Below are 144,179 nucleotides of genomic sequence, written 5' to 3' on the forward strand. Positions count from 1 at the left end.
TCATAATTCTTCCTCCCAGTGACCCTTGGCTGGCTGGGGGAAGGCCGTAGTCACGATCGCTTTGGATGGTGTGGTATAGGAGTGGACACCACGCGTGTGGGGGTAGTTTATTGCAAAAGGGCGTGAAGGGGGGACATAATGGGAGGTTCCTAAGGAAAACATGGGGTTAGGGATCTCACATCCTGTCGCAGTCTGACATAGAAGAACCGCTCGAGTGGGGTTGGGGTTTAAGTGCCCAAAAATTCCTTGCTGGTGTGAAACCTGCCATTGATGTAGAGTTTCCCCAGGTCTGGAAGGATAGTTTGCGGAGGAGTCGACGGTGAACCCCCTTCCTTTGTGACCGGGAGGTCGTGTCTGTCACGGAGGGGGAGTAGGAGGGAGCAGAGTAAAGTGCAGTGTAGTGGTCTAGCTAGGTCGTTCCAAGTGCTGGTGGTGCTTTGTACAGTGGTAAAGGCTGAGCGTCGTGGGATGGCGGGAGTGCTCAGGTAGGCGGATCACGATGTTGGGGCCATGTAACCGTCTTCTATCGCCAGGTGGGGCATGTAGGGGGAGGGTTAATCCAGCAGGACTCGAAGTGGGCTTGCGCGCAGCTAAAGTATAACTCCAGATCTGGTACCTCAAAGCCTTCGGTGCTGAAAGGTCGCTTGAGGATGTCCCAGCGGAGTCTGGCTTGCTTCCCACCCCAAACAAGGCGTATGATTTGGGTTTTAATGGCGTTAAAAAATGACGACTGGGGGCGTAGGAGATGTTAATGAAGAGGTATAGTAGTTTGGGTAGGACCACCATTTTTATAAGGGAGACTCTCCCAGCCATAGAGAGGGGTAATGCTATCCACCTGGTGATATTCTCAGTTAGTATATCAAGCGCCCGTCCATAGTTGGCCTTCATCAGTTCACTCCGGTTTCAGGAGATAACAATGCCGAGATAGGTGAGGTTGTCGTCACACCATGTGAGGGGAAAATCAGGCGTGAAGCGTGTGGTGGCATCAGTGAGAAGTTAAATCTGGGATTTCCCCCAATTAATGTTAACCCCAGAAAGGTGCCCAAAGAGAATCAGTAGGCGGAGAATGGGATTGAGACTTTCGCCTGGATTGAGGAGGTATAGGGTGAGGTCGTTGGCATATAAGATTAGTATTTGTCTCTCTGGATAGATGAGAGCATGGTCACAATAGGGCTGTCGGATTTTGGCAGGCAGGGGCTCAACAGCCAGGGTGAAAAGTAGGGGCGAGAGGGGGCACCCTTGACGGGTGACCCTGGCTATTGTGAAGGGAGAGGATCAAACGCCATTGACCATGACGCTGGCCTGTAGGCCAGTATATAGAAGGCTAATCCAGGCTACAAAAGGAGGGGGAACCCCATACATTGTAGGACAAAGGCTAGATAATCCCATTCTAGGGAATCAAACGCCTTAGTGGCGTCAAGAAAGACGGCTGCGGCGTTCATGTCAGGGTTGATATCTTGGAGGATAGCAAACAGGGTGCGCAGGTTGTGGTCAGGGAGGACCAGGACGGTCATGAGGGGGTTGATGCGATTGGAGATAAACTTCGCTAAGATCTTAGAGTCAACGTTGATGAGTTGCACTGGGAGGTTGGCTTGCGTGGTTTCGGCAGGGAGACTATGAGCGCTCCTTGCATTGTCTGAGGCAGTATGTCCGTTTCTCGTGCCTCTTCGAAGACATGCGCAGCACAGGGATGAGTAAATGGTGATACGTTTTATAGAACTTGGCAGGGAGGCCATCCGGCCCGGAGCTTTGCCAGATTGTAGATGCATTATAGCGGATATGATCCCCTTGTCCTCGTGGTGCACACGGAGGAATTCTCTTTGGTTATCTCCCAGCCAGGCTATTGCAGTGTCCTCGAAAAAAGGGGTGAAGTCTACGGGCTGGTTTCTGTGTGTCGCGTATAGGGCTTTATAAAACAGTCTGAAAGTGTCTACTATCCCTTCACTTGGTTGTTACATGGTGCGTGCTCTATTTTCTGTAATGAGTTTGTTCTACTGCAGGCATAACAACGTGCCCACCTGGGACAATGGCACCGCCGATTTTCCAAGCGCTGCACTTTAATTTTATTTTCAGCTTCAAAGCAGCATCTGCTTCCTCTCCAGCCCCTCCCATGTCTTCATCAGCGGCAAAAGTCTCTTCCGGCTATAGTGATCAGCCGCTGATAAGTCCACCTCCCCTACTCCCCTGCAAAAGCTGACCAGCAGCCCATGTGGCTGCCAGGAACTCGATGCATGTGAGTACTGATTTTGTTAAATTTAAAATGTCAGCGTACTTACTTGCATAGACTCGCACATGGTACACTTATGCCGTCTACACTGCGTCAGCAAGGAGATTGTTTTCCTGCAACAAGCGATTGTGTTGCTCGTTCCTCATGTGGAGGTCATGCTGGGAACGCAAGGGTAATGGCTGCCTCCTACTGCTCCAACACATAACTGCAACACCTCTGGACCCCGGAGCTTGCGGATTCCGGAGAACCGGTCGCTCTGCAATCTGGCCTCCCTCTCTCCCGTGCTGTTCCAAAGAGCTGTAACCACGATCGATAGCTGCAAAAAAAAAGAAGCACCACCAGCAGCAGGACTTCAAGGACATCTGTTCCTGCTGAGGATTTCGAAGCAGTCATGAAAGACAAGTAATACCTTGATCTGAACAGCCAGAAAAGTCTGAAGGAGGGTCTATGAGGCTGTGGATGGACAGGGGCGCGAGCGCAAGCCATGCAGACAGGCCTTCAGCCTGGTCTGAAAATCCTCTGCATTAGACGGTGTCTGTCTGCCCCTGCTGCACATTCCTGCCCGCAGTGCACACACCCCACCCCTTCCCAGACCTATGCAGATCAACCAGCCACACCCGGGTCCAATGTCAGAAGCCGGGGGGGGGGGGGGGGGGGGGGGGTGTAACAAACATGCCCTTCTCACAACATTTAACAATATAGTTGCTTTTCTGCACACACACACAATCAATGCACATATCCTAGGACTGTCCAAAGCAACTTTTGCTTTGTGGGGTAAAATCGATCCATACTATGAGTTAAAATACTCTAGTCACCATCTGTTGTAAACTAAGTAGGCACCATATGACTACCCATGCAATATAAATTGGGTGGTCGCTTTATTCTTTCACAAACTTGTTGTGTTTTACATTTAATGCTAACATATAATGCTTGGGGAGAGGAGTTGGCCTAACGGCTAGGGCGCTCGACCTCGGACCTGGGGATCTGGGTTCGAGTCTCGGTAACGACGCCAAAACCTCCTGTGATTCTGGGCAAATCACTTAGGGCCAGATGGAGGTAATCTCAATTTACCTATTCTTAAATAACGAATCATACCGATTCGGTATTTAAGAATAGGTAAATGGGATGTAGGTAATGTTTCGTTAAAAATTACTGAATCTGTAAGTTTCGGTAATTACCGAATCGGTATTTACCGATTCGGCAATTGCCATTCATTCCTATGGGCCTGGAGGCCCATAGGAATGAATGGCAATTACCGAATCGGTAAATAACAATTCGGTAAAAGGGGGAAAACATTGAAGGGTGGCAGGGTGTCACTTTGACACCCTGTTGCATCCCTCAATTGTGTATGGGTGCACATGTGGCACACATACATGCCCCTGTATGTCTGCCACATCGCACTGTTGGAAAAGCAAAAAAAATGCTTTTTCAAAGGTTTTCATTATATACCACCAACTTATAGTTGGTGGTAAATAACGAATCCTTAACTGAGGAATGCACCAACTTGAATGCTCCCTACATCCTGGATTCGGTAATTTACCGAATCGGTATGTTAAGAATTCAGTATTTTACCGAATCCTTAAATTACCGATTCGGTAAAATACTGAATCCTAAAAAAATGACACCTACATCTAAAAACCCAATACCAGTCGGTAACGGACGAAATTCGGTCATTTAGGCCGTTACCGACTGGTATTGGGCGACCTACATCTGGCCCTTAATCTCCCTGTGTCTAAAATGAATGTGTGTCCTCATGTAACGTAACTGGTACTATGTGAAGCGTTCTGATACCCGATTCGGTTCGGTCTAGTTTGCGCTATATAAAACTCTGCAAATAAAAAAGGTGGCATAATTTGTCTTTCAGTTTCCCCCACGTCTAATTAAATGGCTCCTTCATCTGAAGTGATTATTGTTTTGTGATTCTGTACTAGCAGCTGTGATTAAAAATCTGTCCCAACCAAGCTCAGTCTAATGTGCTCGGGTCAATAAACCAGTATATATTCTATATTCTCCTGGTGAATATTTTTTTGCTAATTTGTAATATCGGTTACTTGCTTTTTGCAGGAAGTGTTATGCTGTATCCCGGTGCCGCCTTGCAGCACTCTAGTTTCTGTTGGCTCTCTGCTGACGAAGAGCTCGCAAACACACAAAAAACTGTTAGATGTGGTTAAGCATTAAATGGGTCATTCGGTGAATTATGTTACACTGGATATCCACACCCCAATTGATTTCATCGAACAAAGGAACATTCTGAAAGGCCTATTGATAAAGATGCAGAATTGGGCAAAGTGACCCTTTTTTTATCTCTACACTGGATGGTCTCTTTAAATACATTTAGAGTGAAGCCTCAAAGCTGGGTTTGAGTCTCAGCAGGGATGCTCAACATCCATTTGATTCTGGGCAAATCACTTACTCTCCCCATGCATGCTCATGTAAAGGGCTCTGATACCTTCAGGTCTAGTTAAAGCAATGTTAAACTCACAAAAAAAGTAATCCGGCACATTTTTGAGAACCCACCACTACATTTTCTAGAAATTGGATATTTTAGGTGGGCTACAGACTTGCAAAAACAACTTTCTTCTTGAAATATTAGCATTTAAGAAGCAAACACTCTTAATCCTTTTCAATCTTGGTGGGGTGTTATATAAAACTGTAAATAATATAATTACAAGTTTGTACACCCCACTTTGGGCTCTATGTCTGAATACCATAATCAGAAATGATGTCTGACAAACATTTGTCCTAAATAAAGTTTACAAAAACACTGTCCCATTGTGGTAGATTTTATGTTATTACTCCAGCGTAGCAATGGTTTTGGATCAACAGGGCACGATGTTTATGTCCGACAATATTACGACCACAGTTTTCTGGCACCATACCCACTCTGGAAAGATAAAGGAATTCGTAAATAGGGTTTTTTGTAAATTGAATTTTTTGAGAGTTTGTTAGCCTTCCTGCACCTTGCATTTCTGCTGGATTTTGTTTTCTGTTTCCTCAAAATGTCCATACTATTTTAAGAATAACAGTCTGTTTCAAAATGCATAGCAAATACCCATGACTTGCCTTGCGGAATATGCTGATTTGATTTCCTGTTGATGTGTAAGTGGATGCTATCCAATGACCCTGCACTGAATGAATGTATACGTTTGGAGTTTAAATCTGCTTTTTCCTTTAGAAAAATTTTGAAAACAAGAAAGCAATTCAAAATCAACAGTTATGTGTGGATAAAGACAATGAAAAATGAGTAAAGTGCTAAGCAAGTGTCTACTTTTGCTTATTGCTGGTTATATGCTGACATCTTTAATAATGTCTTTACTTTGTTTAACGGTTTAATAACGCGTTAATTCACTGTATATTTTCAAGAGAAAGGCACTAAAAATAAAAAAATTAAATAATAATGATTACATTTGCATTCAGTTCAGAAATTTGGTAACTTTCAACGTGATTGGTTTGGATGTAAACTGAGTACTGGGCCTGGACATGCATTGAGCTCATATATAAGCATAGACTACTAATCTCCTGCATTTGGTTCAACTTTAGGATAGAAATGTGCTATTGACCTCAAATAATGTGGAGTCGGCAGTGCCTTTCCCAGTAGGTCCAAGAGCTGTTCCATTAATGTAACAATATACTTTTTCTGTTTCTTAACCTTGAAAAAGTGCCCCACCCTCCATACTGAGTACGGGAAGCTGACAAAAGCACATCTGTGTTACATATCATCTGGATTAAAGCCACCTGACCAATTGTTTTCAAAAGCCTGTTTTATTAGCAACACCACCACCAATAATACCACTACCACCACCAGTACCAATACCACCACTTTAGCACCGCTCACTCACTAGTAATAGCAGGGGCACTGTACGAGGCCAGAGCTGCAGCCGAGACCATCCCTCCCTCCTTCCATGCCTACCATAAAGCACAGCCCCCCCTGCACCAGAAGGTGAAGCCAGGGCCCTACGACAGCAGGAGTGTTTTATATTAAGCCAAAGATAGCAATGACATTACGCATTACAACAGTGCACACTCAAATCATGGAGAGGGCAGGAAATAGCCCCCTGCTCTTCCTCCTGAGCCACGGAAGTGTAATCACAGCGCGAAAGGTGTTGGAGCGCCTTGTTAGTGTTTATAGCTCGGATCATATATAACTTTCCCTTCACACTTCGTGTCTGTGTAATTTCCAATACTTACACATCTTCTTCACTGCACTATTTATCACTACTTTGAAGACGTCGCAGGCCGGTCTCATCCTCTGATATTTACAATCTAACAAGCAGTTGAAAATGCCCTATATTGCAATGAAATAGGTCTTGCGTTTGATAGAGCATTAGCTATTTGTATTGTAAATGACAATGCCTTTTATTTCGGTTTTAAAACCCAAAACATAAATAAAAGGCATTGTCATTTTACAGTGCCAATAGCTCAGACTCATGTGAATGCAAAACCTTATGCATTGCAAATGCTTGTGTATCTAACCCTCTTCTTCGATTCTAAACTTAACTGGTCTGCTATGGTAGAAAACACAATTAATGTGTTGCCAGAAGCATAGCTGCTCTGTGGAAATTCGCCTCTAAACTGGGTAAAAAATCAATTAGAGAAATGGTAGAAGTTTAATTGGCAAAATCCATAGCCCCTAACGGAGCAGAAATATGGGGCACAGCTGCAGTGGGGACTCTGCAGAAAGTGGAGGATAGGTGCTTTCAGTTACTCTGGCTTGCTTGAATCTGATTGCTCACAAAGAACTCAAACTCCCTTTTATTACTGACTCGATCAAACTGGCCCGCTCCTCTTATGGGTGCGTATTTGGAAAAGGGACTCAGTTATGTTGAATCAAGCGGTAATAAAATATATAATCAACCTTGACCGAGCCATGTCAAGAAGTCTTTCACAGATTTGGGCCTGGCTTTTCTGTACACATCACTCTCTAAATGCTTATCTTTCTCCAAAACTGAGTTAAGAGAGGCTTTTGTTAATAAATGTGAGTTAGAAAGATGGCAATGTGATCAAAGTAAAGTCACGGTTATATTCTACCAGACACTGCCTAGGATGCCCACAGGACATGATTTATATCTCTCCTTTGTCTCTAACAACATGTATCGATATCTTTTAACAAGGATGAGATTGAATTTTAAGAACATTAAATAAATAATCTATTGCCATGTCCTTGCGATGGCTTGTCCACTCAAACAATGTCTCATATTTTATTCTTCTGTTGTTTTTATAAAAATGGAAAGAAATACATTAATTCTCCCAATGTTAACAAAACTGAGTCTATTTTCTTACTCTTCAGCCCTTACAGTAATTAATTTCCTGGAAACCCCTTTCATCTGTTTATGACTGCAAATTTGCTATACTCAGTCATTCGGACTAGGAAAAGTTCATTAGAGAGGGGGGTTGTTTTATTTGATCTTTTTCATTAGCCTTTCGTCAATTGCCCAATTACTGATAATGAATTGTATGGTTTTAAACATGTTAACTAGAATTCGACACAGCATTAGGAAGTGTTTACGTACGTGTGGCATCATTTTAAATTGCTTCTCGTAATAATTTATTCTTATTACTTTTCTACATCCATAATGAATTGTTGTTAGATTTAGTGGCAAGAATTCTTGTAAATATTATTAACTACTGATTCTAAATGCTTTTCGATCAATTTGTATTGTGATATTTCTTTGTACTTTTATGCGTTCACCAAATGCAAATAAAGTTATTTGATTGATTGATTAATTGAGTACAATATAGGGCGCTCTATTAGAGATTCCCTGTACTATTTAGAGGTGTCTGATGGTCTATAAATCATACAGCCTGAAAATGTAAAAGTTTTACTAAAATGCAGTTTAAATGGCATGCTTTCACAGTCCTAAATATGGCCAGGGGACAGAATGCACTTAATATAGGTTCTGTGCATGATTGTGATACCAACCCCTCTGCCACAGGGTCTATCGCATCTTTGAATGAGATATCCTAGATGAGGAGCCCAACAGGTTCAACACATGTAGATTGAGTGAGACATGTTTCAGTGAGGAATAAGACGCTGAGCTTTTGATACAGTACACGGTCGTGGATACCAGAATAGTGGTGGGTTGGTGGCTGCAGATCATCAAGTGGGAACAGCTGAAAATGATGAACACCACTTAAACTGACCTAAACGCAAAGAAGAAATGTGTACCATCTGCTTCATTGTGATGTAGCACCGGTATCTCTTGGACTTAATACTACAATGGAAGGGGGTGTATGCGCCAAGATAGGTACAGTGTGCTGTAACTACATCCCCATGAAAGACCTGGACAATGACACACTGTCAATCACCTTCCAAATACTATACAACCTTCAGCAGATCATGATTAAAGAAGGAGGTGCCCCACACATAGAATGGTGTACAGGTTTGCTTACCTGGGTACCAAAGTGGATCGCAGGCCTATGCAAGGCCTCGTCACCAGTGGTTGCAATCTTGCTCTTGCTGTGCAGCACCCTGCAACTAATATGGGCCTGTGTGAAGAAGGCTAACCTGAAAATAGGGGGAATACACCTGATTAGGACACACAATGCCAAGGGAAACACTCACACCACAAGCCGTCCATGCTCAAACCACACGGACACAAACAGACAGGGTAGTAGATAACTCAATTAGGGGGGGATACGTTAGATTTGGATTAATTTATAGAAAGGGCCAACTCTTAGGAGTCCAGGACACCAGAGAACAACTGTTGCCTGCACTACCTAAATCCCCTTAAAAAACTTGTTTTGGTTGCAGAGTGACCCTTTATCAGAACAACATAACACAGTTGTCCTCTGTTCATCCCTAGCACTTACCGTGATAGAAACATCAGACATTGTACAAGCTTCAAACACACCAGGAAGATTGCAACAGAATAATCACATGTGGTCCCAGGATCTAATACCTAAAGAAACAAGTCAGATGCACACATTCAAACACAAATAAATGCACAGCTGAGAGCATGCACTATAGCCAAGGACGATGCCAGAGCAGCCAGTCAGTTGCACACATCAGATAAAGCCCAAACAATGCATAGCAGTAAGCGTTATCCTAGATAACACACACAACACACCTGGACCATCTCAGAATGTGACATCCAGTTGGTATTTATGGTCCCTTCTATGAGAGTGGGATAAAGTATCTAAACACAATATTTATGACCCACTGTACCAGAATTTCCTGCCCAAAGGGGGACAAGCTTCACTTTATTGCACGGGGCGTACAGAATAAAGCATACCATGTACCTAATGCAAAGTAAATTCCAGCACGAAGCTGTCGGAGATGTGGCAGCTACTCCTGGGCATTATTGTTTAATTAATTTAAACTGTTCCTGATTTCCAATCCTCGCTGTTCTATTTTTTGATAACCACGTCTGCTTCAACACAGCAATGGTTACAACATTACACATTATCTGCAGTTAAGGAACATCTAATATTTCCTTTCCGATGATATGGATTTACAAGATTTCTTCTTGGGTCCTAGGTCACCACATTCTAACAGATTCATATACGCCAATTACAATGAACTGTGGAAAACTTCTCTGCAGGACGCTGCTGAACGCTTAAGACAAGACAAGACAATAGATTGGGAGTATTCTCACAGAAGTGGGGTTGTTCGGGTGAGTTTTAATGATATATCAGTGTATGGTATGTGACAGTTGAATGGGAAAATTAGTGATCTCTTGCTGATGTGGTGAATGATTGGAGCACTTATAAATGGTAATAGTATATGGTTTTGATAGGGTCTATACACATAGAGTTGAATACCTATTTATGACTATAAAGTGGTTTTGTTTTAAATATTAAGATGTATGGACTCTGAATGGATTATGTTATTGCCTATTGTTCACCTTGATTATGTTGCTGCTTATTGTTTTATGAATTTAAATTAGCATTCAGCTATGTTTAAAAGCACCCTCCTGAGATGCGAGTGACTAAAAACAATGTCCTGTCTTTATCTCATACTAGGTGAGACAAAAACCGTGTTAAGGAGAAACAAATTACTTTTGTCCTGATGAAGGTAGTTTTATTGAGAACATACCACTGAAACGCGTTGGCGCTCTAATTTTCTGTTAAATTTGGAAAGTTCAACAGTGTAATGGTGACAGGGAATTAAGATCTATGCCCTCTGTTGTCAAAATAGGATCCAAATGAGCATTTACAAGACAAAGGTTGTTGTCTATGTCTATTCTCCTTGAGGATTGTTGTAGCAATATGATATGATCTTCCTTCATGAATGTGTTTTTATTAAATTGTTTTAGAAATTGTAATGAAATATTGTGAAATGGTAGATGTTTTTATTTAGCAATAAATACAACGTTTTGTATAATTTGTTTTCTTCTTTATAAGTGCTTTAATACGTTCTGAATGGTGTTTGAGGTGTGATGCATGGGGATTCACCTTGAGATGTGATTGGCCTTCATACAGATCCTGACCAAAGGAAAAACTTTTCTTTAACTTAATGCTAACCATTCTACACAGGCTGGCTTTGTGATACATGACAGTCAGGTATGGGAGTTTAGGCTATCCCAAGGTATCTGGAAAAGTGTACTCCCACTATGCTCTCAGTAGGATAGGTAGTGTTAGGTTGAAGTAGAATAATATAATCATATAACCACACAGTAATGTTATAATGGTTGAACCTGTTGTATGGATTGCGCTGGTAAAGCAGAACTGTGTGTTAGGATGACAGAACGTCAGAGTGTAAGAACTGAGTCTCTCTACAACGTCAGTACCTGTCGGCCCAATCCTGCTAGCTCACAGTGCCTCACCTGAATACCTAATCTTCCCAGAGTAACAGGTGATTTCGGCAACTTCAAACATGACCCTCTATCCCCAAGGGCACTGTGGAAACGGATCCCCCCCCCCTTTTGTTACTCACTTACTCACTCATGCATTCCAATAGTGAACATAAGAAATACACAAAGAAAGTTTACAATACATTTATTAAAACTATTGTAGTCTATTATGAAGCAAATGTGCTACGATCATTAGGCAAATGCAACTAAGCAAAGTTATTTGAATTACTACCAGACTGCATAGAACAAACATCCCACCCATTGCAAATTATATATCTGTCTAGCTCTACCCTTATTTTGTGAGCATAGGGATATATTTGCGATCTCTGGAATTGGTCTAAGCCCCATTATGTGGTGTATGTAGTAAGGTGGTCGGCATAATGAGTGTAAACTTAGTTAACGCAGGGTGGCATGTCAGGCACTGCTGTCATTCCAGAACAGTCCTTTCTGCTGGATTTCTCCTCTCTGCATCCAAGGGGACGGAACACCATTTATAGGATAAAACTATTGTGCTGGAGATGCCACCATGTTATGGCTAAATATCAGGCGCTGGTGGAAAACGAGCAAAGAAAACAGTATACCAAGTTATGTATTCTAGACAACCTTGAACAAAATGTGTAGATGAAATCCCACTAAGAGTCCCTGAATAACAAACATGTACAGCATATTCTCAAAATAAAATCGCAAACACAAATGTGTTATATGTGGCTATGCAGAGTAACCAGGGGCAGCCTAAAAATTCTAAAACGCAAAACTAAGGGAGAGCCAAAGTGGGCACAAAAGGGAAATCACTACAAACTGTTTATCTTTTTCACCATTCTTTTACTGCTGGTTACAGTGCTTTGGGTTTTTTTGCTAAATAATTGCAGCACACTATTTTTATCCAAGATTACAATTGTTTCAATAAATGTTTAAAAATACAATTTGTAACTTTCTTGTGTCTACCTTGGGCATGCAAAAGTAAACAACAAAAGGGTAGATCTGTTTTCACGTTTCCCTTAGGGAGTAAACGAATGGTAATGTTCGTAGTTACTGATATCATGATATGATATGATAGGAGACTTATATTGTGTGCAGCTACTCCAGGGAGTGTCCCGGTGTGGCACAAGCTGGAGGCCAGAGAGAATAAAAGCTCAGTTTACCAAGAGGAACTAGGTTTTAAGCTTCTTTTTAAACAGCCCTGGACCGCTTATAGCGCATAATTCCAGAGGGAGCTGATTCCAAGCTGCCACACCCCAAAAAGTGAGTGATCTACCTCCTGTTCTCTGTCTGTGGATCCTAGAGGTCCTTGTCAGAAATGTACTGGTAGTTAGAAGCTGTCTTGGCGGGTTGTAGATGCTAAATCTGGTACATAAGTAATTAGGTCCTTTGCCATACAGGGCTGCATGAACCAGTGCCATAGACTTGCATTTCACTCTCTCCCTAATGGGCAGCCAGTGGAGATCCCGAAGATGCAGCCTAATGCGCGACTGTCTTGGGAGATTGAGCAGGAGTCGGACTGCTGCATTCTGGATCACCTGAAGTTCGTCCTGGACATATTCAGGAAGGTCTACATAAAGGGCATTGCCCTAGTCAATACGGGACGTGATCAATGCCTGAATGACTGTTTTCTAGGAATGGAACGATGAGAGAGTCAGAAATTTCTTCACAGATCTCATGATCCCAAAGCAGGGTCCAACCAACCTGTTAATTTGGGGACTACATGACAGTGAATTATCAAACCAAATCCCTAAATCACGCAGGGTTGCATCGTCTGACCCCCCGAAGAGAAGAATTTCCGTTTCATACTCATTACATTTCAACTGCACTTTTAGATGCAATTGAAAGACTGCGGTAAGACAGGTTTTAACATGAGAGCTCTCCAAATCTGTTCCCTTATTACAGGAGAAGAGGAACAGTGTGTCACCGTGTAGGAGATCACCTTTGCTCCTAATTTTTCTGCTAGCTGGATCAACAGGATGAGATACATATTAAAAAGTATAGGGCTGAACGCCGAACCCTGAGGGACCCCTGTATCCACCTTTTGAGAACTTGCAGAGCAGGGGAGAATCCAGATTTGTTGGCTTCTGTTTTCTAAGGAGGATTTTAACAAGCTTCAGGCTAACCCTGCACTCCTATCTCCTGACGACGAAGAAAGAGAAGAGCATGCAGGACTGTGTTGAACGCTGCCGAAAGATCAAATAATATCAGTGCAGTTATACCCCCGGTGTCCAGGGTACACCTAATAAATTCAGATACCTCTACTAGAGCCGTTTCTGTCCTGTACTGGGCCATATAGACTGATGGACTCAGGTGGAGAAGCCCATTAATCTCCACATATTTCTACAGTTGTCCGTTTACCTGCAGCCAGCAGGGAAAAGGGTCTGTAGTTAGATGGGGGTGGCAGGATCGGCTGTTTTTAAGAGGGGTAGAATCATTGCATGTTTCCAAACTTTAGAAACCGTGGCTGTTCCTAGAGATGAATTAAGAATCTTATTGACCAATGGAATAATGATGTCAGCCCCTGCGGTTAGTAGTTTATGTGGGCATGGGTCAATCAGGGAGCCTGACTTTAAAGTTGTAACTGCCGTAAGAGATCCCTCCAAAGAGGTGGCATTGAAGGAGCTCAGTTTTGGGTTTTGGGTACAGATAACTTCATATTTGGAGTTTCTACATCAGTATCCGGTATTCTGCCTCCTCCTAGGCTTGCCTGAATACTTTGGATGCAAAATAGCCTGCCCGTTCTTCTCACCATTTACCTGGTTGCCTCTTTGGAGTGCGTGCAGGCAGTCGGGGTCATAAAACTCTTAACCATCTGGTATCCTAGTAAGTTTAGGGGGTTCAGATGGGGCACTGTGAGCTAGTTGGGAAAAATTCTGGGGACTACATGACAGTGAATTATCCTGATGATACGTGTGAACCGAATTACCATATTCTGACATTTATGTTGCCCAGAATACTCAGTCCTACTTTATTCGTATGAACAGTATAACATTCCCAGGGGTATGACACAGTCAAAGACGGAATTCGATTTCAAGTCAGTACAAAAATGAAAGAACATTCTTTCAAGCTACAAGGGATAACTTGCTACAGGGGTCACACTGAGGGGGCATTCAGTATAGAACTATCAGGTGACAGACGAGTCTCAGCAGCACCCAATATACTGTGTGTTGACTTGGGTAATGGCCCCCTGTTAGACTCAATCTAGCAGCAATCACCATTTTCAAAGGGGACACAGACGTTCCTAGGTGCATCCGTTCAAATATCATTCGGTCTCTGTTCTTAGCTAGCCTCCAAGGGAGGAAGGTCATTACCCTGACACAGGTGCTGACAGGACTATAGTTGGGAGGAACTTTCCCGAGCATGAGGAGATTCTCGATAGTGCCAGTTAGCATAGGCTGCCTTTCCAGTGGGGATGATATGAAGTGCCTGATTGCTCGAGATGAGGGAGACATTAATGTCACGTCTACCATGGCCAATGAAAGGTTGAGCGAGAAGCAAGGTGTAATGATGTGATTGACTCTGGTTAAGTACCATGACCAGAAGCCTTCTCATGGATACATCTACGGTTGCTTGGACAGACAGATCAAGCTTACTGTTTTTGTAATTAAATTAGACTGAGATTGTCTTTGTGACAGAATCTCTGCAAATGTCCAAAATCTTGAAGTACGAGTCCTGCAGCCACACCTTTTTAAGTTCTTTCACAAGTGCACTGGAAGATAAACCTTCCGCTCACTAGTCTGGCTCCAAAAAGGAGATCAACAACCACAACAGTGAAGAAACAGCTCAAGACACAAGGAGGAACAGCTGGATTCCTGATAGAGAGCACATGCAGCAACATATAGACTTCTGAGACAGAGCACATCAATAGGGATAATGTTCTCACAGATTCGAGTTCTCTTATGAAGATCAACCTCGCTTTGTGGTACCCATTTCACAGCAATAGCTATAAAAGTCAAGTGTGTACACTTAGATATGACTTTACACTGTGTAGTTTGGCAGATTTCAGTTCTAGTAGTAAATCCTGATGACACTGTATCCTTTTCTAGAGTTTAAATAATGTCCCTGCAGAGACTTCGGGTCAAGAGCTGGTGTAAATAATGGCAGCAATGAAATATTTCCATTATTGTGTCATTTGAGGTGTTGAGACATTTGGTGAGAGTTGAAATACTGAAACTTCTGGAAATGATCAAGAAACCTGTGTGTGTGGAGAACAGGCGAACTCTGGACACTTACGGCCACATGAAAAGTATAACAGAGTCAGTGAGACTTGAGCCTTGAAAAGTTACAAACTACAAAAAACCTCTGGTAAGGACAGTAGAAGAAGGGCGAAGAGACAAGAGGCTACAGCATGGCAAGAAAGGCCGGTCCTGTGACCTGCTGGAATCAGAGAGCTCATCTTTGTGAAAATAAACCTGCAAAGGAACCAAGTGCAGTGCAATGAACAGGAGCGGGAAGAAGTCCTGAGCAGGAAGACGTCCTGAGCAGAACAGCTGAACACACCCAGCAGAACACTCCACCTGAGTACTCTAAGGCAGGCGCTATCAGGTGCAGGAGATGGAGAAGCATTTTCTTGGGGTCTCGCGATCAGTCAGTGGTGACGTGGCAGTATTACAAGAAGGCACAGAGCTTTCAGAGACACCAATGCTACAGCACTTCAACTAAATAACCAGGTTACTTTCTGTGAGTAATTGAATCTCGAAGTAGTAAGGTCAAGCAGTCAAGGAATGCTCTGGCACAGGCTAGAAATCATACACTAAATACAACAAAAAGGGAGAGGAGAGATATAGTGGATTTGGTCTCCCCAGGTACAATTACTTAAACAAAGAGAATCCACACAGGGATGTTGCTGGAGTGGTCCCTACAATGGTGGGGAGCACGCAGTGTTCTTTAAATACCCCTCACACACCACAAGGACCCTTGGTGTCATGCTTCATCATTGGGGTCTTCGCACCCATATGCGGGATGTGGCGTGCTACTAACCGATGAAATATGTGGGAGCACTAAGGTTTTGACTATGTGTGGTGTGAGGAGGGGTTATGTCATTAAGGGAGTGGTGGGTTCAAAAAAGTAAAAATTAAAAAGGGCCTGGCACGTGAGGTCTAATAAATTTTAATGGCCTCCCTGCTGGCACTATTAAAAGGGGGATGTCGAGGTGTATTTGTATGTTAATGTACAAAACCTCATGAGTGCGTCGACATGTTTCGAAGCTAGGCTTCTTCTTCAGGACAGGGTTGCACAGATCCCCACCTTACTCACATCAAGATGTCCCTTAACATCACTGTTAAACTTAATTAAGTTTAATTCGGCATTCCGAGGCTAATATGTGCCTAAATTTGTATTTCATAGATATATGCAATGTATACTTGCTGCCAAACAAATTGTTAGCACCATGAGCCTCCAAGACAGTAGGGGTGTGTGGTGCTTAAATAGCAACAAACAGCAGGAGAATCCCTGTCCTTGACTGCCGGAGCAGTCAAGGACAGTCAAAGACAGGGATTCTCCTGCTGTGTGGATTCTCTTTGTTTAAGTAATAGAAATCATACCCGTAGGAGAGACACGAGTGAAGAGTAAGAACACTGAAGTATCATTAGATGCCAGAAATCCAACACAAAGTTTACTACATACTACCGAGAGGAACACCACACAGTAAATGACCTATCCTGGACGGTTCAGGACTAACCCAGAATCAGACCACCTACAGGAGATAAATAGCGATGACTCCTGATGAGGGAACAGAAGTGGGTGTACAGACTAAAAAGCCACGTGGTGGGATTGAATGATGATATCCCATGGAACACCCTGAATATATAAAGTTGACCACTATATAGACTTCAGTTTTGATTAGTGGCCCCTTGTCCCTTGAGCATCTATCTGTGAATAAAACTAAATAAAATATGCGAAATACGGGGGGCGTGGCTTGGACGGCGGTGGTAATGGCCGCCTGACCCTATCCCTGCATGCGTAGGAGAGCGACTTCTTCACCCTAGGAGAGAATCTTCGAACCACCGATCTATTGGGCACTGGATCCTAGCTCCTGACATCATGGAGCACACTCGGTGACAAGATCCGAGTTGAAATCCGCGGATTAATGCCCCTTTCAGCACCCGTGCCTCTGCGCCGGCCAGCGCCTGGTCAATTGCATGGGGATCCCGAGATATGCTCCACCTGCTCTACCCTTTCACGGCGGTCGTCACCTACCTGCCAATGAAGCCTCTGAGGTGAGCCGCCTGTGTTTCAGTGCATCGCAAGTGCCTGGCCACACACAGGAACAGTTTTCGTAACTTTGATCGGCTCCAGCGTTCCCTCGCCGAAATGCCTGTCCCCAAAATGGCGGCCTGCTTTCTTGTCTGTGCGCGATAACTGCGCCCTGGGGGCTTCTACCAGCGCAGATCTACTCCCCCGGCCACACCGCTCTAGTGCCACTCTGATATGCGCTTACAACCCTGCATCCTTGAAACAGAAGCTGTCCCTGTGTGCACCTTCGACCTACGGCGACCGGACCTCCCAGGGGAACTTGCCTGACCCCAAAATGGCGGCGGAAAAGACTCATTTTTAGCGCGAAAAGCGCTATTCGTAGCTGAGGGCGCCATTCATGCCCAGATACACCGGGAAAACCCTAAAACAGCCACCAGGGTCGTCACTGTTGATCCCATTGCCACTCGGATCACAGAAGTCAAAAGAAGGATCATTAATGAGCCCATACTTTCTGTAATCGCCTTCTTGTGTGCCCTTCACCTCTCCGCCCAGCAACTACTCTGCCACCACAAGATTACCAGAGGGGGTTCCTGAGGTCAAGTGGCAACGCCGCGACAGGCACCATCACCACTTCTGCAGAGTTACGGAGAGTTAAAAGAGCCCCTACCCGCAACCATACTACTCTCTCAGGTGCCACGTGACACTTCAAAAATACGACACACGTCACTTCTGATATATCACTCAGGTCAGTGATTAAACACCTCCACGGCCTTGGCCCAAACATCTTCTTGAACCTAACTCTTAAGCCAAACTGGATAATTCCCGCCTCATCGCTAGCCCGCTACGGAAAACCAACAAAATGGCGGAAGGGATTGATAAGAAGAACACCAAGAAAGTGAAACAGGAATCGTCCGTATCTGACTCGCCCATCAAGGCAAAAGCAGATCTTAATAGTACCCTGGATATGATCCTAAAAAAGCTAGCGGAGGTACATGATCTCGCAAAATCGACGAAAACCAACACAGATACTATGCAGCTTGAACTTACTGCAATAAGGGCAGACATGAACTCGGTCCACAAGAGCTTAGACGAAGCAGAGCAAAGGATAAGCAATGTTGAAGACAAATCCAACCTCTCGGCCAAAAATATCTCCCAGCTTCAAAGATCGACTGACTCCCTCAGACGCCAGAATGCGGAATTGGAAGACAGAAATAGGAGGGGCAACATACGCATCTTTGGTGTTCCTGAGAATGCGGAGAAGGATGCTGAATCCTGCGTAGCCTTCTTGGAAGCTTGGATTCCCTCAGTGACGGGCATCTCATTTACCCATGAATTCGAGCTTGACCGAGCTCACAGAGTCCCAACCTTCATCCCTCATGGATACAAGGGCCTGCGCCCGCTGATCTGCAAACCGCTGCGATTCCAGCACACTGAGGCTATCCTACAATTCTCCAGACGTAATCACTCCGTCACCTGGGGAGGCCACAAAATCACCTTCACTCAGGACTACTCGAACGACACGATGGAAGTCAGAAAAGGCTTCCTAGCCCTAAGGGAAAAACTGAGGTCAAAAGGTTTGCAGTTCTCCTTTGCAGGTCCGGCGAAATTCAAAATCATCATCAATGACAAACCTCGCTTCTTCTCCAACCCTAATGATATAGCGATGTTTCTGGAAGATTCACCTACGCAGGCAATGGACTCATCTGTCTTCGCATCTAATAAAAGGAAGATGGACGGCCATGAATTTGATCAATCGAGCACAGGACATGGCTGAGCTGCCCTCTGACTCTCTGTGACCTACAGTAATTTTGTACATGCCCGTTTTCTCTATTCTGCCTGCATATGCCGACATATGCCAGCTTACATTCCTAACAGCTGTAAGTCCGTGCTTATGCTCGTGCTAACTTATGCTCGTGCTAATTTAGCTGGTTTCCAGTCCCCAAGTTGACCCTCGCCAAAAGGTAGGCCCTTCTTTTACCTACTTTTGGGCCCACCGTTATGTCACTAGTCTATTCGCACTGATACTGAAAGACCTATGTTCCAAAGACTTGGCTACTGTCACTATGGTTATTTGTTATCTGTAATGGTTTTATGAAACTAATCTTTTAGTCTAGCCTAAGTTATACACTGCTACGAAAATACATAATACTAGTTAGTTTTTCATGAGTCATGTTTTTACTTTTTGACTCTGTTATCTTTGCTCTGAAACGTAATGGCCACACCAGTATCCCCTGTGTAGTCATCATGATCTACTGTATTTCCTATTGTTATATAGCCCCGTATAGTATTAAAACTGGTAGCCCTGACCATTTTCTTCATTTACAGTCACTTTCTCTAATGGCTTGGGTTAACCTAGTTATACCCTATTAGTAAATACTAGCTAGTTATAAGATCTCTCCTGTTATGATGTCATTTTTGACTCCTCCTATGTTGTGCTTGGACGGTACTGCCGTCGCTGCTCCTATGTTCTAGTTGTGGGGGGGATGGGTGTGGGGAGGGTTGGGGTATTGTGGGTGCGGGTAAAGGGTGTGGGAGGGGGAGGAGGGGGGGAACTTTGGGAATGTTTCAGTATGCCTTATGTACTCTTGTTTTGCCTTTTGTGTTATCTTTACATGCTCAACAGTACAGTTATCTAACAAACAGAAATAGACCGGCTGATTGTTTGCCACACGTTCTTCCAGCCCTTTTCTGACATATTCAGAACTTACCGCCAAGCTAGGCCAGTTCTGGACCCAGAAACCACCCATACAGTAACTCTCACGACAGTAGCTTTATTAATCCATAGGCGATACCCAGCAGCTTCATGACCCACACCAAATCTATATCGGAAGGCCTTAACATTGTCTCCCTAAACGTCAAAGGGCTCAATCACCCGATTAAAAGGAGGAAGATCTTAGAATATCTTGCCAAAACCAAGGGTGATATTTTCCTACTCCAGGAAACCAAATTATCCAACGAAGACGCTGAATTTATCAACCAATACTGGATTTCACACACCCTATGCTCCTCAGCTATACACAAAAAGAGAGGGGTCATTACACTTATTGCAAAGAATTCCAATATCTCCGTTGTTTCACATACTCAAGATAATTATGGTAGGTTAGTCATGGCTCACCTCCTGAAGAACGATGATCACATCCATGTCCTGAATATTTATGGCCCAAATGGAGATGATCCAATCTTTTGGGACTCCATCTCCCCCATACTTGAAACAGTACCCCAAGACGAACTGCTTGTGGTTGGGGGGGATTTCAATCTGCCTCTTGACCCGGTAATAGACCGCCAGTCTCATTGTACCTACCACCCCACTCGCTCACACGATAGTTTGAAACGCCTCTGCTCAAAATTTGACCTACAAGACTCCTGGCGACTACAGCACCCAGATGGCCGTGATTACACGTTCTACTCGACTCCCCATGACTCCAACTCCAGGATCGATTATATCCTCATCAATAGTCCCTTCACTCACCTTATTGAAGAAACCAACATTGCCCCCAAACTCGTATCAGACCACTCCAGCATCCAAGCTAAACTAGTAGGCTCCAGATCTATTCTTCCCCCAAAGAGATGGCGCTTCAACGACAACATTTTCACAAAGCCAGAAAACAAGGAAAAAATTGAATCTGCCATAAGAGACTACCTTGAATTAAACGATACCCCGGGCTCAGACATAGCGAATGTCTGGGACCCACTTAAAGCCACTATAAGAGGGGTGATTATTGGTATTAGAGCACAAACTAACAAGGCACTGAATCTAGACCTTGTTACTTTAGAAAGGGACATTAAGATCCTGGAATTATCCCATGCGGCGGACCTCCATAAATACTTCGGTTCTAAATGACCTCACTAAAAAGAAATACGAATACAACGCGATCCTAAGCAGAAGAGCGGGGGTGTGGGTTAATAAATTTAAATCCTTGAGGCTGTGTGAGGGCAACAAAGCAGGGAAACTATTAGCATCCTATCTAAAACATAAAAAGAGACAATTTAACATTGCCTCAATCAAGGATCAAAACAATATTATCCAAACTAAACATAACCACATCCTACACACCTTCAAGTCCTTTTGCGAGGATCTGTACAAGAATAAATTAGACTTTGATCCTCATGCGTGCTCTACATACCTGAACTCCCTAGGACTCCCAAAACTCAACGACGCGGATAACCTGAAACTGAATTCCCCGTTTTCCCTACAAGAAGTCTCGGACTCCATTAAAACCCTCAAAAGCAATAAAGCACCAGGCCCCAACGGCTTCTCTGCCAGTTTCTATAAGGAACTTGGGCCCACATTAAGCCCAACCCTTCTAAAATTGTTCCAGTCCTTTTCCTCAAAAAAAGGAGTAACGAAATCAATGAGTGAGGCCACCATTATTATCATACCCAAAGAGGGGAAGGATCCGCTACTAACAAAAAATTATAGACCGATATCCTTGATAAACCTAGACTGCAAGATCTATGCCAAAGTCCTCGCGTCCAGACTGGACTTGATCTTACCTAAATTAATTAGTACATCACAGGTTGGGTTCCTAAAGCATCGCATGTCTAATGACAATACGAGACTTCTCTGCCATGTTATAGAAAAGGCCAAGGCGTTTGATGCACCCTCCGTGGCGATTACCTTAGACGCGGAGAAGGCTTTCGACAGAGTATCTTGGCTCTTCCTTAAACATTGTATGTCCACCTTCAACTTGGGTAACACCTTTATAGATATGGTCATGGCTATGTATCTCTCCCCATCCGCTCGCATTGCCATAAATGGCTCATTGTCAGATCCCTTTGGCCTGGAACAGGGGACCAGACAGGGTTGTCCCCTCTCCCCATCACTCTTCCTCCTGGCAATGGAGCCCCTCATCGCCAGCATTAAAAGGAACGACAACATCAAGGGCGTAAGCTTTGGGGATACTTGTGTTAAACTAGCCGCATATGCGGATGATATCCTGATAGTGACTGAATCTCCAGAGCCTTCCATCACCGCCTTGATGTCAACCATTGAATTATACTCCACCCATTCAGGGTATAAACTTAATCGGGAGAAATCGGAGGTCAAACCATTAAACATACTAGCCACTAAAGACACGTTGGGGAACTCTGGACTCTGTTGGCAATCAGGGTTTATAAAATACCTGGGGATAGAGTTTGGGGACTCCCTTATGGAAACCCTTCTACAAAATGAGAAGACCACCCTAAATAAAATAAAAAAACAACTGGATGGATGGTCCCCTCGTTTCATCACGTGGTGGGGTAGAGTAGAAACCATCAAAATGATGATATCCCCCCTGGTAAACTACCTTATTTCAATGCTTCCTCTAACACTCACCCAAGACTTCTTCCATAAATTGGACCAATCTATAGCCAACTTCCTGTGGAAAGGGAAAAAAGCGAGAATCAGCATTAAAAAATTACGATTGGACAAATCTTTAGGAGGGGTCAACCTACCGAACTTTAGACACTATGAGACCGCTTTCCTAGCGAAACAAGGTGCCCACTGGCTAGCCCCCACGGTAAACTACACCCCAGTTTGGCTGGAAGTCGAACAAGCGATCCTAAACGGAATTACTCCGGCTGCGGCCCTCTCACTCAATTTAAATGAACTAGCCCACTCGAAATCGATCTTTCGCAACACGAAAACGGCTCTTCTTAAAATCGATAAATTTCTAGATCATAGCATATGCCACTCAGGTTGGGAACCTTTATGGAACAATCAACACATACTGCACAAAGGCAAACATCTGCATAATTCTCAGTGGGTAAAGAAAGGTATCTTCTTCCCGCACCAATTATTCGAGGGGTCATACTCTATCCCGTTCAGAGTCTTGCAAACTACCTATGGCCTGGCGCCTCTAGAGTTCTATACCTTCCTAAACATAAAAGCCGCACTCTCTAAGGCAAAACTCTCCCTAATACCTCCCTCCCTCCCATCTTACCTCAGTAGATTAAACAGACTTGGACATCAGGTATCACATCTTTACAAACTTATTCGCCCCAACATACCAATCTCACCGCTCCACTCACTCAGTTTTGGTCTGAAATGTCATCTAGACCAATTTCAGAGGAGGACTGGGCCAATACCTGGGAATCTTGCATGCGACATAAAATTAGCCCGACTTTATCCCAGACCAAATATTGGTTCCTCCACAAAACCTTCTGGACTCCTGCGCGTCTTTATGCCCATAACATCAGCCAAGACGCCTTCTGCTGGAACTGTAAACGGGCGGAGGGCGACCTCGCACACATTATTCTACATTGCGACTGTGCTACCCAATTCTGGGACAAGATATTCGACTTCATTAGGAAAATTTTCCCCATCTCCCCGTCCAGAGAACTTCCATACCTAGCTTTTGGCTTCACCCTAGAGCCCTCCCTCCACGCCGACGACAGGGCATTACTTGATCTCATGCTCACTGCAGCTGTTAAAATTGTCCTCAGTAATTGGAAGGATTCTAGCAAGGCTACATTTGCTGGCTGGCTTAACTGGATAATTAACCTCAGGGGAGCGGATAACATAGCTCTCCAACAATCACCATGGTGCCCCCCTATGAGAAAGATGTGGTCTACCCTTGACAGTTATTTTACCACCCATAAACCACCTTAGTCATTATCTCCCCCCCCTCCGTTCCACTTGACGCCATCACAATCCAACAGTGTGGAGCTAATCTGTTACTTCAATTCACCCTGAATTCCTGAGCCCCACCTACATATCTTTGGCGCTCTAATTTACATGCAACTGCCCGGACACACCGCCTACGGAAGTATGTATTATCGTGTAACCTATTGTGTGTTGCTTTTTACCCCTTTTCGCTTTATTGTACTGTACTGTTCATTTGTATTAATGTATGCTTTTTAAGTCTGTATTTTTTGTATTTATTTAATACTGAAACACCCAATAAAAACCTATTTGAATTGAAAAAAAATATGCGAAATACAAACAACTGAACATGCTAGGCGGCCATAGAAAAAACTTGATGAAGGAAAACATAGTAGAGATACCCGTTAATGCGAACCTTAGGTGTAAGGTTCCCTACATTTAACATTATCTATATATTGTATTGGTTTAAACATGAATAGGAAATATCCCCTTGTTAGTTTGACTAATAGACTTAATTACACATCAGGTACTGTTCTTATAATTTATAACACTACGATGGGGCACCCCCAGCCAGAAACAACATTCCTCCCAAAGGGAATCTGTATATTACATGCACGCTTCCAGCTGATCATAATTTATGGACAATGAGCTGGGGTGCATATATGTTTATATATCACCATGCAACCTTGAGGAATAGATAAGCATTCAATAAAGTTATCTTTCAAATAACCTGTAAAAAAAATAATCACAGTATAGATCTGAAGATCGGATGCATGACGCCATAAACGTTGAGATCATGTGACGCCTACGTCCCACACGTGACTGGAACTTCTCCCGTCTTAGGGTAGGAGGAGGACAGAAACTCGCCACCTACATGGCAAGAGTTGGAGAATTTCCAGGAAGTGTACCCACCTTGACGAAGTAAGGAGCTAGGGGTGGGGTTCTGTGGGATAGAACAACATTCACAAAGATTACGGTACTGGGTGTGCAGATACCCTGACAAAGTAAATACGTGATCGCTTACTTTAATTATGACTATATGTGGTGGTATACGCATGTGTATCGTGAACTGGAGCATTTCCAATGTAATCTAGGTCTTTTTTCAGCGTCATGACCCTTACGACTGTGTGAAATTACACTATGAGTTGCTTCCGAATTGATTTATTTTCCACATTTATACTGGGTGTGCAGTTATACCGACAAGTTTACAAGTGATCGCTTACTTTAATTTATGTGTGGTGGTATACACATTTATATTGTGAAATGGAGCATTTCCACTCTAATTTAGGCATTTTTTCCTGAGTCATGACCCTTAGAACTGTGTCAAATGGCACTACGAGTTGCTTCCAGATTTATTGATTTCCCCCATTTATACATATCAAATAATCACGCCTATTTATAACACCATTATTTATATGTTTTATCTCCTTATAGAGTTTGACTATAGAGGGTCCCTCCCAACCCCTCGCTAATTCTAGCGATTCACTTGGTGAAACTCAGTGAGTAAGATTTTCTTGCTCAGCCTTAGTGGGTGCATTTGATTGAAATGGATTTTGGTGATGGTAAAAGTGTTGTCCTGAGTGTTATGTTGTGTGGACACTGTTCCATGATGAATGTTTAGACCGATTTGGACGCGATGCTTGAAATATTTTTCCAGTACGGTACTGTGAGCTTTGAGGTGGTGCGTGGATGTGGTGCAAAGAGGGACGAAGCACCCAGGGGTTTGGATTTTCCACTCCCTGATACTTTGCGGAGGATCAAATGAAATCTAGTAATAATTCTCTCCCCTCTGTGTGCTTTTCCCACAGATTACGAAGTGTGTGTGAAATAGGGAACCCCATGTTGGAAGTAATGCATTCAATAGATACCTAAGGCAGGATCAGAGGGTACTACATTTTGGGAACTGGAGGGTCCTGATGAATGCCGGAGTGACCCGACACTGTGGGCACGATTTAAATGCCAGAAACATGTTGACGCTTTGGCAGTAAGGAGGGGTGAAGGAATCTTAATCTTCTCCTGTCATCACCATATTTCATGTTTTAAAAACAAGCCATACGACCCAGGAATAAAGTTTCGAGTGGGTACACATGCAAGCTGCTTTTAACCTTCACTAGCTGCTCTTTTCTTCGTGATCTCAAATTCTCATTGTTTGTATTGCTTTCCCCTCCTCTTTGCTCCACCCCAGGCGTTGGTCTGTGCAGGGGTGTCAGTAAGCAAGCCCAATGATGAAGCATGTTACAATTTTGTGAGTGAGGGCAGTTTTTTCTCCCCCTGAGCACGAGCCACCTTTTATTATCCACTTTCCCTCTCCTTTGTGTGTGTTGCAGTCATAAATTGGGGAGGTCGGAGTAGGGATGTCACCTCTCCCCCTTCCGGTTGTGTTAAAGTGAGTGCTGTCACCATCAGTGTGTGTACAGTGGCACATGACCATGAATCATGCAGGGGTGGTGTTGGATGCACCACAGGCCCGGGAGTCCAGGACGAGTTGTTGCAGGCTGGCCATGCAGGGGTCCGCCTGTTGCAGCAGCGCCAGTGTTCCGTTGTAGAAGTAAGTACCTGAGAGTGAGCCAGCATTCATCCGTCTTCATATAACCTTGTGCCACATCTGTTATTTACTTTTAAAAGACTATCCATACATAGCTACCAAGGTTTCAGATTGCTATGTGTGACATTTTCATAATATCAGTGTAATTATAAGAGACATTTCAATGACTACGAGTGACACTATCTCTTTCACCACTGACCAGAGTCACCCGACGTCACTGGCACGGCCAAAGACACTTCTGATGCAGACAGATAAAAAATTAGCATTTGAACGTGGCATTTCTTGAGACCAGTTGTGAATAGCCCCGTAGCTTGTCTGTAAAAATGTCGTAATCAAGGTGTATGAATAAAAGTAGTCTTTATTGGATAACAAGCAGGTACATCTTCTCCATGTCAGAGACGTCACAGTTCGGGGATGGAGTTGGGTCCACGGCGTTCTCAGCGCGGAGCCCAGCAAGAGAACACTCGGTCCATTTAAAGAATGCACCAAGTAAACGAACACTGTACAGGTACAGTTGCAAATGACCCGTTGGATCCTTATCTCGATCACCAGGTTTTAATTAAAGCAGCATCCACTTCATTTACCATGCTCCAAGTTTCATTCAAGGATGTTAAAAGTGACACTTTAAATTAAATACTGCACACTATTCCGGATATATCGGAAGAAATGAAAAGAACCACTTAATCCTTTTTCATAAGGTTCGTAATGAAGCACCAACCAGCTCTTTTTGCTCTCCACGTTTCATTCAAGAATGTTCAACAGATTATTGCTCAAATATCCGACTTATCCACAGAAATTTCCGTTTAAAAATCAAAAGCTACACGAGGTTCACTGTATATTATGTCAGATATATTCATTAAAAATCAGACGCAATCCAAATTCCATGCGCTTCTCATATTAAACGCTTCGCTTGTAAGTCTGTTATGTTTTAAGCACTCCCACGCACAATTTAAACGTTCCTACTTACTTGAGGAAATCAATGCTAGGCGTTCTGACTTCAACGCGGTTTAAAATTTGAAGAGAAGGTTTCTTAAATTCCTTGACTAGAGAAGACAAATGAACGAATGAAGGTAAATGTGTCCATGTAAAATAATTATGATTAAAAATTGCCAGTCCGGAGGAGCTTCGCGGGCAACCAAGATGGCCGCGTAAGCTCGGAGCTCCGCGGACCTTCCGATCCTCCGCAACTATCCTGTCTGAAATCCTGATCCACGAGGATGGATTTTTGTTGCTGATGGTCCACTGAGGCGAGAACCGTTTTCAGACTACGAATCGGTGTCTCCTACGCTGAGCTACGTCGAGTGGGACTCCGTGCCAGTGTAGTGCCATTGTCTCTCCGGACTCCGTCACTACGCACGACCGACCTGCGAAGTGCCTGCTTGTCGTCGTCACCGGTGGAGTACTAGTGCCCGCAGTGCGTTCCTGAGACGGCCTCTTACTGTCCGGTCCGGACAAGATCTCCGGCTCACTGGGCTCGGGTTTGCCTGGCATAGCCCTTTGTCCCCATCGGACCTAACATGGCGGGCAGAGGGGACCCCGACAAGACATCAGGCAAAGGCGTCCGCGGCAAAGCACAGTCGCAGCAGAACAGGATTGAGCGCTATACCCAGCCAAAGACGCCACCTGTTACCAGACCCTCTGCCAAGAACCTTCCGCCCTCGGGCTCGCCGGACGGCTCGGAGCCTACCCTGAGCGACATCATGGGAGCCATTACTAGTTTCCGGGCGGACATGCAGCAACAACACGAAGTCCTTACACATAAAGTGGACACTATGGCCGTCGACCTGACTCTCATTAGAGCCGATTTGGGCAAGACTAATGATCGAGTCAAGAATCTGGACATTAAGACCTCCAGCCTGACGGTCGACGTCTCGGACCTACAAACAGAGGTCCGGAACCTGCAGAGGACCGCGGAACAATTCTCAAGGCGGCTGGAGGACTTTGAGAGCCGTGCCAGGCGGCAGAACGTCCGCATTGTCGGTGTCCCGGAGGGTTCGGAGGAGGCGGCGACGGACCTCCTCGTTGAAGAACTGATCAAGACCCATCTGGCACCGCCTGGCCTTAGCAACTTTTTCTCGGTGGAGCGAGCTCACCGAGTGCCGGGTGGCCCGCCGAAGTCGGGCGTGGCGCCTAGACCCATCGTGGCTCGGTTGCTCAATTTCCGAGACAGAGACGCGGTCCTGCAGGCATCCAGACGGCATGGACCACTTAAATATCAGAACGCCGACATCCATTTCTATCCGGACTTTACTAGGACGGTACAGCGACAGCGCCAGAGCTACGCCGGGGTGAAGCGGAGACTACGGGACTTGGGATACAAATACTCCATGATGTTCCCTGCCAAGCTCCGGATAGAGCACGAGGGCCGTGCCCTCTTCTTTGACTTTGCTGAGAATGTGAGTGACTGGCTGGACACTTTGTCGCCGCGCCGAGACGCTCAAGATGAACATGATGGAGGTGCTGCTGGTGGGCCGGACCTATGAGACTTGGCTCTATAGTGGGTGAACCATCGCTTGTTATTTCTGCCTCGTGTGACTATCGGGTATTGCCTTATTTGACCCTGTTGACTTTCCTGTTGGTACATGGAGGGTGGCGGGGGGTGTTCGCGGAGATTCCTTACTCCTCTGGGTCTCTTCTTGTAGAGTAGTTATGGGGCGACAGGCACACTGCTGGTTGGGGGGGCTTTTTAGTCATATGCAGGGGTGCAGGGTGGGGGGTGCAACTATGCAAGTTTATTTGTTTGTTCGTTCTTTTTCTTCCTTTTTCTTGAGGCAATGGATTGTGTTTTTTACTGTATACTTGATGACTGAGTTGGCTGGGGTCGGGTGGGGCGGGTTGCTGGACGATGGGGGGTAGGAATTTAAAAGTGCTCAGCTGGAATGTTAATGGGTTGGGTGACCGAGTTAAGAGAGGGGTGGTAATCCAATTGATAAAGAGACATATGCCCGATATTGTGCTTCTGCAAGAGACGCATTTGGTAGGGAACTCCTGCAAGGCCCTGAACCGCAAAGGCTACACAATGGTTGCCCACTCTGGGTTCTCCTCGGGTTCCCGGGGGGCGGGCATCCTGGTGCGTGCGTCCCTTCCCCTTGAAATAGACGTCACAGTGCTTGATGACAGGGGACGCTACGCCGCAGTGGCGGGAAGATGGGAGGGGCGTTCCTTAGCGCTACTTTCGGTTTATGTTCCCCCGGGCCTCCAATCCAGCACCTTTCAAGACCTTGGTGGCGCCATCTTGTCCCTGCCTGCGGGCTTATTGATACTGGGGGGTGATCTCAACTCAGTCTGCTCTGGCACCCTTGATCGCCAACCGCCGAGGGACCTCCGAAGTTCCCAAATGTGGCTGCCGGCCTTCCTCGACTCCATGGGGTTGGTGGATAGCTGGCGATTGCTGCATCCCGCGCTCCGCCAATTTTCCTTCCTCTCGAGTGCCCACGGGAGTCTGTCCCGTATAGATTATGTCCTTACCCTGGCGGCACATTCACCTGCCGTGTCTGAGGCCCGTTTTCTGGCACGGGGTATTTCTGATCACTCCCCGTTGTGGGTCTCGTTTGACTTTGGCATCGTCCTGTCCAGCCGTCCGGTGGCGGTGAACCCTTGGTATTTTCGCAACCACAAGACGCGCGCACTCCTAGCCAAAGCCATCGACTTGTATTTCTCCGAAAATGCTGGCTCGGTTGGCTCGGCGGTCACACTGTGGGAGGCGTTCAAGACTGTGTTGCGGGGTGAGGCCCTAGCTCTCATCGCGGAGGCTAGGCGAGTTCGTGATGCCGACCTTGCGCATATTGAAGAAGAGGTCCTGGACCTCGAGTCCCACTTGGGGCCTGAGCCCGACCCTTCTCTTTTACACGACCTCTCCCTTAAACTGTCGGAGTACCATGATCTCGCTACGAATGCCGCCCTAGTTCTGGCCAAGGAACAGCAGGGCCGCATTTATGACGTTGGGGACAAGGCCGGTAAGCTGCTGGCCTGGTTGGACAGGCACGAGATGGCTAGCCGGGTGGTGCCGGAGATCCTGGGCGAGGACGGAGTGACGGTCACGGACCCAAGTGCTATTGCCGAGTCTTTTGCTGACTACTTCCGGGGGGTCTATACTTCTAGTACGGACTGCTCCGAGGCTGACTCGGCCGAGTTCCTCTCGACGATTGACCTCCCCTGTCTTTCTGACGAGGAACGTGCTGACATGGATCGAGATATAACCGCGGACGAGATTGCCTTAGCGATCCGCGCCTTGCGGTCGGGTAAAGCGACCGGCCCCAATGGTATACCGGTCGAGTTATACAAGATTCGACCGGACGTGGTTTCTCCCCATCTGAGAACTATGTTCCTGCGGGCTCGGGAGGAGGGTATCCTCCCTTTGGATCAACGACTGGCCACCATTGTGGTTATTCACAAGGAAGGAAAACCGAGAGACGTTTGTAGATCCTACCGTCATATCTCTCTCCTCAACGCTGAGCCCAAGATCCTAGCTAAACTGCTTGCAAATCGGCTGGTCGGAGTCATTAGTGACTTGGTGCACCCGGATCAATCGGGCTTTATTCCCCGCCGTAACACTGCCCTCAACCTGCGACGGCTGCATGGCGTCATGGCCAGAGCTCATGCCCTGGAGGAACCGGCGGTACTTGCTTCCCTTGATGCCACAATGGCCTGTGACTCCCTGGAGTGGAGTTACCTTTGGGCGGTGTTAGCAAAGCTTGGGTTTGGACCGGGCTTCCTGGGCTGGGTGCAACTTCTTTATGCGTGCCCATTGGCTGCTGTCACAGTCAATGGCCGCATGTCAGCGTCCTTCGCGCTTCATCGAGGCACTAGACAGGGCTGCCCCCTGTCACCTCTCCTGTTTGCACTGGCCCTGGAGCCACTTGCGGCCATGCTACGCTCGCACCCTGACCTGCATGGTATCACCTGGGCCCCGGGTTTTGAAGACAGGGTCTCCTTATATGCGGACTACATCCTGCTTTACCTTACCTCTCCCTGTAAGTCGCTTATTGTGGCGTGTGACGTACTCCGGCTGTTTGGGCGCTACTCGGGCCTGGTCATTAACTGGGCCAAGTCCTCCCTTTACATCCTTAAAGGAGACACGCCGCGCCTCCCTAGGGGCTGCAATATACAACTGGCCGTGCAAGGTTTTAAGTACCTGGGAATCTACATATCGGGTAGTCCTAAGGCGCGATATGATCACAACCTCCTTCCTCCTCTTCAACGTCTACGGAGGGATGTGGATAGTTGGCGCAAGCTTCCGCTTTCTCTCCTGGGTCGGGCGGCATTGTTTAAAATGATGTCCTTGCCCAGGTTCCTGTATGCCCTACAAAATACCCAGGACCTGGTTCCGGCTCGCTACTTCAGAGAGGTTGAGAGCCTGCAGCGTGCCCTGCTCTGGGAGGGTCGTCCTCGTGTTGCCATCCAGAAGCTCACATTACCATGGTACGATGGGGGTATCGCTTTGCCAGACGTGCGGCGGTACTATTGGTCCTCTCAGCTCACTGCCATCAACCATGGCCTTTATGGCCCTGCGGATAGTCCGGGATACGCTATGGACAGATGGCTTTTGCGTGGAGGCAATTACTACCGCGCCCTGTATTCCAGGTCCTTTGATCGACGCCTCACGGGCCCGACCAAGGCAGCGGTTCACACGTGGCGGACGATTACTAAGATACAGGGCTGGCAGGGCAGACTGACGAGATTCACCCCTTTGTATGATTCTGATATCCTAGGCAAGCTCTGGCACACCAAGGGTTTTGATAAATGGGACCTTATAGGTATCTCCAGGGTGGAAGACATGGTTGCTAAAGGAGAGGTCAAGACCTTCCCACAACTGCAGGCCGAGTATCACTTGGGCGGATCGGAGTTTTTCCGTTACGCCCAACTGAAGCACGCGTTAAATGCCGCTAGGCCAGCGGAGGGTGAAATCCCTGAAAGCTCCCCCTTGGAGGACAGGATTTTGGACGGCCATATGCCTGATAGTGCCATTTCTTTGTCCTACAAGAAACTGATCAATGTTAGAATTGACCTCCTCCAGCGCCTGCGAGAACAATGGGTGGCTGACGGCCTGGAACTGGACGACGAGGACTGGCAGAGTGCTGTGTCTTCCCCTAAGGAGGTCGCCATTTCCTCGCGTCTGCGCCTAGTGCAATTCAAGATCCTTCACCGGGTGTATGTCACCGGCCCCCGGCTTGTGCACATGGGCTTCTCGCCTGATGGCTTTTGTCGTCGTGGCTGTGGAGCCCTTGCTACCTTCATGCATATTTTGTGGGAGTGCCCTGTCATTGCCCCCTACTGGGAGAGAGTACATCGTGTAATGAGGGAAGTGACTGGAGTTGAGTTGGCAGCAGAGGCGCGGAGGTGCCTCCTCAACATTTGGGAGCCGAATGACTATAACACAGCGCAGACTCGTTGGGCTACACTAGGCAACATGATTGCTAAGCGAGATATAGCGCAGAAATGGGGCTCTAACACGGCCCCCCTGGTGGTGCAATGGAAGGCCAATATGGATTGGTGTATGCTTCGGGAAAAGACGGTGTATGCTGCCAGGGGGAGGCCTCAGACGTGGAACAAGGTGTGGGGGGCGTGGAATGCTTACAGGGGTGATTTGTGCTTACCACCGGAGCCTATTCCCCGCGAGGAACACCTGTCACCGTAACCAATGACACCAGCTGTTTCACACCTACTGTAATTCTCCTGCTTTCCTTCCCCCCCCCCCCTACATCCTACTTTTCGTTCTTTTCTAGACTCCTACCTGACCTCCGATGCCTCCAACTGACTCATCCGCATTTCTTTTACTCCATTGCCTTTCTAATGCGCCCTTTGGCGTTTCTTTCTTGGTTTTGGTTATTCTATAAAAATAATAAAAACAACCTGCAATGTCCTGCTGTAATTCGTTTTACACTTTCGTCCTCCTGATACTATGCTGCCTTGCCTCCGGGATGTTAGGCTGAATAGCTGTGTGCTTTGATACAATAAAGGTTTTAAAAAATTTTTAAAAAAAAAAAAATTGCCAGTCCACGTGGGTTCTTAATTCATCTGCTTGTTATCTTCGTATCCCATCCTAAGTCGCCAAAATGTAAAGATGTCGTAATCAAGGTGTATGAATAAAAGTAGTCTTTATTGGATAACAAGCAGGTACATCTTCTCCATGTCAGTTTCTCCCTTCAACTAACTTCCAACCACCGATTCTAGAATCTCGCAGCATTGCATCATCCCGTTACCATGGAACCAGGCAACTAGAAGGATGCATTACGCAAGACACCACATTGTCCCATTTATCCTCAGTGAAATGTTTGCTCTATGTTTCCTCCCATGTTCTACATTTGTATCACCTGGTATAATTCAGTCACAGCCTTACATCCAGTGACGAACCTATAGGTGGGCTTACTGGTGGGCTTTTAGTAGGGTATTTGTGACACATAAAATAAAGGCATTTTTTACTTAGAAAAATCATGAGTATCCCACCAAAATCAGGTCTGTTGATATGTATGTTTCTGTTCATTGGTCAGCGCATTCTGTCATGTTGACTTCCGTTAATTTCGACCTTCCTTGAAGCATGCCATGGTACTTGTGTGTCCTTCCACTGTTTGGGTTGTGGGATCTACTTTTCCCTGCTACCTTGATGTCTGCTTATAAACACTTTTAGCCTCACAGGGATACTCGGTGTGAATGTATTTCGTTAGCAGAGGCTTTTTTTTCTCTTTTTAAAACTTCATTTAATAGTTTTCTTTTAATGACATTCACATATATATTTTAAACTTGCCTTGTAACTATGCCCTTAACAGATGCACATCCAGACCACATTCTCTAAATACTTTTCAGTTCAGTTCAGTTCAAGAAGTCTTTATTCGATTAATTCATCATAAAAGACATAAATACACAATACACATAAAACATATAAAACCAGTATTAAATCATCGACATCGAGTTGACTTCATACAGAACTATACAAAAGTTTAAAAAGGTGTCGAGTACGACCATACTACCACAGTGTATACAAAAATTTAGACATTCTCCACTAAATTGTTTTTAATAAACCTACATCTGATCACCCAAGCCCACCCAAGAAACTTAGCAACCCCCACAACAATAAGCGGATACAGATTCGTTTTTAACAGTCTCAAGGCTTCAACAGCCGATCTGGTGCCTAGTTGTCTACATACTGGTTTGAGCCACTTGGTTCTGGGGGCTGAGTATAGTGGGCACACATACAAGAAATGAGTCAGACTTTCTCCGGTGCCGTGACAGTTAGCACAGAACCCCGATCTATCAGTTCCCCACTTTTTGGTAAAGTCCCATATGGGAAGTGAACCACATCTAAATTGAAAAAAAAGTTTGCGGTCCAGTGGTTTAGTAATAATTTCCCAGTACCCTTCTAACATGGGAGAATCTTTATGTACCATAAACAGTCCCGAAAGACTGCTCGAACTCGTTTTTAAGAAAATGTTGTGCGTCACCCATTCCCAGTAACATTTTTTGAGCTCGTTTTTTATGGGAATTTGGCTGTCTCGGGCGAAGACCACAACTCACTAAGGCCCAGAGATAGTAATATGGCCCTAAGATCTCTCAACCATCCGATTTTAGTGGCTCCAGGTCTATTTTTTACCTCCAGACAAGCTTCTGCGTAATGGTGCAGTTCTGGCGTCGTCCACAGGCGTCGCCAGAATGATAAAGGTCGAAATTTTGCATGGTCGACCACCGAGTGGCACCCCAGATCATATAATAGGGGGGTTAATGGTGTTGACTGAGGCAGACCTGTTGCCATCCTTAAGAACTTGTTTTGGGCATATTTCAAGGACTCCAGATTGCTTCCACCCCATAGCTCTGCACCATATAACACCGCTGATAAAACCTTTCCTCCATATATCTTCATCAGCGGTGACATAGGCTTCGTAAATGACCCTTTGTGTTCCTTGATCAAGGCTCCGCCCAGCTGTTGATGTTTCAGGGTCATGAGCTCGATCTGGTGGGTCCAGCTCAAGGTGTCACTGAAGGTGACTCCCAGGTAGGTGAAGTGCTTTGTCTGCTCCAGGGGGGTATCCCCCATGGTAACCTTAGCCTTAACCTGTTTATGCCCCCTCAAAACCATAAATGTAGTTTTGGCCACGTTTACCTCCAGCTCATGTTCGCTGCAGAAACTCTCAAACCTCGACAGTGCGAGCTGTAGGCCCTGTCTAGTTTGTGAAATCAAGAGAGTGTCGTCAGCGAACATGAGCAGGGGGATTTTCATGCCAGCCAAGCTTGGAGCATCAGTGGGAAAGCCGTCAAAGTACTTGGTAACTCTATTAATATATAGAGAAAACAGGGTGGGTGCCAAAACACATCCCTGTCTGACACCTTTCGACACAGGGAAGTTCTTAGTCACCTCTCCGGGTTTGCCCCATCTTACAAAAGCATAAGTCTCTGTGTGGAGGTTAACTATAAGGCGGACCAGAGTGGGAGGCATACCCATCTCTAGTAGGCAATTCCAAAGCCCAGCCCTCGGGACAAGGTCAAACGCAGACCTATGGTCTACGAATGCCGCAAATAAGTTTCCTTTACCCAGGGTAACCGTCTTCCAGTGGAGGAGCATTAAACGAAAAGCCTGATCCAGGGTGCTTACATGAGGTCTGAACCCTGCTTGGAGGGGGGTGAGAACGTTAAATTCCTCGATCCATGCCTGGACCCTAGAAAGAACAAGTCGAGATACTATCTTCTGTACCGCATCAATAAGACTGATCGGCCGGTAGTTCGATGGAACCGACCGATCACCCTTTTTAAAGATGGGCAAGATCTCGGCACCAGCCCATGAATCAGTACCTTGGCGCCCCTAGCCAGCGTGTTTGCCAAATGCAATAGATACGGTACCCATAAGTCTTGGTCCTGCTGGAAAATATCTGCTGGGATACAGTCCGGACCGGGCGCTTTGCCCCTAGGGATAGCATTCAAGACATTTTCAACCTCTTTGGCTGAAAACACAAGGGTATCAAAGGTTAATGGCCAACTAATGGGGGCTTCCCCATCCCTAAGACACCTAAACTGTTCCTCAAAGTGGGACACCCATTTTAGTTGATCAACAGAAGCGGGGCTGGGACGATCATCCTGGGACTTTCCCCATCTGAGGAGATGCCAAAATTGCTGGAGGTTCCTAGAGCCGCAGGCCTCAGCTAAAAGAGCCCAGCGCTCATCATCCCATGCGGCTTTAGCCCGCCGTTTAACTTCATTATAAGCCTTCCTGCTGGTTTTGATTAGGGCTGGGTTCTTAGATTTTAAAGCTTTGAACAAGATTGAATGGGACTTGCCGCACTCTTCGTTGAACCAGTTAGCAGGTTTCCTCGCCTTTCCTAAGCCCTTGTTGGCTACATATTTAACAAATAATGTCTTTAGGGACAAAAACAGGCTGGCATGAATGTCTGAAATTTTAGGGGTTGTCCGATTCAGGTTGTCACACTTATCAAGTTCCCTTAGAGAATTAGAAACCAGAGTTCTTATTTTACTACGTGCATTCACATCTACAGCTACCTTTGGCCAACGAACCCTCCTCATATCATTAGTTAATACCATGGCCTCTTGAACGGGATTGGAATGTCGCACAGTCGGCCCGGCAAAACTAAAGTCCTTCAGTTCTGCTATGAGTGGTTTGTGATCACTTTCTGGTCGTGGTTTAATTGTCATATCCGATACTATGGGCCACAGGGTTGTGTCGACTAAAATATAATCAATGCGACTACTATGCCTGCCATTGAAGAATGTTGGGTTGCCCAACCTATCCGATCTGTACGACCGTTTAGGGCACGCAGCCCCCAATTCAGACATAAACCTTTAATGAAAGTGGCGCATTGGGACCACTTAGTGATCGGAGGTAGCTCGAGTTGTGGAATACCCCATATCATGTCCTCTGCCTCAGTTAGCAACCCATCCTCCCTGCTCAGAGGTTCAAAACAAGTATTAAAATCACCCATTACAACCACATGACCCACTGGTTGGGTAGAGTTAAGGAATTCATCTAAGCATGTTAAGGTGGATGATACACGACCACCCGGAGTACCTCTGGCATATACATTAAACAACAAAATGTCCAGCCCACTATTAGATTTCATGCTAACTATTAAAATATCAGGGCAGTCAATATGAATTTCCTTCACAGAGACCCCTACAGTTTGACAAACCCAAATAGTGAGGCCCCCCATGGCCCTACCTCTTTGGCCTCTAACTGCGGGTTTATTAAAGCTCAGGAAACCTGGGAGAAAAACTGGAAGGGTTGACCATGTCTCCTGAAAGGACCAAACATCACATTGTCGGATGAAGTCAGCCCAGTCAGGTATACATATACAGGATTCTATACCAGCCACATTCCAACATCCCAAAGTAGTACCCTTAACACAAGCCTGTACACACGGGACTATTATGTCTATAGGGAGGGGTTCACAGGGTTGAAAGGAAGATTCTTCAGATGGAAGTGCCTCTGTGAACAACCCTTCCCTTGTCAAGCTTATTAACCCAGCCTGAGCTGCTTGCACAGGAGATGTACCCGTGGGAGAAACATCCTTAGATTGCAGTGTGGCAAGAGACGGTGTTGATATGACTAGCTCTCTTGGGTAAACTAAACTTCCCTCCTCACAGCAGTGGTGTGAGTCTTTAGAACTTACAACATTACATGGGAGGATGCTCATGTCATCTCCCACACACGGAGTGTATGGGTCGTCATCACTTTTCTCTAGTGCTTGTCAATCATTAGACGACAATCCTGAGAGTGGGTCAATAAAGTTTCTCAGGGGAATGTTCCAAAGGTCTTTGGGGTGGGTGGGCCTGTTGGCATAAAGATTTGCTGGAAAAAAGCTAGGAGGCTGCAGAAACTGTGTAAAGGCTGGTGTTGAGGGAGCCATAGGATACGGGGGCTTATTTGAGAATGGCAGATCCAATAGGGCTGGAGGACCAGTGGGCTGGGTGTATGACTTAGCCCAGCCCGGCGTTTGTACTGGGCAGTTGTAGGTAGATTGGATATAGGAGCGATACAGCGCCTCTGGGTTGAAATGGGGTACATGGAAACTTGGCGTGAAATTGGACCATTTAAGGAGGCTTTTGGTGTTTTTGTTATTTCTACCAAGGGGTTGGTCATTTGGATTGATCAAGGTCTCGGGGTAGAAATAACTTAGATTCCTTGTGGAGATCCCTCCCTCGTTGTTTCCCACATACCAATCTATAAGGTGAGATACAACTCTGTGGTCCCTGAAGTTGATGATCACTATGTCCCCCTCTATGTCCTTAGGGCGCACCCCAACCCACTGACATCTTCTGACCGTAACGATATCCCCATTAATCAGGAAAAAACCAAGTTACAACAAGCACCCTCTAAGAAGTCCGATGTCAAGAAAATTTTCATAACACATTGGTTATTTCATAATTTTTTTCACCAGTTTCAACCATGAGTTCATAAGTAGTAAAGAAACTTCAAAGTATGGATCCAAAACCGTACGTTGTTCTTCAAAAAATCTTTATTTTGAGCACATTAAAAGTTTTCCAGCTTTGCACTGCCGACACGTGTTTCGCCCACTCAGGGGCTTTTTCAAGGCAATCTCGATAAGGATGGGCAGGTCTTGTTGTCGAGATGTTCTTATCAGTAAGGCGAAGCAGGTATGGTGTGATAATATTAAGGATCCTATTTATTAGGATGCTGACAGTTGCGCTGATATAGGTATAGATTCCAACTTGATAATTAATAGAGTAGCGTAAGTCACTTTGTGGAGATCAGTTCTTATGTTCATGTAGTATAGAATCCTGGAGACCTTGATAAGTCTTGTTATTCGTACGCATATGGTCAGGATCTCCACTGCTGGGCCAGTGTTGTAACTTGGTTTTTTCCTGAGTATTGATACGGGCATTAAGTTGCTTTGTTTAACACCCCTGGTGGTGGGTGTCCTACCAGGTTCTCAGTGCACCTCTTTCCTTGATACTTCACACGCAACCTGCACAGTGAAAATAGTCGTCAACAGAAGGTGCGGACGTTTTCTCTCATTGAGAAACGCTACCACCAACATTGCTGTATTACTCTGATATCCCCATTAAGGTTGGGAGGAAGGGGTCTATTTGTTTTCAGCCAAAAGATGACTTTATTTTTTAAACTGTCGTCATTTTCTCTATCCCCTTCCTGAACTGGTGGCACACCTGTCATAACAATAACAAAGTTTAGTGAGTCTGGGGGCAAATCTACATTTCTCTTCAATGGTAAGGGTTTGTTGTTTTTACCATTTGAGCCAGCGGGTTTGCCCATCCCTTTCTTTGTCTGCGGTGCTGCTCCCTTAGCCAGTGGTTTGCTGACTACCACACTGGGGTTTGCTTTCACAGGGGGTAATGTTGGAGTGGGTTTCGCAACCACAGTCGGTGCTTTGTTTGAAATAGTGACTGCTTTAGTAGCATTGGTAGTGTGTTGGCTGGTAGTGCTAGGTGGTTTGCCAGCGGCAAAGGATGGTCCGGCTGGTTTATTAGATGGACCCTTGTTCTTATCCGAGCCAGTGCTATGTGTAGACTCAATGGTCGCCACAAGGCGGTCCAATTTTTCTCCCATAGTCCTCACACGTTCTAGCAGGGGAAGCATGTATGATTTAATAAGCTTCTCCAAAATACCAAGGGACACCTCATTTACCCCTACGGTTACTAGCTCTGGGGATGCATGTTCACGTGTATCTGAAGGTAGAGGCTCTACTATGTGTGGCGGCCCTGGCTCACTATTTGGGTTGGGTAGGGGTGGTGATGGGGTCTGGCAGCTACGCCCTTTCCTTTTTACCCCTCCCTTTCTCCTTTTCTTCCTTGGTGGGGAGTGAACAACCCCTATAGCCTTGTCAGACGTGGTTCTTGACTTTAATCCACTCATTTCAGGAATGATCTCGCCTGGGTCGATACAAACCTGAGACATGTTGGACAGCATAGGGGTTGGTTCTACTTCCCTGATAAGGGTCTCGGGATGTTTGTTTCAATAATGCTTGAGTGATCAATAGGGGGACAAACAAGGTGACCTCCGCATGTGGCACTACTACAGGGCGGGGAGATAGCAGGAAACCTAAATATACTAGGGGTAAGGTTAAGATCAGTGGCATCGGCCTCAATAACGCTCAAACCTTGGGCGGCAAGTTCTTGAGTATTATTTAAAACTGGCAGTGGATTTTTCTTTAACTGCTCAATTGAGCGTCGACGCTCAGCTCTTCTTTCAGCAAGAAGTAAGTCCATATCTACCTCCTTGGCGGATTTCTTAAAGAATTTATCTAGGGGGCCCAGAACAGAGACACTCACACCGGGCGGAGCAGAGTGACTCATGTTAAAGGAGGATTGTCCAGATTAAAGGCGCTTGGTGTAGTGACTATAAACCACAGCTAGCTATACACAGTGCAAAGATACTAGGACACAGCATACAACTAGCAAGATGTAAATAACCTAGCCCAGCCCGGCCTCCTGCGGCCCCGGACGGCCACAGACGGTCCCGCCCTTGTCCCGGGCTTCTCCCGGCGCCCTCCCGCACGCTCCCGCGCCGCAGGAGTGAGGGGTCCTTAATATAGTTATCCAACTAATTACCAGGAGGGCGGGGTCGGCAGGGAGAGCAGCCCAGCTGGAGTAAGGGCGCGCGGGTACTCCTGGTCCTAGGAGTGCACCGCTATGCTCGCAGCCCTGCCGGTCGGTCCACAACAACAATGCCCCTTCACGAAGCAGAGAGGTGCTGCACGCCGCGAAGCGGGACCCGCGCAGCGGGTCCGGCGAGAAGTGGCGGCTGCAACAGGGTCCGAGGCTTCCTCGCTGGGGTAGGAGACGGTTTACACCAGGTCAGCGTCAGCAACAGAATCCACTGAGGTCCAGGTGAGGCAGTGATTTGAGCAGTGGACAAGGTGAGGGCGGGGCCGGCAGGGAGAGCAGCCCAGCTGGAGTAAGGGCGCGCGGGTACTCCTGGTCCTAGGAGTGCACCGCTATGCTCGCAGCCCTGCCGGTCGGTCCACAACAACAATGCCCCTTCACGAAGCAGAGAGGTGCTGCACGCCGCGAAGCGGGACCCGCGCAGCGGGTCCGGCGAGAAGTGGCGGCTGCAACAGGGTCCGAGGCTTCCTCGCTGGGGTAGGAGGCGGTTTACACCAGGTCAGCGTCAGCAACAGAATCCACTGAGGTCCAGGTGAGGCAGTGATTTGAGCAGTGGACAAGGTGAGGGCGGGGCCGGCAGGGAGAGCAGCCCAGCTGGAGTAAGAGCGCGTGGGTACTCCTGGTCCTAGGAGTGCACCGCTATGCTCGCAGCCCTGCCGGTCGGTCCACAACAACAATGCCCCTTCACGAAGCAGAGAGGTGCTGCACGCCGCGAAGCGGGACCCGCGCAGCGGGTCCGGCGTGAAGTGGCGGCTGCAACAGGGTCCGAGGCTTCCTCGCTGGGGTAGGAGGCGGTTTACACCAGGTCAGCAACAGAATCCACTGAGGTCCAGGTGAGGCAGTGATTTGAGCAGTGGACAAGGTGAGGGCGGGGCCGGCAGGGAGAGCAGCCCAGCTGGAGTAAGGGCGCGCGGGTACTCCTGGTCCTAGGAGTGCACCGCTATGCTCGCAGCCCTGCCGGTCGGTCCACAACAACAATGCCCCTTCACGAAGCAGAGAGGTGCTGCACGCCGCGAAGCGGGACCCGCGCAGCGGGTCCGGCGAGAAGTGGCGGCTGCAACAGGGTCCGAGGCTTCCTCGCTGGGGTAGGAGACGGTTTACACCAGGTCAGCGTCAGCAACAGAATCCACTGAGGTCCAGGTGAGGCAGTGATTTGAGCAGTGGACAAGGTGAGGGCGGGGCCGGCAGGGAGAGCAGCCCAGCTGGAGTAAGGGCGCGCGGGTACTCCTGGTCCTAGGAGTGCACCGCTATGCTCGCAGCCCTGCCGGTCGGTCCACAACAACAATGCCCCTTCACGAAGCAGAGAGGTGCTGCACGCCGCGAAGCGGGACCCGCGCAGCGGGTCCGGCGAGAAGTGGCGGCTGCAACAGGGTCCGAGGCTTCCTCGCTGGGGTAGGAGGCGGTTTACACCAGGTCAGCGTCAGCAACAGAATCCACTGAGGTCCAGGTGAGGCAGTGATTTGAGCAGTGGACAAGGTGAGGGCGGGGCCGGCAGGGAGAGCAGCCCAGCTGGAGTAAGAGCGCGTGGGTACTCCTGGTCCTAGGAGTGCACCGCTATGCTCGCAGCCCTGCCGGTCGGTCCACAACAACAATGCCCCTTCACGAAGCAGAGAGGTGCTGCACGCCGCGAAGCGGGACCCGCGCAGCGGGTCCGGCGAGAAGTGGCGGCTGCAACAGGGTCCGAGGCTTCCTCGCTGGGGTAGGAGGCGGTTTACACCAGGTCAGCGTCAGCAACAGAATCCACTGAGGTCCAGGTGAGGCAGTGATTTGAGCAGTGGACAAGGTGAGGGCGGGGCCGGCAGGGAGAGCAGCCCAGCTGGAGTAAGAGCGCGTGGGTACTCCTGGTCCTAGGAGTGCACCGCTATGCTCGCAGCCCTGCCGGTCGGTCCACAACAACAATGCCCCTTCACGAAGCAGAGAGGTGCTGCACGCCGCGAAGCGGGACCCGCGCAGCGGGTCCGGCGTGAAGTGGCGGCTGCAACAGGGTCCGAGGCTTCCTCGCTGGGGTAGGAGGCGGTTTACACCAGGTCAGCAACAGAATCCACTGAGGTCCAGGTGAGGCAGTGATTTGAGCAGTGGACAAGGTGAGGGCGGGGCCGGCAGGGAGAGCAGCCCAGCTGGAGTAAGGGCGCGCGGGTACTCCTGGTCCTAGGAGTGCACCGCTATGCTCGCAGCCCTGCCGGTCGGTCCACAACAACAATGCCCCTTCACGAAGCAGAGAGGTGCTGCACGCCGCGAAGCGGGACCCGCGCAGCGGGTCCGGCGAGAAGTGGCGGCTGCAACAGGGTCCGAGGCTTCCTCGCTGGGGTAGGAGACGGTTTACACCAGGTCAGCGTCAGCAACAGAATCCACTGAGGTCCAGGTGAGGCAGTGATTTGAGCAGTGGACAAGGTGAGGGCGGGGCCGGCAGGGAGAGCAGCCCAGCTGGAGTAAGGGCGCGCGGGTACTCCTGGTCCTAGGAGTGCACCGCTATGCTCGCAGCCCTGCCGGTCGGTCCACAACAACAATGCCCCTTCACGAAGCAGAGAGGTGCTGCACGCCGCGAAGCGGGACCCGCGCAGCGGGTCCGGCGAGAAGTGGCGGCTGCAACAGGGTCCGAGGCTTCCTCGCTGGGGTAGGAGGCGGTTTACACCAGGTCAGCGTCAGCAACAGAATCCACTGAGGTCCAGGTGAGGCAGTGATTTGAGCAGTGGACAAGGTGAGGGCGGGGCCGGCAGGGAGAGCAGCCCAGCTGGAGTAAGAGCGCGTGGGTACTCCTGGTCCTAGGAGTGCACCGCTATGCTCGCAGCCCTGCCGGTCGGTCCACAACAACAATGCCCCTTCACGAAGCAGAGAGGTGCTGCACGCCGCGAAGCGGGACCCGCGCAGCGGGTCCGGCGAGAAGTGGCGGCTGCAACAGGGTCCGAGGCTTCTTCGCTGGGGTAGGAGGCGGTTTACACCAGGTCAGCATGCTTTGTTTATTTCTTAATTTCAATCACACTTACACTATAAACTCTCCCTGTGACTGTATGTCACTAACAGATGCACATCCTGGACGCATACAGTTCTGTCAACCATTTAAAAACAATTTTCATATAATATATTTTTATAGACTTGAATTGCAACAGATTTTTACTTTTAAATATATATACATACACAGCTAACTAGACTTATAAAGATACATCTTACCCCCACACCCATACTACCAACCTGACGTAAGAAAATAAAGAGCTATAACGCAGCCAGTGCTTGACACGTCAGAGCTCTTTTTTCCTAACTGTACTATTTGGTTTAGTTTTTCGTGAAATCGGTTGATGTTTGCACACTTTCGAGACAACAGTGTTGCGTAACAAAAGTGGTTTTCATAAACTGATATATGGTTTCATTGGCTGCTATACGATAACTTACGTTTGTTTGACGGACTCAATATATTTTCAAAAGCTCACAAAGTATTGCAATATGTTCTTTCATTATCTTTTCCTTTCATCATTTTAAGTGACCTTACTGCTGTAAAGAACCTGAAATATAAGTAAAAGCATTAGTTAGAGGCTCCTACGGTGAGCGGGCCTGAGCCACCTTTATGAAACTGAAAAGAACTCAACTAGTTGTGCAGACAGTCCATGACTGCTGAGCTCTGAGCTGTGTCACTTTCACAATTGCTTTAGGGGCTCCCAGCTGTGAAGTTACTTTGTGCAGCTGGCTGCATACAGGGAGATGCAGAGCAGCCTCTCAGCTAACCTAACAGTTACGGGTTGAATGAAGACGAGCGCTTGGCGTCCTGTGCTGCAGGAGCCAGTACTGGTTACATAGCACGTTGAAGATGCAGTCCCTCCTCCTGCCCCAGCAGACAACAGGTCTCCTGGGATTTGTAGTCCCTTTACCAGGCAGCTGCAGTGGTGTGGCGTCCAGGACTGCATTTGTTAGTCTGGCACTATATAGCGTGTAGAAGATGTGGCCCCTCCTCCTCCATCAGCAGACAAACAGTTCTCCTGGGACTAATAGTCCCTTTAGCAGGCAGTCTGTTGACAGTGCGCATGGCTCTTTATTGACAATTAATGGTTGCCACAATGGGGTGCTCTCCAGACCAGGCCGAATGGGGCTTTTCGGGTGGTCAGTCATAGCTCCAAACCTGTGCTTTCCTGTCTCCTCTGATTCCGTACTCTTGCATGGACACGTACTGACTGAGCTGTTACTACTTTGGCCTTTTACCATAGGAGAGCAGAGCCACAGAAAGCACAGTCCTTAGAGACTGCCCTTCCTTAGGGGCGAAAGCCAAGCTAAGGTGTCAAGCACAGGAAATACATGCCTACTAAGAAACACTTGGCTTCGGGTCCAAGGGTTCCTTTGCTATCAGTCCACTCTCTCAAACTCAGTTGCCTTTTGCAGCACCTTTAGTACTACAGCTGCTTCCAGGCCTCCTCCCTGTCACGCTGGTTTTCTCTCTTCCTACAATGTAGGATACAGAGTTGGTATACATAATACCCTACCAAGTGTCTTTTCAGACACTGAAAGCCTCAACCTTATTAAATACAGCATTACTCCTCCACCCCTGTGATTTATAGTCATAATGCGGTCCTTGTTGTTCAGAAATAAAGACTTGATAATAATTATGTGTTTGTCGGAAGACCGAGGACGTTATCCTGACAATATATGTGTACATTAATTAAAGGTATACTTATCTACACTAATCGTAGGTTGAGACATTTTGCAATGATTAATGATACACAATATAAGTTTGAGACTCTTACATTGATTCAGCACAAGTATTGTCAATTAAATTAACCTATAAGAAACAGGTATAGGAAATATCCCCTTGTTAGGATTTCTCTTTTAGCAGAGTTAATATTTTTTTACTAGAAGTTAGGAGAAGGAAACCATTTTTAAGATTCAAAGACCTCTTTTTTTAATGAGATAAATTAACAAAAGGAAACTGTTCCGTTTAATAGAACTAGTATCTCTACTCTACAGAGTTAGTGGATGTTTAGGGATCGAGCAAAATATATTATTGTTTAAGTCAATTGCTTTATGGAGAAATATTAAATATGAATGGTTATTTATTTACCAGAGACAAATCCTGTGAAATAACCTTTAGTGTCATATTGTACTGAGAAAATAATTAAATGAAATGTGCACAGGTTTAAAAGAATATCATTTAAGTGATCAATATAATCGTGTGGAAATGTACTATGAATGTATACTATATATTTGCGATGTTATTCTCATTTACAATTGTTTTGATATCTTGAATGGTTTTCATGTTCTCTTTTTGAGTGATAATTGACATCTTAATTATAAAATGTTATGTGAAGCAAAGTAAAACATATGATAACTGTTCGTCTATCTGTCTTTTTTTGGATAGAAAATATTGTTTATGATAACCCAATAATCATGTAAACAATATTGTTGTGTTGCATAAACTAGCGCTCTGGCCAAGCTGAATAGGCTTTGGCTTTCCCACCCATGGGTGCCTGGCCGAAGTTCAGTGCTACATTGCTTAAACTTAAACAGAATTTCAAGTTATAGAACCCCCATGCAACCTCATTGGGCATACGTGCCGGTGTGGTGTCTGTGCTTTCTTGGTTACTAACAGTTCTGTGAAGAGTTCAGGGAGGCAGTGGTAATTCGAACCCAATTTTGTTCCTTAGCATAGCACTCACAAGTACTGTACTAAGAAAAGACACTATATATGTTTTAAAGTGTTTATTTCGACTGTCTTAGCCTGTTGCTTAGTACATGAGTAATAACCACACAGAATATAATTAGAACAGCACTCATGTATGTTACTAGCAGCATGAATAATATGAACATTTGTAACAAGAGTAGAATGTTCATAGGAGCTTAGCAACTGGAAGACTACTTCTATGTGCTACACTACGAGAGTTTGGCATAGCTAACTTGCCAGTAGAGTTTCTTGGGACTCAGTGAACTGCATACCTGCTCACATTGGAGAAGCTGTGACTATAAGATTGAAGTTGAGAAAGAGTGTTCCCTAGGAAGGAAAACACACATCAGCTGGGCTTAGCTCTGCTCCTCTCTGATTGGCTCTCAGCATAGGACCAGAGGCTGCAGTCGTCTGGCAGGAGCTCTTGCCATAACCCAGGATGACGATCTCTTTAATTTAGTGCTCAATTCATGAGTGTTAACCACTGAATTTTACTCTACATTGGGGGACTTCCCATTAATCCGAGACGTAACTGCTATGAACCAGCATGATAAAAATATGTAAAACAAGACAACATATATATTTTTCACATTCACTGTCAGACCTTGTAAGGCAGATATCATAGAGCTGGTAGCATACTTGTGTCGCCTTGTATGGTAGCAAAGTTATTGTTTGGATAAATTGAAACAGTCATGAGTTCCCCGAAAGATAATGACATGCCGCATACCGACCAAACACAGACAGGATAACGTGTTGGGAGTTTACAACAGTTGTGTGTCTAGTTATCTATTTGGAAAACTAATATTGTCTGTAATAACCATATAAACATGTAAACAATGTTTAGGTAATATATATATTTGTAGTTTTGTGATTGAAGATTGTTGTAATGAATATATATGTGCTTTCAGAATGTTATAGATTAAATGTTCTCTGAAAACTGGACCTTACATTGTGAAGCATGCAAATAAAACAAAATGCACTCCAGAAAAATACTTTATAACCTCTTTTAAGGCTCTAACAGTAGATGTATTACTGTTTGAAACAAGACGGTAGGGTCATACTGGCTGGGCTGGTTGAAGTACATGCAGGGTCACTGGCTCTCGCAGTCTGTTTCTTTCATTTCCCTAAATAGCCTGTTTTAAGATTCAAATGTTAAAGACACAATACATTCGAGCAGCGGTTCTTAATCTTTTCAATTCTGAAGCCCCCCACTGATTCATTACTGTAATCCAGTAATTATTGGATGCCGGGACCTTCGGCCTAAGCTATTTTTTGACAATACTCAAAAATATAGACACAGGAATACATGAAACACGATCTCAAATATTGAAATCTTTTGTTTAATTCACAATCAAATATTGAAAAAGGTTCACAATTTTCAGTTTTGCTTCTTCATTCAAACCTACTTGATTAATTTGTATTCATTAATTTTAATAATATTTAATTTTGTAAAAACGTTTGCAGACCCACTGTGTAGGTCCCTAGGATCACAGGTTGTGAACCACTGCATCACAGAACTAATTAGTGAGGCACAATACATATAAAAGGGAGGCAAACCACTATCCACAAATTTAAAGATAGTCAACTGAGTGTATTTAGGGAATGTTACCATATCATAACATTTGATATTTCGGCAAAGGAGGTCTAATTTTTTAATAGGCAAATTACTAGATGCTCCTCCACAGTTTTCCCATCAACAAAGTGTGGTGTATACAATGGTCGATCCATGTGTGTTCACCATTCTGTACGACTTACAAGAAGACGCTAGGTAGCTTAATATATTTGCTACAATAGTGACAGCAGCCAGCAGAAAATAGATAGGATCCCAGGTGGCTCTGCAGTCGGCAGTAAACAGATAGGATCTCAGGTAGAAGGTGGACACTATAACACCGCAGCCAGCAGCAAACCAATAGGATCTCAGGTAGAAGGTGGTCACTATGATGCCGCAGTCGGCAGCAACCTTATAGTTTACATACGTCTTTATGCAGACGAAGGAGGCAGGACACTACTTCTACACATAATCTGATTCAACAGCACAGCCACGGAGGATGGCACACTGCTTTTATACGCAAAAAACACAGTTGATGGACAGAATAAAGAACAATGTCATACATTCACCCCAGTACAATGATCTGGGCCTAAATCCATCATTTTTTTGCACTCCACACCACCCTGGGTTAGACACTGGCTATATGCCAATCAGCTCTGACCCAGTGCATCATGGGAACAGTCCAGTCCGAACTACTAAGCCATGTCTGCTTTTATACAACATTTAATGCAACAGTACAGCCTTGGCGGACGGCACACTGGTTTTGCACAACATTGGACACAATGTTGCAAACTTCCAACAAAGGTGTCTAAGGAAGAATGAATTATAAAAATAAATTGGAGAATTTTGGAAGTTGGTTATTCCCCTCTGTTTGAATTGAGGTCAGAACCTCAGGAACCCTCACAACAATGACCGACACAGCTGGGGCCGTTGGTGTACGTACATTAGACCATTTGTCCTACTTATGGTAGACATTCTGCCCTACTTGCTTCTCCTCAGGAACATTATGTAAAGAGTGGCTGTCTGAAACAGAAAAAAACTAGGAAAAAATGACCCAGACTCCCTTGTAAAACCTCTCAGTGTATCAAGTACAGAATTTATTGATTTTACAAAAAGCAAAAGCAAACTCTCACTTTAGGAGTAAAACAAAAAAGTCTGCTGGACACCCGTAATAAACATGGCAGTCACTCAGCAAACTTTAGGTGCTTTTATAATTTAGGGAATAAATCACATTTAAGATCTCCTATACAATCAGCAGTCTAATACCATGAATTCAAATACATTTGATGTTTTATTACATACATTTCATATTAATATGTAAAATCTAGTTATCATTGTGTACATTTCATAGCCTCATGATTGTTCTTGCTGTATCATAATTTCGTTCATGTTAATTTCAAAGTAAAGTGAGTTTGATCCTGGTACACACGTCTGTAGTGTGGATTTTAAAGGCTTTTGGATGTCCATACATAGGTGGTGTTTGAATGTTTGGTTATGTATCATTAATACAGATTTCTAAAGTATTGGGTTTCAAATTTCTTATTCCACTAATGGCCATACAAACCACTTGTTCAGTTTAGAACGTGTTGCTGATAACGTGAAAGTAAAGTGTGTTTGGCCCTGGAGCAAACCCCTGTAGTGTGTTATGTATAAGGATGGGTGTGCTGAAGAGCAGTCTCCTTCCTGTTCCCGAGTGGCTGTGTGGTGATGATGATGATGGTCGGCAGCAGGAAGAACATCTTAGACTCTACCATTTGTTAAAATGAACTCAGTGCAAAGCACTTATTTCTACTATCTTTGGCTACTGAAGATGTATCCTTTCTTCTGATGTGCATATTATATCAGTGAACTCCTTCCTCTAAGCAAGGCTGGGCCATGAGAACACTGTTTATTTGGCAGCTCCAGCAACACAGAAGCACATTACAGATGATTCAGAACGCTACGGTCTATCTTATTTGTGGTCGGAGGACGTCCCAACTGCATTACAAAGTTTCACTGCTTGCGCACGAGTCACCACATACTTTTTATGTCCATTCATTCATTTGCAGTTTATATAACAAGAGTTTCTTTTTACTTGTAAAAACAAACCTGAATATCATTTGTGTCAAAAATCTGTATCTTTTGTGTTCCTTTACTTCTAAATCCATTTTTTTTCCAGAGACAAGGTTCAGAAATGTAAAGTAGGGAGTCGATAGTTCTGGACTGTAAGAGCTGGAATTCTTTACTGCTCAAGATTCTTTACTTAACTGTCAAGCTTTTAGAAACTTATTAAGAACTAAACTTTTCGTCAGCTCTCTCTGGGATCATTACTTCGTCATCATGCACGGATTCTGTCCTTTGACCAGTTAGGAGTTGCTTGGTTGATTCTCTGTAAATATGAAAGGTCTAAAATATATTCATATCAAATGTATCTGGCCGTGAATCACTTACAGTCAGTGGTGAGCCAGCAAATTTCTCAAGGGTCCAGCTTGATATTGGACATCTCTGGGGAAGTGCCACTATGGTGGGTGCATTAACAGATGCATGTGATGAGTGAAATTAGCATCATGTATCCCAACTCAGTGCTTCGGAGGTAAATGTTGTGCGCTGCAAGCATTAACTCTCAGAGTTACAGGTCACAATTTCCTACTTTGACTTCTTGTGCCCTTGGGCGTTCTTCTCTTGCACCTGTCATTGAACCAGTTATTGCACAAAATGTCCAAACACCAAAATCAGCTAGAAATATTCTCCAGTCTGTGCTTGGTAAACTTATTCATGTGTGTTGTGTTTATAGGTTTTATCACTAATCCCTGTAGTTAGCTGAAAACCCTTCCGTCAAACACTTCCACATCCACTACAATGGAATGGTTACTCTCCTGTTTGTGTTTGTGTAGTGCACTTGAATGGCATTTCCCATAACTGGGTTCGCTGGAGATTTCCAAATGTTGAAGGGGCACTAAAACAACTTCCTCATTCACTGCAGTGGTAGAGTTTTCACCTGTGTTTGTATGCTGAGGGTTCCTTAATGCTGAGTAAAAACTAAAAATACTTCCACATTCACTGCAGTGGTAGGGGTTTATCACCTGTGTGTGTTTGTTGATGTCTTTGTATTTCTGATAATTGACTAAAGCACTTAACACACTCACTACACTTGAAAGTTTTTTCCCCAGTGAGTGTTCGCTGATTATTCTCAAATTTTGAGGAACGACTAAACTATTTCCACATTCATTGCAATCAGATGGTTTATACCCTGTGTGTGTTCGCTGATGTCTCTGCAGAATTGATAACAGACTAATGCTCTTCATACATTCACGGCACTGTAATGGCTTTTCCCCTGCCTGTGTTCGCTGATGACTTCTGAGATTTGAGGAATCCCTAAAACTACTTCCACATTCATTGCAATGGTATGTTTTTTCCCCAGTGTGTGTTCGTTTATGTTTTTGTAGGCAAATAACTGACTGAAGCTCTTCAAACATTTACTGCAATGCTATGGTATTTTTCCTGTGTGTTCGTTGATGTCTTCGAAGATTTGATACATCAATGAATCTCTTTACACATTTATTGCAATGGTATGGTTTTTCCCCAGTGTGTGTTCGCTGATGTGTTTGGAGTTCTGATAACCGACTGAAGCTCTTCACACATTCAGTGCAATGGTATGGTTTTTCCCCAGTATGTGTTCGCTGATGAATCCTGAGATTTGAGGAATCACTAAAACTACTTCCACATTCACTGCAATGGTATGGTTTTTCCCCAGTATGTGTTCGCTGATGTCTTTGTAGGTGTGATAACCGACAGAAGCTCTTCACACATTCAGTGCAATGGTATGGTTTTTCCCCAGTATGTGTTCGCTGATGGCTTTGTAGGTGTGATAACCGCCAGAAGCTCTTCACACATTCAGTGCAATGGTATGGTTTTTCCCCTGTGTGTGTTTGCTGATGACTTTGAAGAATTGATAACTGACTGAATATCTTCAGACATTCATAGCAATGGTATGGTTTTTCCCCAGTATGTGTTTGCTGATTGCTTTGTAGGTGTGATAACCGACAGAAGCTCTTCACACATTCATTGCAATGGTATGGTTTTTCCCCAGTGTGTGTTCGCTGATGAACTTGGAGTTGTGATAAATAACTGAAGCTCTTCACACATTCATTGCAATGGTATGGTTTTTCCCCAGTGTGTGTTCGCTGATGGCTTTGTAGGTGTGATAACCGACAGAAGTTCTTCACACATTCAGTGCAATGGTATGGTTTTTCTCCTGTGTGTGTTTGCTGATGTCTTTGAAGATTTGATAACTGACTGAATGCCTTCCCACATTCATTGCAATGGTATGGTTTTTCCCCTGTGTGTGTTCGCTGATGAATCCTGAGATTTGAGGAATCACTAAAACTACTTCCACATTCATTGCAATGGTATGGTTTTTCCCCAGTGTGCGTTCGCTGATGTATGTTGAGGTGTGATAACCGACTGAAGCTCTTCACACATTCACTGCAATGGTATGATTTTTCCCCTGTGTGTGTTCGCTGATGAATCCTGAGATTTGAGGAATCACTAAAACTACTTCCACATTCATTGCAATGGTATGGTTTTTCCCCAGTGTGCGTTCGCTGATGTATGTTGAGGTGTGATAACCGACTGAAGCTCTTCACACATTCACTGCAATGGTATGGTTTTTCCCCTGTGTGAGTTCGCTGATTATCTTTTAGGAGTGTTAACTGATTAAAGTTCTTCACACATTCATTGCAATTGCACGTTGCTTTTCCTTTGTGAGTTTGCTGATGGTTCTTTAGTAGCGATGACAAACTAAAGCTCTTGCTGCTTTTGAATGATTTTTCTTTCTTGGTTAGTGTCTCTGGGTCAGGTTTATATTTGTCTGCATCCCATGACTGCGCTTCCTGAGGAGCTAACATGGCTGATAGAGCACTTGTGTTATTTTCACATTCCATGTATGTGTGTGGTATTTTGGATTGTTGATTTCAGATTTCACAATGAAATACAAGACTCTCTAACTACATATATTATAATTGTTGCAAGTAAAGCTTCTTTGTAGGTCGTTTATTTATTTCTTTATTTATCAAATGTCTTTAGATTGCGGAATGGTTTTGCATATTTATGAGTGAAGATCAGTCTTCCTTCTGGTCGAAGCAAATTGGGGCAGTCTGTTGTAGATCAGAGAACCTCTCTTTCCTTTACCGTTCAGTTGTCAGGCTCCACTCCCTTGTGGTTTTCTCTTGTTCCAGTGGTTTGGCCAGAAAGAGTTTACAATACACCTAGCGTTCTGAATGGTGGTCTGCCATCATTACAGGAAGCAGAGCAATGCTGTATCTACCTCATACCGAACACCTATATCAAAGCTGGTGGTGGACGCTTGTTTGTACAGGAAGTGGTTTGTCATTGTTGTTGCCTTAATTTTCGAGAGGTCATTTCTTAGTCCTGTTGTGTGGAGGTGCACAGCTCAGACTCTTGCATCCACTGAACTGCTCTGGACTGCCTCTTCCAGGATATATCAGTTTATCTTCAGGTTGCTCAGTCTCTCTGCAGATCTTTTTCTAAATATTGGAGCTCATTATTTCTAACCAATTTTTTTCAGATTTGAACGATTATTGACATTATTCACGATCATTTGTGCATTCAAGGCTGGTTTCCTGTTGGATGTAAAGAGATTTAAAATCACTAAATGGAAATGTAAGAGAATGTGAATACACAATATTTAACTAGTTGTAAAAGACATCTGGTCATTACCATTTATGAAAGTTACCAAGAGACATTTCACCATACACAGATATTTAACTAAATGTTCTATAGAACATGTCACATTTTACTTATTTCAGAAAAGGAGGTGATTTTCTGGTGTTCACACAGTAACTTAGTACAGAAAGAGCACACAAGGATGGCCACTTACTAGAGGTACAGCTTTACAAGACGCACATGCTAAGATTTCATTTAAATAAGAAGGGATTGTGTAAGAAGAGATGGATCAGAATGTGTTGCTGTCACTTCAGTTTTAGAAATTGTATAACAGCAGCAACCCTTTCAAGACTACATGACAAAGAAAACTCTTCAGGAAGTATATAATGAAGGTAACGCTCCAGGAACTATATAATAATGGCAAAGCTCCAGGAAGTATATAACAAATGTAGCTCCATTCACACTCTTCTTGACAGTACTTTCCAGTTCACACTGGAGCAGCTGAAGTTCTAACTCCTGTCTTTACTTTTCTGTTTTTTAAGTTATCTTTGCCACATTCCTAGGGATGGTTCAAGCATTTGTTGGAATATTGAAGCATTTATTGTAGAGATTCCATCACAACCAGTAATATACATGTGATATCTCGGCTGCCAATACGTGTCTGCTTTTTGTCTTTTTCTACCTTACCAGGGTATCGGACTTAATGTCTTCCGTTTGGTGCCAGCATGCTTCTCAGTCAGGGGATGGAGCATTGGCAGAGTGGGACAAGATGTCCATTGCTTTCAGGTGAGTGCAGCATTACACTGTTGGGAATTTCTTAAAATCAGCTTTACCATATCACACTGGCATACTATAACTAAAAGTTACGAACATTTAGGGCAAATGCCAGCCAGTCTTCTTCCAAAAAGGAATAGGCACTGCAATACTTAACTATGTATAGAAATGAGGGTCAGGACTGACAAAAGAAACCCTCTCTGTAGAAGGACACAAGCATCTAACGGCAGACGGACACTCCGTTCTTTTTAACTTTTTTTTTTTTTTTAAACTGCACTTTGTAACATAGCTCAAATTGAATAACTCCATCATCTATGCTGCTACATATATTTTTAATACTTTCCTTTTTTACTGCTGATTGTTTTTGTAATGGTTTTTATTAACTGTACAATAAAGTATTACTTACTAGCTTTACCATATCACTGTTCATCTCCTTCAATACTCCCTTATGTCTGTGTGCTCGCTCTGCAGGGTTCATTGACAGCTAAAGCAGGGGTGTGACTCGATAAACACATATGATAGACAAACGCCATAGTTGGCAGTAGAAGGATCAAAAGCGTCTTTAGAGAAGCTCGCCGGGACATAAAAACGGAGGAAGTGCACAGGTAGCTACAGAGGAGGCGAACATGTAGATAGATGCTCCATTTTGGGTCTATTTCAGGCTTTTACTGGGCTGGGAATTGGTGTGCACTGTATCTTAATCCTGCAAAACACACAAGATGATGGACGGAAGGTTGCAAAATGGCAAAACATTCACCCCCAGTCACAGATCTGGGTTTGATTCATCGTTATTTTGCTCACCAAGCCACCCCAGTTCAGACATGGCCACATGCAAATCAGTCTTGACCCTGTGCCTCATGGAAATAGTCCAGCCCGAACTACCAAGCCATGTCTTCCCTGGACCGGAATCAAGCATCCTAGGGCCGGTTTCTGGCTATCAGCAGTCTTCAGCCAGGATCGCTTGACTCCAGTGGAGAAGTGCGAATGGGACCCACGTCTGGGCATACCCTTCCCACATAGGGTTAACAGCAAAACACACAAGATGACGGACGGAATGTTGCACAATGGCAAAACATTCACCCCCAGTCACAGATCTGGGTTTAATCCATCGTTATTTTGCTCACCAAGCCACCCCAGTTCAGACATGGCCATCTGCAAATCAGTCTTGACCTTGTGCCTCATGGGAACAGTATGCTCAATAAGCCACTGGAGTCAAGCTATCCTGGCTGAAGACGGCTGATAGCCAGAAACTGGTCCTAGGATGCTTGATTCCATGTCTGAACTGGGGTGGCTTGGTGAGCAAAACAACGATGGATTAAACCCAGATCTGTGACTGGGGGTGAATGTTTTGCCATTGTACAACATTCCGTCCATCACCTTGTGTGTTTTGCTGTTCACCCTATGTGGGAAGGGTATGTCCAGACGTGGGTTCCGTGCTCACTAAGCCACTGGAGTCAAGTTATCCTGGCTATAGACGGCTGATAGCCAGAAACCGGTCCTAGAAGGCTTGATTCCGTCCAGGGAAGACTTGGCTTGGCAGTTCGGGCTGGACTGTTACCGTGAGGCACAGGGTCAAGACTGATTTGCATATGGCCATGTCTGAACTGGGGTGGCTTGGTAAGCAAAATAACGATAGATTAAACCCAGATCTGTGAACGGTGGTGAATGTTTTGCCATTGTGCAACATTCCGTCCATCATCTTGTGTGTTTTGCTGTACCTTAATCCTGCGGCTGATAAAGGCACTTGCTGCAAGGGTGTTACCACTTTGACCCTTTACAAGAGGGAAGCAGAGCCTTAGAAAGCACAACACCTGAAGGCTGCCTGCCCTGAGGGGAAGGTGAGGGTCCAGATGTCAGACAATATCATCAGGGGACATAAAATGATCCCTTGAAACACAGCGGCAGAGAGGCGAAATCGTCAACCCAGATGGAGAAGAGCCGGGTATTCCACTGTTTCTGGATCAGTAAGTGGTATTGAACCTTTCTAAGGTTAGGAGGCATAGAATTCCATCGGGTAGGAGCTAAGACATGGAAGGAGAAACCTCCCGGTCTGGCTCTGCTGTGACATGGGATGTGGGCCAGGTTTAGATTGGTGGAGTGTAGTGTTCTGGAGGGCATGTAAAATCGCATCCCGGCAGCTAGGCTGAGACTGGGTACTCCTTGGATCTCTGTTTTTTATTAGTTAAGTCCTTAAATAGTTGTCGTGTATCCATTTGGCCAACGCTGATACACATTTTTTAGATTTGCCACAAAAGCCAGTTGACTCTGCCGACAGGGAAATAATTAGGTGAGTGTCATCAGCATACAACACTATTGAGATATTCCAAAATGTTTCACTACCTCCGCCAGAGGTCTGATGTGAATATTAATAAGGGTAGAACTGAGCTCCGAACCCAGAGGGATGTCAGGAGTCAGTCCTCTTTGTGATGAGGCAAAAGGGGGGTATAACTTTAAAAGACCACTCCTTTAAAAAGAAGGTAAACCAGGCCAGAACTTTGCCCTGTACCCCCAGGTCATTGAGGCGGGTTACTATTATTGCATGTGAGACAGTCACAAAGGCCACACTTAAATCTAGGAGTATCAGAGCCTGGGATTTGCCGGCATCTGCAGTACTGCAAAGGGATTCAGCAACTGTTAAAAGAACAGCTTCGGTGCTGTATAATCTAAATCTATTTTGGGAATAATCTAATATTTTATATTGTTCAAATATTTTGGTTAGGAGGTTGTTCATATGTTTCTCCCCATCCTTGGACTGAAACGACAGAAGAGAAATGGGTTGATAGTTTTTGGCTAAGTGGCATTTAGCAAAGGCTTTTTTAGAAGACGGACAATTCTAGAAATATGGGTGTGACGCTCTCTTGAAATTCTAAAATATAATCAGGTTTAAATGGGTCATCCGGAGATCCAGATTTCACTTGAAGCATAAAGGTGGAAATAGAATCTGTGTCAAGTAGAGCCAATTGGTCCAAGGGAGCCCATTGAGAGTGGTAGGTCCCTGTGTCAAGAGAGACAGGTTTGACTGTTTTCTCACCCCTGTTAAAGTAAAGATAAAGATAACTGACCAATCTTGCTGCAGTGGCTGTTAGAAGCTTCCGCTAATCCAGGAGTGGAGGTGGGTTTAATCAGGTTGTTCACAATAGAGAAGATTTCCTTTGAAAGCTTGCTTCTGTTTTTGATTTGTCTGTAAATAATTCGACACAGGCTGTTTTATTCAGTGTCTTGTAGCATTTAATCGCTCTCAAGTATTGCATTCATACTGCAGCATCATAGGATTTGTGCCAAGCGCAATCTAGTTTTTTGAATTGTTTCTTTTATGAGCAATGCTTCATTGAACCAAACAACTGGGGGGCTGCTTCCTACTTCTATAGAGCTTGGCAGGAATAAAATGATCCAAGGCAGTATTGAGCCATGCTTTGGTGGAAGTCTCCGCCCGTTCTATATTGGAGTCTAATAAGGGGCACACTCCTTTCGATGAACCTTGAAAAGGTGAATGGTTCCAGTTTACGCCACTACTTTCTCATTGTGGGGTTACCAGTAATGTTTTTTTCAATGCTAGGTGTATCAATGGTCATTGCCACCAAATATTGGTTTGACCAGGCCACTGGAATTGGGGGAGCAGTTTGAAGGGCGGCCAGGTAGGAAAAAACAGGGTCCGGCAGATGGCCGTCCTCACAGCTGAATGTTTTACTAACTGAGCTAATTGGAAAGTGGCCGAGTCATTAGTAAAGTCATGGACTTTTTTATTGTTGATTACATCAAGATAAAGATTCAAGTCTCCAAATATGCTCAAGTTGGACAATTGAAGTGAGTGCAAGGTAGAGCACTCTATTAGAGATTCCCTGGGGAAGCATCGAAGCAGAGCCGGGGCACTGACTACAGCCCCCAGGCCCCACAGTACATGCATCACTCTTCCTGAACCCTTTGAGGTGCTTAAAGGCAGCAGCGAGGTCCCGCTGTGGGGGGTGCATCGGAGCAGAGCCTGGGCACTGACTACAGCCCCCAGGCTCCACTGCACAAAGCATCACTCTTCCCACGCCCAGAGGTGCTTAAAGGTAGCAGTGAGGTCCGGTTGTGGGGGGGTGCATCGGAGCAGAGCCAGGGCACGGACTACAGCCCCCAGGCTCCACAGTACATGCATCACTCTTCCTGCACCCTTTGAGGTGCTTAAAGGCAGCAGCGAGGTCCCGCTGTGGGGGGTGCATCGGAGCAGAGCCAGGGCACGGACTACAGCCCCCAGGCTCCACTGCACAAAGCATCACTCTTCCGGCACCCGGAGGTGCTTAAAGGCAGCAGTGAGGTCCCGCTGTGGGGGGTGCATCGGAGCAGAGCCGGGGCACGGACTACAGCCCCCAGGCTCCACTGCACAAAGCATCACTCTTCCGGCACCCGGAGGTGCTTAAAGGCAGCAGTGAGGTCCCGCTGTGGGGGGTGCATCGGAGCAGAGCCAGGGCACGGACTACAGCCCCCAGGCTCCACCACACACCACATCACTCTTCCTGCACCCTGAGGTGCTTAAAGGCAGCAGTGAGGTCCCGCTGTGGGGGGTGCATCGGAGCAGAGCCAGGGCATGGACTACAGCCCCCAGGCTCCACTGCACAAAGCATCACTCTTCCGGCACCCGGAGGTGCTTAAAGGCAGCAGCGTGGTACCTCTGCACGAGACTCGCCCGGGCTAAGGGCGGGCTCAACCACACACGTCGGAGCCCAGAGGAGGCTGGGCCCTCACTCTTACTTCTATACTCCCCCGTTACATGCCCACCACGGGCAAGAAAAAGCTGAGAGCAACAGAGGAGGTTACTGTTACCTCTTTAGATACCTTTCTGGCCAAGGCAACATCGGCATTAGAAAAATAAATCGCAGTTACAGAAAAAAGACTTTTGTAGGGGTCAGGGGCAGGGCAGTCATCTAATCTAGTTGTTTCTCCAAATAAGGGGGTTGTAACAAAACTATATGGGGCTTCTCTTCCAGAATTGCCGGCAGTCTCTGCACCAACCTCTGAACATTCACAGCCTGCCTCTGCATTGAGTGGGAAACCTACTGTCTCTACATCTGTAAATGGTAAATGAAAAAGAGGTTATGAGATACTGCCCTCCAACTGACCTGCCAAGAAGATCAGAAAGGTCGCTATGCCAGCGAGTTCCACATGTATGAATGGGCACCAACATTCAGAGACTACATTTCCCTCATATTGGTATGATCTTCATGATAACTTTAAACAACTTTTGCAACCGATCTATGCCCGTTTAGATGCTTTAGATCGCACATAAGGTCATCCCCTCTGATGTCTGTAAAACTTTTAAAAACTATAACTGTGAAAGTCATAATTTGTGTTTTAATTGTGAAAACATGATCCTTGGTCATGAGTTAGTTAAATTGCCCTTAACTTCTATTGGTCATCCTTGTGTTGAAAACAGGGATCCTGTAGGTCCAGACCATGTAGATTTGGTCCCTAGGTGTTGCCCACCGCAGGTGCACATGCAAGATTCTATGGGTAAGGGGCAATCACGTGACTTATCAAGACCACAGGTTAAGGTAAATCCCTGTCTACTCGGGCCCACAGCAGACCAAATCAGCAATTCATGGACGTCCCTCCTGCAGCCTGTCACTATATTCAAATTTTAGTCAACGTGCCTTTATTAAATCTTATAAAATCTTCACTTCAGCTGATGGCCAAGGCTCGACACTGGATGACTCAAAACTCTAATAAAGGTCATCTCATCCAAAATCATTTGATATTGGCCAGAAGAATGCAGTGAATTGGGTCTGATGTAAAAACAACCAATAATGACTGGTTATTTTAAACTTTGATGATGAATGGCTAGTGAGAGACCCATTAGGGAGTTTACTGGTTGCCCCTTCACTCCATTCTCAGATTTATGCAGTCTCGTTGGGCTTTTTTATAGGTCCGCACCAGTACGTAGTTCCACCGTACTCATTCAGGTCCTCTCTTTAGTGAGAATTGGTCATAAGCTTGCCCAGGTGGATTTGGCGCACTTGCTCTATCAAATAGGTACTCATTGTTGGAAGATATGGAGGCATGTGATTGACTGATCTCTCCACTAAATCATTTGCCTCCTCAGTCTGTTCTTTAAAATGAATATCAAATGGTTTCTTGTTTGGTACCCGTGGAGAGAGTTCAGTTGGTTGTTTTAAGTTCACTAAGCAGTATTACATCCTTACCAATTGACCCTACATCATCCTCCTCACCAGTACCGACAGCGATTCGGTCGCAGGAGTCGCTAAGTGATATAAAGTTTCTCTCTAGGACCATAGCGGATTATGAAAACAAAAAAGATAATCAAAATTAGCACAAAGAGTTTACGAATTCTGATATCTGCTTTCAGGAAAATTGGGCAGAGCCGTCTGTCTAAGTAAATGGCTTCAGCTCCTTTGATACGCCAGTAGTTCCATCAGCAGCAGGTAGCTCTAAGGAGGGCTTACGCAGAATTATAGCAAACACGATCACCCTAGGTAAGGAGACCTTTATCAATTACTCGCCCCTTTTTCATGTTATCGTGGCTGAAGCTTCTGGGAAAATTGATGTGTTACAGATTAATTTTTATAATAAAAATGGTAAGAATCCTACACAGGTGACAGATGAGTTGGCGGGAATATTGGAATCTCTGTTAACATACCACACCCGTTCAATTTTTTCTATTTGAGCTGGGGATTTTCATGTGTACTGTAGCCCAATTTGGGCCAATGTATTTGTGGGGTAACAGACACTAATGATTCATTGCTAGTCGATTTTCATAACTACGCAAACATTCCAAACAGTTTTTCATTAACTTAGGACCTAGTTGTAATAAACCTGTGTCACCCCATGACTGGTCAACCCCTCCCCACTTTTCAACATACTGGAGTTACCTCGACATCTGATTTTACAATTATTCAGACAAATTTGAAGAGATGTATTAAGTCCTCCATAGCCGAGTTGACAGAGTTCAGTGATCATACTTTCCTTCTTTTTTTGTTTTGTTTGGCCTCTTTCTGCTAATTCAAGCTCTATATTTACCCCAGAACCGATTAGGAGTAGGAAAAACTGATCTACTCTTAAATGGGAGAAAATTAAAACTATTTCCTTCCTCCCAAAGGTTGTAAAGGAGGTGTTACCAGACACTGAATCCTGCTGAATAGCATTTAGTAAAGTTTTAACATCAATAAATTCTAATCTTTTACATCCAACTACAAGAAACACTCCAGTGACGATAAGGGGGTTTGAGACAAGTTGCTCAAAGGACTCCAAAGATCTTCACACTGCTCTTAAAAGAAGTTCCAGAAACAAAGATTTGATAGGGAAGCTACGAGCTGAATATAAGACAGCTAGGGCGGTGAGAAAAAAGGAGTTACGGAATGAAGCATGGCAGTGAGGCTTCGAAGGGTAAAGAATTTGCAAGGCATTTTGGAGGGTGGTAATTGCCCCTTTTCTGTAGGATCAGGGCGGCCCCTCTCTTGATATTGATATAGATCAATCGACCTGGGTGTCTCACTTCCAGAGGATTTTTTATGTAGAGATGGATAGCGCTACAAAAAAAACTTAGGACTTGATGACTGCCCATCTGGGGATGGAATTCTCATTAGAGGAAATTGAGCTTGCACTCTCTCAATCGCCTGCCCTAAAGGCAGCAGGGTCAGATGGGGTTCCTCTGGATATCTCCTTGTACATAAAAATTCATGGGCCCCACTCTTGACCCAAGTTTTTAATAATGATTCCAAAGTGAGACCCCCGGTATATTGGAAACAATCCGTAATTATCCCCATATATAAGAAGGGGGATCCCTCGAATCTGGCAAATTACCGCCAAATTTCCATCCTGCATAGCGCTGCCAAACTAATGGGGAGATTGCTCCTAAATAGACTGGAGGAGTGGGCATTCGTTAATAATATTTTAGCTGAGACACAATACGGGTTCAGAAAGGGGAGGGGTACGATGGACCACGGACAAAATTCACCCTTACTTGCAGCAAAATATGTTTGTGCTAAAAAGGGCCAGTTTTATATGGCTTTTATGGACTTGTCCGCGGCCTTCAACTGTGTAAACTACTCAAAATTGTGGGTTCTTTTGGAGTGGATGGGCGTGGACAACTCCATAATTCTTTTTATTAGGGAGACGTATAGAGAGGCAGGGGCAGCAGTCAGGTTTGGTAAACAGGGTGTGCCACAAGGGTGTGTCCTTGCCCTCTTTCTTTTTTCCTTGTACACCAATAAATGTAATGACGTTTTGACCCCACAGTGCAGAGATGCTCCATCAGCATGTGGCTTATCGCTGCTTGCTCTCTTCTATGCAGATGATGAAGTTTTGATGGCCAGGATACCCCTGGCCCTACAGCACTTGATTGGCTCTTATTCAACTTTCATAACTGAGCTGGGTCTGCTTGTTAACAAATCAAAAACCTTTGTTATGATAGTGGGACTGGGAAGGAAAAAGTATTTTTCTTTCTATCTAGATGGGTGTTCTCTGGAACGGCTAGAGTCCTTTATTAGGTCGATCCTGATCCAGCGTGCAGGCGCTGCTCTGCGGTGATCTGTGGTAGTTCCATACGGTTCGGAGAGAAGCTTCGCTCCCAACCCCGCCCTTATTTTTGATTGGCTTGTGTCTTTGTCCTTCGTAAATGCTGGTGTCTGATTCATTATGAGGCTTATTAGTCCCTCCTTAGTATGGGCATGTCGCCATTTGTATACTCCCATGGCTACTAGCACCTTTACTTGGTTGTTACATGGTGCATGCTCTATTTTCTGTAATGAGTTTTTCTTAATGCAGGTAACATGACGTGCCCACCTGGGACAATGGCGCCGCCGATTTTCCAAGCACTGCACTTTAATTTTATTTGCCGCTTCAAAGCTGCATCTGCTCTCCTCCAGCCCCACCCACATCTTTATCAGCAACAAAAGCCTGTTCCGGCCATAGTGATCAGCCGCTGAGCTGGGCTCCGACTGACCCGCACCCGCTACTACCCTGCAACAGCGGACAAGCAGCCCATGTGACTGCCAGGAACCAGATGCATGCGAGTACTGATTTTGTGAAATTTAAAATATCAGCTTGCTCACTTACTTACATAGACACGCAAATGGTACACTTATGTCGTCTACACTGCGTGTACATGTTAGTTCATCGAAATGCTCCCTACATGCTGAAAGTGTTACTATGGAACAGAGGATTAGGACATACGATTTTTTTCTTTACTAAAACGCTTCCAAGTTGGACATAAAAGCCTAATTAGAACGCTACCGTTTTCAATAAAGGTTGTTGAAAACCAGCCACACCAGGGTCCACTGTCAGCAGCCTGGGGACAGCCACACCTCAGCCCTCTCTCAACACCTCGGGCTGTTACCTGCCTGTGTGCAGGTGGACACCTGAATTCTAGTATTTGTAGTTCCTTCAGATTGGACTAGTGATATGGGAGAAAAGGCGTAATATTTGTGGGTACATAGACGGGGTGCAAACAGAAGGGCATACAGAGAGGTCAGGGGAATAGAGAGACTGAAGAATAGATATAAAAGGGGTATGAAGCGCAATGAAGAAGGTGTACGGAAATCAAGACGGGAAGACGGACAAGTGCATGTATCTTCTATACTTTAACTGTATGATAATGCACACACCAGGACAGGTCTCATGGAATTCCTTTTTTTTTTAAAGAGTTTTATATAGCGCAAACTTGACCCAAGGGTATCAGAGCTCTTAACACAAGCACAAGCAACGTTAAATGAGGCACATACATGTTTATTAGACACAGGGAGATTAAGAGATTTGCCCAAAATCACAGGATGTTGCGCATCCTTGCAGAGATGTGCTAATTCCTGCTGTGTGTAATTCAGCGGGTGGTTACAATGATCAACATTCTGTAAACACGGCTCATTCTGTGAGCCTGAGGCTGCGGCAGAGCAGTCTGGATTTGTTGATCGCGCCAAGATGCACACATGATTGAACAGATGAGCCCATGGGTTGACAGTCACACTGCCGGCACAAGCTAGATCCTCAAAGAGATTAACACACACACAGATGAAGACAGGTAATCAGTGTGAAGGTGCGACTCACGAAAGCAGACACAATAAACAGACAATTTTCTAGACGTGAAAAGGAAACAAAGAGGCACATGGAGGCACGCACAACACATGGGCAAACAGCTATGTGTAAGTGTGAGTGACAGAGAAATGCCGCTGCAAATGGACCAAGAGACACAGAGATGTACATTGAGCACACAGCAGACAATACAAGTAAAAGCCAGTGCGCACTGACAGACAAATTTAAACAGACACAGTGACTAACAGCGATACGCACAGACACCAAGACTGGAGAAGCTTGGCTACGGATGAGATTGTTTACGGGAGGTCTTTAATTAAAGTCGCTGTCCCTTGGGTTCGCTCTGCCTGTGATGCACACACACCACTTGCTACACACGAGGTGCAGCTTTACCAAGAGTGGAGGGTGAGGAGAAGGTGGTGTAATACAGCTGTAGCAGTGCCACATCAGCATGTACATGTGTGCAGAGAAACCAAAGCTGTGTTTGTGCTTGGAGGGTGGGAGGAGGGCTCCTAACGTGGAGCGGAAAAGACAAAATTAAAAAGAAACAGCGACGGAAGGGAAATGTTGTGTTTGTACTATTTGTACTTGCAACCGTTATAACATTTTTTTACATACGCTCCCTGATGCCCCTAGGCGATGTCTGTGCTGTAGGAGATTAGAGCCCACATCCGCCAGTAAGCATCCCAGCGGGCGACTGAGCACCGTGAAAGTGATCTGAGGCGGCGTGGGTGCCCGGGCATTTTGCTGCCTAACTTGATGCACTCGGAAAGGATGGGGGATTAGGGGGGGGCGGGGGAGCGTTAGCCTTTGAAGTCGGAAGCGTCAAAAACAGCGCTATGGGGGGGACACATTGCAGTAAACACTGAGAGACGGGGAGCAAATGGGAGCGAGGCATTGTGCAGAGAGGCGGGGGAGAGCATTCCTTTGAAGTGTGAAGCTCTCAGCATTGTTGTGGCGGGTCTGATGCGATGATGCGAGGCGGCTCGGGGAGCAAATGGCAAGCACGTGCACGGGCACAGGCACTCTGCGTAATCCGCCTGCCAAAGCCTCTTGATCAGCTTTCCTGATCCACCTCTAAATGTCTCGACATCTGCAATGCGCAAGCTTTGTATTGGGACAAAGATAGCAATGACATTACGCAATACCACACTGCACACTCAAATCATGGAGAGGGCAAGAAATAGCCCCCTACTCTTCCTCCTGAGCCACAGAAGTGTAATCACAGAGCGAAAGGTGTTGGAGCGCCGTGTTAGTGTTTATAACTCGGATCATATGCAACTCTCACTTCACAATTCATGTCTGGGTAATTTACAATACTTACACATCTTCTTCACTGCACTATTTATCGCTACTTTGAAGACGTTGAAGGCCGGTCTCATCCTCCGATATTTACAATCTAACAAGCTGTTGACAAGGCCCTATATTGCAATGCAATGGGTCTTGTATTTGGTAGAGCTTTAGCTATTTGTATTGTAAATGACAATGCCTTTTATTTCAGTTTTAAAATCCAAAACATAAATAAAAGGCATTGTCATTTTACAGTGCCAATAGCTCAGACTTGACTGAATGCAAAACCTTTTGCATTGCACATGCTTGTTTTTCTAGCCCTCTTTTTCGATTCTAAACTTAATCGGTCTGCTATGGTAGAAAACAGAATTAATTTGTTTCCAAGAAGCATAGCTGCTCTGTGGAAATTTGCCTCTGAACTGGGTAGAAAAACAATTAAAGAAATGGTAGAAGTTTAATTGGCAAAATCCATAGCTTCTTACGGAGCAGAAATATGGGGCACACCTGAATTGGGTGCTCTGCAGAAAGTGGAGGATAAGTTCATTTAAAAACTGGCCCCACTCCTCTTATGATTGTGTATTTGGAAAATGGACTTGGGTATGTTGAATCAAGCAATAATAAAAGATATAATCAACCCAGACCAAAACATTAGTATTCCTTGACTAGCATTTGTTAAGTAGTCTTTCACATATTTGGGCCTAGCTTTTCAGTACACATCACTCTTTAAATGCTTATCTTTCTCCAAAACTCATTTAAGAGAGGCTTTTGTTAATAATTGTGAGTTAGAAAGATGGCAAAGTAAAGTCATGTTTATATTCTACCAGACACTGCCCAGGGTGCCCACACAACATGATTTATATCGCTCCTTTGTCTCTAACAACATGCATCAATATCTTTTAACAAGGATGAGATTGAATTTTAAGAACATTAACTAAATAATCTATTGCCATGTCCTTGTGATGGCTTGTCTACTCAAACAATGTCTCATATTTTATTCTTCTGTTGTTTTTTTATAAAAAAGGAAAGAAAATAAATCATTCTCGCAATGTTAACAAAACTGAGTCTATTTTCTTACTCTTCAGCCCTTACAGTAATTAATTCCCTGGAAAGCCCTTTCATCTGTTTTATGACTGCAAATTTGCTATACTCAGTCATTCGGACTAGGAGAAGTTCATTAGTGAGGGGGGTTGTTTTATTTGATCATTTTCATTAGCCTGTCGTCAATTGCCCAATTACTGATAATGAATTGTTGTATGGTTTCAAACATGTTAACTAGAATTCGACACAGGATTAGGAAGTGTTTACATACATGTGGCATCATTTTAAATTGCTTGTCGTAATAATGTGTTCTTATTACTTTTATACATCCATAATGAATTGTTGTGAGTTTAAAAATAATTAATTAACTTCGGATTCTAAATGCTTTTCGATCAATTTGTATTGTGATATTTCTTTGTACTTTTATGCGTTCACCAAGTGCAAATAAAGTTATTTGATTGATTGATTAATTGAGTACAATATAGGGTGCTCTATTAGAGATTCTCTGTACTGTTTAGAGGTGCCTGGTGGTCTATAAATCAGAAAGCCTGAACATGTAAAAGTTTTGCTAAAATGCAGTTTAAATGGCATGTTTTCACCATCCTAAATATGGCCAAGGGACAGAATGCACTTAATATAGGTTCTGTGAATGATTGTGATACCAACTCCTCTGCCACAGGGTCTATCGCATCTTTGAATGAGATATCCTAGAGGGGGAGCCCAGACAGGCTCAACATATGTAGATTGAATGAGACATGTTTCGGTGAGGAATAAGATGCTGAGGTTGTGATCCAGGACATAGTCGTGGATATCGGAATAGTGGTGTGTCGGTGGCTGCAGATCATCAGGTGGGAACAGCTGAAAATGATGAACACCACTTAAACTTGCCTAAACGCAAAGAAGAAATGTGTACCATCTGCCTCATTGTGATGTAGCACCGGAATGTCTTGGACTTAATACCACAATGCAAGGGGGTGTATGCACCAAGATAGGTACAGTGTGCTGCAACTTCATCCCCATGAAAGACCTGGACAATGACACACTGTCAATCCAGTGCTTAATTTGTAAAATATTAAGTGCCAGGGCTCTAACCTGAAGGCCACTTCAGCTTGGACCACCCATCGCCCTTGTCATCACTGCCTAAGCAACTACTAACCATCTCTCTCATATGTAAATGCCACAGCTCAGATTATTCCAGCTCCCCAAAGCTAAAGGAATTGCGGGAATGCAAGTATTAGCATTATTTTAATGTATATTGTATTCCCAAACAACTGTTGTTCTGTTCATCTCTAAATTTGATGAGCAATACCACCATGTGTTAGACAGTTCTAAGAATGGTGCTGACAATTAGGTGCCGGTGCCGAGCACCGGAAACCAATTAAGTGCCGGTGCTGAGCACCGGAAAGCACCGGCTCAAATTAAGCACTGTGTCAATCACCTTCCAACTACTGTACAACGTACAGCAGATCATGATTAAAGAAGGTGCCCCAAACATAGCATGGTTTACAGGTTTGTTTACCTGGGTACCAAAGTGGATCGCAGGCCTATGCAAGGCCTCGTTACCAGTGGTTTCAATCTTGCTCTTGCTATGCAGCACCATGCAACTAACATGAGCCTGCATGAAGAAGGCTACCCTGAAAATAGGGGGAATGCACCTGATTAGGACACACAATGCCAAGGGAAACACTCACAGCACAAGCCAGAAACAGGAACCGTCCATGCTCAAGACACGGACACAAACAGCCAGGATAGTAGATAACTCAATTAGGGGGGGGGAATACGTTAGATTTGGATTAATTTATAGAAAGGGCCAACTCTTAGGAGTCCAGGACACCAGAGAACAACTGTTGCCTGCACTACCTAAATCACCATAAAACACTTGTTACGGTTACAGAGTGACCCTTTATCAAATCAACACAACACAGTTGTCCTTTGTTCATCCCTAGCACTTACCTGGATGGAAACACCAGACTTGGAACAATCCTCAAACACACCAGGAAGATTGCAACAGAAAAATCACACGTGGTCCCAGGATCTAATACCTAAAGAAACAAGTCAGATGCATTCACTCAAACTCAAATAAATGCACAGCTGAGAGCATGCACTCCGGCCAAGGAAGATGCCAGAGCAGCCAGTCAGTTTCACTCATCAGATAAAGCCCAAACAATGCATAGCAGTAAGCGTTATCCTAGATAACACACACAACACACCTGGACCACCTTAGAATGTGACATCCTGTTGGCATTTATGGTCCCTTCTATAAGAGTGGAATAAAGTATCTAAAAACAATATTTATGACCCACACTACCAGAATTTCCTGCCCAAAGGTGGACAAGCTTCACTTTATTGCACCGGGCGTACAGAATAAAGCATGCCATCTACCTAATGCAAAGTGAATTCCAGCAAGAAGCTGTAGAAGTGGCTGCTGTTCCTGGCCATTATTGTTTAATTAATTTAAACTGTTCCTGATTGCCAAGCCTCCCTGTTCTTCTTTTTGATAACCCGAACCTGCTTCAACACAGCAATGGTTACAACATTCCACATTATCCGCAGTTAAGGAAAATATAATAGTTCCTTTCCGATGACGTGGATTTACAAGATTTCTTCTTGGGTCCTAGGTCATGTAGATTCATATACGCCACTTACAATGAACTGTGGAAAACTTCTCAGCAAGACGCTGCTGAACGCTTAAGACAAATTGACAGGATTAATTTGAAAATGCATTGGCTGTTGTAGACAATGGCATGACTGCATTGACAAATCACATATATTCTTTGAAAAAGATTGTATCATATGCATTCTATGTTACACTTAATGACAAGTGTCTCAAAAAGATGGATGCTAACCATTCTACACAGGCTGGCTTTGTGATACATGACAGTCAGGTATGGGAGTTTAGGCTAACCCAAGGTATCTGGCAAAGGGTACTCCCACTATGCTCTCAATAGGATAGGTAGTGTTAGATATGAGCAGAATAATATAATCATATAGCCACACAGTAATGTTATAATGGTTGAAGCTGTTGCACTGATTGCGCTGGTAAAGCAGAACTGGGTGTTAGGATGACAGGACGTCAGAGTGTAGGGACTGAGACTCTGTACAACGTCAGTACCTGTCTGCCCAATCCTGCTAGCTCACAGTGCCTCACCTGAACTCCTAATCTTCCCAGAGTAATAGGTGATTTCAGTAACTTCAAACATGACCCTCTATCCCCAAGGACACTGTGGAAACAGATCCCCCATTTGTTACTCACTTACTCACTCATGCATGCCAATAGTGAACATAAGAAGGACACAAAGAAAGTTTACAATACATTTATTAAAACTATCGTAGTCTATTATGAAGCAAATGTGCTGCGATCATTAGGCAGATGCAACTAAACAATGTAATTTGAATTACTACCAGACTGCATAGGACAAACATCCCAACCATTGCAAATTATATATCTGTCTAGTTCTACCCTTATTTTGTGAGCATAGGGATATATTTGCGATCTCTGGAATTGGTCCAAGCCCCATTACGTGGTCGATGTAGTAAGGTGGTCGGTATAATGAGTGTAAACTTAGTTAACACAGGGTTGCATGTAAGGCACTGCTGTCATTCCAGAACAGTCCTGTTTGCCGGAATTCTCCTCTCTGCATCCAACGGTACGGAACACCATTTTTAGGATAAAACTATTGTGCTGGATATGCCACCATGTTATGGCTAAATATTAGGCGCTGTTGCTAAACCAGCAAAGAAAACAGTATACCAAGTTATGTATTCTAGATGACCTTGAACAAAATGTGTAGATGTAATCCCACGAAGAGTCCCTGAATAACAAACATGTACAGCATATTCTCAAAATAATATCGCAAACGCAAATGTGTTTTATGTGGCTATGCAGAGCGACCAGGGGCAGCCTAAAAAGTCTAAAACGCGAAACTAAGGGAGAGCCAAAGTGGGCACAAAAGGGAAATCACTACAAACTGTTTATTTTTATCACCATTCTTGTAATGCTGGTTACAGCGCTTTGGGTTTTTTGCTAAATAATTGCAGCGCACTATTTTTATCCAAGATTACAATTGTTTCAATACATTTTTAAAAAGTCAATTTGTAACTTTCTTGTGTCTACCTTGGGCTTGCAAAAGTAAACAACAAAAGGGTAGATCCGTTTTCACGAGACTTATATAGTGTGCAGCTACTCCAGGGAGTGTCCCAGTGTGGCACAAGCTGAAGGCCTGAGAGAAAACAAGCTCAGTTGACCTAGAAGAACTAGCTTTTAAGCTTCTTTTTAAACAGCCTTGGATCGTTATAGCGGGTAATTCCAGAGGGAGCTGATTCCAAGCTGCCACACCCAATTAAGTGATTGATCTACCTACTGCTCTCTGTCTGTGGATCCTAGGGGTCCTTGTCAGAAATGTACTGGTAGTTAGTAGCTGTCTTAGCGCGTTGTAGATGCTAAATCTGATACTTAAGTAGGTAGGTCCTTTGCCATACAGGGCTGCATGAACCAGTGCCATAGACTTGCATTTCACTCTCTCCCTAATGGGCAGCCAGAGGAGATCCCGAAGATGCAGCCTAATGCGCGACTGTCTTGGGAGATTGAGCAGGAGTCAAACTGCCGCATTCGTAATCACCTGAAGTTCATCCTGGAGATATTCTAGAAGGTCTACATAAACAGCTTTGCCATAGTCAATACGGGACGTGATCAATGCCTGAATGACTAATTTCTAGGAATGGAACGATTAGAGAGACAGAAATTTCTTCTCAGATCTCATGATCCCAAAGCATGTTTCAACGAACCTGTCAATTTGGGGACTAAATTACAGCGTATTATCAAACCAAATCCCCAAATCTTTTACCAGATCTTTTGGGGATCTAGCGGGGGTGCATCGTCTGCCCCTCCCCCTCCCAAAGAAGAAAATTTCAGTTTTATGCTCTTTACATTTCAATTGCATTTTCACAAGTGAATGAAAGACTGTGGTGTAGCAGGGTTTCCGTTCTCCCACAGAACTGTGCATAGAGATCTAGAACCTCAGTGAATTAGGATGACCCAAAACTCACCTCAGTGTCAGAAATCCCCTTACCGAGCTAGCTACAGTGTCTCATTGGTCACAACAAGCTGACCAATGACTTAGACAAACCAGAACATGATCGTAGGTTACCTCAGGTATCGTGGAACACATGAACACTCTTTCGTTATATAATCATTTCAAACCAAAACTGGGAGTCAAAGAACACACGTGCAAGTTTGAAATATTTATTTTTCAATGCAAGGTTCTCAAACGCAGTATCTTATATAATACCAGAATACATATGATAAAAATCCGAGTTATCAGCATTGTCACTAATCCATAGTAAGCAAAAGGTGATAGCACATTATAATACAAATTCTATAGAAATCTGTATCACCTATATTTCGCGCACCCTATTTAGCATACTAGATTATATCTAAGAAGGTCTCATTTGGGTTTTTAGCAGGGCGGGCCCATACCTCTAAATGTCAGTAGGAGAAGATCACATCAACAGCTACCGGCTCTCTGCATGCGAAGCATCAAGTGTGTTGATTCATTCCCTGTAACTCTATCTTAAACCCGCGTAGAGCCCAATGTTGGCAGCAACATTATTTGTGTTATGTCTAATGTGGTGCGAGGATCAGGCCTCCAGCAACCTTGTGTTAGGTTATTCTTAGAGGGTGCAGTTCTCAGTGTGCAGACAGTTGTACCAAGTGTACCAAGCACAACTGATATCAGAGCAATAACATATTATTCTCAACTAAATCACATCTTTCGTCTAGGTTGAAAGCTACAATAACAATTAGGTGTCGTGTGCAAACTGAAGCCGAAGGAAAATATGTTGTTTAAACATTTAATAAACTCATGCTAACTTAACACAATATATAGAAACGCAGTAACCATATGACACCCCCCCAATGATCCGAGGACGGTCAAAAAGGAAAAACACAAGCCAATACTATAAGAAAGGCAAAACATGAAAGCAGAGTTCAACAATATTGAGCCACGCTAAATGTATGTAGATGTTTATAAAAATCAATATTTACAAAATATGTATGAATGCCTATAGTGGCCACACAAAAATATAAAAATCTTGAACTTGAAGCCAATTATAAAATCATAGGCCCAGAACATATAAAAGTCAAATGTTCGTAAAAGAAAAGGCACCATTCAGAATTACTAAAAAGTCACGTGCCATAATAGTGAAAGTCTCCAAAGCCACTCATGGGTGGATAGAATATGCAAAATAGGCAGCCACAGCTTCCAACATGAAATCACTGTCATCATGCGAAAACAGTTCAGCCATCCAATTAAGCAATGGGAAAGAACATACGTGCTCCTCCAGCACCGAATCCTCTAGCAACATCAGAGGACAACTCACTGGGTTCTCGAGAACGCTATGTGCCAGAAAGTCATGCGCCGCTGCGGGTATGTCCCACTGACCCATTAGTCCATGCATCGCTGCCACGGCCATAACCCTTTCGCCAGAACAAACCAACTCGTGAGCAACTACGGGGCTCATCAGCTGATCAAAATCAACGTCAGGAGAAGTCGTCAAGCAGAGACACAAATCAATGGCCCAGTCAAAATCACAGCTCAGGCAATGAAACACAGGCTGGACACATGTGAAATAGGAAAATCAAAAAGATAATCCAAAAGCCGTGCTTAAAGTCGCAAGTGGCAAGGTGTCATAGTAATCAAGCATCCTATTACGAAACAGAATCAGGAGCTGTTGGACGGCTTCTTGCGCAGGATGGGCATCCATGTTTTATAAAGCAAAATATCACCAAAACGCCTGCAGCCAAAGCCAGCAAAACAGGGAATCCGCCAAACAAACTTGCGAATATAGAATGAAAGAACGCAGGGATAATACCAAATACTTTTTCAAACGTAGTCACGAGACCACTGCTAACCAATTTAAAAAAATGTGCGAGTCCAGACGTGGAGGAGGCATTAAAGATTTGATGAACCAGCTCGCAGAAATGAAACGGCAAGTCAGTATTTAAAAGTGCCTGCACCTCTGTGCGTGTGTTAGCTATGTGAAGGACATATGTTTCACAGGCCGAGCTCAGGGCCACTTCCTTTTGAGACAAAAGGGCTCTTATTCGGCTCAAACCGTTGAACTCCGCTCTCAAGGTTGGGATGCGCGGCCAGATGGAAACATCTGAATTCCCATGCGTGGGTGGATATAACACGTTCTTGCAACACACCACACGTCTTGATACAGTAACCACATAGGCGATACCGACCATTAACCCACAACACTCCTCGTTATTCAAAAGTAAATAACTACTGTTAGTCAATAAAGTGAATGTGGGAACTATTGCGGGAACCGGTGTGCCTTTTAAAACACAGGCTAAATTAGGCCGGTCCTGATTACAAGAACCATGCAACTGGATGTGTCTGCATATCAGTGAACGGTCAGGCGACTGTGTGCATTCTTAATCCATTCAGATTCACTTCCTTCCCTTCCTTCAGACATCTGTATGTGTATGGTAAAGACCATGTCTCATGTAGGAAAGCACTGCCTAGTGGTTCATATCGCCCTATAGCAATATATCGCATACAATTTGTAAATTTATACAGAGCAAATGGTAAAGTAATAATACCATGGATAAGCCATGTAGCACCAGCTGCCTCAGCTACAGAAAAGGGCAAAGATTCTAATTTTTCAATGTGCAACATAGAAAATGATGCATCTCGCATGGAAAGCATGCGCTGCTTGTCAGTCAAATTAAATGGGGCAAATAGTGATGAGACGTTCATGTAACTCCAAGGCACTCGACCAGCTTTCAGAGTCTGTAGTGTCCATGCAAACTGCATAACAGAACTCAATTGATTTTGACCATGATATAATACGGACACTTCATCATGCACAATGTCAACAACAGAAGAGACAATATTGTTCAACGTGTAAATTCGGGAAGAAAGCATGTTAATACTGTTATCGACAACTGCAAGTACTTTTTCCAAATTTGCTTGGTCAATTGCCCTTAGGCGCTTAGCAGCCTCAATTTGAGAAACTTTCCAAATTTCATTGTAAACTGCATAAATCCACCGTTTAGATCTACCCTTAGCCGGGCCTTTTATAAAATCATTTGAATCCACATTTTCAGTTAACTGAGACAGATGTAGTTTAACTGCAGCTAACGTGGAATGTTGTAACCAATTCTGACACAGTTTCCCCACAGAGTAAGTGTTGACAGTATAATCAGTTTCAAAACGGGGATCTGGTCTGACTTGTGTGAACCCTTCAGCCAACCCCTGAAAGCGACGTTGGCAAGAATCAGCACTTCTTTGCCACAACAGCCAACCCTTTGGATCCAAACTGGATACATTAAAGGACGAACTGTGTAATAGAGACTGTATCTCACGAATAGACAAATCAGAAAAATTACCCCAACCTGAATATTCTTCTAATTCGGGGATAATTGGTGTATTTAATTTTTTAGAAGTAGCCAATCCAAAGCATGTTGTTTGAGAAATAGTAGAATTTAGAAACAACATGTGATTCGGGAGGAGACATGCACGGTGCAAAGCCTCAGTACCTTGTACCTGCCAATCTTTGGTACCCCAAACCGATTTAAGGTCAATTATTCCCTTCCAGAACTCGTAGCCATCTACAGCCAATTTGTCTAGAAAGGACTTCGAATACAGCAACTTTGTATCGGTAAGTCTAACTTTGGACATGGACTTTTGTGTCATTCTGAAGTAAAATGACTCAGGATTCGATTGATTAAAATCTGTAAAATAACTGTATTTTTTCAGAAATGTACTGGAGCTTCCTATTAATGGAGCTGGGCAGGGTCACCACTGCGTGTAATTCACAGCAACCCTCCTGGAATTCGTCTTATGGAGAAAATGATTACCATAATGTTGGAAGCAAAACAAATCACCATAATTAACAGAATCTAAATAGAAGTCTTCAGCATCAAAAGCTGCATAATATTTTAAATCAGAGAATAATGCTTCTACGGCATGAATATCCCAATCATCAGAACGTATATTTTGTTTAATCACATCCCCCATGTTTACTCTAAGCACATTCAGAACATTAATCACTTCAGTGGGGCCATGTATTTGAAATCTAACCGCATCCCACACAATCCCATCAAGGACAGGCCAAGCAGTAATGTTGACTGTATTCAATTCTCGTTTCAGTCTGTGTGCTGAATGTGAGGAGGAAAGAGGGGCCAATGTTCCATTAAGGTACCGAATTCCTGTTCTTTCTTTGACATAATGACCATCGATCAGGCGGAAAAAATAAAACACAAAACCAATTGACATAAAAAGATAAAATGAAAATAGAAACAACCAAATGTATGTCCAAGGGGGAATTACAAAATGTTTTTTAAATAAAGTGGCATATTTCGCAACAGTTGAGGGTTTCTTTGAAAGTTCCGAAACAGAGTCAAAAGAGAATCTGGACTGGTCGGCCAAACGAGTCTGCAAATCAGGCATTGATAAATCAGCAGGATAGGTGTAGTTCAGCTCATCAATGTTAGTAACAGGAATAGTATTTAATAAAGGACTGGAAATAGCAGGCATCTCGAGGGACACCTCCGGTTCTGCACCAGAAGTAATAGCCAGCACAGAGTGCCTCACCATGGAAGGACAGGATACAGCCGGTGTCATGCTATGAAGAATCGGCCACCCTGTGTGCCTTGACATTGTCAATTGAGATAAATCTGTTTTCCTTACGACCTGGAAGTGGTGGTAAAATGACTGTTCTTGTGCCCTTCACTCCAAGAACTCGAACCGGTGCACAATATGAGGGACCAAACTCTTTCTTGTTATCGATCTTCTCTCGAACCAGTTCTCCAACTTGGGGTAGTCAGCCAACTACCGGGATCTGCAACGCATCATCCGATGTGGAGGGCAAATGTTCCTTAGCTAGACTGTCTCTGGTCTTTTTTAGATCCTGTAAAACATTGCAATGTTCATCTACGTCAAAGGCCGCGGCCTGGGCCTTGTAGTCTAGCCCGTCGAGGTCAGGTACATACATCTTGATACCAAAGAGCATTTCGTACGGGGTCCGCCCACCCAGAGACCTTCTAGGGAGATTATTAAGCGCACGCTGCACGCCATTGAAATGGGCCAACCAGTTTCTGCCAGTGCCTATAACTCGAGCTGTCAAAGATTGCTTTAGGTCACGGTTCATTTGTTCCACTACACTATTACCCTCGGGCCTGTACGGACTCGAAAACTTGACTTGGACCCCCAACGAAACCATAGCATCCTTATACCCCCTAGAGGCGAAAGCCGGACCCTGATCCGAATGGAAGGTACCACAGGCAAAAATCCCTATAAAGACTCGCAAATCCTTGATGACAGTCCGTGAATCAGCGCTCCGATGTGGCCATACCCACACAAAGCGTGTGCATGAATCAACTGCTACCAAGATGTACTTGTATGCAGTATCAGAAGAAAATGGACCGCAGTGATCCAAATAAACGCAACCAAGCGGTTTATTAGAGATGTACAACTGTGTCTGAGGCGGACGCGCAGCAGTTGAAGGTTTAATCTGCTGGCAAATGTCACATTGAAGGACATAATCGCGCGTCTGTATGTACAGTCCCCGCCACCAGAACCTTTGTTGTAGCTGAGTTACAGTGGCTGAGACGCCCGCATGCGCAGACGCCACACCTTCATGAGCCGCTGTAATCAAAGCAGCCCTGCGATCCGATTTGGGAACTAGACGTTCGCCAACATCAGGAATTTTCACATAAGGAACCTTATCGGGACATAAGTGGTATGTGTACTTCGAAGGGAACCCCGCAGGATATTTACCCCCCTTCTCGGTGGTAGCAATAGCTGCCAATATGTCATCATCTATCTTGCTTTTGGACCTCGTGACTGCTGCAACTAAGTATTTCGATACCGCTGACTTCGCTGCTTCATCAGCAAGCGAATTACCAACAGCGTGGACCCCCACGCGCTGATGGCCAAGAGTATGAATCACAAACACGAGTGGCAACTTCTCTTTAAGTTCCGCCACTCGGACCCAGATCATTTTATGTTTTATTGTGCTACCTTTGGAATCACGAAATTCATTCTGAATCCAAAAGAACAAGTTTTCATTGTAAGACTGGACACAGTAGTAAGAGTCACTTACGATCAAAGTCGTCACACTAGGATCTGCGTACGCCAATGCAAGCATCAGAGCACGAAGCTCTGCTAATTGTGCGGTGCAGCCCCCAAGCATCTGCGTGTGCACGACACTGGACTTGAACTCATCGTTCACCATGGCACCGACCAGAATGGCGCATGCGGAAACGTAGGTATGTTTAGAGCCATGCGCAACCTGCGCCGAACCATCAGTGTAAATGATGCAATGGAAATCCTCCAACGGCCGCATTGCTAAAGGAGCAGGATGAACAAATTCATACTGTAAATACTCCTGCGACCGTAAAGTGGCGTCAAAAATAAACGTGACATCCTGGGATGTCAAGGATGCAGCCCACTGAATCCACCTAGGGTGCAAAGCTTTGGAATTTGGTACACTGGCTTTCGTAACTGCCTCCAAGGCAGGACACGGGGTAACAACCAACATGCGTTTTCCTTGTGACAGGGCGCGTTCTTTAAGAATTGAGATCTGTACAGCCGTTAAAACTTTCTCCACAGTGGAAAAACGCAGTTCAGCCGAAGTGTACAAGTGTGACTTGTAAGCAATAGGTACTGTATCCCCTTCATTAAAAGTCAGGTACGTGAAACCCACCGCCCCAGGGATAATTCTTATCACCAGGTTGGTCTGGTTATCACGAGTCTGTAAGTATTCAGAAGCGAGCAAATCAGCCTGCAAAGACTGCAGAATGGCTGAATGCTCAGGCAGCCAGCATGATTTGGAAAAAGATGGTTGTATCAAAGCATACAAAGGCTTGATACGCTGGGCATATTCCGGAATGTAAGTCCTCCCAAAATTCAAAAAGCCCAGTAAAGATTGTAATTTTTTCAGTGTTGTCGGAGAGCGCAACTGTGCGCATTTCTCCAGGAATTGAGGTGCCAACCCCTTTCCCTCGTTGTTAAGCTCGTAGCTGAGAAACAACACTGTGTATTCTGCAATGTGCGATTTTGCAAAGTTAAACTTGTAACCTATGTCTGCAAAGTTACAAATTATGCTATTAACTCGACACAGATGCTCCCAAAGATCGTCGTCTGTGAGATAAATGTCATCCACATACGAACAAGCAACTGGGTCGATTCCCTCCAAAAGAGAGACTATGCGGGCGGAGAAAACTCCAGGACTATTCTTATAGCCCATCGGGAGACGTTGAAACATTTTTTGCACACCACCGCAAGTAAAGCTGGTCCATTGGGAACTTAGACCATCTAATCTATGGGCATAAAAACCATTGGAAATGTCAAGCGTGGTTTTGAACCGTTTACGCTCAAGACTATTCACTAAAGCAGAGCCGTGAGTATTCTGAACTGCACAGTTACGGCAATGCGAGTTTAAATGCCTATAATCCAAAACCAAACGATATGAGCCGTCCGGCTTGTTTACAGTAAAAAGGGGGTTATTCATCGGTGACACACACGTTTCAATTACACCTTGATATTCCAATTGTTCAAGGATAGCCGCAACTGAAGCTTTGGCTTCACGCCGTATGGGATATTGAGGTTGAGGCTGCGGCTGAGACCGTAAAGGAATCTCGTGGCTTGGAGACAATTTATCCCAGCCACACTGATTGCGGTACACAGCCGGCGCAAGCGCCAGAGCCCACTCTTCTGCAAAATGCAGCGCTTCCACTCTCGATACAGTGTGCGCGAAACTGGGGAGGATCACCTCCTCCCCTCGCGGAGCTGCGAGAACAAAAGGCGGGGGCCAGTCAGCCTCCGAAAGCAAAATGTCATACGTAGACGAAAGATTTTCCCAAAATACCTCTTTAACAGTTCGCTGCATGTCACCTTCGATTAACAGGACAATTTCAAAAAGACGTTCAGGGGGAGCAACATGCGTATCAGCCGTTTCAATTACAACATAAGTGTCAGTCGCTGTCACCTTCAACAGTGGACGGAGGGCCTCTCTCACTATGGTAATCTCCGCCGCGCTGTCCAGCAAGGTCAGAGCCCAAGTCAGATTCCGAAGCCGCGTTCTCACTATCCGGGGCATATCGATGCGCTGTCAAGGCGGCGACTTTCTTCGTGGCAAACTGTGGTCTCTTGGGCGTAGTGCCTTCCTGCTGATCTCCACCGTTACGCGGGCGGGGCTGACCACGTCCTTGCTGGACACCCCGGCCCCTGCCGCCCCCTCCACCACCGGTTGACGGAGCCGATGAGTCCTGAAAGGAACGAGGAGAGCGTTTGTCAGAAGCCTGAAACCTTTCAGGTGATTTAATCATCGCGCGATCGCGCAAATCATAAACTTGATCCGACTGCGCAGGCAACGTAGATGCAGGAGTAGAAACCTGTGTTTGTTGTTGTTGTTGCTTACCCTGATTCTGCTTTTTAGGCCAATTCTGTTTCTTGGACTTAGGTTGACCACTAGTTGCCGAAGACTGTCCCTGGGGCTGCTTTTTCTCTTTATCAGAAAAAGTCTTAAGACCCTTTGCATTGCGGCCAACCGTTTTATAAGCCACCACAATTATCCTTGCTAACTGACGTGGTTTCTCGGCCTCTGGAATTAACGCCAAAGCGTTAGCCACCTGAAAGTTCACTGCATCCCCCTTGACATTCGCAAGGGTCAGATCGCAAACTATATCAAAGGTGCCACACAGGCGCATACCCAACTCAACCGCCGACTCCGGTCCGTGATCATCTTGAACACGTTTAAGGACCGCAGACAGGTTGGTCACAGACGGGGTGCCATAGCACCTCGAATAGACCGTTGCAAAAGTCTTACCCCAGGTCTCACAGTCAACAAGTTCAGGGGCCAAACATTTCGGTAAACTAAGTGTAAGAATCCGGTGTTTTTCACCAGGATTCGTATTAGGAAACACAGCCTCCAGCTGGTCGAATTTCTCGGCAAGCCAGAAAGGAAAATCATCCTTATCCTGGGGCTTCTTGCCCATTACCGAATTCACCATGACAGGACTGATTTTCAAACCAGCCTGTTCTGCTCAAAGCTGCACACCCCTAGGGGCCGCGTCCTGAACATTACGGCTTGTGTAATGAACAAGCGCTCTAATCACTGACACAGCGACCTCATGAAGTCGCCGCAGATCAGCCACGTTACAAGTGGCGCAATTAGGGTGAGGAGTGAATCCAGCCAAAGCGGGCCAATTAGTGCCCGGAATGGACAAAGGACCCAACCTCGGAGCGGTTAAAGCGTGTGGTAGGGCGCCACCAAACCAAACTCCATGCTGCCAAACATCAATAGGAACCTCCAGTGCCCTGTACGGAGCATATGCAGCCGGTACAGCTGAGGCAGTGTAAGAATGGAACATACCAGAATTAGCGTCCACAGGCGGAAATGTCACCCACGAATAAAACAGTTTGTACGGGTAAGCATGATCCGCACTCACTACCAGAACCACAGCCATGCCTTCCACAGGGATATTAAAAGCCCGCAAGTGGTCACGCACCGCAATGCGACTATGCTGCGGGATGTCCACGGCTTGTGCCATGTCAGCACAGGAAATTGAAAAAAAATAAATAAAGAATACTATGTAGCACAACTGGGTAGTAATTCAAGGAAACCGTTTTAGATGAATTCAAGCTTGAAAAGACCTATTTTAAAAATAGGCAGGTTGTCCGACACCACCGTTTTCCGGAAACGGGAATGAAGGGGTTAAGGTTTGAATGATATACTACTCGAGTGTCATGATATAAGGCCATCAACGTTGGGCGCCATGTAGCAGGGTTTCCGTTCTCCCACAGAACTGTGCATAGAGATCTAGAACCTCAGTGAATTAGGATGACCCAAAACTCACCTCAGTGTCAGAAATCCCCTTACCGAGCTAGCTACAGTGTCTCATTGGTCATAACAAGCTGCCCAATGACTTAGACAAACCAGAACATGATCTTAGGTTACCTCAGGTATCGTGGAACACATGAACACTCTTTCGTTATATAATCATTTCAAACCAAAACTGGGAGTCAAAGAACACACGTGCAAGTTTGAAATATTTATTTTTCAATGCAAGGTTCTCAAACGCAGTATCTTATATAATACCAGAATACATAATATTAAAATCCGAGTTATCAGCATTGTCACTAATCCATAGTAAGCAAAAGGTGATAGCACATTATAATACAAATTCTATAGAAATCTGTATCACCTATATTTCGCGCACCCTATTTAGCATACTAGATTATATCTAAGAAGGTCTCATTTGGGTTTTTAGCAGGGCGGGCCCATACCTCTAAATGTCAGTAGGAGAAGATCACATCAACAGCTACCGGCTCTCTGCATGCGAAGCATCAAGTGTGTTGATTCATTCCCTGTAACTCTATCTTAAACCCGCGTAGAGCCCAATGTTGGCAGCAACATTATTTGTGTTATGTCTAATGTGGTGCGAGGATCAGGCCTCCAGCAACCTTGTGTTAGGTTATTCTTAGAGGGTGCAGTTCTCAGTGTGCAGACAGTTGTAACAAGTGTACCAAGCACAACTGATATCAGAGCAATAACATATTATTCTCAACTAAATCACATCTTTCGTCTAGGTTGAAAGCTACAATAACAATTAGGTGTCGTGTGCAAACTGAAGCCGAAGGAAAATATGTTGTTTAAACATTTAATAAACTCATGCTAACTTAACACAATATATAGAAACGCAGTAACCATATGACAGTGGTTAGACAGGTTTTAACATGAGAGCTCTCCAAATCTGTTCCCTTATTCCAGGAGAAGAGCAACTGTGTATCATCCATGTAGGAAATCACCTTTTCTTCTAATTTTTATGCTAGCTGGATCAGCGGGGTGAGATAAATATTAAAAAGTGTAGGGCTCAACGCCGATCCCTGAGGGACCCCTGTATCCACCTTTTGACGACTTACAGAACAGGGGGAAATCCAGATTTGTTGTCTTCTGTTTTCTAAGAAGGATTTTAACCATCTCTAGGCTAATTCTTTCACTCCTATCTCCTGACGACGATGTAAGAGAAGAGCATGCAGGACTGTTTTGAACGCTGCCGACAGATCCAATAATTCATATAACTCTACTAGAGCCGTTTCTGTGCTGTACTGGGCCCTGAAGCCTGATTGACTCGGGTGGAGAAGCCCATTAATCTCTGCATATTTCTACAGTTGTCCATTTACCTGCTTCTATAGTATCTTGGAAAAAGCAGCCAGCAGGGAAATGGGTCAGTGGTTAGATGGGGCGGCAGGATCTGCTGTTGTGTTTTTAAAAGGGGTAGAATCATTGCCGGTCTCCAAACTCTAGGAACCGTGGCTGTTACTAGAGATGAATTAAGAATCTTATTGACCAGTGGATTAATTATATCAGCCCTTGCGGCTAGCAGTTTAGGGGGGCATGGGTCGATCAAGGAGCCTGACTGATTTTAAAGTTTTAAGAGCGTTTAAAGAGATGCATTTGAAGGAGCTCGGGTTTGGGTTACTTACAGATAACTTCATACTTGGAGTTTCTACATCAGTAGCCAGTATTCTGCCTACTGCCAGGCTTGCCTGAATACTTTGAATGTGAAAAAACCTGCCCGTTCTTCACATCATTTACTCGAGGCCTCTTTGGAGTGAGTGCAGGCAGTCAGGGTCAAAAAACTCTTAACCATCTGGTATCCTAGTAAGTTTAGGGTGTTCAGATGGGGCACTGCGAGCTAGTTAGGAACCAGGCCAACAATTCCTGATGATGCATGTGAACCGAATTACCATATTCTGACTTTTACGTTGTACAGAATACACAGTCCTACTTAATTCATAGAAACAGTAAAACATTCCCAGGGGTATGACACAGTCAAAGAAGGAACTGGATTTCAAGTCAGTACAAAAGGAAAGGAATATTCTTTCAAGCTAAAAGGGATAACTTGCCACAAGGCTCACACTGAGGGGGCATTCAGTAAAGAACTGTCAGGTGACAGACGTGTCTCAGCAGTACCCATTATAGTGAGTGTGTTGACTTGGGTAATGGGTCCCTGTTTGACTCAATATAGCAGGAATTCCCATTTTCGAAGGGGACACAGATGTCACTAGGTGCATCCATCCAAATATCATGGGGTCTGTGTTGTGAGCTAGCCTCAAAGGGAGGAAATGTCCAAAATCTTGAAGTCGGAGTCCTGCAGCCACACCTTGTTAAGTTCTTTCACAAGTGCACTGGAAGATAAACCGTCCGCTCACTGGTCTGGCTCCAAAGAGGAGATCAATCAAAGGGCTGTCCCTGGATAGATACAACAAAAATTATAATTGCAGCACTAGGGGGGGTATTATAACCTCATCCATGACTCTCTCAAGGACCTACTGGTCGCTATGCTGCGGTGTATCCTAATTCAAGAATAAACTACCATCAAAGACCCACCCATAAACTAAAAAAAGTGTGGGAAGGAAAGAAAGCACCTCACGGTTGCAACACCAAGGGGGATGCTGACTGGTACTCGCCAGCAAACCCACTTATCATCATAGGTTGCTTTCTTTCCAGAGAAGAAATTTGTGAGCTCTTGAGAAATAGACCAAAACCCAATTAAAACAAACAGAATGGAAGAAACCTAAATGTGAATGTACTTCCAATACATGCTATAAAAATGCTAAAATTATGGACCCTGTGAGAATACACACAGATCATCCTCACCGTTAAAAATTGGTAAAGCTTACTTGCTTATGATAACTTTTATTCAATGCTGTAAGCTTGGTTTGGTGGTTCTGTCGCTGGTGTAGCTGCAGGTGCGCGGGATGGCTAGAGAGGAAGCGGGGCCTGCACGACTTCATGTGATAGTTTAATTTACCTCTTGACCCGAAGGCTCATGGGGCATTGACTCCTTACGTTTCTAGCTTATTCTCAGAAATACTGGCAGAGCTAAAACATATACTCGTACCACATAGGTATTGTATTTGAAATCACTTGTATATATTTCTCTTCACATATTGATAGCAACATAGTGAGTGACAGAGGGATCTTACTCCGTCCTGACGAAGAAGCTCTTACAGCTTCGAAACATGTTGACACCCCCAGGAGAACCAGCACATTACTAGCATGGTCCCTTCGACACACCCCTTTTAACAGTACCAGCCTATGACCAACAACGTTTTTTGAATCCATAAGGCCAGGTATTTTTTAATATCACCTTTTCATTCACCCCTGACGCTACTTCACTCACAACAAATACACCTCACATAGCACTTACAAATTTAAAGTGCTCCAGCGTAGTCGCCAGTCGCAGCACGCCCGTTCCGCAGCGGGGCGGGAAGACCGCGATGATGAAGCATGACACCAAGGGCCCTTTTGGTGTGTGAGGGGTATTTTAACAAATACTGTGTATGCCTTACACCTCTAGACATACAAAAAAAAACTCTTACAGGTGAATCTTTTTGTTTTCTAAACACAAGTAGCTGTAGGTGCGGCAGGAGAAGGGTCCGTGGGTCGGTTTCGGGGCGGCCTGGAAGCAGTGAAGTACCGGGTTTTTAAGAACCCGGCGGTGCCAGGGAACAACACCCGAAGACTTCGAGTCCTTCCTGTTTCAGACTACAGAAACACAGAGTCTTCTAGGTGAAGTCAAAGATCGTATTTATTGGCTGCAGCCAGTAACAGGTATCCTAGAAGTACAACAGCATGTATGTTCTCAGGAGACTGCTCAATCTTACAAAACCAGACTTTTCCTTTTATACAAAATATTATGCTTTAGGCAAACATTCCTTATTTTACAGTTTGACCATTCACATATTTTCACTACAAAGAAAAAGCAGAGTCATGATGACAAGCCACATTTCAGTTTGTCCAACCCATAATCAATTACCCGGCAAGGCCCAGTATTTTCATCAGATATCGACGGACCCCCAATAACCCGAGGGTTCAGGACGGGAACTGCGATTTCAGGGTGATTTCGTCACTCGATCGTGACGAAAATGCTTACGCACAGTATTCAAATCATTACCGGTTTGCCGATACCAAAATCGTCATGGTACGACGATGTTTATAGCACGGGTACAGATTTTTCAGTCCCACAGACCCTCCTTTTGCCCTTACATAGGCAAATAACCTATACTCACAGTAATCTGAGTCCAGGTCTATATTCATAAAGTCATTGAGATGTTGCTGTAGCATCATCCTATTACTTAGCTCGTTTCTTGATACAGGTTTCCTTACGCACGATGTAGCACAGAGGCCACATATTGCAGGAGCACACTGTACGCACAGACAAAACAGGAAAAGAATGGCTAAGATCATCCCAATGACTATCAGAATCTTCCATCCCCAGATTGATATCAGTCCCCAGAACCACCCCATTAATGACCAATCTCCTTCATCCACGTGAATAGATTCAGAGATTTTATGCAGTTTGGAAATGGCCTGGTATACTGTCGGAGCGTTATCTGGGATGAAAACGTAGCAACTTGATTGGATCACTCTACATACCCCACCTCGGTCTGCAAGTATGACGTCTAACGCGACTCTGTTCTGAAGAGTCATAAGGCGCTCCGATTGGAGCTCAGCAGTCAAGTTACCAAGGGCACCAGCTATTTCAATTACAGTGGATTCAACCACCCTTGTCAATTGCCTTATGTTCCTGCTGTTCCCCATAGGCCCCCAAAACGGCAGAAACCCCTTTACAAAATCTCCAAATTCCTGTCTGGCATGTTGTCTTTACTTATGACACCTCTAACTATCCTTGTCTTATGGTAATCTGCTACGGCCGTGTAGGTGGGAGGCAACAGGAACGAAACAAAACATGTGCCCGAGAAGTCAGGGGGCAACCATGTATAGGCTCTATCATGGCAGATGAAATAGGTACCCTTAGCTGCTAGGAACGAAGGAGAAGTCCGGGACGTAAAAACATATGTTTCAGTGCAGACACTTTTCCCTAACTGAGCTCTGGGATTTTTACCATTACCTTGCAGACATAGGTGCCCCTGATGGGGTACAATCCAAATCAGGGAGGATCTCTTCGCTTGCTGGTTCTCACTCAGAGCAACTCTATATCCTGTTATGTTCCATCTAGTGTATGCTTGCGACTCATCTCTGGGAATGGTTCTATACAAGTCGATGTCTCTGCTCATATTTGTGATTCCCACTATTAACGCTTTGTTGCTCGAGTTACTTTTTGCAGAACGTGGGGGATATGGTTCGATGGCATATATGAACATTGTCTGAAACGCCCACAAAGAACCATTGTAGCTGAATGGTAGAACTAAGTACGGAATACCCTTCTCGGTAGTATGTGGCATAAGACCACACACCCAACAGTTAGTCGTGTTCACCACTAGTTGGTGTTGGTGTAAAAGCTGAATGAATGAGTTATTGGCAAATTCTGATCTCCTAGCGGACTCCTGTTTAGGCAGAGGGTGAAAAGAATGTGAGGAAACAGTAGAAGGAGGTAAGGGCTGTGTAGTGGGTGCAAATGTCACTTGAAAAGTGAATAAAACATATCCTATTAAAAACATCATAACGCTAAGCAACATGGAAATACATAATATCAAAAATCGTGTCTTTGTCATCATTATACACATTCTGGCTTTAAAGTTCATCTCTTTGGCAGGTCTCTCCATTTTGAAAAACTCCATCCTCTATAATTGCTGCCCGCGGCGGTAGGGTGTTTCTGCTAAGGAATGCTTCTGTCAGTCAAGGGCAACTCCCTTAGACCAACCAGAACCGTCGACCTAACGTCTTCGGCTGCACCCCAAAGACTTGGGCAGCCGCGACCCTAGCAGCTGAACCCGGATGGTGGTTCGAAAAACAAAAAATAAGCAAGTTTCTCAGATGAGAGAGCTGCACTTTCAAGAATAGAAGAGAAAAAAAAGTATTTGTCCATAGTCATAGTTCTCGGCCTCAAATTATAATGTGTTCTCCCAGGTGCTGTCTGGTCTCGGAACAAGAGTTCAGGCTCTGTAGTGTTCAATCGAATTGACGGTGGCACAGCTGCTTGCAAAATATTATCGCTTTCCTGTTCAGAAGTTGTTCCTTTCACACGTGCATCGCTAAAAGGCAGAAAACGAGGCACAGTCTCAGTCTCAGAGTCAGCGATCCCCTCTTGGGTCCACCGGTTGTACGGTAGAGGCAAAGGAACCCTCTTGCAGTGTACGCCGTGGACCCAGTGTTTTTTCCCTTCTACTCGAACAGCTGATCTTGTTGAGAGAAGGACTAGATGAGGGCCGGTCCACCGGGGCTGATCATTCTTTGTTCGCTGGAAATTCTTAATCAGCACGTAGGATCCAGGATCGATCGGATGTCCTGGAGTATCAGAGACCTGAGGCAGGGTGTCGTGGACCTGTTGGTGTAAAACGCGCAATTTAGCTGTCAATTCGTACAAATAATCAAGCAGTACAGGGTGTTCTATCTCGCTGAATTTGGTTGGCCTTGGCACTCCCCATATGTTGGCCGGACGGCCGAACACGATTTCATAGGGACTAAGTCCCACTCGAGAATGCGCAGTCATTCTGGTTGATAGGAGTGCTAAGGGCAGAGCGTCAGGCCATTTAAGACCAGAGCTCGCTTGGATTTTGGCCAATTTAAGCTTCAAAGTGCCATTGTAGCACTCTACTAGTCCAGCTGATTGGGGGTGATTTGCAGCGGGGAAGTTTTGCTGAATGCCTAGCCCTTCACATACTTTCCTCATCACTCGACCCACAAATTCACTCCCATTATCACTCCAGACCATTCTCGGCATTCCAAATCTGGGGAAGAATTCCTTGACAAGGGCTTTAGCTGTGGACAAGGCGGTATTGTCCTTTAAGGGATATGCTTCTACCCATCTTGAAAAGGCACAAACAACAATGAGTATGTATTTCAAATTGTTGCACCTTTCCATGTGGATGAAATCTAGCTGCAAAACCTCGAACGGATACGTTGGAGGCGCAAAATGACCAGCTGGAGTTGGGGTTCCCCTACCAGGATTGTATTTCAGACACACCATACAATTCTTGACCACATTCTCTGCACTCTTAGGAATTCCAGCATTTTGCCATACTGTAGCTAATAACTTACAAATCCCTTTCACGCTGATATGGGCCATTCCACGGGCCATTGTCACCACTGCAAGCACATACGTATCGGGTAACAACCATCGCTGATGCTCAGACAATTCAACCCAACAACCATTCGCATCCAATTTACCCGTACTCTCTCTCCACACACTCAACTCTTTCTCTGTAGCTTCAGCTTGGATAGACTTTACACTTTCTATCGTGTCTTCGCACATTCCGACGTCACCAATCCATCTTGCAGGGCCTGCGACATACATTCGACTCATCACATTCCTTGCAGTTTCTTTCGCAACTTCATCCGCAAACGCATTTCCGCGACCAACATCATCTGTAACCTTTTTGTGTGCACTGCATTTCACAATCGCAACTTGTAACAGCAAGGTCAGTGACTTGAGAAGCTCATTCACCAACTGTCCATGCTGGATCTTAGCACCCTGCAAAGTCAGGAACCCACGCTCTTTCCACAATCGTCCAAAACTATGAGCAACACCAAAGGCATACTGACTGTCAGTGTACACATTTACTCGTTTTCCTTTCGCCAACACACACGCTCTTGTAAGTGCAATAAATTCTGCTGCTTTCGCTGAGTTGTGTGGGATAAGTGCAGTTTCAACAATCGTATGTAAAGTCGTAACAGCATATGCCGCAGTCGTATCACCATTCGGCAACTTGAAGCATGAACCATCCACCCATAAAGTACCATCACATTCTGGAAGAGGAGTGTCCTTGAGGTCAATCCTCCCTTTCGTTTCTTCCTCAGTTCTAAGACAACAATCATGCTTTTTGACATCGCCTGTCTCTACTGAAATCGGCAATAACGTAGCTGGATTGAGTGTATTGCACCTCTTTATGTGCACATGACTCGCTAGGAGTGTCAACTCATAACCTGAAAATCGAGCACTAGTTAAGTGCTGTGTCTTGGTTCTGTTTAGCAAAGTGTCCACCGCATGTGGAACCATTACGATCAACATGTTATTCATCACTAATCCAGCCGACTGTCGAATAGAAACAGCTGCTGCGGCTGTGGCTCTCAAACAACTCAGCAACGCCCTAGCTACCGGATCTAAAGTCGACGAAAAGTACGCGCATGTACGCTGCTTGTTCCCAAAAGATTGTGTCAACACTGACAATGCACAACCTTCTTTCTCATGGACATACAATGTAAAGGGCTTACTGTAGTCGGGGGTACCCAACACAGGAGCCGAACACAACGCATCACGCAATTCGGAAAAACTTTTCTGACACTCTTCAGACCATGGAATGGGATTTGGTGTATCTTTACAGGTTAATGCCACCAAAGGTTTGGCCAATAGAGAAAAATTCGGTATCCATTGCCTACAATATGATGTGATGCCCAAGAAAGCACGCACTTCTCTCTGTGTCCTCGGCACACTCAATCTTGCAATTGCCTGAATTCTTTCTGGGGTCAGTTTCCTTCCCTCCTTCGATAAGAGATGACCTAAGTAGGTCACTTCTTGTCGACAATACTGCAACTTCGAAAGAGACACTTTGTGATGCAAATCAGACAAATGACGCAACAACAACAAGGTGGCTTCTTTACAAATCTCCTCAGTATCTGCGGCAACAAGCAAATCATCGACGTACTGAATAAGTGTAGCGCCATCAGGTAAAACAATCGTATCAAGCTGTGTTTTCAGAGCCTGACTATATATTGATGGGCTTTCACAGTAGCCTTGAGGAGCGCGTTTGAAGCGGAAGCTTCGGCCTCCTAAACTGAAGCCAAAAATATCCCTGCTCTCCTCGGCAATAGGGATGCTAAAGAAAGCATTCTTTCATTCAATCACCGAGAACCAAGTGGCAGAAGCTGGAATCATTGTCAATAGGGCAGTGATATCAGGGACAACTGGAAACAGTGGCACAACGATCTTATTCACCTCTCTAAGATCAATCACAAACCTGTAAACAGGTGGCTGGGAAGGATCAGTACGCTTCAACACAGGCAGAACAGGATTATTGCAAACGTTGCCTCTTGTCTCTTCAATTACATCTTTTTCAATCAAATCATAAATGATCGCTAACAACGCCTTTTCACCTTCACTAGAGATCTTGTATTGGGGAATGTGCGGCATTCTAACATTGGCTTTCAATGTCACAACATATGGCGGTATTTCCAAAAGACCCACATCATTAGGACCAGTAGCCCAAAGAAAATCCGGAAGAGAAGACAATTCTGTCAGAATTTTATCCTTTGACAAATACATTGGAGAAACCACTCTCTTTCCCAGTGTAAGTTGTACTCCCGAAGGAGAACAGTACAATGTTGCATACAATCTTTTCAACAGATCCAATCCCAACAAGTTCTCACCACAACCTGTTGTAAGAATAAGGGGTGCCTCCAATTCACAAGGTCCAACAGAAAGAGACATAGGACTAGAAATTGGGCTCCTGACCGGGGCGCCAGAAAAACCTACTGAAACATTCATTTCGCCAGACAAAGGTGCGCCAGGGAGTTTAGAGTGCATAATAGAACTCTTTGCAGCACCAGTATCCAACAGAAAAGGTTCTGACACACCTGATGTAATCACCTCGACATAAGGTCCATTCTGATCTACTGGAACTGAAACAACTCCCTCTCATTGTCCATGGCTGTCCTAGCAATCATTACCTTCCATATTCTCATTTTCTGCATAGTAGTCATCAGCATAGTACTGAGTCGTCCTACCAGATGCGTTATTCTGCTGATCAAAACTATTCATTGAATTCTGAGGCGGAAAAGATCGTGCATTTTGCGGGAACGCACTGCGTCCCCTACCTCTAGGCGTTTGTTGAGCACCACGGCCTCTCGCACCAAACCCATTTGTGCGCTGCAATAAAACCGTACAACTACTCTTAAAATTACCCTCTTCTCTACAATACGCACACTGATTAGGACCGTACGGTAAACGTTGTTGAGAGAACTCGTTTCTTTGCGAGTTTCCCGAATACTGCTGAGGCCGCTGATAATCGCGCTATTAGTACGGGGTGGATAAGCTTGCTGTAGAAGAACCTTAGTTTTTAATTCCTTAGTCTTTTTATCTGCTTTCTCCAACTCATCTTTGCGCCTATTTTCATAGTACTGGGCCGTAGCTAGAATCTGTGCCGACGTGGAAACAGCCCAAGCACTCTCAGAGTCCTTCAACTTACTGCACAATTCATGAAGCAAATTATGTACAAATTTGTCGACAAACAATCTCTGGCCACCCTCGGTAGCCATATCCTGACCACTATGATCTACAAAGGTCTCTTCAAACCGTGTGAAAAAGTCGGACACAGTCTCATCTTTCTTCTGCTTACATGCAGGCAACTTGTCCCAATTAACACGTAATTCGGGCATTAAGGTCTTCATATACGTAATAATTCTACCAGGCAACTCAGTAATCAAATCCTCAGGCTTAGCACCAACTACTTGCCTATTGTCGGCATCTCTAAGATGAACCCATCTATCACCCAATTCTTGGGCATGATCCATGTGGCGAATCTTACTCCAAATAGGTTGAGGAACAACATTGCCAAACAACATGTCGATGTCCGCCAAATTCATAATACACGAACTCACAGTCTGAGTCAACTCTTTATAGTACCCTGCTGGATTTTTGCGCGGATCAGGCAAAGACTGCTTAATAGTTAAAACTTCAGCTCGTTTCCAAGGAACATGCACCCAAACACGCTGAAAATGTGCTTCGACAGCTGGATTAGCATTTGGGTCAGCAGGTCTCCAAACTGGAGGAACCTCGCGCATCGGATATTGGTGTGTTTTTGTCCTAGCAGAAGCAGCAGGCTCAAACAAGGGCTGAGAAGGAGACTCACTCCTGAATGACAACAACGTTGCGATCGCTTTTCCAACGTCGGAACCCACAATAGTTCCCTTCGCAAATTTGGACTGTATATTGATCAACTCAGAAGGAGCTTGTCCCACATCATCATCTTCCCATTCCTCATGAAGGAAAGCACTCATCTTATCAAAAACATATCTCTGCTTCGGCGCTTCCCATTGATGGAAGACATCCATAACAGATTCCACATCATACTCTAAAGGACGAACGACCCATTTACGCGCCAGGCGGTCCAGTATTTCTTTCTCCCTTGAATCAGGCAGTTGGCTACGCAACTGTGTACGTTCCGCATCAGGGGTCGACCCAAAGAGAAAAAGAAGAAGACCAGTAACAGTGTTTGTCATTCTCTGCCGAACAGAAGGAGAGATTAACAAGACGGGAGAAAAGGCGGATTGAGAAAAGGTCAATGTAGGAGCAGTAGTAGGGTAGGTAGCAAGCACAGGTGGAAAAGTCGCAGTAGGTAAGGGTGGAGCAGGTGGCAAAGTCAGTGGCCCTTGAGGGGGCTGCACGAGAGGAATAGGAGCCAACAGAAAAGGCGCTGGCTGTGGAGGATTTGCAGGGGGCACAACAACTGGAGGTTGCACAGCCACAATTGGTGGCGGTGGTGCCGTAGCATTTTGTGCATAAGGGGGTGGCGAACTCAAGAGATGCGACATTAAAGGATCTTTCTCAAGATCTTTCTTATCTTCCCGCTCTTTAGGAGGCAAAGCTGGGTAGCACTTATCTACCGCTAATTTCCTAATCCTAAGCATCTGTTCGTTCTCCTGCTCTTCCTCATTATCCCTAAACGCAACAGCAGCTTGTACCATTGACATACTTCGTTTATTTTTCTTTGCTAATTTCATTTCTCTTTGTTTGGCTTCTTTGTGCCATATGCGAAAAGAGTCAAACATTGCCGGGTGGGCTTTCTTCTTAAAGAGTTTAACCTCTAAATTATCCAGAATTTCTGTGTCAAAGCTACCATTTTGGGGCCATTTTAAAACACCATCTTTCCTGGTGTATTGGATCCATATTCCATTATATGCGATGGGACCTACGCCATGTTTCACATATAGTTCATTGGTCGGAGTTCCAATCGGAGGAACCGGATACGAGTCCTCCAATCGGGAATCCCTATTACAAACAAGACAAAACAAATTTCCAAGTCTGCTAAGACCAGGCATCTTCGCTCTCTAGTCTAGCTTCAAACTTCAAAGGATTATCGAATACGATAGTCTCGTGAATACACGAGTCCCTCGGTTTTGGCGCTTGCAAGTTCCAAGCAAAGTAATCCTGAAGGATATCAAAAACTAAGAATCAAACTAAGGACTGGGAGACGCTCCACTTATACTTAACTGAGGTATCGATGATGTCACCAGAAGACTCGTCTATCGTTTCCCTCTACCAATCATGAAGGGTCCAAAACAGGGCGATAGTCAGGGCAGCAGTCCTTCGTAGCAGTCGGGACACGGGACACCTCGCAGCAAAGACTTTCGGACCACGTCGAAATACAGGGGTCTCGTCCTCCAGAATTTTCACACGAAGCTCCTCACGAACCTCTGGCTTGGACCGGTACCGCTGAAATCGCCCCACATTGGACGCCAACTGAAGTACCGGGTTTTTAAGAGTAGCTGAGAGGCTGGAGGCAGGGGTTAAGCGAATGGGCTCGGGGGGGTGGGGTCGTAGGGGCAGCAGCGGCGGAAAAGCGGGCTGTGGGCAGGGGAGGTGAGGAAAAAAAAGGCACCTAGGAATGGACAGCAGGAATGTCTGAGGCAGGAGCGAGGGTCAGGCACAAGGGCTTGTGAAGCCTCAGCTGGGGTGGGGGTGGCGACCTACCAGGCAAGGTCGGGGGTCGCTCTCCTCACTGCGCGATGTCTCCAGATTAAAGGGAGCAGGAGGGGGCGGAGTAGCTGGGAGGCGGTAGGCAGGTTTAAGCGAATGGGGGCGGGGCCGCAGGGGCAGCAGCTGCGGGAAAGCAGACTGCGGGCAGGGGGTGGCGAGGGAAAAAACAGCGCCCAGGAATGGGCAGCAGAAATGTCTGAGGCAGGAACTAGGGTCAGGCACCAGGGCTGGTGCAGCTGCATCGGGGGGGGTGACCTACCAGGCAAGGTCAGGGGTCGCTGCTTTAAGAAATCATCTATATCAAACACTATACTGCCAGTCTTCGGCATGCAGGAAATCCAGCTCAATAGCCTTTCCACTGGTCCCTCATGCCAATCCATTACGAGAAGCAGGACCTACCGTACCAAACACACCACTCGGTTCCATTCACTACCAGTGTATGTGGCGAAGACATGTACATGCCCTACCTCTTCCCGACACCGACCCCTGTCCCCAGGGAGTACTCAGATATAGTAAGAGAAATGCAAGACATTGGCAAGAAGCTTCCCTACGTGGGTGGTACAACCAGTTCTGCAGGCCCATGAAGAAGGTGTTGAGTTACATGCCCTAGGTATATGTCTGACTTCTAGAAATGGACTTACAGAAAATTCAATTTAGCCAATCATCTCTACACTAATCACCAGTATGTATATGACAAGCACAGCATATTGGCACTCAATGGCAGTGTAAAAAGAGATTAAAGTTTTTAGGGTAGCACATAGATCAGCGGAAAACCAGGAGGGGAAAAAGCTGAAAATTGTTGATTGAAAGAACACTAGAAAGGGACATTCCCAACAGCACTTACTGGGATTAATATGTATGCTACATAGGTAACACAGATCTGTGCCGTATGTGTATAAACCCACTTATCAAGGAGGGAGGTTGGAACCTGGGACCTCTTAACTATCTCACTTGAGCTGAAAGTGGTAACCCATAGGAAAATACATTGATCCCTCCATTTAGTTCAGATCCATAGCTCTAACGGTGGCTCAAATATTGGTACCACTAAACAGCACTTTACACCTATAACTCTTCAAGACTCACATTCACATCACACCTAAAACACATTTTTAGCTCAGAAAATAGAATTAAACTTTTGGCAAGTTATAAATACTGTTCATTTCTTTTTCTGGCCATCTTTTAGAACTCTCGCTCCCTCCCCTACAAATGTCTTTCTTTCATATGGTGGGCTAATCAGGTGGTGACAGCTCCTGTTTCCCACTGGGGGTACTGCGACATCCAGGGGCAGCATTTACAGCATTTGCATTTTAAACCTTGATGACATTTGGTGCTGGAATCACGCTGACTGCTCTTGCATGATTTAGATGCAGGCGCTGAATATGTTTTAACCACTGTTACTTTGCACTTTGAAGCTTTGTTTTTTTTAAATCTATTATTGTCAGAGCATCTCCTACCTTTGTTTGTGGCCTCCCCTGCCCCGGTCTACCGCGGCTGTTGGTGCCGATTGTGTGGAGGGCAGGCGCCATTTTGGGTGTGTCCTGAAGCACGGTTGGACCGAAGTTAGCGGTCCAGCTGCTCGGGGGTGCACGCCATAAAATGTGCATGGGTCCTCGTGCGCGCAGCGGACGAGCGCAGCGGGCGCGCCAAGAGCGCGCAAATGTGCGCCTAGGTAAGCCTGTCTGCGCCCGTCCGCGACACGGCAGTGCACAGGGCCAGGAACGCTGGCCGTGACACGGCAAGGGGTGCGCCAGAAAGGATCTCCTATGACCGGGAGACATTACTAAGGCTAGACAATGTTTCCTGTTGCACTGCCAGTGAGTGGGAGGTCCTTAATGATAGGTCGAGGACCTGCCCCTCATGCCACTTTCACTTTCTCATGAACCAGCCTGATCGCCCCCCCACCACAGTAGGAAATCTAATATTCGTGCAGCTCTCATCAATGCACACTCGATGACGGAACACGCCGCGGACGCGCATGAGCTGATTGTGGACGAACAATTGGATCTCCTTTTTATCACTGAGACCTGGTTGAATGATTCTTGCTCCCCAGTGATTGAATTAGCTATCCCTCGGGGGTATAAGATAGTAAGGGTTGACCATCAGTCAGGTAGAGGGGGTGGTGTTGTATTAGTGTTCAGAGAAACGTGGACGCTCAACAAAGAACTCACGGGGGAGATTATGGAGGGCGAAGCGCTGGAGTTCTCATTGAAGATAACTCTGCACTTTACTTTGGGTGGTTTACTGGCCTACCGCCCCCCAGGCCCGCCGAGCACCTTTTTTAAATCTCTCAACGAGGTTATTGCCTCGCGAGTGCTTCGGTTCTCCAGGTTTCTATTGTTAGGAGACTTAATATTCATCTGGAGAACCCGCTGGCCCGAGGGACGAGGGACCTGTCGGATCTATGTAATTTGACCCATATGACCCAGCGGGTCCTGGCTGCCACTCATAAATGCGGTCACCTATTAGATCCAGTATGCTCCAACTTCGAGCTTAATGTGTCAGCGCCCAGGCCCGTCACCTGGGCGGATCACTTTTTGGTTAGCTTTTCATGGAACATTGGCAGTTATCATTTGCCGGCTGGCATGGCTTCTGGACAGTATCCTAAGAAGATTAACATCCCGGCCCTGTACAGAGCACTGTCCCTCACGCGCCCGGACGATGCTTCTCATCTTGATGGAGCAGTGGAAGTGTTTTCGAACTGGATTAGCCAGGCCATCAACTCTCTCCCTCGGTTCTCCTCGAGATGCCTTCCACAGAGCTCTCCCTCTCAGCCATGGTTCACTGATTCCCTTAAATCACTGAAACTAGGATGTAAAAAATTAGAGCAGGGATGGCGCCAGGAGTACTGCCCCCGTGCTAAGATGGCACTCCGTGCCGCCCAAAAGGAGTATTACGCTGCCATTAAAGAAGCCAAAGGCAATTTTTTTGCTGATAGAATTTCTAAAGCCAAGAATAACAGCAAGGACATTTTTTCCATTGTTCGCAGCTTCCTGTCACCTGCTGCTGAACTCGCCACCCCTCCTATCTCATCCAAATGGTGCGACGATCTATCTACTTTTTTTATTGCTAAGATACAGAAAATACAAGATAGCCTACGGACCACGCCCTTAGCGCAATACTCACCATCCCTAACACTCGCCCCTTGCTCCGCCGCACCCAACCAGCTCTTCTCGCATTTTATCTCTGCAGATGAGAGAGACGTCCTTGCCATCCTAAAATCATTAAAATCTGGTTCTCCTGCAGACCCCTGCCCGGCTAGGGTCCTGAGTGGGGTGGCGGAGATAGTCTCACCGGAGGTCATGGTGCTGGTTAATAACTCACTGCAATCTGGAAGAGTGCCCCTGCAATGGAAACATGCCAAACTCCTCCCTCTCCTGAAGAAACCGTCAGCTGATTCCACACTTCTCGCCAACTATCGACCCATCTCCCTTCTTCCAGCCTTAGCTAAGGTGTGTGAAAAAGTGGCCTTTAAACACCCTGAGAGATCTGTGGAATCCTCTGGAGCTCTTCACCCGGCGCAATCCGGGTTTAGGACATTATTTAGCACCAAGACAGCTCTAGTGGAGATTGCGGCGGCCATCAGGGAGTGCCTAGAGGCGGGCGGCAGGGGGGCTCTGATTTTACTCGACCTCTCTGCCGCCTTCGATATGGAACCCCACCTCCAGCTCCTTTCCATCTTGTCTGACATCGGCATTACAGGCATGGCTTGTGAATGGGTCAAGTCCTTCTTGGACAACCGCTCCCAACAGGTGTGGATGCCCCCCTTCTCCTCATCAGATAGTAGAGTGGACACCGGTGTTCCTCAGGGGTCCACATTGAGCCCTCTTTTGTTCAATGTTTACCTTACACCCCTGATCTACTTGGCGGAGACGTTGGGCGCCAAAATTATGGCTTACGCCGATGACACCCAGCTTCTCTTCACGTGGAAGGGTGATGATCTTCATACTGAGGTGGCTCATCAGTGTTTGTCATCAGTATTTTCATGGTTAGCACAGGCTAGCCTGAAGTGCAATGAAGAGAAATCTGAGGTGCTCCCCTATGGCCATTCCCCCCCCTACTTTTAGAGAGTCTCTCTGGCCTCCTGGGTTTCCATGCCCTTTGGGAGACTGTGGAGTTGCCAAGAATTTGGGAATTTGGTTTGGGGGCGATCTAGGCTTTCATGAGCAGATCAAGAGACTGTCAGGGGTTTGCTTTGGCACACTCAAAGCCCTGAGAAGGTTTTTTCCGCTGCTACCCCGCTCTGCCAGGGAGACGGTGGCCAGGGCGCTCATCTTGTCTCGCCTAGACTATGCCAATGCCCTCTACCTCGGCATCCCAGGGTATCTCCTGGGAAAGCTGCAGGTTATTCAGAATGCTACAGTTAGGCTTTTATTCAACATCCTGAGGTGCCTAAGCGTTCGCAAGCAGCTAAGCAACCTACACTGGCTGCCCGTTGCTCAGCGTGTGCAGTTTAAAGCTCTTACCATGACTCACAAGGCACTACACAGCTCGGGCCCTGCTTATATAAGTGCCAGGTTTGCCTTCTATTTACCCAGCCGGCCCCTTCGCTCGGCTCTGCAAAGACGGCTGGTGATCCCCAGATTTCAGAGAGCATGTCTTGGGGGGCAGTCCTTTGCGGTTAAGGCTGCCACTCGGTGGAATGCTCTACCAGATGACCTTCGGCACACTAAGGAACTGCCCATCTCCAAAAAACGCCTAAAAACTCATCTGTTCAAACAATCCATCTAGCCCTTGCCGCCTCCCATGTTACTGTTTCCCCACGCGCCAGGACACTCTTGATTAGCAGTGCGCGATATAAATCCCTTTATAACATATAACATAACATATTTTGGCTAATATCTATTAATTACTCTTCTCCACCCTTTGTGTTTTTTCTCTCTGTATCACTCTTATTTCTCTTCTCTGGCCTCTTCTTGCTTTTTCTGCTCGCTCATCTTGTTCTCCCCTTCCTGCTGAAGTGACAACTAGAGCAGAATGACTTCAAGAGTCTCTTGGAATCCTTCATGTAGGCTTCACATCATAGCATAATCCTCATCAACACACCGTTGATGAGAGAGTGAAGCAACCCCTTGAAGCATTGATATACAAGTAGCCCTAGGTGCTTGTGGGCACTCACATATTTGGAAGTCGTGCTCAAACTTGCCAAATTCTTCCAAACTGTCTGGAAGAAGTAGAACTTCACACGTGACTTTGCTCAGACATCTGCCGTGTGCCGAGTAGCACCTGACTATTCTGCACAGAGCAGACCCTGTTACAGCAAGTGATTATAAAGATTTTGGTACAGAGAGGAGAGGCCAAGAAGAGTGACTGACAGTCCCGCCAACATCTGCTAAGACAAACACACTTGAAAAAGACACACTGTAGATGTGCCTCATACACACTCACACACACACACAAACGTACATACATACAGACACAGCCTGCGAAGACAACTCTACCCTGTTCAGATACACATACATCCAACTTGCAGAGGTACATCAGAAAACACAGACATGTACATTCCACTGCTTGAAAGGCCTCCTACCTGGCAGACCCAAGGTTAGTGCACACACACATTCCCTGCAGCAGACACACAACCTCTGCAGCAGATACTGCTATAACCCAACCTATGCGGCTGGAAACTATTGCAATGACTGAGGTTTTACCTAGACTGAGATATGGAAACAGGGGCAAAGGGGCACGGGGCAGCAGAAAAAGCTTGATGTTCAATTGCCTGAGGGACATGCTTCTGACAGAGGGGTAGAGGTGGGCAAGTCAACAAACTAACAGCAAGAGCCGAGCAAAGAGTGTGCACAGATTTCTCATAGTGTAGGATATCCTTCAAGCTCCTCATCCACGCACACAAGGCACTCCACAAGACCGGCCCAGCCTACCTCAACAGACGGCTCTCATTCTACATCCCCTACCGCCAGCTACGCTCCGCCGACCTCTCACTCGCCACCGTCCCGTGCATCTGAAGAACAACCACCTGCGGGAGATCCTTCTCCCACCTCGCCAGGAGAGGTGAGGCCATTCCCCAAGCAATTTTGGGAAAGAAATCTACTCCTAGAGATTACTCTCCTTCCACCTGGAATTCATTACATGGTAGGATTGATTGAGTTTTTGTTAATACTTTCACGTACTTTGCAGTAGTGTTATCTATTTGGTCCTGAAGAAAGCCATAGGTATACATTTCCACCACATATGGCTGAAACATGTCGACCACTTTTTCAATCAGATGATAGTTAATATTTCTCATAATCTTGACATTATGATGACCCCCCCCATAATAAATTGTGTATTTGGCATCATAATAGTCAATTTTAGTTTCACATTTATGATTTAATATCACCACTTTAGCACTGCAAATATATCTTACAGCACCACCATATCACACTTTTTGGCTTTTCATCACTGGTGGATCTAGCACTAGGTTTTCTCTCACAATAACAACAAGTGAGATACCTAGTAGATACCAGTTTTGTCACACAAAATCCCAGATGATAATGCTCCACCATTAGGTGGGATGATGGGTTTTCTTTTCTTTCCTTTTGCGAAACAACACTTCAACTTTTTTGACATACGTTGCACTTTTGCTTTTTCATTTCTAGCCACTTGTCAATAGACCAGTTGTATCCTTGTATGTGTTGAGATAGTTGGACTGGGGGATAGGATACCACCAGGTCTCTAAATAATTTTTCCCCTTCTTGACCCTCTGTTAAGTTTAGTTTTTTGTATACTCAAGACCCGCCTGTTCGATCAGTAGCGCCCCCCTCCCCCAGCGCCTTGAGACCCTCGCGGGTATGTAGTGCGCTTTACAAATGATTGATTGATTGATTGATTGATTGATAGTGCAGCAAGATGCAGTGCAGTGGTACAGATTCTTCACAGTGTAATATGATACAGGGCAGTGTGCACAGATCCCATCTTTAACACAAATGATGACCATAAAACACCCTCAGGGCTAGGTGGAAAGTCCCCCAGAGGTCCCCGGACAGAAGAGCCTGGCTCCTGGCAGAGATTTACTCCAAGACTAATCAGTCCATTTCTACAAACATAGCACAAGGTGCTGACAATCTCCTACCTCAGCAGAAACCTGTGCAGACATATCCAGGCTCTCTCTTCCCCCTAGGGCTGGGGTGGGGGCAGGTGCAGATTTGGGGTCTGGGGAGCGGGGTGTCTGTGAGAGGACGAAGATAACTGCACAAACACAGCATCCTTCCTCCTCTGCAGCAGGCTGGACACTGATAGAGAAGCAGGAAGTAATATCAGCATCCAATGCTGGCGCTGTCTCTGCCACAGCTGACCTGGAACAGGAAACCCTTCTTCCTTTCATACAATGCGCTCAGAGAATTTCATCGGCAGGCGAAGCCCGCCCTCTGCTGGGCACTTAAAGAACCATCACAACCAGGATCAAGTGAATATACACAAACCAGCATTTTGTGGCAGGTTCTGGGTTTTTAGATGTCACATAGGTGGATGTTTTTAATATACACACAGTCCACACACAAGGTCTCACCCTTAGTTGCTGATGTAAAAAAGTATTTACAGCTTCACTGCACATGAGCATCTTCAAAAGAATGATGCAGAGGACTAAAGAGTATTTACAGAAAGTTGACAACTGGAAGTGACGGTTTATATTTCATTCAATATAGGAGAATATGTGTTAGTGGTGCAATTAAACTGGGCAGCTTATTTATGTTTTCATTTTATTTTTTGAAAGGCTTTATTCATCGGGTTTTTCAAATGCCATTCACGGTACATAGCAAAGTAACTAGAGAAAAATACCATACAATTTTATTCACCAGATCATATAGTGTGGCATAAGTTATATGTCAAAGCGAAAATTAAAAGAACAGATTTTTTTAAATCTTCCTGTGTTTTTGGGTTATTCGTTATATTTAAGTAAGTTTTATATCCTCAACCAACTCTGAATTTAGGCCCAAATTAGGCATAGCTGCCAAGGTTTCAGATTGCTATGTGTGACATTTTTATATTTTCAGGGTAATTATGAGTGACATTTCAACGAGTAGGTGTGACACTAGCGCCACCACCACTGACGAGTCACCTGACCGTCACCGGCGTGGTCCAAGATACTTTTATCAATCAATCAGTCAATAAATCAATCAATCAAAGCATTTGTATAGCGCGCTACTCACCCGGAGGGGAAGGGGCTACTGCTCGAACAGCCAGGTCTTCAGTTGCTTCCTGAAGGAGAGGTGGTCTTAGGTCAGGCGGAGGTGGATGGGGAGGGAGTTCCACGTCTTGGCAGCCAGGTAGGAGAAGGATCCTCCTCCCGTTGTGGCTCTTCGGATGCGGGGGACGGCTGCGAGGGCGTGGCTGGTCGATCGTAGCTGGCGGGTGGGAGTGTAGAAGGTCAGGCGGTCGTTGAGGTATCTTGGGCCTTGCTTGTGGAGGGCTTTGTGTGCGTGGGTGAGGAGTCATAACGTGATTCTTTTGCTGACGGGGAGCCAGTGCAGGTTTCTCAGGTGTGCGGAGATGTGGCTGTGTCGGGGAATGTCCAGGATGAGGCGTGCTGAGGCGTTCTGACTGCGCTGGAGTCTTTTCTGGAGTTTGGCTGTGGTTCCGGCGTAGAGGGAGTTGCAGTAGTCCAGCCGGCTGGAGACGAGGGCCTGGGTGACCGTCTTCCTGGTTTCGGTGGGTATTCCCTGGAAGATCTTCCGTAGCATGCGTAGGATGTTGAAGCATGACGAGGAGACGGCGTTGACTTGTCTGGTCATGGAGAGGGAGGAGTCCAGGATGAAGCCCAGGTTGCGTGCGTGGTCTGTTGGTTTGGGTGCGTTGCCCAGGGCAGGGGGCCACCAGGAGTCGTCCCAGGCGGAGGGTGAAGATCCCAGGATGAGGACTTCCGTCTTATCTGAGTTCAGTTTCAGGCGGCTGGTCATCATCCACTCGGCGACGTCTTTCATCCCTTCGTGTAGGTTGGTCCTGGCGGTGGCGGGGTCGTTGGTGAGGGCGAGGATCAGCTGGGTGTCGTCGGCGTAGGAGATGATGTTGAGGTTGTGTTGGCGTGCGATGGCCGCAAGGGGGCTCATGTAGATGTTGAACAGCGTGGGGCTGAGTGATGATCCTTGTGGTACGCCGCAGATGACTTCGGTGGCCTCGGATCTGAACGGGGGAAGGTGGACCCTCTTTTGTTCTCCCGGCGAGGAAGGAGATGATCCATTCCAGTGCCTTCTCTTGGATTCCGATGTTGTTGAGGCGCTGCACTAGGGTGCGGTGGCAGACCATGTCGAACGCCGCTGAGAGGTCCAGGAAAATGAGGGCCGCTGTTTCCCCATTGTCGAGCAGGGTTCGGATGTCGTCGGTGGCTGCGATGAGGGCGGTCTCGGTGCTGTGGTTGGCCCGGAAGCCGGACTGCGAGTGGTCGAGGGATCCATTCGTCTCGAGGAAGGCGGCCAACTGTCTGTTGACGGTCTTCTCGATTACTTTGGCAGGAAAAGGAAGGAGCGAGATGGGTCGGTAGTTTTTGAGGTCGGTGGGGTCCGCTGATGGTTTCTTCAGTAGGGCGCTGAGTTCGGCGTGCTTCCAGCTCTCTGGGAAGGTGGCGGTAGCGAAGGAGGCGTTGATGATGTCCCGTAGGTGGGGTGCGATGACGGAGTCGGCCTTGTTGAAGATTTGGTGAGGGCAGGGGTCGGTTGGGGAGCTGGAGTGGATGGAGTTCATTGTGCGGATGGTGTCTTCTTTGTTGACCGGGGTCCAGGCGTGGAGGGTGGTGGTGGGGGGCGTTGGTGCGGTCGTAGGGCGTGTCAGCTGGGTGCTGAAACTGTTGTGTATGTCAGCGATCTTGTTGTGGAAGTACGAGGTGAGCGAGTTGCAGAGGTCTTGCAAGGGAGTGATGTCGTTGTTTCCGGCGCTATGGTTCGAGAGCTCTTTGACGATGTTGAAGAGTTACTTGCTGTTGTGGGCGTTGTTGTCCAGTCGTTCCTTGAATGCGGTTCTCTTGGTGGCGTGGATCAGCTGGTGATGCTTTCGAGTGGCAAGCTTGAGGGTGGTCATGTTGTCTGTAGTAGAGTCTTTGCGCCAGGCTTTCTCGAGGGCTGGGCAGTTCCTCTTGGAGCTCTTGAGTTTGTCGGTGAACCAGGATGCTTTCTTGGAGCCGGGTCTGGTGGGAGGGGGCTTAAGTGGAGCGAGGTCGTCTGCGCTGTTGCTGATCCACCTCGTGAGGTCGTTGGCGGCTTGGTTGGGGTTCGCTGAGCTGGCAGGAGGGTTCTGGCTCAGGGATGTGGCGAGCTGGTCGGCTGTGATCTTGTTCCAGCTCCTGCGGGGAACCTGTTGCGGGTGGTGGTGGGTCGTGGTCCTTTTGAAGCTGAAGTGGACGCAGCTGTGTTCTGTCCAGTGCAGTCCGGTGGCGTGGCTGAAGGAGATGTCCTTGCTGGAGGAGAAGATGGGGTCAAGCATGTGGCCGGCGGAGTGGGTGGGGGTGGTCACCAGTTGCTTGAGTCCGAGGTTGGCGAGGTTGTTCAGCAGGGTGGGGGTGTTGCGGTCGTTGTTGTTCTCCAGGTGGAAGTTGAGGTCACTGAGGAGGATATAGTCTGTGGAGGGGAGGGCGTGTGGGCTGATGAAGCCGGCGATGTCTTCGCTGAATTGTGTGCGTGGTCCTGGGGGTCTGTAGATGAGGGTGCCTCTGAGGGTGGTCTTGGGGCCGGTGTGGATCTGGAAGTGCAGGTGTTCGGCGGCTTTGAGGGTGTCGTCGGAGTTGGTCGTGATGCGGATGGTGTTCTTGCCTCCTCCAGTCTAGTTGACGCGGTCCCTCCGGGTGATCTTGTATCCGTCCGGGATGGCGATGGCGATGTCGGGAGCTGAGGAGGCGTTCATCCAGGTTTCCGTGAGGAAGGCGACGTCTGGAGATGTGGTGTCGAGGAGGTTCTAGAGTTCTACGGCGTGCCTGTGGACGGAGCGAGTGTTGAGCAGGATGCACTTCAGGTGGTTGCTGCTGGGGGTCGGCTTGGCGGGTGCGGTGCAGGCCCGGATGCAGGAGAACTTGCAGGATTGGCAGGTGAAGGGTCCGTGGGTGCGTCCAGGGGTGGCTCGGTGGCAGCCGGGGATTCGGCCGGTGTTGAGTGCATTGAGGGAGGCGGCGTCGTAGGTCCGGCGGGTGGGCTGGCATCTGCGGGGGCCAGGGGGTCTGACGCTGGGCGCGGTCCAGGCGCAGACGGGCGCAGACGGCCTTTGGCGCGCCTTCGGCACACAATCGACGCGCCCGCTGCGCATCAACGCTGCGCGTACGCATGCACTCTGCCATATATGTAGAGTGGGGGGGGGGGGCGGAGCGAGGGAGGAGCAGCTGGGAGGTGGGAGCGGAGTGGCGAAAGGGAGAGGGTCGAGGCTAGCAGCAGGAGTGAGGGCGGGGCCGCGGGGGAGCAGCGGCAGGGAGCGGGTGGACAGCGGGTCCAAAGCGCTAGGGCCACAGGGGGCAGGGCAGCAGGCAACAGGGGGCAGAGCAAGCAAACAATGGGGCAACAATCAGGTGAGGAAAAACAGCAGCAACAGCAGAAACAATCCAAGTGGGGCAAGCAGCGACAGTACAAGGCACAAATGCAGGTGGGACACAACGGCAACAGGGGGCAGCACTAGATGGGAAAAATGGCAGCGACAGTACAAGGCACAAATGCAGGTGGGAAACACAATGGCAACAGGGGGCAGCACTAAAATGGCGGCAGAGCAGAGGCTATACTAACGTGCAGCGGGTCACAGTCAGGGCGGCGGGTCGAGCAGTGGTGGCAGCAGGGGACCGGGTGACTTCCTGGAAGGGGCCACGAGGCGGGTAGAGCGATCCTGCACTGACGAGGTCAGGCCAGGAAGTTTAAAGCGCGCTTCCCACGCTTGAGGATCTCAAGGCTCTGGGGGAGGAAGGGACCAGCTCCGGTCAGTCAAAGAGGCAGATCTTGAGGGTCTTCCTGAAGATGTGCAGGGTGGGGGCGCGTCTGAGGTTGATCGGCAGCTCGTTCTAAGTCTTGGCCGTGATGTAGGAGAAGGTTCTTCACCCCGTTCTTGCTCTGCGGATGCGCGGGGTTTCGGTAAGGGCGAGGTCGGCAGATCGGAGGTTCCTTTTGGGTACGCGGAAGTAGATTATGTCATTGAGATATCGGGGACAGTGTTGTGGCGGCATTTGTAGGCGTGGGTGAGTATCTTGAAAGTTACTCTTTTCTTGATGTGGGAGCCAGTGGAGGTTACGCAGGTGCTGCGTGATGTGTTTGTGTCGAGGGATGCCCAGGACGAGTCTGGGTGCGGTGTTCTGTATGGTTTGGAGTTTGAGGAGCAGAGACTTGTTGACTCCGGCGTAGATGGCGCTTCCTTAGTCCAGTCTGCTGGTTATGAGTCCATGGGTGACAATCTTCCTTGATTCGGTGGGGATCCATTTGAAGGTCTTTCAGAGGATGCAGAGGTTATCAAAGCAGGTGGATGCGTTAGCGTTGGCCTGGCAGGTCACAGAGAGGGAAGAGTCGAGTTTGATGCAGAGGTTTGGGGCATGGTCTGTGGGGGTAGGGGGCTGCATGGCCCAACACCAAGTGTTGTCCCATGCAGAGGGGGAGGGGTCGAGGACCTCTGTCTTCTCTGAGTTGAGCTTCAGGCAGCTGCTGCTCATCCAGGATGCAACATCCTTTATTCCTTACTGGAAGTTGAGTCTGGTGTTGATTGGGTCCTTGGTGAGGGAGAGGATGAGCTCGGTGTTATTGGATGATGGCAGCGAGCGTGGCTATGAAGATGTTAAAGGGTGGGGCTGAGCGATGATCCTTGGGGTACTCCGCAGTTGATTTCCATGGGTTGGGAGAAGAAGTGTGGAAGTCTGATTCTTTGGCGTCTGCCTGTGAGTAAGGAGCAGAGCCTGTCGAGAGTGGTTCCCTGTATGCCATCTTTGCGGAGTCTGGCGGTGAGTGTGCGGGGGGAGATGGTATTGAAGGCTTCAAAGAGGTCGAGTACGATCAGGGCTGCAGTATGTCCTTGGTCGAGCAGGGTGCCGATGTCTACTGTGGTGGTGAGTAGAGCGGTCTCAGTGCTGTGGTTGCTGTGGAATCCGGATTGGGAAGGGTCTAGGATGGAGTTTTCTTCTATGAATTTCGTTAGTTGGAGGTTGACGATCTTTTCTGTGACCTTTGCTGCAAAGGGGAGGAGGTAGATGGGTTGCTGTTCTTGAGGTTTGATGGATCTGCTGAGGTCTTCTTGAGTAGGGGTCTAACTTCTGCGCGTTTCCAGTCATCCGGAAAGATGAAAGTGGCGTTGATTGTGCGTCATAGTTCCTTAGCGATGGTGGTGGCGGTTCTGTGGAAAATGTACGTGGACAGGAGTCAGTCGGGACTCCCGAGTGGATGCTTTCATGGTCGATGTGGTGTCTTCGGTGGTGACTGGGGTCCAGGAGGAGATGGTGGTCTGGCTGGCATTGCTGGAAGGGGGAGTGGTTTTGGAGTAGGGTGTCTGGTCACTGAAGTTGTCGTAGAGGCCCTTGATTTTCTGATGGAAGTAGGAGCCGAGCTTGTTGCAGAGGTCCTAGGAGGGGGTGATATCTGTGGTTTTGTTGGGGGGTTTGGTGAATTCCTGGATGATGCTGAAGAGTTCCTTTGAGCTGCTGGAGTTGGCAAGGGTCTTGTTCTGGATGAACGTCCATTTTGTGGATCTGGAAGTGTTGGTGGTATCCTGTCATGGTAATCTTGTAGGTGATGCAGTCCTCGGAGGATTTGCTGTTTCTCCTGTTCTTCTTGAGACATCTGCAGGGGCGTCTGAATTCTTAGAGAAGCCCCTGCAGATTCTTGGACAGCAGGAATGTCTGAGGCAGGAGCGAGGGTCAGGCACAAGGGCTGGTGAAGCTGCAGCTGGGGTGGGGGGTAGCGACCTACCAGGCAAGGTCGGGGGTCGCTCTCCTCACCGCGCAATGTGTCCAGATTAAAGGGAGCAGGGGGGCGGAGTAGCTGGGAGGTGGGTGGCAGGTTTAAGCGAATGGGCGCGGGGGCGGGGCCGCAACAGCTGGAAAGCAGACTGCGGGCAGGGGGGGAGGGAAAAAAACAGTACCCAGCAATGGGCAGCAGGAATGTCTGAACCAGGAACTAGGGTCAGGCACAAGGGCTGGTGCAGCTGCAGCGGGGGGGGGGGGGCAACCCACCAGGCAAGGACAGGGATCGCTGCTTTAAGAAATCATCTATATCAAACACTATACTGCCAATCTTCGGCATGCAGGAAATCCAGCTCAATAGCCTTTCCACTGGTCCCTCATGCCAATCCAATACGAGAAGCAGGACCTACCGTACCAAACACATTACTCGGTTCCATTCACTACCAGTGTATGTTGCGAAGACACCTACATGCCCTACCTCTTCCCGACACCGACCCCTGTCCCCAGGGAGTACTCAGATATAGCAAGAGAAATGCAAAACATTGGCAAGAAGCTTCTGAAATCCCAAATCGAGTAACAGTAACCTGCACATACAGGCCCTGTCATGGCAAATCTGTGCACATTTAAACAACTACCTCCGTGGGTGGCACAACCAGTTCTGCAGACCCATGAAGAAGGTGTTGAGTTACATGCCCTAGGTATATGTCTGACTTCTAGACAATGGACTTACAGCAAATTCAAATTAGCCAATCATGTATACACTAATCACCAGTATGTATATGGCAAGCACAGCATATTGGCACTCAATGGCAGTGTAAAAAGAGATTAAAGTTTTTAGGCTAGCACATAGATCAGCGGAAAACCAGGAGGGAAAAAAGCAGAAAAATTGTTGATTGAAAGAACACTAGAAAGGGACATTCCCAACAGCACTTATTAGGATTAATATGTATGCTACATAGGTAACACAGATCTCTGCCGTATGTGCATAAACCCACTTATCAAGGAGGGAAGTTGGAACCTTGGACCTCTTAACTATCTCACTAGAGCTGAAATTGGTAACCCGCAGGAAAATACATTGATCCCTCCATTTAGTTCAGATCCATAGCTCTAACGTTGGCTCAAATATTGATACCACTAAACAGCACTTTACACCTATAACTCTTCAAGACTCACATTCACATCACACTTAAAACACATTTTTAGCTCAGAAAATATAATTAAACTTTTGGCAAGTTATAATTAATGCTCATTTCTTTTCCTGGCCATCTTTTAGAACTCTTGCTCCCTCCCCTACAAATTTCTTTCTTTCATATTATGGCTGATATCTATTAATTACCTTTCTCCACCCTTCGTGTGTTTTCTCTCTGTATCACTCTTATTTCTCTTCTCTGGTCTCTTCTTGCTTTTTCTGCTCGCTCATCTTGTTCTCCCCTTCCTGCTGAAGTGACAAATAGAGCAGAATGACTTCAAGAGTCTCTTGGAATCCTTCATGTAGGCTTCACATCTTAGCATAATCCTCATCAACACACCGTTGATGAGAGAGTGCAGCAACCCCTTGAAGCATTGACATTCAAGTAGCCCTAGGTGCTTGTGGGCACTCACATATTTGGAAGTCGTGCTCAAACTTGCCAAATTCTTCCAAACTGTCTGGAAGAAGTAAAACTTCACACGCAACTTTGCTCAGACATCTGCTTTGTGCCGAGTAGTACCTGACTATTCTGCACAGAGCAGTCCCTGTTACAGCAAATGATCCTAAAGATGTCGTTACAGAGAGGAAAGGCCAAGAAGAGTGACTGACAGTCCCGCCAACATCTGCTAAGACAAACACACTTCAAAAAAGACACACTGTAGATGTGCCTCATACACACTCACACACACACACGTACATACATACAGACACAGCCTGCGAAGACAACTCTACCCTGTTCAGATACACATACATCCAACTTGCAGAGGTACATCAAAAACACAGACATGTACGTTCCACTGCTTGAAAGGCCTCCTACCCGACAGACCCAAGGTTAGTGCACACACACAATCCCTGCAGCAGACGCACAACCTCTGCAGCAGATACTGCTATAACCCAACCTATGCGGCTGGAAACTATTGCAATGACTGAGGTTTTACCTAGACTGAGATATGGAAACAGGGGCAAAGGGGCACATGGCAGCAGGGAAAGATTGATGTTCAATTGCGTGAGGGACATGCTTCTGACAGAGGGGTAGAGGTGGGCAAGTCAACAAACTAACAGCGAGAGCCGAGCAAAGAGTGTGCACAGATTTCTCATAGTGGAGGATATCCTTCAAGCTCCTCATCCACGCACACAAGGCACTCCACAAGACCGGCCCAGCCTACCTCAACAGACGGCTCTCCTTCTACATCCCCTACCGCCAGCTACGCTCCGCCGACCTCTCACTCGCCACTGTCCCGTGCATCTGAAGAACAACCACCGAGATCCTTCTCCCACCTCGCTGCCAAGACATGGAACACCCTCCCACTGAGCCTATGACAGACCCAAGACCTGCTGACCTTCAGGAGGATGCTCAAGACCTGCCTGTTTGATCAGTAGCAACCCCCTCCCCATAGCTGCCAAGGTTTGAGATTGCTATGTGTGACATTTTCATAATTTCTGTGTAAATATGAGTGACATTTCAACGACTAGGAGTGACACTTTCTCCCGAGTAAAATCAAGCAATGAAGACGAGGGGTACATATAGGTTACAGCCAGCCAGGGTGCTGTTGTGTGTAAAACAGTATCGGCCAGATGCATCATTGTTGCCATTTGCGATTTCTTAATTGCGAAAATTAAGGAATCGCAATTAAGAAATCGCAAACGGCTATGCATTAAGAAATCGCAATTTTGTTTTGCGATTTCTTAAATTTCCCTAATTGCGATTCACAATTTGCGAATCGCAATTAAGGAATCCCTTCCCATTGATTCCTATGGGCCTGGAGGCCCATAGGAATCAATGGGAAGTCATTCTCAATTTGCGATTAGCAATTTGCGAATTGCAAATTAAGAATGCAATTTCAAGAGTGCAGGGGGGGTCCAAAGGACCCCCCCTACACCCCTGAAATATAACTTTAAGTGCATTTTTCACACACACATGCCCCAAGGGCATGTGTGTGTGTAAAATTAAACTTTCAAAAAAATGCACTTTTGTGCATTTTTGTAACTTTTCGCAAATTACCATGAAGGTCAACTTCATGGTAATTTACCTCTCCCTATTTGCGAATTCGCAAATTGAAAATGTTCATGCATTGCATTTAAGAAATCTAAAATTGCGATTTCTTAAATGCAATCGCAATTTTAGAAATCGCAACATGATTGCGATTCCTAAAATTGCGAAAAACATGATGCATCCCAATTTCGTAAATTGCATTCGCAAACGGCGAAAATTGCGATTCGCACCGTTTGCGAATGCAATTGACAATGATGCATGTGGGCTTAAGTCCCCTTACGGGAAAATCCAAATATATGGCAGACGATGACACACACCAAAAGAGAAACGGGTAATGTTTGACACAGGCAACAAAAGGGGTGTGCAGTTGTATTTGTTTTATTAACACACCATACATTTTGGGAGAAGGGGCACTTATTTATCAGTTTCCCAGCTCAGGATGATGTCCCAATAATCCTAAACACAAAAGCCTGGAAGGAGCATTACAGTCAAAAAGAGTAATGGTAGCAATATAGAAAGTGTCATGGCCATTCCTGAATGACATTCCCCATTAGTAACCACGTTGAAGAGTAGTCGTAAGCATGAAGTAAACTTTATATAAGCACTGTAGCAGCATATAAACAGGTAAGAGCTGTCAGCGAGACTATCAAAGACAGAGAGAGAATAAAAGAGAGCTGCACTCGAAAGACAGTGAGTTCTGTGGACTGGTGCCGGGCTACAGCTGTTGCCTGGGCGATAAAAATATAACGTGCACGGTTTAAAATAGTTTATTGCGCACGTATTTAGCAACAATTACTCTTCTAATTATATTGCTCAGTGACACTAATGCAGGTTGCGATTTTTATTGCTACAGTGCTTCAGGATTGTGAATGCAAAAGCAGAAGAGCTCTGTTGTGCTCTCTACCCTGCGAAGTGAATTAATTATTTATCCTGCACTTACCTTGCTTGGATCTTGTATTTGGCTCACGCAACAAGCTAATAAACTATAATACAAATATTGCTTTAAATAAATCTAGGTAACAGTCACTGTACTCGGGACCACCTCTATTCAGGAAAAACACCAACTTTTCTCTCGCAAAGCTCGAGGTTAGCACAAACATCCTACGCATGCTACGGAAGATCTTCTGGTGGATCCCCACCGAGACCAGGAAGACCGTCACCCAGGCCCTCGTCACTAGCCGACTGGACTACGGCAACGCCCTCTACGCCGGTACCACCGCCAAGCTCCAGAAGAGACTCCAGCGGATCCAGAACGCCTCAGCCAGACTCATCCTCGACATCCCACGAACCAGCCACATCTCCGGACATCTGAGAGACCTACACTGGCTCCCCGTCAACAAAAGAATCACCTTCCGCCTCCTCACCCACGCACACAAAGCCCTACACGACCAAGGCCGGAGCTACCTCAACAGCCGAATCAACTTCTACGCTCCCAAACGCCACCTCCGATCAGCCAACCACGCCCTCGCCGCCGTCCCCCGCATCCGAAGAGCGACTACAGGAGGAAGGTCCTTCTCCTACCTGGCCGCCAAGACCTGGAACTCCCTCCCGACCGACCTGCGCCTGACCCAAGACCACCTCTCCTTCAGGAAGAAGCTGAAGACCTGGCTGTTCGAGCAGTAGCGGCACCCCCCCACCCCCAGCGCCTTGAGACCCTACGGGTATGTAGTGCGCTCTATAAATGTCTTTGATTGATTGATTGATTGAAATCAGTAGTGAGTATCCACGTCACAATATCTTCTGTTTATGAAAACATTGCCACTCTTACCGTCATTCAGGTGAGGCAGGTGTACATGTCAAGTGCATGCTGACGATAATCTACTTCAGAGGTAGCAGATTGGTTGCCTGGCTCCCATAACACTCAACCAATTCTGCCCTTGAACTTTTTGGCCCACCTGAAATTACAGGCAGGCTCGGGCCGCCAGCCACCACGGGGGACGTGGCAATTAGAGTTTGCCCTCCTGGCCTGCCTCCAGTGATAGTCGCTCGCCCAGGCCTAGGCACTGTCCTGTCACTCTTGCGAGTTCCGGGCGAGGCCGCCAGGTAACAGACTGTCCTGACAGCTCCTATGTCACGACTCCTCGCCGTCAGCTGCAGTAAAATATTGAATTCTCAGGGGGTGGGTGGGTGGGAATAACAGCAGCTAGCACACGGCGGACGGAGTTGGAAAGAGCCCCCGCCTGGCACCATGATTATAATTTCATTCCTCAGTGAGTCCTGGCGGACGCTGCTACCAACAGTGACGATTAGTGAGTCACTGATTCACTCCATAACGCCCTGTCCATTCCACTCTCCCTCGGCCAGGCGGGCTCTGAAATTAATTTATAATATTCGGCGGCGGGCAACGGCCGTTATTGTACACAATATGCAATTATAATTGGCCCACACAGTGCGGGCGGTCAGGCCCGGCCGGTGGGAGCAGTTGCACTGTGGACCGCGTCATGACTAATTTACGGCCAGAGCTACACGCAAACTGCCTCTCTCACACTTCTTGGCCTAATGCAACAGGACGTGACGTCCCACGGCACCAAGTCCACAAATTGTGTCCCACAATCTGACTGGGCCACAGCTCTCGCGGTAGTAGCTATTGAGCGCAACTCTGCAGGGGCGCCAGGCAGGCTAACACAGTGACTCAGAGCTGCGCAGCGCCGCAGGAACACTCCCAAGAAGATACATTGTAGCACTGCCCTCCAAGCATTAGCTAACTCAGCTGGGAGTGCCCCAAGGCTGCGGCAGCAGTGCTCACAGGCAAGTTACATGCAGCGCACTGCACTGACAGCTGACACACACAGATTGTAGGCGGCACTTAACAGGCAACTTAGCCACTATGCTTTATGCGTGACAATGCATTTCAGTGCGGTGATGCAGAGCACCGCACTGAAATGCGTTAGTGTCACGACTGATGCATGATACTTGACAGGACTGCCTCCCCCAGCGCCTTGAGACCCTCGCGGGTATGTAGTGCGCTTTACAAATGATTGATTGATTGATAGTGCAGCAAGATGCAGTGCAGTAGTACAGATTCTTCACAGTGTAATATGATACAGGGCAGTGTGCACAGATCCCATCTATAACACAAATGATGACCATAGAACACATTCAGGGCCAGGTGGAAAGTCCCCCAGAGGTCCCTGGATAGAAGAGCCTGGCTCCTGGCAGAGATTTACTCCAAGACTATTCAGTCCATTTCTACAAACATAGCACAAGGTGCTGACAATCTCCTACCTGAGCAGAAACCTGTGCAGACATTTCCAGGCTCTGTCTTCCACCTAGGGCTGGGGTGGGGTAGGTGCAGATTTGGGGTCTGGAGAGGAGGGTGTCTGTGAGAGGAAGAAGATAACTGCACAGACACAGCATCCTTCCTCCTGTGCAGCAGGCTGGATACAGATAGAGTAGCAGGAAGTAATATCAGCATCCAATGCTGGTGCTGTCTCTGCCACCGCTGACCTGGAACAGGAAACCCTTCTTCCTTTCATCCAATGTGCTCAGAGAATTTTATCGGCAGGCGAAGCCCGCCCTCTGCTGGACACTTAAAGAACCATCACACCCAGGCTCGAGTGAATATAAACAAACAAGCATTTTGTGGCAGGTTCTGGGTTTTTAGATGTCACATAGGTGGATGTTTTTAATATACACACAGTCCACACACAAGGTCTCACCCTTGGTTGCTGATGTAAAAAAGTATTTACAGCTTCATTGCACATGAGCATCTTCAAAAGAATGAGTATTTACAGAAAGTTGCCAACTGGAAGTGACAGTTTATATTTCATTCAATATATGAGAATATGTGTTAGTGGTGCAATTAAACTGGGCAGCTTATTTATGTTTTCATTTTATTTTTTGAAAGGCTTTATTTATCAGGTTTTTCAAATGCCATTCACGGTACATAGCAAAGTAAATAGAGAAAAATACCCTACAGTTTTATTCACCAGATCATATAGGGCCCGATTCACAGAATGAATTTAAGACTCAATCCTAATCTTAATACTATTTTGGTATTCACAGAATGCACTTACTACTTTTGGCATTCACAGAATGAATTTACTACTTTTGGTATTCACAGAAGTTAGGATTTTGTCTTAAGTCTGTCTTAAGTCAGTCTTAAATCTGTCTTAAGTCTGTATTAAGTTAGACTTAAGACAAAATCCTAACTTCTGTGAATACCAAACGTAGTAAGTTCAATCTGCGAATGCCAAAAGTAGTAAGTGCATTCGGCTGAAGTGGATGTTGTTACCTACTATGAGGATGGGGTCGAGGGTGTGTCCTGCCTTGTGGGTGGGGGTGGTGACAAGTTGTTTCAGTCCGAGGTTGGTGAGGTTGTCCAGGAGGATGGGGGAGTTGGGGTCACTGATATTGTCGACGTGCAAGTTGAGGTCTCCGATGAGTATGTAGTCTGTGGAGACGATGGCGTGGGGTGCTATGAGGTTGGCGAAGGTGGAGGTGAACACAGTTCAAGGTCTAGGAGGTCTGTAGCTGAGGGTACTTCTTAGGGTCCTTCTGGGGCTGGTCTGGATCCTGAAATGGAGGGCTTTGTGGTGGACGTTTTGTCGCTTGAACTCAAGGTCATGAGTCAGAGGGAGCTCTTGTGTACGAAGTCCTCCTCCTGGGCGGTCCTTCCTCTTCATCTTGTATTCGTCAGGGATGGTGGAGGCGATTTTGAGGCGTTCCAGGTTTCGTGAAGAAGGTGATGTCTGTTGAGAGGGTGTCGATGAAGTCCCAGAACTCTATGGCGTGGCTGTACATGGAGCGCATGCTAAGGAGGATGCATCTCAGGACTTCAGAGGTATTGGCGACCGATGTGGGTGCGGTGGCCATAGTGGTGCGGATGGAGGTGAAGGTCTGGCGGCAGTGATGGCAGGAGAACTGGCCGTGGGTGGTGTTTGGTGTGGACAGCTGGCAGTTGTTCCTGCCAGGGTCAAGTGCAAGGAGGGCAGTTCTGTCGTAGCGGTGGGTGGCCGGAGATCCAGGGTCCCTGGCGCTGGATACTGATGGGTCGCGGACGGGTGCATGCGGGCATGCCTTTGGCATGCAGCGAATGCCATTAAATAGGGATGGGGGAGGGAAGCACAGCTGGGAGGAGGGAGCAAGAAACCAGCAGGGGGGAGGGGCCATGAGACAGCAGCGGTGGGAAAAACCGGGCACAGAGGACACAACAGAACAACAAGAAAGACAGATGAAGAAAAAGAAAAATCAGGCAAAGAGGACAAATCAGAAAAACCACAATAAAAAGACATCAGGGCACAGTAATACCAGACACAGACAAGGGAAGCACAAAAAACGGACACAAGCAGAGAGGCAGACAGAGGCCTCGATCACCTACTGGCAGAGGTGACTTGGGGTCAGCGGTGGCAGCACAACAGCGGAACTGCTGGGGGAGAGAGCAGGTCCCTGGTCAGGAGGTCAGGGGTCTTGATCACGCTCCCTCGCAGTGGCCATCATTAAGTACGGAATGGAAGCGCAGCTGGGAGGTGGGAGCAGGAAACCAGCAGGGGGGAAAGGCAACAGGGGCAGCAGCGGCAGGAAAAACCGTGGACAGAGGACACAACAGAACAACAGGAAAGACAGATAAAGAAAAAAAATAAAACAGGCAAAGAGGCACCAATCAAAAAAGCACAATAACAAGGCGCAGTAATAACAGACACAGACAAGGAAAGCACAAAAACGGACACAAGCAGAGAGGCAGACAGAGGCCTCGAACACCTACTGGCAGAGGTACCGCGAGGTCAGCTCTCCTTTTGACTGTATGTAATTGACAGATGTACATCCTGGATACATATGTTTCTTTCAACCATTTAAAGCCAATTTCCTGATTATATTTTTTTACAGACTTGAATTGCAACAGGTTAACCTATTTTTAAATATATGTACTTACACAGCTACCTAGACTTATAAAGCAACATCTTACCCTAGCACCTGTACTACCAACCTGCCGTGAGAAAACAAAGAGCTGTGACGCAGCCAGTGCTGGCCATGTCAGTTCACTTTTTTCCTAACTGTACCTATACGGTTTCTTTGTCTGCTATACGCTAACTTACTTTTATTTGATAAACTAAATATATTTTCAAAAGCTCACTAAGTGTTGCAATCTGTTCTTTTCATTTCATTATCTTAACTGACCTTACTGCTGCAAGGAACCTGAAATATAAGTAAGGGCACTCGTGAGAGGCCCGTGCGGTGAGCAGGCCTGAGCCAGCTTTACGAAACTGACCAGAACTCAAATTGTTGTGCAGACAGTCCATGACTGCAGAGCTCCGAGCTGTGTCACTTTCACAATTGCTTTAGGGGCTCCCAGCTGTGAAGTTACTTTGTGCAGCTGCCTGCATACAGGGAAATGCAGAGCAGCCTCTCAGCTAAACTAACAGTTTCAGGCTGAATGAAGACGTGCGCCTGGCATCCTGTGCTGCAGGAGACAGTATGGGCTACAAAGCAGGCTGAAGATGCAGTCCCTCCTCCTACCCCAGCAGACAACAGGTCTCATGAGATTTGTAGTCCCTTAACCAGGCAGCTGCAGTGGTGTGTTATCCAGCGCTGCATTTGATAGTCCGGCACTATATAGCGCGTAGAAGATGTTGCCCCTCCTCCTCCAACGGCAGACAAACAGTTATCCTGGTACTAATAGTCCCTGTAGCAGCCAGCCTGTTGACTGGGTCCAAACTGAGGTGGCGTAGTGGGCAAAAGAACGATGCATTTAACCCAGATCTTTTGACTGGGGGAGAATGGTTGCATTGTCAGCATTCCTTCCATCATTTGTTTGCGTAAGTCTGTTGACAGTTCGCATAGCTCTTTGTTGATAATTAAAGCTTGGCACAATGGGGTGCTCTCCAGACCAGTCCGAATGGGGCTTTTTGGGTGGTCAGTCATAGCTCCGATCCTGTGCTTTCCTGTCTCCTCTGATTCCGTACTCTTGCATGTACATGTACTGACTGGGTTGTTACTACTTTGGCCTTTTACCATAGGAGAGCAGAGCCACCGAAAGCATAGTTCCTAGAGACTGCCCATCCCTAAGGGCGATAGCCAGACTAAGTAAATGTATGTATGTGTCTTGTAAAGCGCACTGCTGCCCTGAGGCGTCGTGGCGCTGTAGACCGCTGGGGAACCCGTCCTGGCTATCCCTGTGAGATGGTCCCTACTGGGTATCTCCAAGGGGAAACCAGGCATCCCCGGCGAATGTGGGGGGCCGTTGTAGAGATGAGGCAAGCTAATGCCCAGAGTTGCCGGTGTGATCCCTGGTTAGAGTAGGCACCGAGGCGAGAATTATCGAGTCCGCTGACCCTGGTCCACGACCCTGTTGCGTTGGAAATTGAACCCTGGTCCCGGGCCGTTCTCTGCTTCCGGGTCTGCCGCCTCTGACCAGTGAGCCACACCACTAAGGTGTCAAGCACAGGACATACATGGCTACTAAGAAACACTTTGCTTCAGGGGGCGTTCCCACAACGGGTCCAAGGGTTCCTTTGCTATCAGTCCACTCTATCAAACTCAGTTGCCTTTTCCAGCACCTTTAGTACTACAGCTGCCTCCAGGCCTCCTTCCTGTCATGCTGGTTCTCTCTCTACCTACAACAAAGGATACAGAGTTGGTATATATACTACCTGTTGAACTTGGCCCTTTTGGCAGGTTCCCCCCTAAAGTATTTGCCTTATGCTCTGACATGGTGGTATTGATTTTAGACCTCTGGGCACTTTAGCACTGTGGCCCAGTGTAGAGTGCCTGCGCTCTCTGAGTGCGTGTGGAGAGATTGGACTGTCCTCCCACAGGAATGCATGAGGGTTATGTGTGTCCATTGTAATTCCTGGTATGAGAGGAGTGCAGGGACGAGTTTAGCATGTGCGAACTCGTGAGAATAAATGCTGCGCAATGGTGTGCGCAGATTTATGATGACTAGTGGAGAAATGGCACTTTTAGAATTTGGCTTTTCTGTGTACTGTGAGTCTGCCTGCCTGATGTGAATTGCTGTCTGGCTTGTGATTGAGAGATGCTTGAAGATGTGGGTGGCTCCAGGAGCCAGGATGGGTCTGCCCAGTGGTGGATAGGGAGATCTGCATGTAGATGGGAGGGAGGAGTTGCACCTGGGACCTGAATAGGACTGTGCCTTACCTCCACAATGCCGGCTCCGCCCACTGTGGTGCGTCTGATGTCCCTGGCCTGTCCTGTGAAAAGAAGGAAGGAGTCATGTACACAAACTGCTCCTGAACCAGTTGTATCTGGTTCTCCCATGCCCTGCAGTCTTAAACATAGGTAAATGTATAAATATAGGGGCTGTGACCCCATGTAAATGTTCACTCTTGGTGTGCTGTTCCTGCGGGGTGTGCTGCTGCTGGGGCCCAGGGCGGGGCTGCCACGAGGGCTCGCCTCCCTGGGCACTGCTTTGCCCCTGGACCTGGAAGACCTTCTTGGAACCCTTTTTCTCCCTTATTTCTCCTCCAGGATCTTCAAGACTTTATACAGCCTTTCTGCGCACTGAGGCGCGCTTTGATTTACCTTCCACAGGAGAGGGAGAGCCTGGGGGCTGCGCAGCGCTGAGCGGCAGTCCCTTTGGGAGGTAACCCCCACCTTGGGGATTCCCCGTGATGCCTGCAACGGCGGATGCCCACCCTACATTTATTGTTATCTTGCGGGTGCCCACCCCACTTTTATCCTGCTTATTTTCTTTATTTTAATGCGGGTGCCACCCCGCTTATTTCCTTATTTACTGTGGGTGCCCACCCCGCGGTATTTGCCTCTTAGCATGTGCCCACCTGCTTTATATTTTTAAAGAAGAGGGAGCATGCCCCTCATTGTGCCCAGAGTGAAGTTGCTGCAGCGGCTTCCCAGCGGAGGCCGCCCGGAAGACAGGCAAGTCTGGTGGCCTACGCGGGGCTCCCATGAGCTGTGGGGAGCCCTAGCGCTGGACGAGGAATAAGCCTGCTGCCCCGTGGGTTCCATATGTAAAATCCCGGTCTGGAGATGGGGGATGGGGTGAAGCTTGGCACCTGGTGAAACAGGGCTCCCATGAATAGCTCGGTGAGTGAGGGCTGAGAGGGGGACATGGCCGCATTTTGCTCCCATTCTATAAGGGAGAATATCTTGTTTTCAGTGCCAGTGCGAGGCACCGAGTCACCGCGGCCCGTCTGTCAGCAGGCCGCTCTAACGTTTGCCATAGTTAATCCTAGAGCCTAGGTGGCTCCAACGATAAGGGGGCATAAATATTTTAGAGCCCCGTGCTCTCCACCGAGGGCCCCGTAGTTTAGGGGCCCCTGAGGGCCACAATGCTTGGGGGCATGTTTATTCTTAGAGCCTAGGTGGCTCCAACCACAGGGCATAATTGTTTTTAGAGCCTAATTGGCTCAAATGTATGGCTATTTGATTTCAGAGCCCCGTGTGGCTCCAAAGAAGGCGGCACATTTGTTTTAAGGGCCACTGAGAGCCCATGCCTCATTTTATATTTCCAGCTGCCCAGTAAGTAGTGGGCAGCTGCACCGTTTAGGTCTTTCTTTGCTTTAAGGGGATATGTTTAAGTTAGGAGTGAGACGCACTCCTTCGCCCCCATCTATTCCCAGCTGTGCAGCACTTAGTGCCAGCTGCCACGTTTAGGTCTGCGCAATTGCGTACCCCCGACTCTTGCTGCATTGGCAGCGCCCTGACTTTTGGACAGAGGGCATTTGAGCCCCTTAGAGATGGCCAGTTGGCCAGGGGGACTATTAGGTTTATAGGGCGCCAGGCCTTGATGTGATTTATAGGTGCTAGGAAATGTAATGTATTCGGTATGTTTTATGCACCCTGGTTTATGCTTCTAGATGTGATTTTATGATTATGAGGTTTTAGCTACTGTGTTATGTTTTGTTTTATTCCCTACTGTGGTTTAGGTGTGAGTGATTCCCTAGTGCGGTTTATGTTAGTAAGTTTATTTCCTAATGCGAGTTATGTTTAGGAGGTTATGGTCTACTATGTTTAGGCTAATGAGGTTGGCGCAGAATATATTTCGCGCCTACTGTGATACTGTACATGATATGATTTATGTTACAGGATGATGCTGAGCATAGTGTTTACCAGTATTTACTGGTTGTGGTCTATGTTTATGATATGTTCTTACTTTTACTATTTTTATCAAGTGATGATTCTGACAGTGGCCCACATGGCCCGGTCATGTGTAAATAATCCCCTGTAAATATTGCCCAGTGCCAGTTGGCACAGTGTATATCGTGTTTGATTACCACCTAATGTGTTTTATGTTAATACAGAGGCTATTTTTATATATAACCTTGTGTGGAGTTCCTTTTGTGGTGTACCTAGTATGTTGTTGCTGTGTGTGTTGCACAAATGCTTTACACATTGCCACCGGGATAAGCCTGACTGCTCGTGCCAAGCTACCAAGGGGGTGAGCAGGGGTTATCTTTGGTGTGTAACTCCCTTGCCCTGACTAGAGTGGTGGTCTCTGCCTGGCTTTGGTGCAAGCCTTAGCCAACCAGGGATCCCATTTCTAACAATACCCTACCAAGTGTCTTTTCAGACACTGAAAGCCTCAATCTTATTAAAGACAGCATTACTCCTCCACCAACTTGACTTATAGTCATAATGCTGTCCTTGTTGTTCAGAAAAAAGACTTGATAATAATTCTGTGTTCGTCAAAAGACGGCGGACGTTATCCTGACAATAAATGCGTACATTAAATAAAGGTATACTTATCTACACCAATCGTAGGCTGAGACATAATGCAATAATTACTGATATACAATAAATGTTTGAGACTCATACATTGATTCAGCACAAGTATTGTCAATTAAATTAATCTATAAGATATTTAGGGATAGTGCAAAATATATTATTTTTTAAGTCAATTGCTTCATGGAAAAATATTAAATATGAATGGCTATATATTTAACAGAGACAAATCCTGTGACATAACTGTTAGTATCATATTTTACTAAGAAAATATTAAATTAAATGTGCACAGGTTTAAAAGAATATCAGTGATAATTGACGTTTTGATTATAAAATGTTTTAGTTTGAAGATATTGTTTATGATAACCCAATAATCTTGTAAACAATATTGTTGTGTTGCATTAACTAGGGTTCTGGCCAAGCTCAATCGGCTTTGGCTTTCCCACCCACGGGTGCCTGGCCGAAGTTCAGTGCTCCATCTCTCAAACAGAATTCAAAGTTAATGTACCCTCCTCCCACACAACCCAACTGGCATACGTGCAGGTGTGGTGTCCAAGCTTTCTGGGTTACTAACAGTTCTGTAAAGGGGTCAGGGAGGCAGTGGTAATTCAAACCCAACGTTGTTCTTTAGCCTAGCACTCACATGCACTGTGCTAGGAAAAGACACTATATATGTTTAAAAGTGTTTATTTCAACCGTCTAATCCTGTTGCTTAGTACTTGATTAATAACCACACAGAATACATTTAGAACAGCACTCGCGTATGTTACTAGCAGCAAGAATAATATTAAAATTTGTAACAAGAGTGGAATGTTCCGTGGAGCTTAGCAACTGAGAGTGCTATGTGCTACACTATGAGAGTTTGGAGTAGCTAACTTGCCTATAGAGTTTCTTGGGACTTCGTACACTGCATACCTGCTCACATCGGTGAAGCTGTGACTATCAGACTTAAGTTAAGAAAGAGTGTTCCTTTGGAAGGAAAACACACAGCAGTTGCGCTTAGATCTGCTCCCCTCTGATCGACTCTCAGCATAGGAATGGATGCGGCAGCCGCCTGGCAGGAGCTCTTGTGATAAATTGGGATGAAGACCTCTCTAATTCAGTGGTCAATTCATGAGGTACATATAGTGTTAACAACTGACTTTTACTCTACATTGGGGGACTTCCCATTAATCCGAGACATAACTGCTACGAACTAGCATGATAAAAATATGTCAAGCGAGACTACATGTATATTTTTCACATTCACTGTCAGACCTTGTAAGGCAGATATCATGGAGCTGGTAGCAGACTTGTGTCGCCTTCTGTGGTGGCAAAGTTATTGTTTGGATAAATTGAAACATTCATGAGTTCTCAGAAAGATAATGACATGCTGCATATCGGCCAAACACAGACAGGATAACGTGTTGGGAGTTTACAACGGTTGTGTGTCTAGTTATCTATTTGGGAAAATAATATTGCTGTGATAACCATATAATCATGTAAACAATGTTTAGGTAATATATGTATTTGTATTTTTGTGATTGAAGATTATTCTAATGAAATATATGTGCTTTAGGATATAGGACAATGCAGTTTCCTAAACATTAATAAGCATTTTGAGACCAGATGTTCAAGCTTCGTAGTCTTAAAGACATGTAGCTACACAGATATTTGGTCGCTCAGGAAAGGCAGGATAATTCACTGGTGTTAAAAATGTTTTGTACAGCTGGAAATTGAGAACAGAATTCCAGGAGAACACTGCCAAGCCAACACAGCCAAAGGATTGCTGTCTGAAACGCAAAAGCATGGTCAATTAGACTTGATAGACCTATCAGAGAGAGATAGGCCAGGCATTTAACACAATAAAGACTACCTTACCACATCATAACATCTGATATGTCAGTAAAGGAGGTCTGCTTATCCTTATTCCACTTTAAATAGTCAAATTAATGGATGCTCCCACACAGGTTTCCCATCAATAAAGTGTGGTGTCCACAATGGTCGATCCAAGTGTGTTCATCATTCTGAAAGACTTCGATGAAGACGAAAGGTAGCTTAAGATATTTGCCAAAACAGACAGAGCCGCACCATTTAACCGAGTGGGTCAATTCGACTAATTGTGAATGGGCATTGTGATCTGTAACATTTTAATACCGACACATTATAGGTGAATCCTCAGGCCCTTCTTTCTGCAGCTCCTGCGTCTCATAATGACGGCGACACACAGATAGGATCCCAGGTAGAAGGTGGACACTATGATGTCGCTTTAAGCAGCAAGTGTATGGAGACGCAATGCTTTACATAAGTCCTTTTGCAACCTAAGAGAGCTGCACACTTCTTTTACACATCATTTGGTTCAACAGCACAGCCTTTGAGAACGTCACACTGGTTTTACACAACACCAGACACAATGTTTCAAACTTCCAACCAAGGTCTCTAAGGAAGAATCTCCACTTTCAACTGTTTTACAAATTTGGAGAAACTGTTAAAATAAGGCTCTTTAATGAAACAACAGGAATCCTTGAAGGATAAATTGGTGGAAGAGGTTATCCCAGAAGGACTAAAGCAGGCGAAGAGGAGGCCAAGAATCATAGAGACAACCTCCTGCAGCCGTATGCATGAGAAGAGATGAAAGCATGGCCGTGGTTCTCATGTACAATCCATTAGCAAATTGTATTAAACGGATTATAAAAATAAATTGGAGAATTTTGGAGGTTGGTGAGAAGAAGCTATGAATGTTCCCCTCTGTTTGAGCAGAGGTCTGAACCTCAGGAACCCTCACAACAATGACTGACATACCTGGGGCCGTTGGTGTAAGTACATCAGACCGTCCGCCCTACTTATGGTAGGCATTCTGACCTACTTGTTTCTCTTCAGGAACACTATGAAAAGACTGGTTGTCTCAAACAGAAAAAATCTATGAAAAATGACCTGCGGGACACTGCCTCTGATTGCCCGAGTGGAGCCCTTGCCTGGGAGTAGTATATTTGCAACACAACTCGCCGCACCCGCTGCGCGGGTGCCGCTTCGTCGTCTTTCACCAGCGGGATCAGCAACCTACCGGGGCTGGAGGTGCCGTGGACGTTGTGAGGCCAGCAAACATCCTGACAGGTCGGAGAGTGGCGTTGCAGGGACTCAATCACCCAGGAGTCCCTGCCTGACCGTCAACACCTGGTCAGCGCTCCCTGTCTGCCCCGCCCACAGGACGCTACATGGTTTAAAACTCCCTGCTTGTCCTCTACCTGCGGGACACTGCCTCTCATTGTCCGAGTGGAGCCCTTGCCTGGGAGTAGTATATTTGCAACGCAACTCGCCGCACCCGCTGCGCGGGTGCCGCTTCGTCGTCTTTCACCAGCGGGATCAGCAACCTACCGGGGCTGGAGGTGCCGTGGACGTTGTGAGGCCAGCAAACATCCTGACAGGTCGGAGAGCGGCGTTGCAGGGACTCAATCACCCAGGAGTCCCTACCTGACCGTCAACACCTGGTCCGCGCTCCCTGTCTGCCCCGCCCACAGGATGTCATACGCTCTATATTGTGGATCTAGGCCGCCGCTGCGCTGGAGCAGCCCAGGAGAAGCCCGAGATAAGGGCGGGACCGTCCAAGGTCGTCACAGGCCGGAGGGGGCCGGGCTGGGCCACCCCCGTAAGACTTGGAACACAGTTAGGAGGGGCCGGTGATGAATATTGTATGTTGTGGACTATAGTTCATAGTTTCCAGCGCTAAGAGTAACATATTGTTCTGTCTACATCCCTTGTCCGTTGTGACTGGTATAACTGTGTTGTAACTGCCAAGATGTTGCCTGTAGAGAAAGGGAAAAAAAGTGCAACAAGCTGCACAGGTGGGTCTATGACTAGGACCATGGACGAATTTATAATCAGGGCTGCAAATGTGTTGGAACGCGAGATAGCTTACACTGAGAAGAGATTGTCGACCGATCCCTCTTTTTATAAGCGATCCTCTCTCGGCACCATCAGGGATGTAGTCACACCCGAACAGCCACGCTCCAATACCCTTCTGGTAGAACAAAGGATGGATTCCAGCAGATCAGTGGAGGCCATAGACCTGTCTGATGATTGTTCCACAGTGGCTACTCCAACTATGAGTCCTGTACATGAGGCTAGTACTAGAAGGATGGATTCCCGTAGATCAGTGGAGGCCATAGACCTGTCTGATGATTGTTCCACAGTGGCTACTCCAACTATGAGTCCTGTACAGGAGGCTAGTACTAGAAGGATGGACTCCAGCAGATCAGTGGAGGCCATAGACCTGTCTGATGATTGTTCCACAGTGGCTACTCCAACTAGGAGTCCTGTACATGAGGCTAGTACTAGAAGGATGGATTCCAGTAGATCAGTGGAGGCCATAGACCTGTCTGATGATTGTTCCACAGTGGCTCCTCAGACTATGAGTCCTGTACAGGAGGCTAGTACTAGAAGGATGGATTCCAGTAGATCAGTGGAGGCCATAGACCTGTCTGATGATTGTTCCACAGTGGCTACTCCAACTATGAGTCCTGTACATGAGGCTAGTACTAGAAGGATGGATTCCAGCAGATCAGTGGAGGCCATAGACCTGTCTGATGATTGTTCCACAGTGGCTACTCCAACTATGAGTCCTGTACAGGAGGCTAGTACTAGAAGGATGGATTTCCGTAGATCAGTGGAGGCCATAGACCTGTCTGATGATTGTTCCACAGTGGCTACTCCAACTATGAGTCCTGTACATGAGGCTAGTACTAGAAGGATGGATTCCAGTAGATCAGTGGAGGCCATAGACCTGTCTGATGATTGTTCCACAGTGGCTCCTCAGACTATGAGTCCTGTACATGAGGCTAGTACTAGAAGGATGGATTCCAGCAGATCAGTGGAGGCCATAGACCTGTCTGATGATTGTTCCACAGTGGCTCCTCCGACTATGAGTCCTGTACATGGGGCTAGTACTAGAAGGAGAGATTCCAGTAGATCAGTGGAGGCCATAGACCTGTCTGATGATTGTTCCACAGTGGCTACTCCAACTATGAGTCCTGCACATGAGGCTAGTACTAGAAGGATGGATTCCAGCAGATCAGTGGAGGCCATAGACCTGTCTGATGATTGTTCCACAGTGGCTACTCCAACTATGAGTCCTGCACATGAGGCTAGTACTAGAAGGATGGATTCCAGTAGATCAGTGGAGGCCATAGACCTGTCTGATGATTGTTCCACAGTGGCTACTCCGACTATGAGTCCTGTACATGGGGCTAGTACTAGAAGGATGGATTCCAGTAGATCAGTGGAGGCCATAGACCTGTCTGATGATTGTTCCACAGTGGCTTCTCCGACTATGAGTCCTGTACAGGAGGCTAGTACTAGAAGGATGGATTCCAGCAGATCAGTGGAGGCCATAGACCTGTCTGATGATTGTTCCACAGTGGCTACTCCAACTATGAGTCCTGCACATGAGGCTAGTACTAGAAGGATGGATTCCAGTAGATCAGTGGAGGCCATAGACCTGTCTGATGATTGTTCCACAGTGGCTACTCCGACTATGAGTCCTGTACATGGGGCTAGTACTAGAAGGATGGATTCCAGTAGATCAGTGGAGGCCATAGACCTGTCTGATGATTGTTCCACAGTGGCTACTCCGACTATGAGTCCTGTACAGGAGGCTAGTACTAGAAGGATGGATTCCAGCAGATCAGTGGAGGCCATAGACCTGTCTGATGATTGTTCCACAGTGGCTACTCCGACTATGAGTCCTGTACATGGGGCTAGTACTAGAAGGATGGATTCCAGTAGATCAGTGGAGGCCATAGACCTGTCTGATGATTGTTCCACAGTGGCTCCTCCAACTATGAGTACTGTACATGAGGCTAGTACTAGAAAAATCTACACCGCCCCCAGCAAGCGTGCAAAAAGGAAGCGGGGAGTACAAAGGGGCAGGTGTCCGAAAGTAATTAAAACCTCCAACTCTAGTAGGGCGGCTGCTACATCTGTCCAGCCCGCTACAGCTGGCATGCTTCACTCTAGCGAGGTTCGAAAGACTCAGCCCCCCGAAATGGCCCAGCATCTGCCGCCAATGGCACAGCTCCCTGAAAACTTATTTGGCCAGATTGAGCACTTGATGAAGTCATTAATGCTCCCCCTGTTTGAAAGAATCAAACTAGTCCTCAAAAATTTGGGGAAATTAGAAAATATTGTGGAGGCTAACTCCGTTGCTATACAAAAAAGTTTGGACTGTTGGATAGCCCCAATCATTCAGCTCAGGGAGGGCCAGTGAAACTTCCAGGTGAAACCCCTGCATTTAGTTCAAATCCTAAGCCCCCTATTCCTCCCCTGCCCACCCCCCAATTTGTTAACCGGGGTAATGCTGAGTCCAGCAAGTTAAACCTCCCAACTGCCAACAGAGGTGAAGTTCTGGGGGGAAAATACAAGAAGGTAGCGGAAAGATCCATAGTGGTGGAAGAGGACCCCGCTAAAGAGAGGGAGATGGGGGACGAAGAAACACCCTAGTATTGATCTCCCCCCCGAATCAGCTTATTATACTGTGGTTCTGACAGGGATACCCGAGATTCCACATGATAAGATGGAAAGCCACAGAGAGCTGAAGAATAAAGTTATTTTCTGGCTTAGTAACTTTAGACCTCTTCCTCCCCATGTTAATGGTGAAATACTGTTTGTAAGGAGGGTGAGCTGGCTGGGTAGTGGACGTAAGGATCAGGCAGGGGACTGCATAATTGTCAATGTTAAAGACCCCAGAGCTGTGCGGTTTATCTGTGATGGAAGGGAACACTGTAGGGAGGGTACGATTAAAAAGCTCCACCTGAGTTATTTCTATCCTCGATCTACCACAGGGATACCTCTGCTCCCACGGAATTGGCCCGAATTTCCTTCCTCCAAACAGAACAACTATTTGAGACAAAGGGAAGCAGGTGGCGCTGAGCACGATTGTCTAAGACCTGATCTTAAGTTCCAGCTTGGTAATCAAAAATTGACCTGGCTCTACTTAGAGACCAGCAATCCTGATCCCCGGGAGCTCCCAACTACCTGGATAACACGGGAGATTCAATCCCCTCCACCTGAAGTTTATTTACCCCCCTGCTGAACTAGGGGTTGGGTCTAAAAAGCGGCAATTATCCTGCGGCTACGGCGCCGTTTCCCATGGCTGTAACAAGTGCCCACAATTAATTCGGGCCATTATTACTTTTCCCAGGCAAATGTATTGATTTGGTCCTGATGATGATCCGAGAATTAATGAGCAATGGGATCGAAACGTCGACACTTGTAAATAGCACCACAGTTTTCCATTGTGCCTAACTTTTGTGGTTTCTATTTCTGGTTAAACTCGCTGCATAATATAATACATGCAGGGGCTACAGCTCAAAGTTTTTGCCTGTATTTTTGTTTATTTATTTTGTTTGATCAATCTTTATTGTTCTACACACTTCTTTCCCTATATAGGGTACACGCTTGTGCCCTATCATAGAAACCGTTGTTTCAGAAATTGTTGACTATATTCTTAACTATTGTTGAATAAAACTCCACGTCCGGTTGGACAGTGGATTCATATAGTAACCTATTGTGGCCTATATTGTATTTTCGTTTTTCATTCTTCAGTCTGCTAAGGACCATTGTTCCTCTTAATAGAATTGTTGCCCGTGGTCCCTAGCCAATTATCGGGTCCCCTTGTCTTTTCTAAATAAAGAAGCACTCCCAACTAGCCGGTGTCCTGCTTAAGGAACACAGTTTATCAATTACCAAACCTATTGTTCCTGTTGTCAAGATGTACACCACTAAAATCATTCCCGCCATTTTGTACGGGGCAGAGATATGGGGCGCGTGTAATTTGTTCCAGTTAGCACAGGCCCAGAATAAATTCCTGAGATCGATTGTAGGCCTCCCCAAATCAACCCCTCGGATCCCCCTTTTGCTAGACTTGGGTTTCCAGCCAATTGAGGATATTGCCCGGTTTAGGATGTTGGCGTTTTGGAGGAGGCTATGGATCACTCCTGAACTTTGCTTATTTGCCAGGGGTTTGATCGAAGTTAGGGGGTTCGACAAGGCAAACAAAATTGTATGGCTAAGCAGTATCAAATCCCTGCTTAGCAGGATGGGGATGAGAGATTTATGGGACTGCCCTGAAACTGCGTCATTTCCAACCAAATCTGCCTTTAAAGCTGCATATTGGAACCTCATTAAAACTGAGAGGTTCTCGTCTCTGACTGGTTCATCTTTAACCAAAGCTTTTTGTGATTTTAAAGATGAATCTTCGATGGAAAGCTATTGGGATCTAATAACTAAACCTAGATATTGCAAGCTTTACCACCAGTTCCGAGTCGAGACTCTTCCTACAAGGAAATTTACCAGTAAATGGTCCCCCGGAGCAAGTGCTGCGTGCCCGTTTTGTCCCGAGCATACTGAAGACATTAACCACCTTCTTTATGTCTGCCCAACCTACCAGCTCCCCCGAAGTACGTGGCTCAAAACCTATATGTTGATCCTTGGGTACCTGTCTCGCAATGGCCGCTAAAAGGCTATTAAAAACAGGTTGTAATGAGACTACTGTTATTGGGGTATCTTAATTCTTGAGTTGGGCTTGGGCTATTCGGGAAAAAAGAGTGGGTTCCTTGAGCTAAATGCATTATTGTATTAATTGGCTTGACTGAGTATTTTTATAGGCGTTGCCTTTCTAGTTCTTATATAAAAAATCTTGTGATTATATCAGATTTAATCCATTCTTACTGTGGTTTTAAAGTATCTTTGCTATTTATATTTTTAATCGTTTTTTAACTGACAGTCTTAAGATGAGTTTTGACTCTTGTACACTATTGTATCTAATTTTCTGTCTTTTATGATGAATAATCGAAATAAAGACTTTTTGAATTGAATTGACCTAGACTCCCTTGTAGAAAGCTCTCAGTGTATCAAGTACATGATTTTTTGGTTTTACAAAAAGAAAACTCTCACTTTAGGAGTAAAACCAAAAAGTTTGTTGTGCAACCGTGTGAAAAATGGCAGCCACTCACCAAACTTTAGGTGCTTTTAGAGGAGCTCCTGTTGCTCCTATGAAGACACAGGGATAGCCAGGTTGGTGGAGATCGCTAAATATGGTGCATGGTACGCCAACGGGGTAGTGGAGGTTGTTACGCCTGTTCCTCTGGCAGACCGTGGACCCCTGTCAAACTATAAATGAGCGGGACATTCTTCAAATGTAACTCAAAATTGAAAAATCACTAAAGAAAGGCGGGTTGGATTTAGGGCACTCTATCAAAAATGCAAGAAAGCGTTACACCAGCCAAACCAACGGCCCACCCACCATCCTTGTTTAGAGTTGGACAGATTGTCAGCCTTTCATCGGAAATCCCATTGAGTCTGTCGATGGAAAACTTCTTCCGATGAAGAAAGGGCTCGAAGAAAACCCATCAGACATTATTAGATAAAGCAGTGTTATATAACAACCTTAAAAAAAAGACAATTTTGTATTTGCCAAATTCATGTTTAAATCCCTGTGGTATTTTTATGGATTATTAACAAGAGGACTGCCAAGATACAGACATATTTTAGCTTTCCTAAATAAATCAGGTATTGATTGGGTAAAAAAGACTGAATTAACCCCTTCGATGCTCATGACGAGCTCAGCTCGTCATGAGGTACACCTCTTGTACGCTCGTGACGAGCTGAGCTTGTCATGAATAATGGGGAAAATCAAATGTCAGCACAGGAGGGGAATTACTGCAGCAATGATGGTGTTAAGTTCCCAAAACAGCTGTGAATCCCAGATTTCAGTATTACAGGTAGCACTTCTCTCTTCATTAACAAAGAAGGAGACGAATTACCATCTCAAGCAAAGAACCGCTTCTCACTCTGAGAGAAGGCACACTGGTGAGAATAGTCCCCTCTGATACCACCTGCGACAGACTCCCTGCTGAAAGCAGTCATGCTATCAAGATTTGACCCCTCTATTACCAAATAAACTAGGCTTCTTGCTGACATCACAAATTATCTTTATAGTTTAGGGAATAAAATCACATCTAAGATCGCCTTATATACACTCAGCAGTCAAATACAATGAATTCAAATAAATTTGTTGTTTTATTACGTCTAAAAACATAAATGTCTTATTAACATGTTAAATTTAGTCATCATTGTGTACATTTCATAGCATCATGATTGTTCTTGCTGTATCATAATTTAGTTCATGTTAATGTTAAAGTAAATCCTGGTACACACCTCTGTAGTGTGGTTTTTAAAGGCTCTTGGATGTCCATACATGGGTGGTGTTTGGATATGTATCATTAATACAGATCTATAAATTATTGGGTTTCAAATGTATTATGCGACTAATGGAAGTATAAACCCCTTGTTCCTAAATATAAATTCTCCAGTTTAGAACTTGTTGCTGTTAACGTGAAACTAAAGCGAGTTTGACCCTGGAGCAAACCCCTGTAGTGTGTTATGTATAAGGATGGGTGTGCTGAAGAGCAGTCTTGTTTGATGTTCCTCCCTGGCTGGGGGGTGAGGGTTTTTCCCCCGTGTGTGTTTGCTGGTGGCTCTGGAGGGTTGCGGAATGACTAAAATTACTTCCACATTTATTGCACTGGAATGGTTTTTCCCCTGTGTGTGTTCGCTGATGTGATTGGAGATGTGATAACAGACTGAAGCTCTTCACACATTCACTGCACTGGAATGGTTTTTCCGCTGTGTGTGTTCGCTGATGTGATTGGAGAGTTGATAACTGACTAAAGCTCTTTACACATTCATTGCACTGGAATGGCTTTTCCCCAGTGTGTGTTCGCTGATGACTCCTTAGATTTGAGGAATGACTAAAACTACTTCCACATTCACTGCACTGGAATGGCTTTTCCCCAGTGTGTGTTCGCTGATGTGATTGGAGATGTGATAACAGACTGAATCTCTTTATACATTCACTGCACTGGAATGGCTTTTCCCCAGTGTGTGTTCGCTGATGTGATTGGAGATGTGATAACAGTCTGAATCTCTTTATACATTCACTGCACTGGAATGGCTTTTCCCCAGTGTGTGTTCGCTGATGTGATTTGAGGTGTGATAACCGAATGAATCTCTTTATACATTCACTGCACTGGAATGGCTTTTCTCCTGTGTGTGTTCGCTGATGACTCCTGAGTGTTGAGGAATCACTAAAACTACTTCCACATTCACTGCACTTGAATTGTTTTTCCTCCATGTGTGTTTGCTGATGACTCCTTAGATTTGAGGAATTACTAAAACTACTTCCACATTCACTGCACTGGAATGGCTTTTCCCCAGTGTGTGTTCGCTGATGTGATTGGAGATGTGATAACAGACTGAATCTCTTTATACATTCACTGCACTGGAATGGCTTTTCTCCTGTGTGTGTTCGCTGATGACTCCTGAGAGTTGAGGAATGACTAAAACTACTTCCACATTCACTGCACTGGAATGGCTTTTCCCCAGTGTGTGTTCGCTGATGTGATTGGAGATGTGATAACAGACTGAATCTCTTTATACATTCACTGCACTGGAATGGCTTTTCCCCAGTGTGTGTTCGCTGATGTGATTGGAGATGTGATAACAGTCTGAATCTCTTTATACAGTCACTGCACTGGAATGGCTTTTCCCCAGTGTGTGTTCGCTGATGTGATTTGAGGTGTGATAACCGACTGAATCTCTTTATACATTCACTGCACTGGAATGGCTTTTCTCCTGTGTGTGTTCGCTGATGACTCCTGAGTGTTGAAGAATCACTAAAACTACTTCCACATTCACTGCACTTGAATGGTTTTTCCCCTGTGTGTGTTCGTTTATGTACTTGGAGGTCTAATAACTGACTGAAGTTCTTCACACATTCATTGCAATGGTATGATTTTTCCCCTGTGTGTGTTCGCTGATTATCTTTTAGGAGTGCTAATGGACTAAAGTTCTTCACACATTCATTGCAATTGCATGTTACTTCTCCTGTGTGTGTCTGCTGATGGTTCTTTAGTAGCGATGACAAACTAAAGCTCTTGCTGCATGTGTATGATTTTTCTTTCTTGGTTCGTGTCTCTGGGTCGGGTTTATAATTGTCTGTATCCCATGACTGCGTTTCCTGAGGAGCTAACATGGTTGATAAAGCACTTGTGTTATTCTAACATTCCCGGTGTGAGTGTGGTATTTTGGGATGGTTGATTTCCGATTTCACAATAAAATACAAGACTTGCCAGCTACATATATGATTTTCTTGGCAAGTAAAGCTTCTTTGTAGGTTGTTATGTCTTTAGATTGCAAAATAGTTTTGTGTGTTTACGGGTAAAGATTAGTCTTCCTTCTGGTCGATGCAAATTAGCACAGTCTGTTGTAGATCAAAGACCCTCTCTTTCTATTACCCTTCAGTTGTCTGGCTCCACTCCCTTGTGCTTTTCTCGTGCTCATGTGGTTTGGCCAGAAAGAGTTTATAATACTCTTAGCACGCTGAATGGTGGTCTGCCATCATTACAGGAAGCAGAGCAATGCTGTATCCACCTCATACCAAACACATGATCAAAGCTGGTGGTGCAGGCCTGTTTATACAGGAGGTGGTTTGTCAGTGTTGTTGCCTTAATTTTCTAGAGGTCATTTCTTAGTCCTGTTGCGTGGAGGTGCACAGCTCAGACTCTTGCATCCACTGATATGCTCTTGACTGCTTCTTCCAGGATCCACCAGGTTATGTTCAGGGTCCTCAGTCTCGGACTGTGCAGATCTTTTCCTGAATATTGGAGCCCATTTTTTTTACCACTTTTTTCAGAATTGCACGATTACTGTCATTATTCACGATCCTTTGGGCATTCAAGGCTGGTTTCCTATTGGATGTAAAGAGATTTAAAATCACTAAATGGAAATGTAAGAGAATGTGAATACACAATATTTAACTAGTTGTATACGATATCTCTTCTGTACCATTTATGAAAGTTACCAAGAGATATTTCACCATACACAGATATTTAACTAAATCTTTCATTGAACATGTCACTCTTACTTACTACAGAAAAGTAGGTGATTTTCCAGTGTTCACAGAGTAACTTAGTACAGAAAGAGCACACATGGAGTGCCCACTCGCTAGAGGTACAGCTTTAGGAAGATGCAACATGGGCAAGATTTTATTTAAACAAGAAGGGATTGTGGAAAAAGAGATGGATCAGGATGTGCTGCTGTCACTTCAGTCTCAGGAAGTGTATAACAACGGTAACCCTTTCTTGAACCATATCACAAACAAAACTCTTCAGGAAGTATATAATAAAGGTAACGCTCCAGGAAGTATATAACAAATGCAGCTCCATTCACACTCTTCTTGACAGTACTTTCCAGTTTAGACTGGAGCAGCTGAAGTTCCAACTCCTGTATTTTCTTTTCTGTTTGTTAAGTGATCTTTGCCACATTCCTAGGGATTGTTCAAGCATTTGTGAGAAGATTGCAGCATTGATTATAGAGATTCCATCACAACCTGTAATATACCTGCGATATCTCTGCTGCCAATACGTGTCTGCTTTTTGTCTTTTTCTACCTTACCATGGCATCTGACTTAATGTCTTCTGTTTGGTGCCAGCATGCTACTCTGTGGGTGGATGGAGCGTTGGCAGAGTGGTATAAGATGTCAGTTCCAGGTGTGTGCAGCATTTACACCTTTGGGCATTTCTTGAAATCAGCGTCACCTTACTCCCTGTTTATCACCTTCCATACTCTCTTACGTCTGCGTACTCGCTCCACAGGGTTCACTCACAGCTAAAGCAGAGGAGAGACTCGATGCACACTGCAGACATCAGGTAATGATCTGATAGACAAACGGCCATGCTTGGCAGTACCAGGATCCCAAGCGTCATTAAAGAGGCTCGCCAGGGACATACAAACGGAGGAAGTGCACAGGTAGCTACTAATGAGGTACAAACAGAGGAGGTGAACATGTAGGTACATGCTCCTTTTTGGGTCTGTTTCAGACCTTTACTGGGCTGGGTATTGGTGTGCACTATATCTTATTCCTGCGGCTGATAGAGGCACTTACTGCATGGGTGTTACCACTTTGACCCTTTCCAAGAAGAGAGCAGAGCCTTAGATAGCGCAACACCTGGAGACTGCCTGCCTTGAGGGGACGGTGAGGGTCCGGTGTGAACAATATCAGCAAGGGACATAAATGGATCCAATGAAACACAGCCGCAGAGAGGCGAAATCGTCAGGCTAGATAGAGAAGAGCCGGGTCTTCCACTGTTTCCGAATCAGTAAGTGATGTTGACTCTTTTAAAGGTTAGGAGGCATAATATTCCATCGGGTCGGAGCTAAGACATGGAAGGAGCAACCTCCAGTTCTGACTCTGCTGTGACGAGGGATGAGGGCCTTGTTTAGATTGGCAGAGCGTAGTGTTCTGGAGGGCATGTAAAATTGCATCCAGGCAGCTAGGCTGGGTTCTCCTTGCTTGCATGGATTTTGTGGGAGATGGATAGGGCTTTGAACTTTGAAAGCTTTCCAATAGGCAGCCAATAGAACTTGCTCAAAAGTTGGGAAGCAGAGCTGAATCGGTTCAGAACAGATTTCTTTGAGCCCAAATAGAGATATTTGCAATAGTCCAGGAGCAAAATGACAAGGCACTGTACAATCAGTTGGCGGGATTGCCAGGAAAAGTATCCTATAATTGGTTTGAGGTTCCTTAGGGTGCCAAAACAGTTCCCCTGCTAGAATCTTGACTTCGGTTTCAAAGGATGAAGAGCTATCCATCCGTACCCCAAGGTTTTCTACCACCACTGTTCGACGGGTACATAGTATTTCTGGACATCATTGATCACTCCAAAGATGGGTATGTCTGCCCAGCAGGAGTTAGGTTTTAAACAGTTGTTGTGCATCCACGCCGCCACCGCGGTTAGACAGTTTCTATATTTGAAACAACCGCTGGTCAACTCGCTGACAGGGAAATAATTAGCTGAGTGTCATCTGCATCCAACACGGGTGAGATTCCAATGGAATTAACTACCTTAACGTTAGGGTTAGGGACAGGGCAGTCATCTAATCTAGTTGTTTCTCCAACTAAGGAGGGTGTAACAAAACTGTATGGGGTTTTTCTTCCAGAATTACCGGCAGTCCCTGTACCAACCCCCGAACATTCCCAGCCTGCCTCTACATTTACTGGGAAACCAACTGACGCTTCCTTCTTAAATGGTAAATGAAAACGAGGCCATGCGACACTGCCCTCCAAGTGTCCTGCCAAAGAAGATCAGAAAGGTTTCTATGCCAGCGAGTTCCACATGTATGAATAGCCAGCAACTTTCAGAGACTACATTTCCCTCATATTGGTGTGATCTTCTGATAACTTTAGACAACTTTTGCAACCAATCTTTGCCCATTTCGATTCTACAGATAGCACCTACGGTCATCCCCTCTGATGTCTGAAAGTCATAATTTGTGTTTTAATTGTGAAAACATGATCCTTGGTCGTGAGTTAGCTAAATCGCCCTCTACTTCTATTGGTCATCCTTGTGTTTAAAATCAGTGGCCCCCAGCAGGGATCATAGAGGTCCAGACCATGTAGATTTGGTCCCTAGGTGTTGCCCACCGCAGGTGCCCATATAAGACTCTATGGGTAAGGGGCAATCACACGACTTATCAAGACCACAGGTTAAGGTGAATCCCCTGTCTACTCAGGCCCACAGCAGACCAAATCAACAATACATGGACTTCCGTCCGGCAGCTTGTCACTATGTTCAAGTTTTAGTTAACGTGCCTTTACTGCGTCCCAATCTTAGAAAATCTTCACTTCAGCTGATGGCCAAGGCTCGACACTGGATGACTCAAAACTCTAATCAAGGTCATCTCATCCAAAATCATTTGATAATGGCCACAAGAATTCAGTGAATTTGATCTGGTGTAAAACTAACCAATAATGGCTGGTTGTTTTAAACTTTGATAATGAATAGCTTGTGAGAGACCTATCAGGGAGTTTACCTGTTGCCCCTTCACTCCATTCTCAGATGTATGCAGTCTTGTTGGGCTTTTTTTATAGGTCCGCACCAGAACATAGCTCGACCTTACTCAATCAGGGCCTTTCTTTAATGAGAACTGGTCATAAGCCTGCGCAGATGGCTTTTGATGCCCTTGCCCTGTCAAATAGGTAGTCATTGTTGGAAGATATGGAGGCATGTGATTGACTGATCTTTCCACTAACTTATCCAAAAAAGGGGGGAGAAGAAGGGTACATCTAGGTTCAACCTCCTAAGTTTTAAAGTATAGTACAGAAATCCACATATGGTGGATCGTGGGAACCTAGCCAGTGAGAAAAATTACAGGTTATCCCCAAACTTTGGGTTTCCCTTAACAGAAAAGAAAATGTATTTTCTTGAGTCCCCTCACTCACCCAGGGTATTGTTGTTGAGGATACGGTGGAGGTCCATAGAAGAAGGGTGGGTTATGAAAAGGGGGTTGGTAGGCTGGCCAGCCATATCCTCCATGGCCTCTATTCTGCATTCTACCTCTGAAGTTTGGGCGACCCCTTGGGTTCTTCCGTCCCCCTGTGCTGTTATCCGAATCGTTGGAGCTGGTTTCTAAACCATCTGTGTCCGTGTTATATCCTGGGTTCCTCCCTGTGAGCTGGTAGTCATCTCTGGTGTATGCGTAGGCCTTCTCGTGACTGAAGTTTTTCCCATCTTTTTTTTATTTTTGATATTTTGTATCTTTGAGTGATAGTTCAAACTCTGTCGTCGTTTCCAACAGAGTCTACTGGCCCCTCCACCCTGGCGGACCATGGGGCATATCATTGCTAACAAAAAAGTATGTCTCTTTCCCAAAATAACCGGGAATAAAAATAAATGTTATATGTTGCATGTTATGTCAGTCAATGTAAGTGTACAGTCAAAACAAGTGCATGGAAGATATGCTTTTAACAGAATCCTTTGAACAGGAACACCAGGAACAGACACAGACGGAATGCAATCCACGGTTTGCGATTATATTTTCTTTATTTTAGGAGCACAAGAAGGAACACACACTATTGCTTTGTTTATATTATATAGGCACTAACCTCACTATTGTCGAAAATAACGTGGCCTGCCCTGTAGGGCAGGCAAAATGTATTAACCTACAAACTATTTTTCTCTCCCTATCACAGATACTGCGGGTACAACGTTAACCGTATGTATAATTAATAGACACACACACTAGGTGTGTTTTGTACTTATTTAAAGTAATTTTTGGTTCATTTACAGGAGTGGCATACAAAGGGCTGGCCCCCATGTTGTCCTGAAGAAGAGGTGTAGGGGACACCTTGAAACACAGCGACAGGACATTAGGGACCATGACCATATAAGTTATACTTCCTTTGTCTAACCCCCTTTATTAACATACCAACTAGAAGCAGGAATAAATAATTGAGCTCACTAACTAGGTATTTTTAAATAGCACTAATCACCACTCCAGCATACACTGCATCAGGAAAGTTTGAGCTATTGGTCTTGTAAATGACACATTTTTTTATTTATGTGTTGGTTTTGAAAATAGCAAAATGAATAGCTTTGTCATTTACAATGCCAATACTTTTATCTTTTGCAAATGTGACGCCTATAGCATTTGTAATGCAACATGTTTTGTATTTACGTGACTTAGATGTATTGATATTACAAATAACAATGGCTTTTAATTTTTTAAAATAATTAATACTTAAAGAAAAGTTATCGTAATTTATAATGGCAATAGCTTAAACTTTTGTCAATAACTTTTGTGAAGATTATGTTCAGTGTATTTTATTGTGACGAAAATCCAAGAACAGAAGTGAAATATTAACATCTTTTTGTGACATTTGTAATAAAGCTTGAAACATTGAGAGAACATATTTGAACCAGTTGTTGTTGAATGGTTTCACAGATTGATACTGTGGTAGCGCTGAGTGATGTTGTGGTGTGATGTTGTGGCATTCAGTGATGCTGTGGTAGCGCATAGTGATGTGGTGTGCCCCTGAGTGATGCTGTGGTGGTGCCATAGATAGAGTGAGGGCGATAGATAGATAGAGTGAGGGCGATAGATAGAGTGAGGGCGATAGATAGATAGAGTGAGGGCGATAGATAGATAGAGTGAGGGCGATAGATAGATAGAGTGAGGGCGATAGATAGAGTGAGGGCGATAGATAGAGTGAGGGCGATAAATAGAGTGAGGGCGATAGATAGATAGAGTGAGGGCGATAGATAGAGTGAGGGCGATAGATAACGTGAGGGCGATAGAGTGAGGGCGATAGATAAAGTGAGGGCGATAGATAGATGTGTGTGTGTAGTTGTGTGTGTGGTTGTGTGTGTGGTTGTGTGTGAGGTTGTATGTGTGGTTGTATATGTGTGGTTGGGTGTGGTTGGGTGTGGTTGGGTGTGTGTTTGGTTGTGTTTGTGGTTGAGTGTGTGGTTGAGTGTGTAGTTGTGTGCGGTTGTGTGTGTGGTTGTGTGTGTGTGGTTGTATGTGTGTGTGTGTGTGGTTGTGTGTGTGGGGTTGTGTGTGTGGTTGTGTCTGTGGTTGTGTGTGTGTGTTTGTCTGTGTGTTTGTGTGGTTGTGTGTGTGGTTGTATGCGTGTGGTTGTATGCGTGTGGTTGTATGTGTGTGGTTGTATGTGTGTGGTTGTGTGTGTGTGTTTGTGTGTGTGCGGTTACAGAAGGATGTATGTGGACGAGAGCAGTACATCAGCACAGGAGAAGAGAACAGGGAGTTAGAGAAGGAGGCGGTGGAAGGGAACAGCGGATCAGCACGGGAGAAGAGAACAGGGAGTTGGAGAAGGGGGCGGCGTGGAAGAGAGCAGCAGATCAGCATGGGAGAACAGAACAGGGAGTTAAAGAAGGAGGCGGGTGGAAGAGAGCAGCAGATCAGCACAGGATAAGAGAAGAGAACAGGGAGTTAAAGAAGGTGGTGTGGTGGAAGAGAGCAGCAGATCAGCACAGGAAAGAGACAAGGGAGTTAAAGAAGAAGGTGGTGGAAGAGAGCAGCAGATCAGCACACGAGAAAAGAACATGGAGTTAAAGAAGGAGGCGGGGTGGAAGAGAGCAGCAGATCGGCGCAGGAGAAGAGAACAGGGAGTTAGAGAAAGAGGCGGATCGAAGAGAACAGCAGATTAGCATAGGAGAAGAGAACATGGAGTTAAAGAAGGAGGCGGGGTGGAAGAGAGCAGCAGATTGGCGCAGGAGAAGAGAACAGGGAGTTAGAGAAAGAGGCGGATCGAAGAGAACAGCAGATTAGCGTAGGAGAAGAGAACATGGAGTTAAAGAAGGAGGTGGGGTGGAAGAGATCAGCAGATCAGCACAGGAGAAGAGAACAGGGAGTTAGAGAAGGAGGTGGATGGAAGATAGCAGAAAGATCATCACAGGAGAAGAGAACCTGGGAGTTAGAGAATGAGGCGGGAGGAAGTCAACTGCAGATCAGCACAGGTGAAGAGAACATGGAGTTAAGGAAGGAAGTGGGTGGAAGAGAGCAGCATAACAGCACAGCAGAAGAGAACATGGAGTTAAAGAAGGAGGCGGGTGGAAGAGAACAGCAGTTCAGCACAAGAGAAGAGAAGAGAGCAGGGAGTTAAACAAGGAGGTGGGGTGGATGAGAGCAGCAGATCAGTACAGCAAAAGAGAACAGGGAGTTAAAGAAGGAGGCGGGTGGAAGAGAGCAGCAGATTAGCACAGGAGAAGAGAACAGAGAGTTAAAGAAGGAGGCAGCGTGGAAGAGAGCAGCAGAGCAGCACAGCAAAAGAGAACAGGGAGTTAAAGAAGGAGGCGGTGGAAGAGAGAAGCAGATCAGCACAGGAGAAGAGAAGAGAACAGGGAGCTAGAGAAGAAGGCGGGTGGAAGAGAGCAGCAGATCAGCTCGGGAGAAGAGAAGTGAACAGGGAGTTAGAGAAGAAGGCGGTGGAAGAGAGAAGCATAACAGCACAGCAGAAGAGAACATGGAGTTAAAGAAGGAGGCGGGTGGAAGAGAGCAGCAGACCAGCACAGGAGAAGAGAAGAGAACAGGGAGTTAGAGAAAGAGGTGAGAGGAAGAGAACAGCAGATTAGCGCAGGAGAAGAAAACAGGGAGTGAAAGAAGGAGGCGGGTTGGAAGAGAGCAGCAGATCAGCACAGGAGAAGGGAAGAGAACAGGGAGTTCAAGAAGGAGGCGGTTGGAAGAGAACAGCAGATCAGCACAGGAGAAGAGAAGAGAACAGGGAGTTAGAAAGGAAGCAGGGTGGAAGAGAGCAGCAGATCAGCACAGGAGAAGAGAAGAGAACAGGGAGTTAGAAAGGAAGCAGGGTGGAAGAGAGCAGCAGATCAGCACAGGAGAAGAGAAGAGAACAGGGAGTTTGAGAAGGAGGTGGGTGGAAGAGAAGGAGGCCAATAGATAGAGGGAGGGAGGGTGATAGAGGGAGGGCGATAGATAGAGGGAGGGCGATAGAGTGAGGGCGATAGATAGATAGATAGATAGATAGATAGATAGATAGATAGATAGATAGATAGATAGATAGATAGATAGCGATAGATAGAGGGAGGGTGATAGATAGAGGGCGATAGATAGAGGGAGGGTGATAGATAGAGGGTGATAGATAGAGGGAGGGCGATAGATAGATAGAGTGAGGGAGGGTGATAGATAGAGGGAGGGAGGGAGGGCGAAAGATAGAGGGAGGGAGGGCGATAGATAGAGTGAGTGAGGGCGGTAGAGTGAGTGAGGGTGGTAGAGTGGTAGAGTGAGTGAGGGCGGTAGAGTGAGTGAGGGCGGTCGAGTGAGTGAGGGTGGTAGAGTGAGTGAGGGTGGTAGAGTGAGTAATGGCGGTAGAGTGAGTGAGGGCGGTAGAGTGAGTGAGGGCGGTAGAGTGAGGGCGGTAGAGTGAGGGTGGTAGAGCGAGTCAGGGCGGTAGAGTGAGTCAGGGTGGTAGAGTGAGTCAGGGCGGTAGAGTGAGTCAGGGCGGTAGAGTGAGTCAGGGCGGTAGAGTGAGTCAGGGCAGTAGAGTGAGGGCGGTAGAGTGAGTGATGGCGGTAGAGTGAGTTAGGGCGGTAGAGTGAGTGAGGGCGGTAGAGTGAGTGAGGGCGGTAGAGTGAGGGCGGTAGAGTGAGTGAGGGTGGTAGAGTGAGTGAGGGCGGTAGAGTGGTAGGGTGAGGGCAGTACAGTGAGGGCGATAGATAGATAGAGGGAGGGCGATAGATAGATAGAGGGCGATAGATAGATAGAGGGAGGGAGGGCGATAGATAGATAGAGTGAGGGAGCAACATTGATTGTGGGTGAACACGCACATGGACAAAAGAGAGCGCACAACGTGGAATGGGGAGAAGCAAACCGGCAAGAAAGCAATGTAGGGGATAGAAAAGACACACAAGGACAAGCACAACACCGAAGGGGTGGAGACAGTGCCATCTTAACGCATGGGCACTCTGGGCAGTTGGCCGGGGGGCTGGTGAGCATAAGGGCACCATGCACTCATTTTGCTGTGTGTGTGGTTGTTTAGGCAGGGCCCAGTGCCCTACTTTGCCTGGGGGCCTATAATGCTGTTAAGACGTCCCTGGTTAAGAGAGAAGCACACACATAAGAGCAACTTGGATCACAGTGGAGAGGCGGAGTGAAGTACATGAAGGAGAGGCGAGGAAGGTATATGCACTCATGGAGTACTTAACCTAAAAAAAAAAGACTGCCTGAAAAGTAAGCATTGGAAAGACGCACGTAAAGAGGCCAGCCTTCAGGAGGGAGATACACAAGAAGAGGAAGTAAACGACACACAACCAGTCTTCGGAGCAGGGTTGACACTCTTCATCAGTCGCTCCATTAAAAGCATACCATGTACTGCAATGAACACTACGTTTTCATATTCCCACTGCACAGCAATCAATCTGTAGACAAATGAATGTTATGCTAATATGAATCTTCCCAGTGAGCTCTCACAGCTGCATCCTTCTCAACATTCACATGTGGATTTCCATGAAATAGGCCGACGGGTCAATACATAGCTATAGACAAGTCTACTGGATACATAGATGCTTTGTTTCATGTAAGGGGAAGCTACTCAAGAATAAACAAACTTCAATGAAAACAAAA

At 46.0% G+C, this 144,179-nt stretch overlaps 2 protein-coding genes across 2 annotated transcripts; both read right to left on the reverse strand.

Annotated features, from left to right (window-relative positions):
* Positions 1-49,173: 49,173 nt before the first annotated feature.
* On the reverse strand, positions 49,174-114,947 carry LOC147668752 (uncharacterized). Its single transcript, XM_086948462.1, has 2 exons — positions 114,795-114,947; positions 49,174-53,718 (listed from the first exon to the last, which is right to left on the reverse strand). Exon 2 carries the CDS (start codon positions 53,017-53,019, stop codon positions 51,553-51,555), a length of 1,467 nt encoding a protein of 488 aa, XP_086804588.1. The 5' UTR covers positions 53,020-53,718; positions 114,795-114,947; the 3' UTR covers positions 49,174-51,552.
* Positions 114,948-132,621: 17,674 nt separating this feature from the next.
* LOC147668753 (uncharacterized) lies at positions 132,622-134,274 on the reverse strand. The gene has a single exon (XM_086948458.1). It carries the CDS (start codon positions 134,272-134,274, stop codon positions 132,622-132,624), a length of 1,653 nt encoding a protein of 550 aa, XP_086804584.1.
* Between the last annotated feature and the right edge of the window lie 9,905 nt (positions 134,275-144,179).

The sequence above is a fragment of the Lissotriton vulgaris genome, unplaced genomic scaffold (genome assembly GCF_964263255.1).
Source record: "Lissotriton vulgaris unplaced genomic scaffold, aLisVul1.2 SCAFFOLD_484, whole genome shotgun sequence".
Lineage (NCBI taxonomy): Eukaryota > Metazoa > Chordata > Amphibia > Caudata > Salamandridae > Lissotriton > Lissotriton vulgaris.

Coding starts and splice junctions, on each gene's coding strand:
- LOC147668752 (XM_086948462.1), bottom strand. CDS start 53,019: ATGGAATGTGAAAATAACACAAGTGCTCTATCAGCCATGTTAGCTCCT.
- LOC147668753 (XM_086948458.1), bottom strand. CDS start 134,274: ATGTTAGCTCCTCAGGAAACGCAGTCATGGGATACAGACAATTATAAA.